The sequence below is a fragment of the Callorhinchus milii genome, unplaced genomic scaffold (genome assembly GCF_018977255.1).
Source record: "Callorhinchus milii isolate IMCB2004 unplaced genomic scaffold, IMCB_Cmil_1.0 Scaffold2, whole genome shotgun sequence".
NCBI lineage: Eukaryota > Metazoa > Chordata > Chondrichthyes > Chimaeriformes > Callorhinchidae > Callorhinchus > Callorhinchus milii.
Window position 1 is genome coordinate 8,325,647 of NW_024704743.1, and position 112,117 is coordinate 8,437,763.

At 40.0% G+C, this 112,117-nt stretch overlaps 2 protein-coding genes across 11 annotated transcripts in view; both read right to left on the reverse strand.

The window, feature by feature from the left end:
* Nucleotides 1-2,167, reverse strand: part of arhgap12b (Rho GTPase activating protein 12b) — a 92,809-nt gene extending 90,642 nt beyond the window's left edge. For 5 of the 9 annotated variants that reach the window (XM_042332608.1, XM_042332606.1, XM_042332603.1 and 2 more), the window contains exon 1: nucleotides 1,212-2,167. In XM_042332608.1, coding sequence (XP_042188542.1) covers nucleotides 1,212-1,910 — 699 coding nt within the window. In that variant the 5' untranslated portion in view covers nucleotides 1,911-2,167. The remainder of the gene's footprint in view (nucleotides 1-1,211) is intronic. The other 4 variants (XM_042332604.1, XM_042332607.1, XM_042332605.1 and 1 more) reach the window with 4 other exon arrangements.
* Nucleotides 2,168-24,352: 22,185 nt separating this feature from the next.
* On the reverse strand, nucleotides 24,353-86,343 carry LOC103188818 (kinesin-1 heavy chain). Of its 2 annotated transcripts, none has more exons than XM_007908937.2 (27): nucleotides 85,918-86,343; nucleotides 69,963-70,050; nucleotides 66,534-66,607; nucleotides 65,732-65,836; nucleotides 64,892-64,940; nucleotides 60,719-60,774; nucleotides 60,185-60,272; nucleotides 56,467-56,591; nucleotides 55,263-55,367; nucleotides 53,308-53,453; nucleotides 51,526-51,674; nucleotides 50,516-50,688; nucleotides 48,831-48,899; nucleotides 47,209-47,415; nucleotides 46,765-46,908; nucleotides 45,564-45,749; nucleotides 44,833-44,950; nucleotides 43,732-43,793; nucleotides 43,420-43,529; nucleotides 42,267-42,368; nucleotides 40,886-40,946; nucleotides 40,703-40,774; nucleotides 37,557-37,661; nucleotides 35,997-36,213; nucleotides 35,057-35,198; nucleotides 31,264-31,331; nucleotides 24,353-27,481 (listed from the first exon to the last, which is right to left on the reverse strand). In XM_007908937.2, exons 1-27 carry the CDS (start codon nucleotides 86,041-86,043, stop codon nucleotides 27,462-27,464), a joined length of 2,967 nt encoding a protein of 988 aa, XP_007907128.1. In that variant the 5' UTR covers nucleotides 86,044-86,343; the 3' UTR covers nucleotides 24,353-27,461. The 2 variants fall into 2 exon arrangements, with proteins under 2 accessions (XP_007907128.1, XP_007907127.1); XM_007908936.2 differs by having other exon boundaries at nucleotides 45,564-45,752.
* Between the last annotated feature and the right edge of the window lie 25,774 nt (nucleotides 86,344-112,117).

A 112,117-nucleotide genomic window follows, 5' to 3' on the forward strand; every position in this document is an offset into this window, starting at 1 on the left:
TCCTGATCCCAACCACCAGCTCTGGTCCAAAATCTCTGAATGCCCAGGACCTTAGAACATCCTTTCAATGTGAAAAGCACTATACAAAAGTAATTTGTTGTTGTCTTATCACATAGCTGAGACGACTCAAAGTGCTTCACAGGATATACTGTAAAGTAGATTGACTGTATTTTGTGGGCAAAATTGAGAACTATTGAAATCAATTCTGATGTTTTATTTACACAAAACTAAATATCTCAAGAACATAACAGAGTTATCAGCATGAAATGTTTCACAATGCCTCATAGATAATTACTGTCAACTGTGTTGTATGTTTTAGTAGGCAAACGCAACTGCCATTTGCACCATCAAGGTCCCACATACAATCACAAATGTTGACCAGAACACATCCTTCTCTTTTTGAATAATGTCATGTGATCTTCAACGCTCACTTAAGAACAGACGATGTGCTTAAGTCTCATGTGCTCAACATGGGGCTTGAACCCACAACAACAATGAAAATAGTGCCTTTCAGTTCAGGTGGACATCTCAAAGCGCTTCACGCAGCAAGCTGACTGGGACACATTCTTCTACCAGAGGCAAGAGTGCTACCAGCTGAGCCAAGCAGTCAAATCACTTTCAAGCCAAATTGCATTCCAATGCATTCTATAAAAGCTGAAACTGTACTGTACCAATGTTGTGCACCAATGTAAAGTAGCTACAGATACACCAGAGTTTCAGAAAACACTGACTGGTTCCCCTATCTGACCATTGACACATCTATTGTCACTTGCTAAATTTATCAGCTTCTCTCTACTATACCAAACCCTGTATCAAGCCCTACTAATCTTCCATGTATAAAAGTTATCAAAACAACTTCACTTCCTATTTTAGCATACAGACTTAACTCAAATTCAAGAAATCATTTGATACTACTCCAAGTTGTAGGGAGAAAGATGTACTATACCAGAGGTTATCATGGTTACAGAGACTTCAGAAGGCAGAATAATGTCATTTGACTGTTTACCCACATAAATCCAGTTACAGAAATACTTTAACGTTGTGTCAATGAAAGGGATAGGGAAGAGAATAGAGCTAAGCATTGTAGCACATACTTCAAGTATTACCTGAAATTGAATACAAATGTCCAATCCTCAATGGTCACATAATAATGCACTACACTAAAGAATGCAAAAATCACAACCATCTGAACAATGAGCACTCACTCGTACCTGCAACTGCTCAGTAGAACTGCTGCTAAATTCATCTCCAGATTCAGAGTCTTGATGTTGTCTTCCTGAACTCTCAGAAGTCCATTCGTATGAGGGATCATAAAGTGAGTTTTCACCATCCATGGAATCAGAGCTCTGCGAGCGGCCTGCTCCCAAGTTCCAAGTTTGGTTTGGAACTCTTGGATACTGGGATTCACTCTCTCCAGGTCCATAGCTCTGGGTACTAGTTTTGGCACTATCTTGGACTGCAGTCTGTAAATGGAGAAGCCCTTGGTCTCGGTGATGTATCTGACTTGTATCTAAGTCTGTGGGCTGGGACTGCAATGGCCCTGTAGATGATTTAAAAGAGTTGGAATAATCTAGTGGTTTGTACGGGCTCTCAGTGGAATCCTGCAGTGGCTTGGTATCTACATTTAAAGCAGCAGATTTCATACAACTAGGTCCATGTTTCACTGGTGGCATCAAAGCCTTCCGAGGTAGCTCTTTAACATACTGTGCTGGAAGATAAAAAAGTTTTGAGGTTTCTTCCTTTTTGACCTGCCACCAATCGTTGTTTGTCTTCTTTACCAAAATATATTTTTCGCCTTGCTTTATTGAAATCTTTCGATCCTTTGCTTCGTATTCATAATCGTACTCCACTTCAATCCACATCTGTCCCGGTATGATTGGTAGGTTTGGTTTGCCATCTTTCTCAGCCATGTTGAAAGCAACTCTTAACGTTCACTCTTTGAACGTCACAGTAATCCACATGATTCGTTTCCAAGGAACAGAATGACTGAAAATGAGGAAGAAAAGACATACTAGTAAATACTGCCTCCTTACCCTGAAACTAAATGAGATTTTTGATGCGGCATTTTCATATCTCTGCTGTAAACTGAATCAATACTAAAATATTATTTTGTTCAATATATTTCCAATTATTTAAAATCAATGAAAGTACAACAATAAAATACTAAGATTATTTTGCAATCTGAAAACTACCATCTAACTTTGGATCATTAAATCGGAGCTTGACTATAGAAGGATCTTTACAGAATTAAATCAATAAATGTTATAAAAGATGTCACCACAAGGAGCCAACTCATTGGTTGCTTTATACATCACACACAGCTCAACAACATTATTAAAATTACCAGAACAGACAGAACACACAGCAGGATTAGAACAATAAAGACAACTAATTGATCAAGACACCACGAGAGAAAGCCAGATAAGAATTAGTACTCATTACAAGTCAAATCCATGAGCTGTTAAAAAACATGATCTAATAAACAAAAAATAGCAGTGTGAAGACATGATAGAAACATGAAAAAAGTGCAATTCAACCGGGCTCCTCCCCCCCCGGGCTCCTCCCCCCCCCGGGCTCCTCCCCCCCCCCCCCCCCCCCGGGCTCCTCCCCCCCCCCCTCCCCCCCCCCGGGCTCCTCCCCCCCCGGGCTCCTCCCCCCCGGGCTCCTCCCCCCCCCGGGCTCCTCCCCCCCCCCCGGGCTCCTCCCCCCCCCGGCTCCTCCCCCCCCCGGGCTCCTCCCCCCCCCGGCTCCTCCCCCCCCGGCTCCTCCCCCCCCGGGCTCCTCCCCCCCCCCCGGGCTCCTCCCCCCCGCCACGGCTCCTCCCCCCCCCCCCCCCCGGCTCCTCCCCCCCCCCCCCCCCGGCTCCTCCCCCCCCCCCTGTCTGGGCTCCTCCCCCCCCCCACCTGGGCTGCAGCTAATCCCAATGTGTGCACTCACACCCCCGCCTGCTGCTGCCTCCTCCGCTCCCCTTCTCCCCCCCGTCCCTCACTCCTCCTCTCCCCTCTTCCCCACCTCTCTGACACTCTCTCTCCCGCTTCCTCCCAGTTTCCTCACTCCTCCCCTCTTCAACCACTTCTCCACCTCTTCTCCCTCTTCCCTCCCCTCTTTCCTCACTTTTTTCCTCCTCGCCCTCCCTCACCCCTCCCCTCTTTCCTCACTTTTTTCCTCCTCGCCCTCCCTCACCCCCTCTTCTCCTTCTGCCCTCACCCCTCCACCTTCTTCCCCCACTGTATAGCCGCACTTTAGTGACCCCTGGGCCACAAATTGGCCATGGCTGGTGCAGGCGGAGAGGTTTTGGGGGAGAAGAGCGTTGCTTTGTAAACATGAAACCCGTGTACAGGTGGACATTACACATCCTGTTCGAAAAGAGAAGGGAGTTTATCCTATATCCTTGTCAACACTCATCTAAATAAAATTGGCCATTTAATCTTCTGGCTGTGAATCCAGTAACCATTTGCTTCACAATGGGAATATCTACAAAATTGGTCAGAAAAATTGGTCATTCACTGCATGGCTGTTTGTAGGTTATTGCCACTGTACTCCTGCTCCTCTACTCCCCCACCCCCAACACCACCCCACTTTCACTCGGCTGCCACACGTCTGCTGCATGTCCTTCGTCCCCTCCACTCCACAAGTGGCAGCCGTGTTTTCAGCCGCTGTGCCCCAGATCTCTGAAACTCCTCCATCCTTCTGCCTTGTCTGCTCTCTGCCTATCTGCAAATCGCACCTCATTCAGGCTACGTAGCTGTTCAGTGCTCCGAGATGCTATACCCACGTGAAGGATGCTATGTAAATGCAAATTGTTGTATTGCTGTATGCAGATTGGTTACTTGTCCATCTTGAAATACACAGTCACTACACTTTACAGAAATCCTGTCAAGCGTTTTGAAATATTTTGACAATGTGATAAGGTGTTATGCAAGGATTATTGCTGTTACAAATTTTAGTTATTGGAGTGAGGTCAATGAAGAGACTAAGGTGCCAATATAAATCCTCTGAATGACCTTCCAGTAATTTATCAGCATCACCTCATGAAGCACACACTGTTCCTTACACATATATAGCTGCAATAAATGTGTACAATATTATCCCATTTTTGGTCATTTCTTTTTCTCAACAGAACAACAAGTTCTCAAGATCCACATCAGGTGTTCGTTATTTTTCTTCAATGTCACATGAGAAATACTTGAAAATTAAACAAATTGGATTCTGTACAATGCAGAGCTCTGATTTATCAGATTGTAGTCATGACCATGCAGAACCTGCAAGTATTCTCTCTGCAGAATAATTTTAACGTTTAGATTTACTTCAGTTATTATTCTTTGCTGATAATATGTCCCATTGAGGTTTCGAAACATAGACAACTATTGTGGAACAAAATGAATAGAATAATAATAATCCTTGCTTTTGATATAGCATCTTATCACATCTCCGAGATGTCTCAAAGCGCTTCACAGAATATACTACAAAGTGAATTGATTGTATATTTTGTGGGCGAAATGGGGCAGCCATTTGCACACAGCAGTGTCCCACAAACAGTCGTGGATTGAAGTGACCAATTTATTATTATTTTTAATAGAATAGAATGATGTACAACATAACATGGATGATGTGAAATTTGAGTTCGTTAAAATAAAAGCAGCATCAACAGTTTTATTTATTACATTCTAAAAAAAGATACCCCTGAAAGCATTATAATGCATTATGGCACCCTAACTAAATTTTTGCCTTCCAAACCTGCTTTAAAACTTATCTTTTCGACCATGCTTTCGGGCAGCTTTCCCCTCCCTCTTTTCAGTCAGCCATGCAAAGTGCTTTGAGATGTCTTCCTGATGTGAAAGGTACTACATAAATAGTATTGATGGTCCTAACAATGATAATCTTTGCAATTGATACAGTGCCTTATCACGCCATTGAGACATCTCAAAGTGCTTCACAGAATATACTGTAAAATGAATTGACTGTATATTTTGTGGGCAAAATGAGGCAGCCAATTGTACACAGCAGTATCCCACAAACGGTCATGGATTGAGCGACCAAATCATTATTTTATTTATTTATTGTTATTGTTATGCAGTGAAAATATTTTCATAAAAACATGATAATGTTTTATGAAAAAGATTCATGTAACGAAAAATGACATAATTTACAGAATCCAGGAGGGATAATATATTTGAAACATCATTACAACTTGCATTTGTATATCGTGGTTCACGCAGAGAGCCCAGCACAGTGGCAAAGAGCCCAACAATATGAGGAGGGAACTGAGTGAAAATTCTGTTAAGGAATTTGGTGAGAGTGGGAATTCGGTGCAGAGGGGGAAAGAGGTGCATAATTATAAAATATATGCTGGCTGGAGAATAATAATAATCCTTGCATTTGATATAGCGCTTTTCATGTCTTCTAGACGTCTCAAAGCGCTTCACAGAATATGCTGAAAAGTGGATTGACTGTATATTTGTGGGCGAAACGCGGCAGCCAATTGCGCACAGTAGTGTCCCACAAACAGTCATGGATTGAAAATGACAAATTTATCATTGTTTTGTTTTTTGGAGGGATTATTATTAGGCTCTGTGTGGAGTAAGGAAACTTGCCCAAGGTTTCGCCCTGCCGGGAATTGAACTTGTGTCTCTCGCTTGTAAGGCAAGTGCTCTTCCCACTGAGGAGAAATGATGCAGAAAGGAGAGCTTCAGTTTCCTGGATCATTGGGACCAGTTCTGGGGCAGGTGGAACCTGTACAAGGTGGATGGGTTACACCTGAATAGGGCTGGGACCAATGTCCTCACAGAGAGGTTAACTAGTGCTGTGGGGAAGGGTTTCAACTAATTTCAAGAGGGGAAAGGAATCAGGATGTAGCATCAGAGAGGAGAATCATGTTACATAGCAGGCTGGGAGAGATGAATGACAATGTAATAAGGAGTAGTCCATAAAAAGGAGCAATTAGACAGGGAAAAGATGCAGAGCAAACTCAGTCGGTCTTGGAGTGGTTGTGTGTAAATGCAAGAAGTGTGACAAATAAGATTGGTTATCTGCGGCTCAAATTGCCACATGGGGTTATGATGTAGTGGCAATAACGGAGACTTGGCTCAAACAAGGGCAGGAATGGGAGCTGAATATTCCTGGCTACAATGTATTCAGGAGGGATAGGGAAGGAAAAAAAGGAAGGGGGTGGCAATATTGATTAAAGACATGGTTATGGCACTGGAAAGGAACTATGTGCTAGAAGGTCCAAAAACAGAATCTATTTGGTGAGCTGCAGGCTCAAGCCACAAGTAGTGGCAATAACGGAGACCTGACTCAAACAAGAGAGAGTTAGGGAAGGAAGAAAAGGAGGTGTTTGGCAATAATAATAATAATATTGATTAAAGACACGGTTACTGGAAAGGGCCGATGTGCTAGAGGGTCCAAAAACAGAATCTGTTTGGTTAGAGTTAAGGAGCAGAAAAGAAGCTGTTACTCTGTTAGGTGTATACTATAGATCACCAAGTAGTGGGAAGGTGATAGACGAGCAATTCTGCAAGCAGATTTCAGAAAGAAGCAAAACCAATAGAGTAGAGATAATGGGAGACTTCAATTATCCTAACATAGACTGGCAAAATAACAGTGTAAAGAGGAAGGATTCCTGAAATGTGTGTAGGAAAATTTTCTGTATCAGTATGTTTCTAGCCCAATGAGGAAGGAAGCAGCGTTGGATCTAATAATTTCTACATTTTTAGTTCAATCATCACATATAAGGTATGATTTTATGTAAAATACAAGAGGTTACATAGACATCACATCACCGGCAAAACATCTTGGTCAGAATCTATGCCTCACGCTATCAGATTTACACACATTTACTGGATGCGATTACACATCTGTCTTCATGAGAAAGGGAAAGGTTCATCCACTAGAGCTGGTTGAAAAAAACAGACACCTTTCTGCAAGCTTTTTGAAACCTCCACATTCAGAAAATGCTGATCAGCTTACAGAAATGTTAGAGGAGATTATGTGTACTCTGTATGGCAAGCCAAAATTTAGGAAAGTTGAGTAAGTGCGTTATGCTATTTTCAGGGAAACATATGCTCCAACAAATTAGAATGCTCCAATCAATCTCTAGAGAAGATGAAAGGTGCTGACTAGCCTTCTGCCCCCAACACATTCTTGCAGGCGAGACCCCTGGGTTCAATTCCAGGTACGGCAAAACCGAGGGCAAGTTTCCTTACTCCACACGCCTAATAATAATCCCAACAAAAACAACAATAAATTGGTCATTTTCAATCCACGACTGTTTGTAGGCCACTGCTGTGTGCAAATGGCTGCCATGTTTCGCCCACAAGTATACAGTCAATTCACTTTACAGCATATTCTGTGAAGCGCTTTGAGACGTCTAGAAGACGTAAAAAGCGCTATATCAAATGCAAGGATTATTATTACTATTATTATATTCAGTTTGATTGAAAAAAAACAAATGGTTGCACTATGTTGCCTGTATGTGGAAAAAAACAGACTTACATTCACCTGTTCAGCTTGATCCACACGAATATGGATGGAAACTACTGGATGGCAAATGCATGATCAATTGGTTTGAGGATGTCTGTGCTGCAATTGTTGACAAATTATTTCCTGATGAAAGTGATTCTGGTGATGAAAATCACAGAGTTCCTTCTTCTGGTGAATTAAATTATGAAATGAATGAAGATCCATTACTTTTAGATTTAGTTGTTATATCTAACAAACAAGTGATATTATTTTTGGTGAACACAGTTGACTCTTTGTTATTGATTATGTTGATAAATTCATAATAAAAGTGCTATATGCTGAATTTTGATTCATTGGCGAGAGAGCCTTCAGCCATTCTGCCCCCAACGTCTGGAATTCCATCCCCCAATCACTCCGCCTCACCCCCTCCTTAGCCTCCTTCAAGTCCCGCCTCAAGACCCTCCTCTTTGACCATGCCATTGGCCACCGCTCTTCCCCTCCCCTCTCCCACCCCGACCCCAGCTCGGGTCTGAAATGCTGTACTCTGTCCAGTGCCTTGGGATGTCCTCCCGATGTGAAGGGCGCTGTACAAATGTAATCTTCTTGTTGTTGTTTTCTATGACCTTTGCCTTGTGATGATATCACCATCATATGATTTGTATATGAGTCACCATCATATGAGTTGCTTTATTATTAAAGAGCAGAGTATATCTGACCAAATCATAGTGGATTTATGAAGTTTGACCCCAAATTAACAAAGTTATTGATATTTCCTAACCCTACCCAAGGTTTGTTTTTCATCAAAAAACATAAGAACTGGCAAAATTCCATGTTTGAAATTGCAAAAGAGTACAGGTTGGTACAACTAAGACTGCCTAATTCATATTGCAAGGGCATAATCTTAAAATTAGATCTAGGCCATTTAGGAGTGAAATCAGGAGGCAGTTTTTTTACACAAAGGGTTGTGGATATCTGGAACACTTTTCAAGACTGAGGCAAGGAAAAAACTCGTAGGACTGGTTACACCCTACCCAGTTGAGTCACCTCAGTTGAGTTGCATCCAGCGAAGCCAACTTTGAGAAATGAGGAATGTTCAGTGTGGGTGCAGCAGTAACCTTAAATAAACACTGACATAATCTTGTGGAGTCTTGTAGCTCAGTGGCTAGAGCATTTGCCTCGCAAGCAAGAGGACCGGGTTCGATTCCCGGGCAGGGCAAAACAATAAGCAAGTTTTCTTACTCCACATACTTCTGTTTATCTAACAGTAAGTAGGAACCCAATTGTTAGTCGATTGGTAGATCGCTTTTCCAGGGGTAATAATCCCTTCAAAATAATATTTTACTTTGGTCACCTCAATCCATGACTGTCATCCACTGCTGTCGCAATTGGCTGTGGCGTTTCACTCAAGAGAAACAATCAATTCACTTTATTACAGTATATTCCGTGAAGTCCTTTGAGCCATCTCAAAGATGTGTTAAGGTACTACATCAAATGCAAGGATTATTATTATATAATGCAGAATATTTAAAATATTTCTTTCTTTATCATTGAGTTAAAGTGCATCAATGTATTACAGAACACTAGTACAATTATATTCTTCTAAAATAAATATTTTTGATTCATTTAAGTCAAGGTGCCATACCATACATTGAGGACTTTATAGAAGACTTACAATATAATTTCCATAGTATATTATGACAGGCAATGAGTCCCTTGTGGATGATGCTGGCATTTAGCACTTGTTAGTGTTTGGAAAACCCAGAAAGTTTTGCTACATGTTCCCAGTTACATTGATTTGGCCTTCATTTTATATCTCTGAAGGTTTCTTCTCTTGGGCAGTTTGCCATGTGGCCTAACAGCATAGTTTCCTCAGTTTTAACAATGAAAACTTGTGTCTGTCTCCACTATCATCAGAAACATTGCCCCAAATTCTCAAATTAAGTCTAAATTTGGAAGCCATTTCATAATAATAATATATAATAATCCTTTCATTTGACCTTATCATGTCTTTGAGACGTCTCAAAGACTTCTTTTTGAGATCTGCAGCAACCAGCTTCTAAATTATGGCTGAGTTAAAGAATTTTCTACAATTCTATCTTAAATGTTAACTTTTACAACAAACTGAATTGAATTCATAATAATAATTCTTGCATTTGATATCATGTTGCACAGAATATATTGTAAAGTGGATTGACTGTGTACTTTATGGGCAAAACATGGCAGCCAATTGTGCACAGCAGTGTCCCACAAACAATATACATACATTTTTTCAACAGAATCCTAGATGGTTAGGCCTCAGCTAAAGTACTGTGTTCAGTTCTGGGCCCCACACTTTAGGAAGGATGTCAAGGCATTGGAGAGGGTGCAAAGCAGATTTACCGGGATGGTACCAGGAATGAGGGACTTCAGTTATCAGGAGAGGCGAGAGAAGTGAGGATTATTCCCCTTGGAGCAGAGAAGGTTAAGAGGAGACTTAATAGAAGTTTTCAAAATTATGAGGGGATTTGATAGGGTTGAACAAGGACTATTTCTACTAGCGGGTGGGTCAGTAACCTGAGGACACCAATTTAAAATAGTTGTTAAAAGAAACAGAGAGGAAGTGAGGAGAATTTTTTCGCACAGGGGTTGTTTGTATCTAGAATGCATTGCCTGAATGGGTGGTGGAAGCCGATTCCTTGCGTGGAGGGCGCTATATAAGTGCAAGTTGTTGTTGTTGGTAGGTCTGGAAGAATTTGTTGCTTAGTCTCACAACAAAAGAATTGTACAAATTTCACTCACAAATATTCTGTGAAACACTTTGAGACATCTCAACAACGTGATAAGGCGCTATATCAAGTGCAAGGATTATTATTATTAAATTGGATTGTTAGAGTAGTCTATTAAAGAGGAATTGAGTTGTGCACCACATTCTTCTAAGTGATATAGTTCTTTGTATTGACATAGACTCAACAGTGGTGTTTTCCTGGATTGCATTCAAACTACTTAAAAATGGTACAAAGTAAGAGGAAGTATCACTAAAAAGCTTAGCTTTTAAGTTTCCATTTGATTAAACTCGGCTGTGCTGTCATTTAATTCCACAGCACAGAATCATCCCCAAAATAGCATTCCTTCCAAAATTAAAAACTTTCAAAATAAAGTAATTGCGAGTGACAAACTGATCACAAGACAAGACTGGATGACTGGACTCTTTGGTCCAATTTATTTGATTCTTCCAGAATACCTTCCTACCCTACCCTCCGCCTATTACAGTAACAAGCCATTTGTTAATGGCCTCCTGGTCTCAGTAAACTATTCTAGTTGTTAACCACTGTCAGGTTAAAGAAATAGTTCCTGTGTCTGTGCTGAAATTGCCTTTTATAACACCGAATCTCTGTCCTCCTGGTTTGCTGCATCGGCATCCATTATTATTCTGAGTTTACTTACATGATCCCATTTAAAATCTTAAAACACTCTATAAGGCCCCCTCTAAGACATCTCTTTCAATACTAGAAAAGCTCTAGGTTGTCTAATCATTACTCATCACTCATACCTCTGACACTGGGATCATCCTCATTGCTCTTCTCTGCACTGCCTTGAAGGCCTCAACTGCTCCCTTATGTCATGGTAATCAGGACTAGATATACTGCAACAGGTGCAGACAGACAAGAGCACAAGAGTAAGAGCTTGAGAAGTTTTTCTGTGGATCTCAACTCAATTAATTTAACAATATAGGCCAGCATTCTGTTTATTGCTGCCTCACACTTCTTTGGCATGGTGAGTGATGAGTTAACAAACATCCAAGTTGACAAGTTCTAACCCATCCACATAGGACAGGTATCAGCCTGGCTCAGTTGGTATCACTTGTTTCTGAGTTAGAATATTGTGGACTCACCAGCAGTGATTGACTCCCTCATAATGTCGGTCAGAGTTACACAAATCTCCTGCCTCGCCTCTCTACGTACTCCAGGGTACAATTCCTCCACTCCGGAGGACTTTGGACATAGAATCATAGATTAATACAACACAGAAGGAAGCCATTCAGCCCATCGTGCCTTTGCCAGCTCTTTGGAAGAGCTACCCAATCCATCCCATTCCTTCCCCCACTCTTTCCCCATATCCCTGCAATTTTTTCCTTTTCACGTACCTATCCAATTCCTTTTTGAAAGTTGTTATTGAATCTGTTTCCACCATCTTTTCAGACAATACATTCCAGACCATAAAGACTCTTTTTGTAAAAAATGGCTCTTCATCTCCCCTCTGGTTCTTTTGCCAATTATCTTGAATATATATCCCCTGGTTACCAACCTACCTGCCAGTGGAAACAAAGTCTCCCTATCTACTCTTTCAAAACTCCTAATAATTTTGAACCCCTCTATTAAACTTCCCCTTAATCTTCTCTGTTCTAAGGAGAACAGCTTCTCTAGTCTCTCCACATAACTAAAGTCCTTCATCCCTGGTACCATTCTATCTGGTAAATCTCCTCTGCACCCTTCCAAGTCTGCAGTCTGGGACCATTCTCCTCACTGTTTACCATGTTTCCAATTTTTTTGTCATCTGCAAACTTTAAAGTGTTGCTCTTTATACCCAAGTCCAAGTCATTCATAATAATAATAATAATCCTTGCATTTGATATAGCGCTTTTCACGTCGAGAGGATGTCCCAAAGTGCTTCACAGAACACACTGTACAGTGAATTGACTGTATATTTGTGGGCGAACGCGGCAGCCAATTGCGCACAGCAGTGTCCCACAAACAGTCGTAGATTGAAAATAACCAATTTTTATTATTGTTTTTGGAGGGATTATTATTAGGTGTGTGGAGTAAGGAAACATGCCCAAGGTTTCGCGCTGCCTGGAATTGAACTCAGGTCTCTCACTCGCAAAGCGAGTGCTCTAACCACTGAGCTACAGGACTCCACAGTATATATCAAAAAGAGCAGTGGACCTAATACCGACCACTGGAGGACACCACTGTATACTTCTCTCCAGTCTGATAAACAACCATTCACCACTACCCTCTGCTTCCTGTCTCCCAACCAATTTCATATCCATGCAGCAACTGTTCCTTTTACCCCATGAGCTCATCACAAACACCTTCTGACAGTTCATATACACGTCATCAACTGCACTACCTTCATCAACCCGCTCTGTTATTTCATCAAAGAACTCAATTAAGTTTGTCAGACAGGATTTGCCTTTAACAAATCCGTGTTGACTGTCATTAATTAGCTTATGTTTTTCTAAGTGAAAATTAATTTTGTCCTGGATTATGGTCTCTAGAAGTTTTCCCACCACCGACGTTAGTCTGACTGGCCTGTAGTTACCACGTTTATCCCTCTCGCCTTTCTTGAGTGGTGGTGTTGTCGAAGAGGAGGGTCTTGAGGCGGGACTTAAAGGAGGCTAAGGAGGGGATAAGGCCCAACCTTGTTTTGACAATCCTTTTACTCTTTATGTGCTTATAGAAGACTAGTGTTCCATTTTATGTTACCCGCTAATCTTTTCTCATACACTCTCTTTGCGCCTATCACTTACTTTTTCAGTTCACCTCTGCACTTGCTGGATTCTGCTTGATTTTCTAATGTATTTTGAACCTGACATTTATCGTAAGCTTCATTTTTCTGTTTCATTTTAATCCCAATTTCCTTAGTCACACAGGGAGCTTCCAGCTTTGGATGCCCTACTTTTCCCCATCATGGGAATGCGCTTGGTCTGTTCCCTAACTATCTCCTCCTGGAGGGCCTCCCATTGCTTGTTTGTTTTCAGCCACTTGAATCTATCTAGAACCTCAGTCTTATTTATGTGAAAGTCTTGGAGCTCAAGCAATGTTTGTTAGATTGTGGAAGTATGTATTTATTGTCTGTGTTGGTTTTAAAAAAAAACTCTGGAAAGTAGTTGTTTAATATGTTCACTACCTCCTTTTCATTCTCTTTCTCACATTGAATCCGTTATGAAACAGCAGAATTTCAGGGGTTAACTCCCTACCAACCCGCCCTCTCCCTCCGCTCAGCCAGCTCTGGCCTGCTCCATGTCCTCCGACCCACCCGCCCCACCATTGGCGGGATAAGCCTTCAGCCACTCTGCCCCCAACCTCTGGAATTCCATCCCCCAATCACTTCGCCTCGCCCCCTCCTTAGTCTCCTTCAAGTTCTCCTCAAAACCCTCTTCTTCGACCATGCCATCGGTCACCCCTCTTCCCTTCCCCTCCCTTCTCCCTCCCTGACCCCAGCTCGGGTCTGAAATGCTGTACACCGTCCAGCGCCTTGGGACGTCCTCCCGATGTGAAAGGCGCTATACAAATGTAATCTTGCTGTTGTTCTTGTTAACAAGATCTGAGTGGAAAGAGTCCCTGCCCCCAGTGACTGGTCTGCCCATCATGTCCTTCTGATGATCCAGCCTGGCTGTGCTATCATCAGCAGTGCCCTAGAATACTGCAGATCTGCCTGGCTCAGGAATTGGACAACCAAAATTGGCACGATTCTGATATTCCGTTGCCAAATACGTCATCCTAGAGCCAGTTCAGTTCCATGGAGACCCTGCTTAAAGCATAACCAGTTTTGAAAACTTGCCATATAGGGAATCACACAGAAAAAAACATCTTCTATGATCTATATCCTGGCACCACTGAATTGGGTCACTGGCTTTGTCTCAAATATTTCCCACCCCCCCACCACCCCCCAAGCCTTTTAGACTTCGTTGATCAATACAAATATTACTGTACACTGACAATGTGCCTATAGATTGGGCAATAGACTATATACATAAGACAACTAGTACCAAAATATGACACATCAAAATATCACAACATACTTGTAAATACATTACAGTGCTGTAACCTCTGAATACAGGCTCTAGTTTCATGGCATGAAATGAAAATAAAATCCAGCAAGCTGCCTCATGCAGATAAAGTCATAGAGGAAGGGGAGATCCCAACAGAGGATTACACAAACAATTAAAATAATCCTCACATAAAATTAAAAGTATTGGAGAGATCAAATATTTTGAGATAATTTGAATAAAGAGGTGACTGTCAGGCTAAAGGAACGGAAGAAAGTTCAAGTGATTCTGATTCATCCCACAATGATACTTAATGTGACCGTTGAACTGGTGTTCAGAAATTTTGACACTTGAGCTGAGAAGGTTAAAAGGGTAACTTTATAGAGTCAAGATTATGATGGGTGACGCTAGAGAAATAGTAATAAATTTCCATTGGTTGGTGAGGTGCCAGCCTGCATATTAAATCATCTGCATGCTCAGTGGGACATTTAAGATCCCACAGCAATGTTCAAGAAAAAAGCACTTTTCTCTCCCAATTTTGGCTAAAATTCGGACATATTAATTGTCATTCATCTCTTGGGTGTTAGTGGGATTTTTCCATACATAAAATGTTACACGTACAGTCACATGACAATTACTTGAAGCTCTTTGAGATATTTTGACCTTACAGATGTTATAAGTACTCCAGTTTCTTTGCTCTTTCCTCAATGAGAAGGCATAATTTAGGAATTACTAAGAGAGTTAAAGGAGGTTACAAAAAATTCTTTACACAGAGGTCAGATGAAGAAAACCCTTCAGCACAATTTGATGTCATCCTTCCAGAGAACCCACCCTACCAATCTAAGAAAATTTGGAACTTTCTGCTGCAAATTGAGGGAAGTTAATAATAATATTTTTTTGTGTGGGTGAAATAATAATAATTAATATTAATAATAATAATCCTTGTATTTGATATAGCACCTTATCACATCTTCGAGATGTCTCAAAGCACTTCACAGAACATATTGTAAAGTGAATTGACTATATTCTTTCTGGGCAAAACGCGGCAGCCAATTGCACACAGCAGTATCCCACAACCAGATTTTTTATTTACTGAAGGGATTATATGTCTTTTTGGAAGAGTCCAAAATTCTTTTACTGGGGGATTAGATAAATGCTTAAGAGAGAGCAATACAAAAGAACAGAGAGTGTGTGCCAGAGAATGAGATTAGATTTAGATGTGTATGTCCCCCGCCCCCACCACATCACACGTTAGCCAATTTAGGGCCAAAAGATAAAGGGTCTGTGAACCTGAAAACTGTTTTTTATTGTTATTACAAAGCAGGAAATAATGAAGCAATTAGAGAAATATGGGATTCTAAGAGGGACTCAGCAAAACGTTATGGTATGATAATGACATATCTACTGCAGGTTTCTTTAAAGACAATTTTTTCACGTCTTGGAGGTGGTAACAAATTATATTTGTATAAGGCCTTTCATGTTAGGAGGACATCCCAAGGCGCTGGACAATCAAGCTTTGCACTTGAGTTGGGGGTTGGAATCAAGAGGGGTGGAGGGCAGGAGGATGACCAATGACAACCCCAGGAATGAGAGAGAATGGTGTGGGATTACTCATATTAATGACTGTTTCTGGGACATTGATACGAGTAAATTAGCTGCCACATTCGCCTACAATACACAGTAACTACATGTCACCATATATCCTGTGAAGTACTTTGAGAAATCCTCCCGACATGAAAATGTAGCACAGACACAATGTGCTGAATGGCTTTCTTCTGTACCATAAATTTCTATGGTTTTAGGGAAAGACACTATATCAAATTCATTATTATATTTATTTTTCTTTAATTTTGGGACAAACCAGTTCATCCACATTTTTTTCTAATTTTGTACATAGGCACCAACAACCTTTCAGTACATCTTCCCTCTCAAGCTCTAGGATTTGGAAGCTAACTACAATTGTCCTATTGTCACCACCCGGCTACACCTTCCATCATATCCCATGACCTAACCGCTGCACTTCACCTTCTCCTGCTCTATCTTCACTGACTTTTCCACCTTCCTCTCCTCCCACAATCTCTCCCTCCACATCCATTCCTCCACGCCCCTCAACCTGGTAATCACCCGGGGCCTCACTGTCTCAGACCTCACCATCATCGACAAAGCCATTTCGGATCATGACTTCATCTCCCTTAACTCCTCCAACTCCCCACCGCCCCCTCCCAACCCACATCTATCTGCTTTGGAAAAAAATCTCCCCCCACTTCATCTTCGCTCTCCTGCCCTTCTGGTCCTCTTCTTATAATGACCTACCCTCCTCGCTCCCTCTTCTCCATAACTCCCCTCCTCCATTCTTGACTCCCTTGCCCCACTCACATCCCAAACTGCCTCCTACTCCCGTAAATGCCCCTGGTACACCAGCCACCTTTGATTCCTCAAGGTACAAGTGCATGCCGCCAATGCACCTGGATCAAATCAAACCTAACAGTCCATCGGCTAGACCAAGGCCTACCTCTCTGCCTTCGCCTCCGTCAAATCATTGTTCTACTCCAAGATAATCTTGGAGGCCAAGAACAACCGCAGGCTCCTCTTCTCCATCACTAACTGCCTCCTCCGTCCACCTTTCCATGCCTCACTCATCCTCTCCTCCAATTGTAACTGCGAGGAGATGTTGGACTTCCTTGAGTCCAAAATTTGTTCGGTTACCTCTCCTCCATTTATAGCTACACCCTCCCCACCTCACGGCCTGGCCCATACACACCCCTGTCTTCCCTCTTCCCTCACTGCCATCATCTCAAAAATGAATCCCACCACCTGCTCCCTCAACCCCATAACCACCCCTCTCCTTAATCTCCCACATCCTGGCCCCTCTTTTAATCAACATCATCAACCTCTCCTTATCTACTGGCACTCTTTTCACCCCTCTCAAAACAGCTGTCATCACTCCCCATCCTCAAAAAACCTTCCCTGGACCCATCTCTGCACTCCAGCTATCACCCCATCTCCAATCTCCCTTTCCACTCCAAATCCCTAGAATGAGTCATTGCATCCAGGCTTTGCTCTTTCCTCTCCCGCCATTCCCTCTATGAACCCTTCCGATGGGTTGTTTCCACGCCCACAGCATGTAGTCTGTTACTAACGACATTCTGTCCATCTGCGATCAGGCTTCTCTCTGCCTCCTTGTCCTCCTTGATCTCTCAGCTGCCTTTGATACTCTTGATCATTGTATCCTCCTCCAATGCCTCTCCTCTCAGCTCAACCTTCATGCACCTGCCCTTGCCTGGTTCAAATCCTACCTCTCCCACCATCTCCACTAGTGGCTTCTCCTCCAGCCCCCGCACCCTCAGGGCTCTGTACTTGGTCCCTTACTTTTCAACATTTACAGGCTCCCTCTTAGCAAATCATCCGTAGACATGGAGTCAGCTTCCACGTGTATGCAGATGATGCCCAACTCTACCTCTCCGCCTCCACCCTCGATTCCAGGACCACTGCTGTCCTCACAGACTGCTTGTCAGACATCAAGTCCTGGATGAGAGCAAACTTCTTCCAGTTGAATGTCAACAAGATCAAGGCCCTTCTGCTTGACTCCCATCAGCGCCTCTATACCTCGGATGCTGACAGCATCAGCCTTCATGGATGCACTCTACACCTCATGGAGCCAATAGAAAACCTCTGCATCCTGTTTGACCCTCAAATGTCCTTCATTCCCCACAACTATGCCATGACACATTATGCCTTTCCCGACTTCAGCAACATTGCCCGGCTCCACCACTGTCTCGCACCATAGGCCTCCAAGACCCTCAACCACACATTGATCACATCTAGGTTCGACTACGCAAACACCCAGCTTGTCGGCCTCTCCAACTCCTCTCTCCACAAGCTTCATTCAGAACTCTGCAGCCCGTGTCCTCTCCTGCCCAGGCTCCGCGATTCTATATCACCCCATCCTCAGCCGGCTCCACATCACTCAGAGGATACAGTTCAAGATCTTGGTTCTCACCTTCAAAGCCCTCCACTGTCTTGCTCCTCTGTGACCTCCTAACCCTCTATGAACTTGCCTGTTCCCTCTGCCTGCTTCACGTCTCCTGCCCTGATTATGCATTGGTGGGCAGGTCTTCAGTCTCTCTGCCCCCACCCTCTGGAACTCCATCCCACAGTCCATCCGCTTCACCCCCTATCTTGTCTTTTTCAAGACCCATCTCAAGACCCTTCTCTTGACCGGGTCTTCAGTCACCCGGCTACCCTTACCCTCCCTACCCTCAATCCCTCCCAATCCCAACCACCAGTTTGAGTGTGATCCCTGACTGTCCAACACCTTGGGACGTCCTCCTGACAAATGTAATTTGTTGTTGTTTATCCAACTGAGATTACGTAACTCAGCAAAGCAATTAAGGGATCTACTAGGTTAGTGTCTTACTGAGGCATTAACCTTTCAAGTCAGATAGCATTAGATTATTAAAAAAAGAGGTATTGAGCTTTATATCCAGAGGGACAGAATATAAAAGTGAAGAGATGATGTTGAATTTATACATATCCTTGGTTAGACCGCATTTGCAGTACTGTGTCCAATTCTGGTCTCCACACTATAGGAAGAATACAGCAGTAATGGAAAGAGTACAGCGTGGATTTATGAAGATTATATCAGGACTCACAGGCAACTGCTATCCGGATAGACTGGTTTGGTTGGACCTTTTTTTTAAAAAAGAGGAGACTTTAGTGGGACCCAATAGAAGTGTTTAAAATTATATGTGTTCGATAAAGTTAACATAAATAGGCTGTTTCCACTGGTTGGGGAGCCTGTAACCAGGGAATAAATATAAGGTAGCATCTAGGGAGAATCAAAAAGAGAATTTAGGAGGAACTATTTCACTCAAATGCTGGTGAGAATATGAAACTCGCTGTCTGAAGTGGTGGTTGAATCAGATACATTCAAGAGGAAGCAAGACCCGAGGGAGAGGGGAATAGAAGGATATGGGAGGGAGTAAAGGAATGGGTGGAGACTTGTGTGGAGTATGAACAGTGCCATGGACTGATTGGGCTGAGTGGCCTGTATACCACTCAGTGCATAGAACATTTTATTGACCCGCTAACTCTCAGATGAAGGGAAAATATGTAAATACAGATACAAGATTCTGCCCGCAAACTTTTGAAAATGTTTTGCTGACACATGCTGGAAGTCTTAGGCTCTTTCCAGTTCTTCAGAATTTGTTAGGCCTGTGTTGAACCCAGATTTGTACTGAACCACTCATGAACAACAGTGTGAGTCTTTTTTAGCAAAGACCATACAAAGAATACCACATTTAGACAGCAACAAAACTCAAACAACAGCAAATATTAGCAGTATAAAGGCAAAACACATCAGTGTGAGATTTGAGTTTTTCCTCAATCAATTCCTGAAACTTTGGTGAAAACGATTGTGAAACTGCCCAGTGCAGTTACGAAGGGTAGAAACATCAGAAGGTGCAAGTTGTATTAATTTAAACATATGGAAAACTGTTGTGGGAATTGTGCTTAATATACAAATCTACGTCATTATATTGTCGCTCAAAAAATCCTATCAATCGAGGATACTTGTTCTGTCCGGTAATGCAGGCAAGTATTATTTTGGATGACTATTTCAACTGAGTATTCAAAAAGCTTGACAAGAGAATTGTTTACCTTATACATATAACACGTTTAGCCATGCACACGACCCTGCAAGCTAATTGTCAGCAAGAATTATCCGAGACACGTGCTTTCTGCTGAACCTAGGTTGGCTATTGATCCTTCTCGAGTCACTGTGGTTTGAAAAATGCTGTGTTAGGCTGCCATCTGGTGCCCTGCCTATTAGACCACAGATTGTCTGTATAAAAGGTATCACTGCAGATTCAGCATTCATAGGTTGAGTCACCCACCCGTTCACAACAACAACAACAACAACATCATCAACAAATTACACTTGTTTAGTGGCCTACACATCAGAAAGATGTCCCAGGGCGCTGGGGAAAAAACAAACTGGGGAGGTTTTAACTAAAGAAGGCATCACATTTGCAGATAAATGGAAAATGCTAGAATTAGAACTTGCTCCAATTATTGAATTATTTCCAGATGGGGCAAAATCTTAGGCAAGTTTCCTTACTCCACACACCTGTTTACCTAGCAGGAAGTAGGAACCAAATTGTTAGTCGATTGGCGGATCACTTTTCCGGGGTAATTTAGTCACTCAATCCACAACTGTTTGCGGGACACTGCTGTGCTCTAATCCCTCTTCCCTCTAACGTTCCTTATCTGTTTATCCAATTGCTTACTTGAAAAGAAGAGAAATTTCACCCAGTATCCTGGAAGATTATAGTAATTGCACATTCACCTTCTGGGTGTTTGTGGAAACGTTATTGTGCATTTGCCTACAAAACAGATACTATAATGTGAAGTGTTTTGAGATGTTTTAATGTGATATGATGCTTTAAAAGGTAATTAGTTCTTCCTTTTAAATTCTATGGTCCAGCCTCAATTGTCCTTTCCATATCCGAATAACCCTCTGTGTGAAACACTTTTTGACTGAGGTCTTGCTGAACTTATTTAAGAAACAGTTTAATGGGAGAACAGTACAGACTGGTATTCTGGAAGAATGAGATCAAATGGGCCAAAACAAATTCTTAATCCAAACCAATCTTGTGAATTGATACCCGAAATAAAAAATGCCAGTTGAAATTGTGATTAAACAATACACAGCTAGAAAAACAACCATTAGCAAACAGAATTAAAAAGACTTTGAAAGTATTGACTGAGCATATGCTCCCTTATTACCAAATTAGCAACCAAGCTCCTTAAGGACTTTACCGACTGACAGACATGCATTTATAAGTGATGGAAAGCATAATTTTGTAAACTCCGTGTTTTGTGTGTGTTTTTCAAAAAAAGTGAATAATTACTTTTTTTTCTTAGTGGAAACTCTGCTTAACCAGAGACTGAAAACTGTATCTCCAGCAGAGCAACAGAACAGCCAATTGAAATTTTCTCTTCAAAATTTTGTAATTGACAGATTGTACTGGAATCACACGATTGATCATCTGCTGTCAGCAAGTTAGAAAGAACGTGATTTACTCCAAGTTGGGACACTTTCCTCAAGGACTGATATAAATTACACAGAATTCATTTCAGATGTTAGTCACTGTGAATTCACCATTTTCAAACACAAATAACAGGTGCAATTTCATACCACTTTATTTTACATACAATGTATTGTTCAACTTGAACAGCTGTCCTGGCTGTTACAGTGCCAGTAATCAGTGGACAATGCTGAAACAGAAGTTTGTATTAGTTGGTATTTGAAACTGCTTGTAGTTGACGCATTGGAAGTGTCAACGACATTAACTCACCTGGTTTTAATGTTACAATATTACACCATACAACAACGAATTGCACTATATAAATGTATCATGGGAGCAGACCCACAGGCCCAAAAGTCAAGGGTTTGCACCTGAGCTAGCGGTTGGATTCTAGAGAAGTGGCGCGGGGGTAGGTAGAGATAATAATAATCCTTGCATTTGATATAGCGCCTTATCAAATCTTCAAGACGTCTCAAAGCGGTTCACAGAATATACTAGAAAGTGAATTGACTGTATATTTTGTGGGCGAAATGCGGCAGCCAATTGCGCACAGCAGTGTCCCACAAACAGTCGTGGATTGAGTGACCACATTATTATTATTTTTTAAGGGATTATTATCCCCGGAAAAGTGATCTGCTAATCAACTAAACAGCAGTAAAGGTAAACAGAAGCGTGTGTGTCGAGTAAGGAAACTTGTCTAACGTTTCACCCTGCCCAGAATTCGAACCCAGGTCCTCTTGCTTAGTACAGATGAAAGGAAATGACTTACATGTTTTTATAAGGCCCTTTTCACATTGAAACATCTCAAAGATGACTGAAGTCATGGTCAAAAAGGAAGGTCTTGACACAGATCTTGAAAGAAGTGAGAAAAAGGGCGAGGTGAAGGGACTCCAGGATGGAATTTCAGAGATTGGGGGCAGAAAGGTTGAAAGCTCGACTGCCGATGGTGGAGCTGGCAGGGCAATCGGTTGAAGCAGACCAGTGCCTGTCAAGCGGAGAGAATGGGCGGATTGGTAGGGTTTAAGAAGGTCGCAGAGGTAGGATGAGGACAGAGTGTGGAGGGATTTAAAAGTGAGGATAAAGATCTTGAACTCAATCCTCGGGGGGAACGGGGAGCCAGTGGAGCGAGCGAGGATAGGGCTATGGCGGAAGCGTAGGAAAGCTTATCGGGCCAGAGCACGGATGTGGGGTTTAAAGGATAGTTGAGAGTTGAATAAAACACAAAAGTTTCCACACTGGCTGTGAGGTGGAGTGCACATGTAGATTGAGGCTGTCGGCGCCTGAAGTGAGAAGATGCTGATGGGAACCAAACAAGTCAACATTTAACTGGCGAGGGTACCTCTCGTCCAGGACTTAATGTCCAACAGACAATTGGTCAGAACAGCAGTGGAGGCAGAGAGATAGAGTTGAGTGTCATCTGCATACATGTGGAAGTTAGCCCTATGCCTGTGGATGACATTGCTGAGTGGGAGTATGTAGATATAAGACAGAGTATGGAGCTGAGGAACATTGCATGCGATGGAGTGGCAGTGAAAGGAGAAGTTGTTGGCAGATACTAACCTTCATAGGATGGGAAAGAAAAATTAAAGGGCCACCTTATAGCTCTTTATTAGGGGTTCCTTTACACAGAAAAAAATGGATAAACATGAGACATTTCCTTTCCGAACAACTCTCACTGATAGTTGTGCTAACGGTCAACTCTTGAGTCTGTGGTGTCCAAAACTATTGATCGGATGAGTATCATGACTGACATTACATTAAACATTCTCTTTCTGTTGGAATTTGATTTTCTGAATACTCACCCCTTGTTTTATTGGTACTCAAACAAAAATCGACACCTTCTCTCAAAACATTAGAAATGGGTCTCATTTTGTCAATCCCAGCTATGGTTTCCAATGGACTGCTCAATGCCTGATGAATTATGTTCGTTGTAGCCAGTAATTTCCACCTACGTCTTCCTCAGCAACATGTGTTCATTAAACTCAGATGATTACCCTGTAGATATATGAGCCAACACCTGGTCACACTGATATTCTGGAGGTCCAAATCCAATGTCATGTACCAGGTTTATTTGTCACTATCTGCTCATTCCAGATCCTCACAGAAGGGCTCTTGGCAGTGATCTGTCTGCCCACTATAAAGTTGACTGTCTCTGCGTGCTCAGTTACATGTCAATGTAGGCTGCAGCCTTACCCTTTTTATCACAAATTCAACTGACAACTTGGTCCTGGACTGCACAAATGGGCTGAAGAAAACTCCTCCATTGCACATGCAGGAGCTCCAAACCAAGGACAAGTCGTAAATCCACAATTCTTAACGTGCATTGGGATTTTAGATTTCGTTTCAGGCAAGTAGGCTAAACTTTGGCTAGAATTCTGATTTGACCGTTAAATGTTTTCCAAGTACTAAAGCTGATTTACAGTTTCAACTTGCTTCCTTGACTCTGTTAAACTTTACATTTTGTTGAACAGTAAAGTCAAATAGAAAAAACAGCAATTTGTGTATAGCAACTTTCAATTCTGGGAAAATATAATACAATTGATAATTTCTTCACCAGAACACAAAGTTATTTATGTACATTATAATAATCCTTGCATTTGATAAAGCACTTTTCACGTCTTCTGGAAGTCTCAAAGCACTTCACAGAATATGCTGTAAAGTGAATTGATTCTATATTTGTGAGGGAAACGGGACAGCCAATTGCGCACAGCAGTGTCTCACAAACTGCCGTGGATTGAGTGACCAAATTATTCCTATTTTTTTTGAGGGATTATTATCCCCGGAAAAGTGATCCGCCAATCGACTAACAACCGGGTTCCTACTTATTGCTAGGTAAACAGAGGCGTGTGGAGTAAGGAAATTTTTCCCAACATTTCGCTCTGCCAGGAATTGAACCCAGGTCTCTCGCTTGCGAGGCGAGTGCTCTAAACACTGAGCTACAGGACTTCATAATGGAGGGAGGGAACATTGTTAGACCAGTTAAGGTTGCTGGGGCTTGACAAAGTGCTGTATTCCTTCATTTTGTTTCAAGAGTTTTCAAAAGTTCACTGAATTCCCAGACAAAAGTCATGTTTATTTAAACACAAATACATTTACAGCATGCAGTCAGTTAAAACTAAATTGCTTAACCAAACAGAATTTAATGTGCCTTTCTCTGTACGACTTATTCTGCACCATATTCCACAGGCGGGAAAACCTTAGTGTCATCTCATGTCAAATTTAGAACAATTCAGTAATTGCCATAGATAGCATTGTTCATATTATGCAAATAATTTAGTTGATCACCATGAATAAATACGAGGTTTATTCAATTGAGTTTATGCCTTAAAAACCACTCATTTTGACAATAAGTTCTGAGGAACAAACTTACAATAAGCACTTGAAGAATACACTGTAATGCAATCAGGACAGCAAGGCATTTAACTATTGAACAATTGAGAATTCATTTGCATTTAACACCCAGTGTATTGTCCTGTCCAGATATCTGCCATGGCAACTTTGATGCAGAAGATTTCATATTTGAAATTCCACAAAAAAAATCATACAAAGATCATGAAACAGGTACTTGAAACAGCAATGTTAAAGTGTTTTACCATATAAAAATACATAATGTTCAGTAGAATTGAACTGCATCGCTTTTATAATGTACTGATGCTTCATTGCTGGTATTTGTAAAACTTCAGGAGTTGTAGGCACATGCAATACCTCTAGTTTATTCAGAGAGATTAGAGCAAGAGACAAATCAACCTTTCTACTAAATACTCAGTAACCATTCTCTCTGAACACAAAATCTGACAAGTGAAAATGTAAAATTCAGTTAATTATATATTATTTTTAAGACAGTGTAGACATCTTGCAAATTAAAAAAAATTGTTTCACCTCAGGAAATGAACTAGCCATTTACAGTCAAAAACATTGGCTGACTTTTTTATGAAAAAAAAGTGCATTTTGAGCTGGCAGATTAGAAACCAAAGATCAAATTAATGCTGTTGATAGTGCATCTATGTTGCCTTTCATCAGGTGTCTTGATAAACTGACTGGTTGATCAGTAGCAAGAACATTAAATCCAAGTGGATCGATCATCCCTGACTGAAAAGGCTCCAGATACAACTGTTCCACAGTAATGTTGGGAGGACTTAGCCATTATACTTTAAGTCACAGTTGCTTTATTGGCTGATTTGTCAGTCAGCCTCCAGCATCTGAGAGAAGTGAAGATGGGACCCAGTAACCACACTGGGGACGTTACACTACATCAAATTATCTGCCTTTTTCATTGCCAAAATTTCACAAAATAAACAATTACCTATTTTTGTTTAAAGTATTCAGCACATATTGCTCATTTATCCTGTCTACACAAAAAACACCTGAACTCCCTACAGTTTGGCTTCGCTTGTAAATAACTAATTTACTTTCATACATAAATTAACTCACTTATTCACACAAAAACATCCTATGTCAGCCATGTACACTATCAGAAGGATTTACGCACTAAATGTAGAAAAACTAATTGGTGGAGTCTTCTGCAAACAGAATTACATGAATGACAGGGAGATAATCCCAATTGAATTCACAATGGGATCTGGCTTTATAAAAACGATGTATCATTTTAAATTTCAGGCTGTACAACTTCCTGTAAATCTCAGCAAAATTTTGTTCAATTTTAGAGATTGAGATTTTTGCTTTCGTCCATGGGGATGCTTCTTTACCGGGGAGCATCCTATTGAATTTATTGCTTTCTCATTTCATCCACAAATCATCTAATCCCATAACCTACTCTAGTCGAGAAACCAATTATTCCACCAGTTAGCATGCTTTAGTCTTTTCTGCCTACATTAAGCTAATAACCTCTTATTCTACACCCATCTTGGTCTCTAGGCAAACACTAGGGTTAAACCTGAATTCTCTTATGGATAAAATGTTTTTAAAGACACGGGAAGGTCTCGTCAACTCCTGTATTTTCTGGTACTAGACATCTAGACTAATACTGAGTTTTTCCAAACTTATAAATGATCCAATAACAAACTGCATTCCGCAATCTTGCAACTATGTCGCATTTGTAGCAAAGAACAGTGCATTTCGTCAACCACGCTGCATTGCACTGGCTATCAGCGAATGCGGTGAGCACTAGCATGCACCAAGCATTAGCCTCATGCTAGATGAGGAGTAACATGCATCTCTCAATCATTTACTTTGTGTCAGAAGCAGTCTACTATATTGTGAAAGGTTTCGCCTACAGTGCAAACAATTAACCTATTAAAATTGCAGCCAGTGCATTGCTTGAACTCAAAATATTTTAAGGATGTCTACTTGTTGCAAGGGATCCCAGCATAATGCAGCACGGTTTGTGGTATACAACCGAAAGTCATGGTAAGAATCTGGACAGGACAAACCAAGTAGTATTCTAGATTAGGCCAAATGCCTTCATCTCCTCTCCCCAAAATGTTATGGTCAACCAATGTGTTTTAGCATTGTTTTATTTGGAGAATTAAAAAAATATTCCATAACCAAAGTCAGGCAATGCAACATTCATATCAATTGGCCTCATCAAAATGCTGTATTTCATTCAACTTTAGCAGCTTTTTTTGTGCAACCCACCCTCACCAGCTCCGAAGCTCTAACCACCTACTGTCATGAATGCACTCAGTATTCAAGCTATATTGACTAATCCTCTTCATCTCTCCAAAAAACAAAAATGTAGGAAAACAAGTTCAAGTACTATCTTAATTTACACAAGGGTGATAGTTGTGTTCCTCCAAATCATTTTCATTGTGAAACAAGCTTATCAAATCTACTTGGCGACATTGTTTCACAAATCCTAGAACAATGAAATGTACACAAATTAGGCTTCAATGCTTTTGCTAAGTTTTTTTTCCCTGCAACATACATTCAACTTGGCACAGTGCAGACTAAATTTAAGACATGAATGACAATTTACTGTGCAATGGAGCTACACATTAAATCACATGTAGTTGTTTGCAAGCCTACATTGCAATCCTTTTTTTTTGCAGGGTGGGGGGATCAAGGAGGAGAATCTGCCAAGGGTAGAGTTGTACAGTTTTTTTTATTTTCAAAAAATAATCCTGTGAAAAATCTCAGTGGACGAGTTCACACTGCCTTGGAATGAAGGGTTGATTTGGATGCTGTCTGCTTCTCCTCTTTGATTATGTTGTTGCTTTAGCAGCTGCAAAGGGAGGAAAAACAATCAGTACATAGAGAATTCAAAAGGCATCACAGATCCAGTGTTGAGCTGTATGAACATGTACATCATCAAAATTCAAATACAGTATTTTCATTTATATAATCCTATTTACAACAGTTAAAAACTCAGAAAGCCATTTAAAATCTTACATTTGTTAATTAATAGACTAAGATGATGAAAGGTAAAGGATTATTTTAGTAAGTTACTCACATACAGTGAACATAAATCCACACCCCCCCATTATTAAGAAAAAGAACGTGAGACACAGAAGGCTATTATTGGGGCTGCTTTATTGATTTTAAACAGAATGACGATTATTTAAAAATAGCCATATTGTCTGAAATCCCGCTAAAGTTAAAATACATCTGGTATAATCTGTCCTGCCTCCCCACATTTGGTCCCTAACCAAGACCTCCTTCCTCCACCTCCGTCACATTACCCGCCTCCGGCCACCCCAATGCAGCCAAAACCCTTGTCCACACCTTAGTCACGTTAACTATTCCAATGCCCTCCTCGCTGATCTCCACAGCTCCACTATCCACAAACTACAACTGATTCAGATCTCTGCCGCCCGTATACTTGCCCACACTAAACTCCTTTCCCCTATCACACCAGCTACTCTGGCTTCATAGCACAGAACAAATCTATTTCAAGATGCCCTCACTCATCTTCAAATCCCTAAATTAAATATTACCACAAAATGGGTAATAAAAATTATAGTAAAATGACCAAAGGCCAAAGCTGAAGTTTGGACGTAGGAGAAAGTGGCAAATATTTTCAATTGATAATCCCTGAATAATTTCAGCAAAAAGATGTACAATTTTCTGTTTAACAATGTTATAATGAATATCTAAACAGATTTGTTAATTTAGAATCTTTCTTATTATGTCATAGGTCAAGGTTTTATAATCAAAAGGCTTGTATGTTTTCCAGAAACATGTAAAAGGGTAGAAACCTACAAAAGTCAACTATTTAAATCCTTAATTGCAGGTTAGTAAAACAGCAACTTGCATTTGTATAGAGCCTTCACGCAGGATAGCAACTCATAGAGCTGAAATTACAGTGGTAATTATTTTCTTTAATGCATAAAAAAATTACAAATATGCAAATGGTTCAAAGTGATATGTTATGGAAAGATTTGGAATGTTTAGTACAAATGTTTGTTAAGTGAGCACAAATATGACCTAAATAAGCAGCCTCAAATTAGTTGCTGTTTGATGTGTTCTTCAACAGAAAGTAAATGTTCGGTGAAAGAGACAAACAGTACATGAGAATAAACATTGTTTTTAATAGGAGCATTAAATAAGTTAAAACAAAACTAATGTAAGACCATTATACAGTATCTTGGAATTCAAATTTGCGATTCAAATTCAAATTCAAATGTACCTAGGATGAGAGGAAAAAAAGTGTGGAGACCTGCATGGACAAATTCAATAAAGGATTACTGTGCTTTTGGTAAGAACAAAGGGTTAGCGTACAGCCACAGGATTACAAAATTAATTGATTGGCACTAAATTGAATGGTAATTATTTTGCTTTATGCATCAAATTATTGCAAATCTGGAAAATGGGTCAAAAGGAAATGTTATGAGGAAAGATTAGGGGAAGATTAGCTACCACTATTAGAGGGAGAATAGCGGAGAATATAGTATTCACCTATTGTCATTTACATCTCTCACGTCACCTGAAGGTCCATGAATATTTAGAAAAGAAAGTGAAATATTATCATTAATGCAGAATAAGTTTTGTGAAGTATTTTCAGTGAAAAAAAAGAGTCTAAAGATAGCCTTTTCCCAAAAGAAGATGTTTTATAGTTAAGTAGAAGTCAACAGTCCTCAATTTTAATGAAATAGTCCCACTAGTTTCACACAATATGTGAGTTCAAACAGATTTGCATTTAAAATACAGATAACCAAGTTATACCACAATTATGCTGAAGGTATTGGTGGAATGTATCCACCAGACTGGTACTGTACAAGATAACATTACAGTTGGGAGTAATGCAGAACACATTAGTGAAGCAAAGGTCTAAACGCATAGAAAATAGAGCTCCATTAACTGACAAGATGGCCTGTTCTTCAGCACTGAAATGCAACAAGAGTCCAGTTGACTGCCTCTAAACATTTTTAAAAGTTCAAATTACTTCAGCTCTTAGACATAAACCAAAAACAGTTACTCCTGCAGAACATTATCTGGAATACATTTATAATTTAGCCAGGTTTCATGAAATTATAGAAAGTCAGCACATCTATATATACAAAAAACTCTTGTAAAAACCTGCCATTTTTTGAAAAATAATGTATAATGGCGTATCAGTCTAAAATCAGAACTAAATAAACTGACTTAATACTATGAATCTAAAAGGTTATCTACAATGTTAATCTTGTTGCAGGATTCAGCGGGTAGCTTGTTATAGGATTCCCCATGAGCAACAGGGAATGTTGCCAGTAACCAGCGGTACATCATGGCTGGTTTGAAGGAACTCTACCTCCGACACTTCCAAGTGAATGATCTGCAGTGACGTTCTGCCGATTACAAGCAGAATTCCCAGAGACTGACTCTGAGTTCCTATTACTTAATTCAGTTCTGAATCACTGCTTTTTACATAGAAAATTACAACATGGAAACAGGCCATTTCATCATTAGTCTGTGGCGTGTTTAGCTCCACGTAAGCCTCCACTCCTCTTAATCTCCTGTCCCTCACGTTTAACTGCTTGTTCTTGAGGTGGAGATCCATAGCATTGTGTTGAAGAGAAGCAGGGAATTCTAACCAATATTCATCTCACCCAAAGTCTCCAAAAAGTTATTTTTAATCAATCAAATTAAGTGTGGGATGCTGCTGCATTTCTCCACTTAATACTCCTAACTTGTAGATTTATATGAAGCAAATTGCTGTTTTGTTGCAATAGGCACCAAATAAGAAAATCAGCAGAGCCTCATTACAACACAGTGGTTGGATCCTTAAAATCCTACAAGGTTGCAGTAGCTGGTTTCAACATGCGCACACAGCCAGCAAACCCTGCGTGGTGTGCTTTTATTAAATGTAGGTGGAGGAAAAAAAACAGGCACGATAAAGAAACCAGAGAAAATTACAGGAGCTATAGGATTTTGTGTACATCAATAACACAAATAGAGACAACGTGTAATTCAGGAATTAAATGAAACATTTGATTCATCATTCTGTACAACTACCATGCTACTGAACAAAACTTAACTTCTAAATTATGTACTGAAACCATACATCAGTAGAATGCCAATTATCCACAAGTCTAACTGCATCCGGCTCCAGTGCAGAAGTGGATGCAGGGTTGCAAGTCACTGGCTAAAAAAAAATCCAGTTACTTGCATGTATGAAGTTGTATGAATGTGTGCAAGATTATTAAGGACACTATTCAGCCATGTATCACAAATAACTTGAAGGTATCTTAATCAAGCACTCAACTTCATACATGCTAGTAACAAAAAATTTTTTGGGATGCCAGTAACACAAAACGTCACTTATATTTTTGTCTTAAGTTTTAAGTCAGAGAAAAAATAGAGACTGAGACAGAAAGGGAGAGAAAGAAAAAGTTAAGAGTCAGAGAGGTTGACAGAGTGTGGTACTATGACACCTGATAGAAAAAAAGTTAGTATTTTAGCCAATTAATATTTAGTGAAATGATCAGTTATCCATAATGGTCCCTTATCCACAATGAGGCCAGTCCCAATTAGTGCTGATAATTGTCTCTCTACCAAAGTCACTACTATATCTGGACAATAACCTACCTTTAACAGATGAAGGCATGAAGCCAATGTCTCCAATTTCAGCATTATTAGTCATCCCTCCACTGACACTATAAAAAATTCAAGTTCCTTTTAGTACAATTGTAGATTTCTAAACAATATTAAGATGGAAATTATGAAATTTATTGGATTGTGAAAGTCCTAAATCTACATGCCTATAACAGGCTTCGACCTAACTGGTTTGTAAACTCGGCCTGTACAGAAAGTGCACATTGTCTGGGAAGAAAACAAAACCAGCACTAGGTTTCCAATGAGAAGAATATTATAATTGAAACACGACGATAGTATATTGAATGTTGAAGCATTCCCTCATAACCCAGACCTAGCTTGCACTACCTGAGAAAGATGACCATTTTCTTTCAGGTGACCAGTGATGCATTTTCTGAGGTTATCTTTTGTGTTTAAAAAAAACTGCAAATATTTCAGAAATGTTACTATTGTAATTTTGTCTAAATTCGACACCAATGATATTCAGAACCAGAATTCTTAACATTCTTCTTTTGTATCATATACTGTAATATACATCAGAAAACAAGATTGCACTTTCAAACTTGTGGTTAGCATTGGATTAGCACACAGAATCTTATTCTTGTTAGTTCACAAAATGACATTGAAGAACATTTCCAGGAAATAATTTAGCTGCAATAGGCAGCTGTTGGCCAGTTTTCTTGTAGATTGTTCACTTCAGCAGATGTCTGAATCTGAATCTCAATTTTATTGACTGACACTCGCGCAGTGTTTATCGAGCTTTCAATAGTTCTCAGCAAAACCACTAGATGGAGGTTTTTACTGTAGAGAAGGCTGAAAAAACTTTTTTTTGACAACCAAGAGCATCAATGGCAATAGATTATTGGGTTGTTCAGTGACTGGGAAACTGTGATAATGGCTTAATAAGTTAGTCTCAGATGAAAGTTGGACTTGTCAGAAACAATGTCATGTACAAAACATTAATGTTCATTCAAATATTCATTGTAAAGCACTACAGTGCATCTTAAAATGGGTGCAATTTGTAATCTTGACCAAAACTAACAAAATATGGCACCTAAATTCGTGCAAATTTTCAATGACCTCTGAATCCTGTAATATTTGGGATTAATCCTGCAATAATACAGGAAGGGCCTTGGGACATCTTCCTGATGTGAAAGGCGCTATACAAATGTAATTTATTGTTGCCATTTACAATGGTTGACCTACATTTCAGCTTGGTAATCCAGGTGTCTGAGACACCAAAACTCATCACCATGCTTAAGAATACCCAAACCAGAGTTTCATATAACTATGCCACTTACACGTGAAAAATTCCATGCATCTGGAATGGAACCCACACTTTCTCTGCTTAGCTAGAGAGTATATTCTAGAGAGTATTAGGTGCAGGTTGTCAACTGCCAAAACTTGGGGTACCCAAGAGTGTGCGTAGGGTTCTGCTGGAGTTTAACCAGCTAAACCACACAGCTTGCCATCAGGAGCAATGTATAGCAAGCTTCCCACTATCTGTTGGGTAGGACTACCCTATCCATAAAGGCATTGACTGGCAGGGTTAAGGGAGCTGAATGGGAAGAATCACTACCCCCAGTCTCACTGAACTTCACTCAAGGAGCAAGGCTGGCTGGGCTGTCATCAACAGTGCTGTGGAGTATTGCCCAATCTGGCTCTAGAACAGAACTACCAGACGACCACAGAAGGTTGACTTAATTCTGACATCGCGTGTTACCTTGGAGCCAGCTCAGCTTCAAGCGGGCCCCCCAAGGTGGATAACCTACATATTGGTTTATATTTCTGGCCATAACTTCAAAGTAGAACAAACACGTAAAGGAAAACATCTTCTGCATAGAACTATTCAGGCCATCGTGGAATTGCAGGAGATTTCCCCATCCCTCAAGTTTAATAAAAGGTCAAACACGTACAGCAAAATAGTATTAGAATAGGGACTAAGGAGTTTCAAAAATGGAACTAGATAAATTCCTGGAAATTAAGAGGATTTGATGAGAATTAGGTGATGAGTTTTTTTAAAGATGTTTTTGTTGGGAAATTAACTGGGCTGACTAGATGGAAAATAGTCTGTACTCCCATGAAACCATCACCTGTATTATATTACTTTCCCCCCAACAAGTAATTTTGAAGCAAAGATCAATTGAATAGGATTGTTTATTTGAGTTCAATACAATACAATATTAATTTTAGTTCTTTTAAGACAGATACAAAAGCACACATCGATTGTATACACTTTTCATCTGAAAAAAAATTGCAGCCATTTAAAGTGATGTAGCTTCATTGCTCCATCAAGGTCTTGCTTATAGTGCTAAATGGAAACTAAATTTCTCACATAGTTCAATTTTGTAAATGTGTTATCCTCATCAACACAGATGTAAAATGTTCTGAATTAAGATAGGAAAACAGACCATTCAGCTCAGAGCTTGTTTTATGGTTCATTAGATCTTGTCAGATCTTTTAATCCCAATCCCCTGCCCCTTGCCATAACCTTTAATATGTCAACTACCCAAAAGATTATCTCATTGTAGCTTTTCTATGCTTATTTCGAGCAAGCAGAAAAATAGGCAGATTAATTCCTGCTGAAATCTACAGATGACTGTGAAAAGATGGTTAGGATGCATGTAGAGCAGGAACATTGATGTTTATCTCCTTAAGAGCAAAACATTTTAGTTCCTGGATATGAAAATACATTACTGTAATAAATAAGGCTTTGCAACCCGATCAAGCTCACTGACACTTATTTTAGCAGTGAGTGGAAATACTCTACAAAGCATGACCAGAGCAGAACATTTTATGTCAGTATTTTCTTCCAGTGACAGAAAAAATGCATCCGGACTGAGACATCATTTTGGCACATACTTTCATCATGAGAACAGGTTGATAAAGCATGCAACCAAATCAATAAATACAATTCTTCTCATTCTCAAATAATGCTAGTTTATACTCTACTTTGCACACCAATTCAGTGCAAAACAGTATAACATCACATTTGTAGAATGGTGATAAGTAATGGAACCTTGGGTTTATCTATAGTAGGCATTTTCACTGAGACATCCAATTAAAATCACTGCAACAGAAATGCAGGCAGTCCAAAATGATCAGATGTCCCCTCAAAACTTTACAAGCTTTGAAGGAACTAATTTTTAAATGAGCCAGTGGCATAATCAGCTCTTTAAAAAGTTAAGAAAGTAAATAGTATTTGGCAGAGCCACCTTCATTTGGTTCACCTGGTAGCACTCTAACATCTGAGTCAGAGGATTGCGAAACACCTGAATGAAGATGCTGTAACCTTTCTTTGCAAGAACAATTGGAAGTGGAAAGAAATTCTCGCTTCTAGCAGAATAATAGGTACCAAGACAAATCCACTCCATTTATTTGACAATCAAATTTGATGGGTTTACAAAAATGTACATTTTAGCAATGGTTCTCATCTGAGTCAGTCACTCAGTCCAGAAACTACATCTCAGTATAATTCATCTATTATTGGTGACCAGTATTGAATTGCATATGTAAAACTGTCTTAAGATTTTCTCCAATGAAGACAGGATTAGCAAAATTTAGAAAGGGTGAGAATTAACATTTTGTAGATATTTGGAAAACTTGATGCAACAAATCCATGAAAGTAATAAAAGCAACATATACAGGTTCTTTGCTTGCAATGAGGCTCGCTCCATGAAAACAGAAAAAACAGATGAGGTGATTTTCAAACCTTAAATACACACAACATATCTTGATTTCGGCTGTTTTAGAAACACGTTTCTTTGAACTGTCCCATCATACTTACAACTTATCCGATTTGGTGTTGCCACCACCACCTCCACGTACTGCAACAGCCTGGCTGTTCTGGAAAAATCCACCTCCCCCACGAATTGCACTTGGGTGAGTTGGGGAAGCCATCGGAGGCTGGCCAGGACGTACAGGCTTAGCTAGAAGAGGGAAAAAAAATCCACTTGTGATAAATATCAAAGCAAGATTTAAACAAAGCTACTTAATAGTTTGTGGCCAATATTTTGCTTACTTGTTGTAGTTCAGTTATGTTTGTTGTTGTTTTCTATACGTTAAAATGATAAAATTACAAAAAAATGCCATGGATGGCAGAGTAAATCATCATCTTTGAGAACTACTTTAATCCCTACATTCTACAGATACTAAAACCAACTAGAATTTATACTGTTAACCAATAATCCCAACGTAATTTCATTTTTGAACTACCAGAGTTTCGTAACTGAACATTTCTAGATGCTGATGGTCTACAACTATGAGATTTAAATTTAGATGTTAATTTTATTTAAATTGCACTTTTAAAGATGACCATTATTTCATTTTTCCACAACTGTACAAAGATTGGACTTGTTGCCCAAAACAGTTTTTAAAACTGGTTACTAATCCAATGAACAAAAAGGTCCCTTTTGACTGCTCCTCATAGATTACTAAATCTACACAAATTACTTTAAACTGCATGTTAGTATATACCATGATATATTGCATCTGAAACAAAACCATTCATTGTAAAATATAGTTGCTCCTCACAAGCCGAATTGTACTACAGCAGAGCAGCACAGCATGTTTGATTATAATATTCAGTAATTAATTTATGAAATTAAAAATTAACCGTGAATTAAGTACAGGACAGAATTTCTAATGCTGATAAAATGATTATTTCACAACTATTACCTGCTGAAGTAGAGAATAAACATTTTACTGCTATTTTGTGAAAAACTTACCAATCTGTGCAGAATGCCCTCTCCTTGCCATGTTCTTTGCTCGGACAGCTTCCTTGATGCGATCTACTTCCTGCTGGTAACGCTTGCGATCGCGGGACGCATTCTCTTTGGCTTCTTTTAATGCAGATTCCAAAGCCTTAACCCTCTCAGCTGTAGCCCTAAGTCGTTTCTCCAATTTTGGAAGCTCACAACGAAGATCTGCATTATCACGTACCAGCTGTAGGCAAGAACAGAGGCACAAGACTGTATTAGTGTAATACTGAATCACAAAACAAGAGGATGAAATTGTGGTCTAAATGCAATTAATGAAGTATAAAGATTAGTCGCAAAGCTTGTCAAATTTATAATAATAATCCTTGCATTTGATATAGCACCTTAGCACATCTTTGAGATGTCTGAAAGCGCTTCACAGAATATACTGTAAAGTGAATTGACTGCACATTTTGTGGGTGAAACGCGACAGCTGTGTCCCACAAACAGTCATGGTTTGAGTAACCACATTGCTTTATTTGAGGCAATGATGGAAGAAAAATGGTTTGTTTAATGCATTTGTTCATGAAGATGTTGCCCACAAAACAAAGTCACTATACTTTACAGCAAATTCTGTCAAGTGCTTTGGGATGTCCTTCTGACATCAAAGGCGCTACACTAAATGTAAGGATTATTATCATCATAAGAAACAGAACCTGCACATATCAATTTTATCAACACATCAAGTATATTAGTTATAAATCAGTTCATAATTGGAAAACAGCATTTCCAAATGGGCACTAACACTGAAGTAAAGTGGGCTGCAATGTTGGGATTTTAAAAAATCGTTGCATGTGCCTAAGGTTCTTTTGTAGTTCTAGAAGCCAAATTAAGGAGTTTTTGTGGTCCATGTGAAATTTTATTGTTGGGTCAAATGAATAAATAAACACAATCCAGACACTAGGATGCCTGGTGAATCCTTTGTGAGGTGCCAATTACATCAATGGAAGATAGTTCTATTCTATATTCTAACTTTCCTAACTTTTGAATGGCATCGCCCATTAGAATAAGTGAATTATTTTCAAACTACTGAAACGAGTATTTATGTACAATTTGAGTTACTAATATTGAAAACATAAAAGTATTACAATATCAATTTGATTACATTTACATGAATCTTACATTTCTGCAAGATTCACATAATTGCTGATCTGAAACATTTGGTACAGCAAACAGTCTGTTACAATTGTGGGTCCAGACTGGATAATGTGTTCAACTGTACCATATAGATTTGTAAAATCCAAACAAATCTGTTTGGATTTGAATAATTGTCACAGCATTAAGAGTTAATTGGAACAAAAATAATCCTCACATTTGATCCTCACATCCTTTATGTTGGGAGGACGTCTCAAAGTGCATTGCAGGACTTACTACAAGTGTAGTAAGCGAATGCCCATTTTATAGAAATTCACTACTTTTCAACAAATCCTACAAGATCTTCAACACCCAACTGAACAGGAAAAACATTAAATGCATCCCACAAAAAAGCTAGTGTTACTAATAAGATCAGGAAATTACATGTGGCCTTACCTGTTTATGAACCTTTGTGAGCTGCTCAAGGTTGTTCTCAAGAAAGGATATCTTCTGCTTCTGTGCCGCACTACCACCAGTGTCATCGGAGTCCATTTCCGCACTCTAATTTAGGAGGGAGAGGGAAAAGAAAGAAGAAAACGATTCACATCCACTAAGTGTTTCAGCAATAAATTTCTGAGCAAAAGAGTCAAGAGAATGCCCCCCACCACCTGGAATCAGCGGTTTTGCTATTCACCCAAAGGTAGTTGAAGCAACGCTGTTCAATGAGACATCTGAAAGTAGTTCTTCAGGTTCCAACAGAAGAAAACTTTCTTGCTTAGCCCTTTAATAGAAGCCTAGTACTGCAGAACCACTGCTGTATTGCAAGCTTAGTAACTGAAGCTGCAAGGCAGATTGGGTTGAATTACATTTACACAATGAATATGAAGTAATTTTCATAATTTAACCATCACCAACAAGAGAATCATGAGAATAGCCGCCAGTGATTATGTGCTGATCAAGTGTGAAAAATGTGCAGATTATGTCTATCAAATAAAAACTTTAATTTTTTAAGGTTATTACGATACAGATATTAGAATTTGGGACAATAAAACATTTAGTAACTTTTAATAACTGTCATTTATCTAGCGCTCCTCATGCAGGGTAGCGTCCCAGAGCGCTTGATAGTGTCAGAGTACGATGCCGAGCCGGGGGAGCGGAAGGTGACACTAGGGACAGTCGAATAGGAAGGTCTTCAGGCTCGACCTTAAGATGGGGAAGGAAGGGCCAAAGCAGAGGGATAGAGGAAGAACATTCCAGAGTTTCGGGCCCTAATGGCTGAAACCGCCACCACCAAGGGTGGAACGGAGGACACAAGGGACATGAGAAGGCCGGAGCTAGTCGAGCGGAGGCAGCAGGTTGTGGGATGAGCAGGCAGGAGAGGTAGGGAGATGCCAGGGGGTGAAGGGATTTGAAAATGAGTGTGAGGATCTTGAAATCGATCCGTTCGGCGATATGGAGCCGGTGGAGCCTGACTAGAACTGGTGTGATGGGGGGACGGAGTTTAGTACGGGTGAGTACACGGGCGACAGAGTTTTTGATCAGCTGGATCCTACGCATGATGGAGCTGGGGAGACCGGCAAAGAGGGCGTTTGAGGGGATTCAAGAAATTTAACATTATAAAAATACAAAATATGTGAAAGATAAATGCCAGTGAGTGCAAACACAGAACATTTGCATACACAAGAGTTCATGCATCCAAACAGGCAAATTCTAACAGCAATGGCAAGATTGGGAAGTTAAGAACAACAGAAATTAGCTGTTCTGCCAACCCACTCCACCACAAACTCTGCCTTCACTGAAATATTTTCTCAAACATTACCAGACAAGATAAATACTGAAAAAACCTCCTTATATGAAAGAGGTTGAAGTTGATTAGACCCATGATCTGGAATCTGCATTATGCAGATGGAGACCAGTAAGGATTATTTTGTAAAATAGTGGATTTGTGTAACTCACAAATAGTAGTGTTTGTCTTAATTATGCTGCAAGGAACAATCACAACTGGACTGTCATAATTGCTTTCCAGTGACCCAGTTAGCACAGCTCAGAGAGAATCCATAGTGGCATACAGCAGCAAGTGTACAAATAAATAAGGAACTTGGCAGTTTTCTGATTCTTTGCTTTGAGCAAGGTAGCAAAAGTAATAATACTTACATTTGATATCACGTCTTCTAGACGTCTCAAAGCGCTTCAGAATAAACTGTTTTGTGGGTGAAATGCAGCAGCCAATTGCTCACAGCAGTGTCCCACAAACAGTCGTGGATTAAGTGATCAATTTTTTTTAAAAAGGGATTATTACCCTGGGAAAAGTGCCAATCGACTAACAACCGAGTTCCTAGTTACTGCTGGGTAAACAGATGTGTGTGAAGGAAACATTCCTAAATTTTGCACTGCCAGGAATCAAACCCAGGTCTTCTTGCTTGCAAGGCAAGTGCTGTAACCACTAAACTACAGGTCTCCAAGATAACATTAGTTACTACCATAATACTCAGTTTAGTAATTCCTAAACAGACAATTAAAAAGTCCCAAAACACTGTTTTAGCCACACAGGACTTCAACTTTAGACTGCGTGCTTCCTTGAAACTGAACAAAGATTTGGGAAATGCTTTAAATCTAGTTACAATAAATGAGCTGGAATAATGGTACTAGACATAATCTAACCATGGAGAAATGAAATCCCAGTCATTAAGGACTTTTAAAGCGTTAGACACTTCGGTTGGTGCAGTTGCCGTCAACTTATCCAGCATTGTGCCAAACACACAAAATGCATTATAAATGCAACTGACTGCATAATGTAGTCTGATCTCATCCTTCCAGAATACCCAACTACACCCCTAACAGCATAATGCTGCTTTTTAAATAAGAGTCCAGTGCTTTGGCCTGCACCATCCCTAGCACAACATAATGCAATCAGTTTGTTTTCATGGAGTTTAAAGTACTCTTTAGTGCTCAAAATGTGTTTCAGGATGCACAAGCATTAGTTCAGACTTCACATTCATAACAGATTACATAAACCACAGATGCTTGAATTTTGTACATGTAATGAACTAGAAGCTAGTTGCAGTAAGCATGTGTCAGTAGGTTTTTACTGGTTGAAACCAAACATTCTCGTCAGTGGTTCTAAGTAAATTTACTGATCTTAGTCGAGCAGACAAATGCCAGTTTAAAACAATCCCACCCTTACTTCTTCTCCTCCAATTTTTTGCTCTCTCTCCAAAGGGAGTTTTGATTTTTTTTTCTTTTCATGGGGAAAAGACACGATACAAATGTAAATTATATAATATTGTATAGGTTTCCACAAGCAACATTTGCCCTCAGATACCTTGTTTCAGTGGCGATTATTCATGTGTGCACCTTTTCTAAGTTTTCACAACTAATTCCAATCCTGCATCGTATAACATCCACAAATTTGGTTGGTCGACCAAAAAGACTGACAACCACTGAACCAGATCATTGAAGGGGTCCATCCATATTTTTAAGGTTGTCTTAGTTTATTAAAAGTGTTATGAATCAATGTGCTTCATCATGTTTATGGATAATACCAGCACATGTAATATGATCATCCTGAAAAAGACATGGTCACTGTTCAATTTCTTGCTTACCTTTTTAACTCTGGTTGCTAGGTCTTGAACAAAAAGTTTCCGCAGGTTATGTAATGTCTGCAGTTCTTTTGCCTAAAAGTGTGAAAACAAGCGAGAACACATCAATAAATCATTGCAGAAATGTATAGATCTCACGTGGCAATTTTAAAGTAGAATCAATTCAACTTCAAAACTGCAACGTACCACAGTTTCTTCCAGTCCTTTGAGATCCTGCCGAGCTTGTTCTCGCCTATCCTGCATAATCCTAAATAAATAAAAAAGTTTATTTAGAATACATTTATACAAGCAATGTACCATTGGTAATGCCACTGGAATGGAACACATTTAACTGTTTCAATTTAACATCCTTTTTAAAAAAAATCAAATCTGCTGAGCTTGATGTACAGGGAGAATAATCAATGCAACCCAGGCACTATTATTAGATAGAATTTAGTGGTATTTCAATTGAAAGGAAAACTTTTCAAGGTGGCCTGCACATCACAAGCTATCCTATTAAGATCCTCCCAACACTCTGAAGGCAGATGCCTATCGGATAGTTGTCAAGAACTTGACAGCTGCTGGAAAGTGTTACCTGGAGTATGAGTATGTGTACGCATGTTCGTATACACAATGCCTGGAATCCTCCTTGATAAGTCTTCAGAGGTAAGCAGCTGCTGCTCCAGCTCCACCCGGTGGAACCATCGCTCAATGGGAAGGAATTGTGTGTCCGAGCTACAGACAGGAACATGGTGACAATGCTCTCATGCATTTTATACTGAGCTGTGATGCCCACCTGGGAGCTCGTATGGAGTTCCTGGTATCTGCCTGCCACCTACTGAGGGCTCAAACGCACACTTGATAGATGTTAAATGATCAACTGGTAACTCTCCTGGGGGCAGGGATGGGGGGGATGAGTAGGGTCTCCTACGAGCTGAACTAGTTCCAAGGTTACACATTTGGCAAAAGAATGTCAGAATTGAGCCAGCCCTCTGTGCCAGTCTTGATGGTCCAAGTCCTGAACCAGGCAGGTCCACAGTACTCTAGGGCACGACTGATGACAGCCATTGGCAAACTTGGAAGGGCAGACCAGTCACTGGGATTTTTCTCACTTGGTCCTATTATCCCTGAAAGCCAAAGTCCTAACAGGTAGGGTGTTCCTAGCTGAACAAGCAGCAGAAAAGCTTGCCAGACAGTGATAACAATAGCAAGCTATGTAGTTTTAGCTGGTTAGACTCCAGCAGTACCACAATGTATACTTTAGGTCCCTAAACCTTTGCTCTGAACCAACCTGTGCCTAATGCACTTCGGGATTAGGTAAGCAGGATGTATCCCTCCAGGGAGAGAGGGCACAATCCATTCCAATAAATATCTCAGGTAATTCCATGCATAGGTAGGATGCATGGAACTCAGGTTTGGTTTGAACTCGCTTTACTCTTAAACATGGTGATGGGTTTCCACATACATCAAACACTTAGTTGACCCTAGAAAAAGGTAAGCTTTTTTCCAATGTGTTAAATCTTGAATGCAGTACCAATTGTTTAGCTGTAATAGAAATCAAATGGCCCCAGCGTTGCCTTTTACTTACGTAAGCTCATGTAATTTGCGGCTTTTCTCCTGGTCCACAGACTTGAGTTTTTCATGCTCTAAATGGAGACGTTCCTGCTCCAACATCATCTTTTGATTTTGGCTGTTACAAGACATGAAAATAAAGTGATCAATAGGGTACCAATTATTAGAAGCCATAACCAGCATATTTTGGCCATAGCAAAGTAGTAACCGCTACATTGGGGGAATTAATCCAGAGCAGCTTTGTTATAATGCAGTGTTTAGAATCCATGCAATCCTAACCTATGTTACACTCAGGTGGGCTGATGAGCTTCAGTGTCTACATGCAAGGAGTTAGCTGGCTAGTTACCATTTTGAAAGAAATGGGAACTGGCCAACGTATGGGTCACCTCAACCTCACTTCCAGTTTTGTGCACATGAGCAAAGCTGGAGGTGATGTCGCTGGTGACCGAGTGACCTGGAAGTTATGTCGAAGATGCCGTCCTTTGGGTGAGACATTAAACCGAGGTCCCTTCTGCCTGTTCAGGTGGACGTTAAAGATCCCATGACACTATTTGAAAAGAGAAGGGAGTTTCTCTCGGTGTCCTGGCTAACAATCCCCCAAATAAAAGTGGTCACTCATACCAAGACTGTATGTTTCGCTCACAAAATACAGTCAATCCACTTTACAGTATATGCTGTGAAGCGTTTTGAGAAGTCTTGACTACGTGAAAAGGGCAATATCAAATGCAAGGATGTTTTAAAAACAAATACAGGAAGCTAAAGTGGCTAACCTCTGGTCATTAGGTTACCAGCATATTCTGCTCTGTACATGTGCAACACAATGGAAAGTGAGTTTGACCTAATGAACTGGAAGTTGATTATTTTAGTGCAAAAAGCCAACAGCAAAGAAGTAGGCTGGCTGCACACACGTGCACTGGGGTCTTCAGTCCAACTGTGTTTTAAACAAATTTGTGCTTTTGTTATAATGGATTTGTTATAATGGAGCTTCAAAATATCCATCAAACTTAGGTATGTGGGACACTGCTGTGCGGAATTGTTTCGCCCACAAAATTCAGTTAATTCACTTTACGGTATATTCTGTGAAGCACTTTGAAATGTCAACGACATAAGGCGCTACGTCAAATGCAAGGATTATTAATACTGATCTTAAAAATCACTACAACACATACTCTTGGAGATCTGTAATGACTTTTTCTTTCTTCTCAATTTCATCTCTCAGGTTGCTGATCTGTTTCTGGTGGGCTTCACGGTGACTCTGCATTTGCTGCTCCACAGCTTGCTGCAGGTAGCAATGAACAGCATAAAATACTTTCATGCAGTAAATTTACACACCAACTTGGTTAAAATGTCTTGAATAATCTCGCCAGAAAAGTACTGCATCATAATCAGATGTGTAGCAAATGACATTTTTCGAAATCAGAATAAGATTTCACAAGAAGAATTTGGTGAGCTAGAAATTTCCAGCAGTAAAAATGACATACCTTCACTTCGTTTGCATTTTCTACTTTGTTCAAGTGCTCCTTCTCCATTTCATGTACTTTCTCTGCAAATCCGTAAGAAATTTGTTATCTATTTATACAAAACAGATTTACATCTATATCGTGCATTTCATATGGAAGGATATCCCAAAATGCTCAATAATAAATCATAGAATTATACAGAACAGAAGGAGGCCATTCGGCCCATCATGTCTGTGCCAACTCTTTGAAAAGAGCTATCCAATTCAATCCCACTCCCCCGCTCTCTCCCCAAAGCCCTGCAAACTTGTCCTCCCCAAATAATTATCTACTTCTCTCTTAAAAGTTGTTATCGAATCAGTTTCCACCACCCTTTCAGGCAATGCATTCCAGTTCCGAACAACTCACTGTGTGAAAAAAATTCTCTCTCCTCTATTTCTTTTAACAACTATTTTAAGTCGGTGTCCTCGGGTTACCGACCCATTCCCAGTGGAAATGACTTAGCACTCAAGGAGTTGAGGGGGTGGGCAGGGGGAAAGATGACTGAAAATGGTCAATTAGGTCTCGAGACAGACCTTGAACAAGGTTAGGGAGTGAGCGAGTTGGAGGAACTCGGCATTGGAGTTTCTGAGAGTGTGGACAGATGGTGAGGCATGGGACATGAAGTGCTCTGAGACGCTGCCCTGTATGAAGGGCGCTATGCAAGCGCAAGTTTTATTTAAGCATGCTGGTGTGCCCTGACCGAAGGGATGCAGCTAGGTGGGTAGGGTTTAAGGAGGTTGTAGAGGTAATGTGAGGCAAGACTATGGAGGGATTTAAAGATGAGATAAACATTTCATATACATTCATATGGAAATCAACAGATTTGCACATTTAACTTAATATCTTCATTTTGGGTACCAGATTCTGATTACGTTGACAAGAATGATCAGGGAATTCTTAACATGTGGTATTATACCTAATAAAGTTGGGAAGCAAAATTATGCAGAAAAATAATTTGTGCTTTGATTGACAATCCGAAAATTATCTTGCAGGATTTTGTTTTCATGAGAAAATACAGGAGGAATTCAGCATCCTGCACATATTACACATTGCTTTACTAACAGAAGGCAAATCACACAATACCTTGTGCCTGAAGTTTTACTAACTCTTCATTGAGTGAATCGACATTCTCCTCCAGATGTCTCTTTTTCTGCTCCACATTCTGCAGATATTCTGTGAGAGACTTGATCTTTGCCTCATGCTAGGATCATTAATAAAAGAAAAATAAGTAACGCAAAGCACACATTCCCAGACACGTGAATTTCTGTGTGGAAATGGCACCATAGAAAAAGTACCAGAAAAGGTCCACCGTATCTACGCTGGCTCTTTTAACAGCAAATCCACTTGGTCCCATTTACCTGCCCCTTTCCCGCATCCCTGTAGTTGGGATATCTATATCTTAAATTGATGCCCTCTAGTCATTTAATCTATGAGGTGGGGAAGGCGTCACCAAGGTGAGGCAGGTTTTCTGTGAGAGCTAGGATTCCAATGTTGTAGTCCAGAGTGAGGTCACAGACGGTGTGGGTTTTGTTGGCGAGAGAGTGTTTTGGAGGCGATGACTGAAGGGTAGAGGCAGCAGTGGAGTCTGAAGAACAAGGGGAGGATTGGCAGGAAGGCTGGGGATGTGTAGGAGTGAAAAGAGAGTCACTTGAAAAGTTAATTTCTAAGCCCTATTGTAATCCAATGCAAAGGTCTTTTATTCTAATTATTGCTCTAGTTGGATAAGCATTGCAGGAGTGAGGCTCAGCGACAACGAATGCTTTTCCTCGACATCCCTTTCAGTATACGATATCTTTAAATATTTCATCAATTACCTGGGAGATACGGAGTTGACAAGCTGCCAGTTCCTTTTCATTCTCTTCCATTTTCTTATTGCTATCACCCTGTGTGGTCTCTAACTGTTTGCAGCGTTTCACCATTGTCTTCACTTCAGATTTCATCTTGCTGATATACAGTCTAGCTACTGTAAATTCCTCATCTATGAGACCACTTCCTTCAGGCTGCTGAGAAAGAAATTTAGATTAAATAACTGGTTAAAATGCCAGCACAAAATTCTCTCACTACACCAAGCCACTTCATGAATATTACTGATCTACTTCCCAAGGTGTTTTCATAGGAATAGGAGTAGAACGTACAGTCCCATGAGCTTGTTCAGTGAGTTCATTAGATTGCAAATCTTTCAATTATATTTCCTCACCTTTTCTCCATACTCCTTAATACCATTACCTCTAGAGTATTTATCCATACCCTTTTTATTATTATTAATAATATATTTTAAACATCTTAATTGAAGTGGAGTGACTATATTTGTACACAATAGTGAGTACAGAGCAAATATTTAGGGTGAAAACAGAATTATTGTGATGGCAGTCAATGTAGAGTTTGAACAAGCTTAACATTCTTCAGTGGAAGCTTAAGCTACAACAGGTATAACTCAACAAAGTAGTTGATTCTGGGTCCAAAATATCAACCACCCGCGACAAAGCTGGAGTTTCACAATCTGTACAAGACATAACAAATTGGTTTTGCAGGTTTGGTTGTTAAAAATTGTAATAATCCTTTCATGGGATATAATGGCTTTCACAGTGGTAGGATGTCTCAAAGTACTTCACAGGATATCCTGTAAATTTGTAGGTGAATACTAAATTTGTAGTATTTTGTAGGCGAGGCCGGCAGCCAGTTTGCATACAGCTATGCATCACAAACAGCCATGGAGTGAATGACCAATTTTATTTGGGAGATTGTTGGCCAAGACACCTCTGTTCTTTGAGTAGTGCCATGGGATCTTTAACGTCCATCTGAACAGGCAGATGGACCTTGGTTTAATGGCTCATCCGAAGAACAGCACCTCCCAACAATGCAGCACATCCAACACTGCAATGGAGTACCAGCTTAGACTTGGGAGTTCAAAGTTCTGACGTTGAGCTTGAACCCACAAGCTTTTGACTCAAGGTACAGTAGTATTATGAGGAGCTAGTTATATTTGAAGGAAAAATAGTTAAAACATGTCCTCACCTTGACATCATTGTTTCCAACTGCAATTCCAATCTCTGCAAGGTCCTTTAACAATGACGTCATCATCTCAGTCACTCGTTTCTTTTGATGATTGGTCATTTCCTTAAGTTTTTGTAGTTCTGCATCAATGGAACTCAATGTAGCCTGGGAGAACATAAATTCATTGATGGAGTAAAATTGGACCACAACCGAGTAAACTGGTACCTTAAGCAGCAAATTATTCAGAAGTCAGAGATCAAACTGCTAAAAATAAAAGTAGGATACTGGCCCAGAGGGAAAAAAAATCAATTTGTTTGACTGAAGAATTCTTGATTATTTAGTCTTCAAGTTTGTTCTTATTAGAATAATTGAGCACCTTTATAAAATGTACACTTTTTAAAAAAAATTACTAGAGACAATTGTTGACAGGGAACACAATTTGAATAGCAGTGCAATTCATCTTACCGACTTCTGACTCAGCTCATCACTAAGTAATTCAAATTCCCTCGTCTTGTCCTCCACCTCTTGTGATTTCTGGTCATAGTTGACTGCAAGTTCCTCCAAGGCCTGCAGTACTTCTTTCACTTCCTCTTTGGAAGCGTCATTTTCAGCCTGCAGGCGGTTCAGTTCGGATTGCGTGTTGTCTTGGTCTCGCCTGGTGGATGCCAGAAGCTGTACAAAGAATGCTACTATTATTATTTTTATTATTACTATTACTACGAGGGCACGAGAACCATTGGTGGATACCTTGTGCAGACAATGGGAAAGCTCAGACTGAAACCAGGTAACAACAAAACCATGAAGATGGAGAGGAGAAGTGATGGGGAATAGAATGGTCGACAGTATCTAAGGCAGAGAAACTGAGAAGGACAAGACAGACAGAGCCTTGGTCACCTGTAACTTTGACCAGAGCTGACTCTGTGTTGTGGGCAGCATCGAAGCCAGATTGGAAGGGGTTTATAGAGGGAGTGCCAGGAGAGGAAAGCAATGATTTACTAAGCGCCTTGGGATGTCCTTCTGACATGAAGGACACTACATAAGTGTAAATTTGTGTTGTATTTTGTTCATTTAGATCAATTTCTATTAAATCAAGCTAAGAAACACCAAGAGTATTTTTTATCATAAGCAAAATATGAAAAATGAATAAATTGCAACCAAGCCCACTTCAGTCATTTTATTCTCTTCAGAAATAATAAAAAGATGGTGGTCTTTATTCTATTTCTCAGGAAAGCAATCTAGCACAGCAAGCAAACACATTGGTACGCTCCTTGGTAAAGACCAGTATGGAGTCATTGAGACGAGGAAGTGTCCAGGTTCAACCCCTGGTCTACGGTAAATTCTGAGTTTTCAGATTTCAATAATAATAATAATAATCCTTGCATTTGATATAGCGCTTTTCACGTCGGGAGGACGTCCCAAAGCGCTTCACAGAACACACTGTAAAGTGAATTGACTGTATATTTGTGGGCGAACGCGGCAGCCAATTGCGCACAGCAATGTCCCACAAACAGTCGTGGATTGAAAATGACCAATTTATTATTGTTTTTGGTTTTGGAGGGATTATTATTAGGCTCTGTGTGGAGTAAGGAAACTTGCCCAAGGTTTCGCCCCCTGCCTGGAATTGAACTCAGGTCTCTCGCTTGCAAAGCGAGTGCTCAACCACTGAGCTACAGGACTCCAATATTTCAAGAATAGCAATAATACATAATCCTTGCATATGGTAGAGTACCTTTCACGTTGGAAAGACGTCTCAAAGCACTTCTCAGGATTTTACTGTAGTGACTATTGTGTAAGCGAAAATGAAGAGAAGGAATGGGAAAAAATCAGCCAAATCGGCAAGTCACTTAGCAGTGGCCCCTCCTGGAGTGCATGTTTGTGGGCTTTGGGTAGGGCAGAACTGGCTTTATCTGTGATGCTATCCAAGGACAAAGTCTGTTGGCTGACAGACAGCCCAGACTTTGAAGAACAGTCACTTGGAAGAATGGTTGCCAGTACTTGTGGAACCTCATCTCAGAGCCAAGCAGCTCGAGGAATGAAAATAAAATTCTGCATGGAACCAGACAAACAAAACATATGGACAGACTCACTTCTTCCTGATCCAACATCTGCTGTTTTAGCTTTTCCACCAGCTGGCTCTGCTGATTGATCTCCTCATCCTGAAATCATAATTAGAACAAACATTCCTCAGCTACCAACTCAGATATTAAAATTGTACAATGACAGAACAAACTTTTAAGCAAGGCTATACAGGCTCACTCTAAACTTATGAGCATTAGATTACCATTCTGGCAGCAAAAATATTCATGTGCTTAGATCATTTATATCTTTGGAATGGAAAATGGACCCTAAATTAAGATTCAGGGAAAATATGAAAGCTCCAAACAGTCAACAGTTATTCAGTGGATCAAATCCAATTTTTTAAGTTAACAGTGCAATTTATAATGCTGTAGACTTTCCCAATTTAATATTCTGAGGAAATAATCACAGCTGACATTTTCCAAGAGAAATGTGGTATTTCTTCCCAGCCACAATAGCAACTTTAAAAAAATTGCCAATAAATATTGGTCTACCAGTTTTTGCAGGACACAGACAATAATCCTATGAATAGAATTGGAGCCACAGAGATTTAATCTGTATCTATTCTTATATATTTTGTAAACTCATTTGTTCAATACTTTTTTCACATGAAATATGTAGCAAACAAACCAGCAATGATGTGAGTTGATCCCACACCTAATTTGTGAGGATGCTTCTCCTCCAATCTTGATGGAAACTAGTTTATTTGAATTTATATTCAGTATTATGATCAACTTAAGTAAAGCAGCTTGCATTCAATGTATCAGTGCCTTTCAAACTTTTAATTGTGACAATTATTTTCAAAAGCGTAATCTGCATACTCTGAAAACAAAAATATCACAGACCAGATGCAATTCAACATTATTAATGTTTGCGTTAATCTTAATTAAATTATAAATAGAGATCATTTTCAACTGCAATCAGTCAAAAGAGGGATGGAAAAAAGCAAAAGAAAAAAAAGGTAAGGTTTAGGTAAAGAAATTGGAGTCAAAACTAATTAGTACTTTTCAAAGTGATTACTATTCAAGCATATTTGTGACTTTTATGTAGCAATACTGTGATCAAAAATTCTCCGATTCAGCAAATAAGCAGATGTAAGCAGATGTAATTTGGTAAAAGTACTATGTTAAAAGTAGCACAAGACTATAGAAGCCTGCTAAAGCCATATAGTTCCAGCCAGCCTTATGGGGCTGGTCAGCTCTTCCACACGTCAACTAGTGATGTCAGCATAAGTGCACAGAAAACTTGTCAGCTGCAATCAACATGGAAAATACTAAATTACAAAATATACAATATAGATCAAATTTCTGGGGTTTCAGTTCTATTCATAGGATTATCATCTATGCAATGCAACAACCCTTCAAATAGTATACGTTTCAAACTGCCATCACGTCTCTTGTGATGGCAAGCTTCAAAATAGGTCATTGTACACTGACACTGCAATTTGAAGCGTGGCATGCACCAATGGAGCCCAATCATGCAACAAACAAACCTAAGTTATAATTAAGTATGTTTATAATAGAATTCAACTGATTATTAAGACACTGAAACACCAAAAAACATTGTATTAGAACATCTAAACGTGGAACACTAATTGCTATATTTAAAATATATCAAGGTCCATTTTATAGTAAACCCAAACATAATTGGGGGAGGGGAGAAAGGAGTGAAAAGAAAAAGATACCACACTTCCTACCTTGTCATCGAGCTGTTTATATAGTTTGGAGATCTCTCCATCCAGTTTTAGTTTCTCAGCATCAGTGAGCTTGACGGCTGGCGTTTGTTCCACTTTGTCATTGGCGAGAACAATTTCCAATGCTTCCTTGTTTTTCTCTTTGTCGTACTGTTCATCTACAGGTACCGACTCACCTTGAAGAAATAATTCATTTATTTATGGTAGAAAGCAAATAACCCTTTCAGAATGTCACATCTAAAAAAATATTTAAAAAAGTCCTTTGCTGTTATAAATTACATGAAGTTTTCAAATTTTCTTTTCATTTATTCAAAATTTCTACCAATTTAAAATCATCCCAAAACAAATATACAAATGTAAACAACTTGAAATGTTTTCTAACCAATATAACTTAACTCATAACAAGACTCAAAAGAACCCAGTGTAACATACAGAAGCTACATCTCCATTGCATAAATTAACCCTTGGATCTATGGATAATCCAGGACTTGCTTTTCCTCTCCGCCCCACTTCCTTGGAGTTACTGATACCAATAATAGTACTAATTACCACAACAAAGATCAGCCAATTCAGCAATGAGCATTTTATCCATCTGTATGGTTCAATAATATAATGGGATATGACCAACGTGAAGCCATCAGGCAGCGTACAAAAGATATTTCTAACAACTTGCATTTATATAGCGTTCTTCAAAGGATAATATTTCTGAACGCTATATAATAGCAGGGTTGGATGCTGAGCAAGGAAGAAGAGGGAGGAGGAGGTGACCACAGGCTGGGTCGAAGAGGCAGATTTTCAAATGGATTTAAAGATAGAGCAGACATGGCCACTGATTGTGGGACAGGGGATTTGGGATGCACAGCAGGCCTGTGTTAGCAGTTATAGGATTAGCCACAAACAAAAGTTTCAGATGGAAATCCTTTACACGGATGCTGTACATAGGTTAAAATAATTTTGTAAAATGTAAAATGTGGAATTTTAAAGTTTGTGGAAAGTTTTGAAACAAATGATACCTTTGCGCCATCTATTAAGTTCATTTTCAAGCCACTGAATCGTATTCCGTAAGGTCTTGTTCTTGTCCTTTTCTCGTTCATATTTTTTCTTCCATTGTTCTGCTGTTAACTCAACATTAACCGTTACTGTGTTCTTAATTGTCTTGGCTCTGTTCATAGAAAAAAACAAACGCAAATTAAGACTACGAAAATCACATATTCGTGTCACACTTTACAGACTCGTCAACCTAATGCCTGTCAGGCTCAATGACTCCACACCCAGAAGATAATTCCCGTTCTAATCTTCAAAAACCTCCATGCCTTTTCCCTGCCCATCTCTGATCTTATAAGGTTCTTCTCCTCCATCTGCAACAGAAGTCTGCTTCATATCCCCAACTCCCTCAACGGAGGTTGAGCTTTCAGCCATTTTGCCCTTACTCTCCAGAATATTCTCCCTAAATTTCTCCATCTCTTATCCTTTCTTCGCTTTCAAAATCCATCCAAAATACCCTCTTTGCCCGACTTCAACCACATCCCTACTGCTAACCACCCGCACCACTGTATTCCGTCTCCTTGAAAAGCTTTGACACTTTTTCCTGTGTGAAAGGCATACGTATGTATACATTGTATTTTTTAAATAAAATTAAATCACAGCATTAATAGTCACCAATTTTAAAACATTTTGAACTCCATGAATACTCATACAGTAAAACTCACGGAAGTCTTATTTTTATTAATTGCATAATTGCCTAAGTCGCACACGCACCAAAGTCCCATTCAAATTCCTATCAAAACCATTTAGATCTTTGCACTGGTAGTGTTTTATTAGCAAATCATCTCTTAACTCGTAACGCAGGTCCACTTTCCTCCATTACTCCCGCACTTACCGGCTGCACTGAATTGTGGAAAATGACGTCCTGACCCATCGACGTATGCGCACTTACCGGGCAAGCTGCATTGCAATGTGGGGCCATCGTCTTGATCTGTCAGCCCATGCACTGAAGAATTTAATTTCCCGCGAGTCAATGCGATTCTAATGTTTGCCAATAAGTGCGCATGTGGCAAGGGTCAAGATGCACTGAATCACGGGAAACGTAGACTTGACCCGTTATTGCATGCACACTTAACAGCTGTCACTGTTTACAACGCTACAATATGTGCAGCTAATATTCTAAGTGGACTCTGAACTCATACGGAACACTGAATCACAACTTCAAACATTTGTGTTCTTCACAAATAGCAATCTGGCTCAAGCGTTAGCAACGTTTGCATCATTTCTTATGATGTCTGACAGTCCAACTGTGTTTCTGATGTGGAGAGGAGCTGACTCTGACACAAAATATGCATCACTTTAGATTTTATCTAGGCCAAGATCAGGAGAGATTTCTCGCATTCATTCACTAGGTAGCCAAGTAGGGTCAAGTTTCTTTGAAGATCCAAACTCCCAGTGTTGTATCTGAGTTAAGCAGCTAATTAGTTTGTAATGCTCCTGTCTCCCAGACAGTTAATCTATCCCATCAGGTACAAAGTACTGTATCCAACACTACAAATAGCACTTGACCAGACTCCACATTTTCTTAGTATATGCAACAAACCAAAGAATATCTTAAAATATTGCCTACAAAGGTACTCTATATGTTGGGATAATTTCATGGTTTGTTGGGATAATTTCATGGTTTGCAGAAGAATAAAATATTTTTTCAATGTTTCACACGTCTCAGGTGTGTACGCATGTGTAACAACCTCTCCTGGCAAAGTTTCCACATCCACACACCAAAGTAAACATTTTACAATACTGCTTACCTCTGACCAAACATCAATGTACTTTTAGACTCTGACTCATTGTAGGATGAAGGAGAGCAGCAGATAACTATGGTAGTTCGACAGTTACCACCCAGAGAATCCTGTAGAATTCGTGTCATTTTACTGTCACGGTATGGTACGTAGTTCTGAAAGGAACACCATTTTTTTTTTAAAAAAAATGACACTATAAATCAGTTTGTCTGCTTTATATCAACCCCATGGCCATGAAATATAATGGTCATGCAGGTTTCAGCACTCAGATGAAGAGCATCCCATCAGTTTAGGGATTAGGACCAGTTACAGGAATCATGAAGGGAGGAACTGCAGGATGGAGTTCCAGAGGTTGGGGGCAGAGTGGCAGAAGGCTCGCACATCAATTGATGGGGCGAGCGAGGCGGGAGACGTGAAGCAGGCCGGAGCCCACTGAGCAGAAGGAGCGGGCAGGATGGTGGTGGGTTAAGAGGTCGCTGAGGTAGAGTGAGCAAGGTGAAGCTTGGTGAGGCTTTGAAGGTGAGGACCAGGATCTTGAACTGTATCCTCTTTGTGTTGGGAAGCCAGTGGAGTTGGGCGAGGATGGGGATGATAGGGTTGCGGAACCTGATGCAGGAGAGGACATGGGCTGCAGAGTTCTGGATGATCTGCAGCTTATGGAGGGAGAAGTTGGGGAGGCCGACAAGCAGGGAGTTTGCGTAGTCGAGCCTGGATGTTATGAACGCATGTATGAGGGTCTCGGCGATTTGAGACAGTGGCGAAGCCGGGTAATATTGTGGAGGTAGCGGAAGGCAGAGCGGGACATGGCACGGATGTGGCATGGATAGTTGAGGGTCAAAAAGATGCCAAGGTGGCAGAAAAACCTCCCGCCAATGGTGGAGTGGGTGAGGCAGGAGACGTAAAGCAGGCCGAGCCTGCTGAGCGGAGTGAGTAGGCAGGTTGGTAGGGGGTTAGAAGGTCTCGGAGGTAGGGGGGGAAGGCGTGGAGGTATTTGAAGGTGAGGACCAGGATCATGACACACAGCATATCTGGAACTTAAAGAAGTTTCCTTCAATACCACAGCAAATGTAGTTTAGGTCAGCTGAAAAGCAGCATTAAGACCTAGTCAAAACTATTTTTGTTAGAAGGTTATGCTTGAAGCCTTAGTTGAGGAAGCGCAGGAGGAGGCTCATGTGGAGCATAAACACCGGTATAGACCAGTTGGGCCAAATGGCCTGTTTCTGTGCTGTATATTCTAATGTATTCTAATGCAAAACTCAAAGACGATGAAAAATTGGAGTGAAAAAAAACAATATTGTATTACTGAGTTAATAATAATCCTTGGATTGGATATGGCACCTAATCACATTGTCAATATGTCTCAAAGCACTTCACAGGATATACTGTGAAGTAGATTTGAATATTTTGTGGGTGAACGCAGCAACCAGTTTGCACACAACAAAATCCCACAAACAGTCATGGAGTGAGTCACTAATATATTTGGAGGGGGGTTTGTTGCCCACGACACTGGGAGAAACTTCTGACTCAGAGATGAACCACTGAGCCAGGCTGACACATTGAAGATCAAGGGTTTCTTAAATCACAGTGGGATTATTTCTGACATTTTTGCTGAAGTAACATTTTAGATAATTTACTAAAAAAAATAACTTACCAAAAGACTTCAAAGTAACCTCATTAGATAATTTGCATATTTAATTTGCTCTTTGGACTTTTGCCCTTTGCTACAGTGTTCCATAAATTTGTAACTATGGTGAAAAGCTGTATGCACAGCACATGAATTTGATTGTGTTAATTATGCACAAAAATAGTTAAACTTTACAACAATTTTTAAAAATAAATATTCAAGACAACTCGATCTTAACTGCAGTTCCATTAAGGTTGGAAGCAACGCTCAAACTTTGATCAGTGAACTCTTGATAAGTATTTAACAGACTATCAAGAAATGAACAAGTTCCAATACTCACACTCGATTCTGCTAGTGAAGAAATAACATTTCCCAGTGCTGACAACGACTTGTTGATATTCTTTGCTTCATCTAGCACAGACCCTTCTGCTCCAGTTTTACTGACCTAAATTCGAAAATAAAACACATTATGATAAAACTTCCAGTCAAAAAAGCATTACCACCAAGAAAGTCAAGGTCACAAACTGACAATCAATGTGGTGATAAGCAGACAAACAATGCTATTGAAGTAAACTAGACAAAAGACCGTTCATAACCCTCTCCCCTCCAACAAATGAGTTGATATGAAAAGCAGCCCTGCACTTAAATGCTGGTACAGCTGGAGCCATTTTAATTAAACTTTCAGCAAGTCGATCAAGCCATTTGCAACTGAATTGATGTATGTTCTCGGCACACTTAGACAAAAACCCTAATAAACTCTTATAATAGTATGGTAACAGAGTATAGGAACATGGTAACAGTTTCAGGAAAAAGTACACCAGAAGTAACCTCTTCCTACCATCTCTGCTTTTAAATCCCACTACCTCTGACTGTACTTTTGGCCCTGCCACTTCTCTCCCAACACTCCCCACCACACAACCATCCTATTCACCCTTCACCATCCAAGCTCCCCCCCAGTTGGGGCTCCAGCTCAGCCTTTGGGAGAATGTCCCACTGCATTTTATGAAAGGTGAAAATGTACACAATATAAGTTAAAATTGTTGATCCACACTTCTTTACATCCACTCCTATGTCCACGAATGGTATATTAGGTAACCTGCTGCAGTATCCCACTGTATCTGCATTCCTTCAAAATTTAGGCCCCTTAAAATGGAAACTTGGCCAATAATGCAATCATAGTTTTAAGATGAAGTGTATAGTCCTCATCACATTATTACTTTCTTCAGAGCAACATGCCACATTCCACATATGGTTTGGCACCAAATATGCTCCTAAAATATGAACCCTAAGTACTCAAAATGAAGGCTGAAAAACTCAATTCTGTATGCAGAAAAAGTTAAAAACTTTGCCCAATGCTGTTGTGAATTACAAAACATTTGAATGGCCATTGTATTCTCGACTATTCATTTCGCCTTGGAGATATTAACCAATGAAAAGATGAGCTTGTAATTTTGTATGTGTAATGTATTGAAATTAAATCGGTTCTCCACATAAAATGACCTACATGTCAAGTAAAGCACAGTGAAAAACATTCTGAACAATACCTTCTCACTCCCTGCCAAGTCAACCAGATAAAGCTTGCCACTTAGTTTCTGTTCAGTTGCAGTGTTTTCTTGTTTGACATTAATAAGAAAGATACTGTGGCTACGTGAGCTGTGTTCGTTCATATCTAGAAAGAAGAGGTTACTGGTCAGTGAATTCTTGGTAGATTTAGTAGACAAGTGGACACAGTCAAATTCAGAAGAGGGAAGGCAAACAAAATAAATTTAATTATTTTACAAAATGAATGGCAAATTGTGGAATAGATTATCCAGAATAGCAATGGAGGCAGATTGAATCAACAAATAGGGAACAAAGAAGTTAAGAGTACTCATTGGTAGTACATTTGTCTGAGGCAGCAGGTTGTAGGAACTTCATAGTCTAGGCAGGAGCGGCGGTTGGGAGGACACGGTAGGTTGGGAAACCCGCATGCCTTCCAGTTCGGGAGGGGTTTTCTGACAGAATGCAGCAACAGCCGGCTTTAATTCCACTTCCCGCCCTGCGTCCTCTCAACCGCTGGCTCCTGCTGCTGCGACAAGAGGATTGTTCGCTGGGGAGGGAGGGAGCAGGTACCCAAAGTTGGAGATGGCCTTGAGCCAGATGAAAAGGATACGGCCTGCCAATTGGACCAGACAATTCACACAAGATTTATCATTCACTTCATGACCATTTGTAGGACACTGTTGTAGACAATTTGGCTGCCACTTTCATCTACAAATAGTCATCACACTTCAGACGATTTCTGTGAATCACTTTGAAATGTTTTGATGTTACAATCATTCTATCAAATGCAAGAATTATTAAGACAGGTATTCGGTGACAAATTCAATTGTTGGTTTTAAGAGATAGAGTAGTTTAGATGAACCACAACTGCCTTTTCTGTCATCAGGATAACAGCAGAGAAAATTAGTGGGAGAAAAATTTAGAATAATAAGGCAAAAATTCTCACTTTCCCATCACTGAAATGGGAAGAATTTCAATGGAATTTAAGCAAAGGTCTAAAAATGACATTACATAGAGAATCTCTAAACATTCAAAATTAATGTGAATTAAACAAAGTAGTTTAGTCAACCATAGAACTGGTGTATAGGTCACATCTGTGTTAAGAGCACACCTGTATTAAGTGCCTCAGATCAAGCAGCACACGACCGCTCACATGGGTACACAAAGTACACCACATGATTACGGATCATAAAAATCTGTGTGAAAGTGCAACTACAAAATGATTTCCACAGCAATCAATCTTGCTCCCTCCCTGTGAAGTATTCAGAATATCTGTTGTACTTATTTGAACTGAAAACAGCAAATGACCTTTACTGGATATACAACAACAACAAGATTTCATTTATAGAGCGCCTTTCACGTCGGGAGGACGTCCCAAGGTGCTGGACAGTTGGATCAGGACCCGAGCCGGGGTCAGGGTGAGGGGAGGGAAGGGAGGGAGCGAGGAGGGGGTAGAGTGTCGAGAAGGGAGCTGAAGGCACGGTCAAAGAGAAAGGTCTTGAGACCGGGTTTGAAGGAGGAAAGGGAGGAAGCGGCGAAGGCACTGGGGGATAGAGTTCCAGAGCCTAGGGGCTGAAGGCCCGGCCACCAATGGTAGGGCAGTTGGGGCGGGGGATGTGGAGCAGACCGGAGCCAGAGGAACAGAGGGTACGGGCAGGTAAGTAGGGGGATAGTAGGTCGGAGAGGTAGGAGGGAGCAAGGCCGTGAATGGCCTTGTAGGTGAGGATGAGGATCTTGACTTCAATCTTCTGGGGGATGGGAAGCCAGTGGAAGCGAGCGAGGGTGGGAGTGATGTGGTCGCGAAGCTTGGTGTGGGACAGTACATGAGCTGCAGAGTTCTGAATGACCTATACGTTGGATAATAAAGCGGCAATAAAAGAGCTATTAAGCTTAAGAAGGCAGCCCTATTGCATTTTGCACATCTGGCAATGCTGTTTCAATCTGGAAATAATATTATTAAGTTTCGCCCAGTGTCTAGCCCAAAAAATTGACCATTCATCTAATTGCTATCTATGGAACTTGGTACAAAATGGCTGCTACATATGCCTATAAAAGACAGTCACTACACAATTATTATGAAGTCTTTGAAGCATTGCAATGTTAGATGCTATACAAATCCAAGTTATTTCTTTCAAGACACAAATTTCAATTTGGTTCTTTCTGAAACATCATGGGTTTGTTCAGTTCACACATATGTCCACATAGTGACTACTAACACTGATTTGACCTTCAGAACAAAGTCCCAAACCAATTCTTCATTGAGCAATTAGATAACAGGATTGGTTGGCAGATGTCCTTTCTGCCATTTTGATTAGGAGAAAAATGCCATTCAAAAGACAAAATAAAGACAGAGACACTTTAGGTATAGAGAAAATGCAAGACTTGCAATTCTTGCATTTCGTCCAAAAAATACAGTCAATTCACTTTACAGTATATTCTGTGAAACGCTTTGAGATGTCTCAAAGACGTAATAAGGCGCTATATCAAATGCAAGGATTATTATTATTATTTTATGACAGGCTATTATACAAAGACGATTAAAACAGATGCACTTAACGGTGCTCAGAAAGCTGAATTTAGCTTTTTGTCAGAATAAATGTCTGTCATCATCACCCACAAGAAGTCAGAACTGAAGTCTTATTCTGAATGCTGAAAGTCACAAATGCAAAATCTTTTCATAATAGCTTACTGGTTAATTACTGGTCCACATCGTCATTCTTCTGCCTTTTAACCAGTCTGTCTTGCTATCACACTACCCCTTAAAATTACTAAAATTCTGAAAGGCAATGGTAACATTACGTGTGATAGAAGTCTTCAAGATGTTTTTCCGCTCAAGATTTCATACTGATCTGCCAGCTTTTCTTATTATAAATCTCCACCATATATTAGTTGGACTTCTATGAAATGGAGCAAACTGATACTGCAACAGCTATATTACTGTAGTATAATCTAACATGAAAATTAATAAATGGAAACAAACTAACTCCATTGATATTATTCACTAGATCTGAATATATCACAATATCCTAACGCATTATTGTCTAAGCTTTATGCTATTTTGTCATAATTGTAGAACCCTGATATCAGAATGTAATTAGGGTCTAATATTTCAGTCTATCTTATAACAGGCCATGACCGCCAGTCACCGCTTCTACATCTTGATGTCACTGATCATAAGATGGATTATGTAACTGCACATCCCTGTAGATAAACAGCCAGCTCCATCGGTGTACATTTTATTTCAAAACAAGTCATCATACAACAACTCATTCTGAACCATAACAATATGATTTGACCCAGCTTTTTGTACCCTTTGCTTTTTTGTTAAGCAAATACCAGGGTCTATATCTTAATCATGCAGCATTATAACAGGTTCTAGTGCACTCATTTCATTTCATTCTCTTTCCATCCATTGATGTTATTTTGCTCACTAGATCTTGGCCTTGCACTTGGGCTTCTCAGAAGTCTCACGCAGAGTTATAGGGATTCGGAATGACTTGCCAGGAGCAGCGGTTGCGGAAGAATTCAAAAGGCAACTAGACAGATATATAATAAAGAGGTGTAAACTACAGGGGTACGGGGAAAAGGCAGGTAAATGGAACTGGAAGGACTGCTCTTTTACAGACGGCACACACATTAAGTTTCATGGCCTTCTATGCTGTGAATTTCTGTGGTTTTATAATACATTAAACACTTTTTTTTAAAAAAGACACAGCTTACTTGTAACAGCAACATGTCTGTTGGATTTTCCTTCATCAATTGTATCCATAACCTCATCGGGACTGCAAACAAAACGTTCAGTACATCCCTGCAGAAGAAAAAGTGGAGTTAGTTCTGCATCCAAAATGCTAATTATACTAGAAAGTTCAGCCTTACTAGAACCGCCTTCACTTTCTGAATTAAAGGTGCATTGCGGATCCTGTTTTTTTTTAAGGTTTCGCGTTAAACAGAAGTCCAGCTTCCGGGTCATTAGGTCACCACCGACATTACTTTGTATATTCTATGCACGCGCAGAAAATAGGAAGCAATATTGCAATCACATAATAAACTTGAAGTCAGCCATATTTTTTCTTTTAGCACGGGATCCAACCACTGCACTCCTTACTCATTGGCCAGTTGCGCACATGCACAGTCAATTCTGCTATAAACTCCTTCCTCCCTGTAAACCCAAGTTGGTATTTTATCGATCCCAAACAGGGCTTTTCAACATTGCTGCACTCTAGTACCATACCAAAGGCTACACTCTTCACTCACCTTCACATAAGGAACTCTGTTTTTATCTTCATGGACAGAGAGGTTGGTCTTCGATACTGAAAATAAGTGAACATATTTTAACTTAATCAAACAGCATATTTTTCAGGTTTGCAGTCTGTAAATGAATACCATATTCATACCATGTCGTACTGCAGCTGGACACTGAATTTTGAATACTGGTTTACTATCCTTAACATTATAATACCCTGATTTTTGGTCAAAGATTGGGGAGGGGGACATTATTCAGGGTTTTAAAATGCTGAGAAACAAATCTTGTTGCTGCAAGCACATACTTCCACCTCAAATATCAGTGCAGAATTACAAATAAGTATAGAATGGTTAGTATTATTAGTGTTACATATTGCACATGTATGAGGATGACACCAAACTCTATATCTGCTTCCATCCTCAAATCCAGGACTGTTGTTATCCGACCGATCACCTGCTAAGATATCAAATCCTGCTGATTTCTAGTTTCCTTCAATTAAATGTCAACAAAAAGCAGCTGTGTTTATATAGTGCCCTTCACGTGGGGTAGCATCTCGGAGCGCTTCAAGGAGACGAGACCGAGGATCTTCTACTCGGCTCAAGTCAGCACCTTCTTACTTCAATCGCTGACAGCATCAAACTGCATGGATGCTCACTCCACCTCATGAAGCTGGTGCAGAATTTTTTGACTCCAACTATCGTTCAAGTTCTACATCCATGTTTTCGCTATCTATGCTTTCCCTCACCTGAGCAACATCATCTGCATCCACCACTACTATCGCCAACAAAATATAGTCACTGCACTTTACAGTATATCCTGTGAAGCGCTTTGAGATGTCTGGAAGACACGATGAAGCACTATATCAAACGCAAGGATTATTAGTATTGTATTATTATTGCTTCTTCCCCATAGGCAGGTGCCTCCATCAGGCCCAGGATTGATTATTTCAATGCTCAGCTCTCTGGACTCCAGATATTTCCCTAGTCCAGAGAGTATCTAGACCAACTTGAGATTACCTAGAACTCTGCAGCTCATGTGACCGCCTGCAACCCTACTGCGCCAGCTGCTCCCTTCACTCAGAACACTTGTGGAGTTCTGTAGCTCAGTGGTTAGAGCACTCGCCTCACAAGCGAGAGACCTGGGTTCGATTTCCGGGAGGGCGAAATGTAAGTTTCCTTTCTTCACACGCCTGTTTACCAGCAGTAAGTAGGAACCTGGTTGTTAGTCAATTGGCAGTTAGTCAATTGGCGGATCACTTTTCCAAGAGTAATAAATCCTTCGAAAAAAATAATCATAATAAATTGGTCATTTCAATCAACTGTTTGTGGGACACTGCTGTGTGCAATTGACTGCTGCGTTTCGCCCACAAAATATAGTCAATTTGCTTTACAGTATATTCTATGAAGCTCTTTGAGACTTCTTAAAGACATGATAAGGAGCTATATCAAATGCAAGGATTATTTTATTATTAAAACACCAGACTACTTTATGTCCCCGCCCCCATCATCAGTGGGTGAGTTCAGCCATTCTGCTCCTGCTCTCTGGCACTAACCTGGAGTCCCTCCACCTTATCCCTCCTCCCACCGGTCATCCTAAGACCCATCTTTTAAATTATATTTTTGATCCATCTTCTTTCCTCTCTCCCCCCAACCCCCAAGCTCAGACTAAACTGTGAAGCACTTTATATATATATATATATATACACACACACATATGCAAATTGTTGTTGTTGAATAGAATGTCCAGTGCCTTGGAACATCCTCCTGACGTGAAAGACACTATATAAAGATCATTTTGTTGTTGTTGAAGCCAATATCTGTTCTAGTACACAGAACACCACTGGTGTCATCGAGTCTTTATCCCATTCCTATTTTAAAATGACCAAACGGATGCAAAACTTAATTACAACGAATTCTCTGTGGACATTCAGAATCGTCTACTATAATATAGTTCATGATATTGGCTTTTCAATGTTAACTTTTGACAATCTGTATTGAAGAAAGTTATTCTTTGAAAAACATTTCCAATATGATGGCAATATTTTCGTTACAGGATTAAGATTTCGAGTCTGTCATTGTGTTTGAAACATCCACATAATTGACTTTGTAGCCTGACAGGGCTATTTATTACCATAGCAACAACCCAGTTTACCATAAACATGAATGAGATCAGAGTTTTCTGTTATGTGAACAGTAATTCAAAAGCACATCTATGGCTATTTGATCATTGTGCACAATTCAGATATTAACAAGCAATGAAAGATATTAAAACCCTTTACTCTGGCAATAATATCAAATTATTATTATTAATATCAAATGTTCCTAATATTTCAACAACATTTCAACTTGTGTTTAAGTTCAAATTGCTTTGCAGATAGGACATTGGTGTAATGTCTCATTCAATGACACTAGTTCAAACAAAGCTTCATTCCCCCAGTGTCAGCCTTCACTGAAGTCTTATCACAAGGCTTGCAACCACAATCTTCGGATGCAAAGGCAAGTGACAAGTCTACCTGTCTGAATCAGGCAGGCTAGTCATTCAATCAATCATTTCTGGGAGCACAGACAGTTACATCATGGCTGAAACCACAAGAGCAAAGGTGAAGTGGCACAAATCTGAAGATTCCGTGTGAAATACACCCAGCTAATTATTTAGTACTTTCAAATGTTACTAAATGTTAAACTTAAGAAACTCTGTACAATATAAAAAGATATTCATATAGATTTCACGCTTCTATATCATCATTGCAGGCTCACATTTATTAATTTTCATTGGATTTGAGAAACAATTGATAATTAAGTCACAGAAATACAAATTTAACCATTATTCTAGACATTTTTAAATGTTCATTGTACAAAGACTATTACATAAAAGACTGTAGATGAGTCTTATGATTTCTTAAATACAGATATATTGTGAGAATGTCATAGACCTCACATTGTAGGTCTATTCAGAATGATGCAAAATATTGTAACAGCAAATATCAAAATATGACACCACAATAACAGTAAACTGGTTAAAGTTTCAATGTCCCACTTCAATTTTTCTAGTATATATTATCTTAAATCTTAAATGTCCTAGTTATCCTAAGCTGTTTTTGATTCTTGTAGATAAAGAAATCTTCATTTTAAAAATTAAACTTAATTTTTATAGTATTATATCCTTCAAGGCACGTCTCAAGACCCTCCTCTTCGATAATGCCTTCGGCTACCTTCCTGCCCTCCCTGATTCCGACCTCCAGCTCGGGTCCAAATTCCAGACTGTCCAGTGCCTTGGGACGTTCTCCCGAATGTGAAAGTCACTATACAAATGTAATTTTTGTTTTTCATATAATGACATCCATGTGGATTTCTGCTATTTTAATATATAGTTCTATAAGAGGTTCTTGTTCAGACTATAAGATATCTGGCCCAAGATTCTGGCTCTGGATTACACTGCCAATTAACTCACACACACAGAAAAAAAATTCTGCTAAGGTTTATTATAAAATGAAGGTTTCTTTATCTACAAGGATCAAAAACGGTTTAGGGTAATTCTAGGACACTGAAGATTTAAAATAATTGTAGATCGCCTGTGGACAGGCAGGGTTATCTAAAGAAGCAGCTGATCATTCTGACATAGAATCATGGCCTTTGATAACAAAAAAATGACTTTCATGGCAAACAGTTCATAATCTCAATGTAAAGTCACCTGACAGTTTCAATTTCTTGAAAAATGTAATACGAAACACCCACTTTGGTTTAACCACTGCCATACAAGGATATGGCAAAATAAATACTGTAGCACAATTGTTTGAAATCTACAGGTGTGTTATTTCTTATTATAATCTTAATATTGTAAGGGGTTTGCTTTAAATAATCACTACATTTTAGAGAAGCCTTGTTGTTCTGAGCTTTTGGATATTCAATATTATAGGCACACGTAGAATGCAAGGATATTATACTTGATAAGATTATTGTGCAAGAAGGTTAAGCATCAATTGCTGACATTGAAATTGTAATAATTGTCTTAGAACCAGAACTACAACAGAATGGAGGAAATGGCTTAACATAATACTAATGGAAATATTTGAAATGGAAAATATATAATTAAAGTTATTAAATAACCAGGCATAATCCTACTTTTTTTCCTTTCTAAAAATGAATGTCAAATCTATTTATATTTGAGAAAATGAAAAGCCTTACCATCCAAAAGATCCCTAATCTTGTCCAAATAAATTTCAAAATACGAAACCTGAAAGAGATCATGGCACAAGTTTATCTCAAAACAAATTGCAAATGCATATTAAAATCAAAAATACGTTGGACTGAATCCAATTTAGTTCAAACACAAAATATATTTCTTTGTGGCATATTGTGCTAAACTTCTTAAATAAAACCGTAAATGGTAAATTTTACTTCCTGATTTGGCTTGCTGACCAAATGATTCAATTAAGCCCAACCAACCTAACCCCTGGATAACTTAATTCTGGATATATCCCACACCAGGGTTATCTATATTTTTTTCTATTTCTCACTTTAAATCCCCCACTGGCCCTCCATGGGCAAACCCACAAACTACGGAAACCCTTGGACACGATGGAAAATTGGGGGAAAAAATAGGGATGCAGAGATCCCCCCCACACCCACCAGCCCTCCCCGCACCCACCCGCCCACCATTCCCATCCACGCCCCCCCTAACACACGCCATCCACCCCCCCACCCCCCACACACACCAGCCCCCCCAACATTAGTGGTGTTTCCTGTGCAGACTCACACTGCACAGAAAGTGATATCAGCAAAGACCCAACCACCTGGAAGTCATCTTTTTTTTCCCCATGGGAAGCCAGCTAACCAGTGCCAGAAGCCAGGTGTATTGCATTTCTGGTTAGCAAGGATCCACCGTAGGCTCAGTAAAGCAGTGCTATATTGAAGGGCACTATACTGGGGTTCCCCTGTATCCATTTACAAATTGTTCAAAAACGTTTGATAAAGTTACTATAAAAAAGCTGCTTGGGGGAAAAAATTTGAATTCAGTCCACATACCTTAATGTGAAATTCGAGATTTTCATCCATGGAGTAAATGTAGTTAAATATATCCTGTGCTATTCTTGGAATAATTCCCATACCATCAGGATCGTGAAGTATTCCCTATAATTAGAATTAACAGATGTGCATAATATATTTATGATAATGGAACAAAGTCTCAGCAGTAGCAAACAATGGTTTTCTTTCATCCAAAATATCCCATTTATATTTCGAAACAAAACATATAGCTCAGTCTGCACCGACAGATAAATGTGATTTTGTACTACTTTCTTAGAAATCATACGGATTCCATTTATCCTAGAACTATTTTTCAACAACACGTCCAAAAACTGGTGCCAATCCATGGTAATCTCCCAGCTGGTCTCTACCAGAAATGGATTCAGACTGAGTAATTTAACAGGCGCATTTACTAGTAATCCACCATATTTTCAGAAGAAAATATCAAATAAATTGAGAAACAACAACAAATTACATTTGTATAGCGCCTTTTCATGCCGGGAGGACATCCCAACGCACTGGACAGTCAGGGATTTGGACCCGAGCTGGGGGATGGGATTAGGATGGGTGGAGGACAGGGGTATAAAGATGACCAAAACACTGGTTGAGAAGTCATGTAATATCACGCAGAGAACGAGCGATTTTTCAGACTAAATTGGATCCTTTTCAAACATCTCCACTGTTTTTGGGGGTGGAAGAGGGCGGGTGGTGCACAATGGTGATAAAGTAGGGCAATGAAGTATTAAACGCTAGGAATCTCATTAGTTAACAGATAGGTGAATAGGAAAAAATAAAAGCTTACTTCCATTGTGTGAGTTTTACCAGAGGACGTCTGACCATATGCAAATATTGTGCCATTGTACCCATCAAGCACATCTGCAGAAAAAAAATCAATACAAAATGATCACAAATAACCACAATAAATCTTGGAAGTTAATTTTAACTAGTTTCAAAATATCACATCAAAGAAAGTTGCTGTTTCACAATTAAGATAACGACTGTTATATAGTATTCATCAAATATTTCTATATAGCTCACAAGTTGTATATAAGTTAGTTACTAAGAATTCAATCTAAAATGTGCAGAACCTGCTGTGCCAGAAGGCAATATTTCAGGCAATCGCAGAAACAAAAACAGATTTAAGCGCATTTAAGTAGAAAAATTGTCACTTAAGTTACCCATCAATTCAACCAGAATTTTGGTTGTATACTGACTGAAGTGTGTCCCCATCAAAATTTGTTTACCAATTACCACTTAAAATCTGTCCCCACTAAGTGAAAACCATTGCAACATTAATAAGAGATCTTCTGATGAGTCTGGTAATGGAGACTTATATCCTGCCTGATCCTGAAGAGATTCCAATCATTGTGCAAAACATATAAGGTCAGTATGGTGGGCATGTTGTTCTCTAGATTAAGGGTAATAATAATAATTTTTGTTCTCTATTATTAGATGGAAGCATGTCTGTAGACATGAAAATCCTGAGGAAATGCCAGTTACTTACATATTCAATTAATGGTTTAGTAAAGAGGTGCATAGTATTGTAGACCTCACTTTCCCAGTTCCACTCTTACACATGCCAACTTCCAACATTTTCCTCATCTGTATGTTCATTGGCATAATTTGTAGGAATTGGGTCCACTTTCATGATTAACACCCAATTCTACCTCTGCCTCCAACCTCAACTCCAGTGGCCCTGCTGTCTGAGCAGACTGACCATCAACTGAATGTTTACAAAACTGAAGCCACCAATTCCTCCTCGCCTCTGGTTCTGATTCCATTTCATTTCCCAGGTTGTTCAATCTAGCTCAGGGAGCCAGTGAGAATATCATAGCATTTTATTTGACCCCCATCTCTCCGTTATGCCTTTCATCCAGTCCCTAACCAAGCCTGCTTTCCTCCACAATTGCATCATTGCTTGCCTCTGTCTTTACCTTACTCTTTTGCAGCAGAAACCTCATCCATTGCCTTTGTCACTTCCAGAATTTCTCAATTGTTCTCTTCACTGTCATAAGTGAAACATAAATCTACAAGCGCACAAGACCATTTGGCCCATCATGCTTGCGCTAGCTCACAGTACAATCCCACAGCCTCGCTTTATCACCATTTATCGCCCTTCAAGCCGCTCTCTTTCAAATGCCTGTCCATCTCCCTCTTGAAAGCTACAAAGAAATCTGCCTCCACCATCCTAATTGGTCAGGAATCCTTCCCACAAAAACCATTACTTCAATCCTTGATAGGCGCCACTGGCTTCATATTCCCCAGTAACCACAACTTGTATTTATATAGCACCCCTCACGCAGGGTAGCATTCAACTTCAAGATCCTTATTCCTCGCCAACTCTCCAGCCTACTAAGATATTCTCTTACACAAGTGCCAGTTGTTGAACATTACCAAACATGATTATATTCTTTTGGGGAAAGGAGGGAGGGGAATAAGAAAAGAAGATTTGGTTTTCAAACTATTCTGTTCCCAGAAACTCTCGAGATATGCTTGGATGGATTATCCATTTTTTTTAAAAAAATCATTCATGACAACATTTAATGCCTGTGCTTCTCTGCAGAGCCACTCCAATTGGCCTGCAGCTATAGGCGAGGCATTTTGGATCAGACTGCAGATCTTTGGCTCTGTAAATCAATGAGTAGTAATTTTCTCAAGGACCAAAGCTTTGATCATTTTCCCACCCAGGAGAGTCCTTAATGACACTTATAAAATGATAGAACTATTCCCTGTAAACCTACACCAAGAAAGTGACTACAAGGAAAAAGAGGCCTCTAGAGTACAAAAATCAAGGCAAGAAGGTAATTTATTTTAAGCTTTTGAGAAAAAGGTATTTGAATAACAAATGTTGCTTCCTTGACTCTACTTTCCCCTTTAAGACATTGCACCATAGCATGAAGCACAAGAAAAACAGGTTAACTTACAATAGGCAGCAAATTTAGGGGGAAAAAATGAGTGTTTTGAAATTAGCAAGCTTTTATTTAGAAACTGGATTTACCCAATCATTATCAAAGTTGAAAGGTACAATGCAAACTTACACAAATTACATTAATAAGAAATATCTTTCAAGAGGGAGATGGACAAGTGTATTTCAATGCAATGCAAATTTACACAAATCACATTAATAAGAAATATCAGAAGTAGCAGTATTACAGCATAAGGAAATCAGGGCACAGGATCAGAAGTATCTGTTATCCCTTTCATCAGGTCTTCTAATTACTCTTCAGATTTTAAAAAAAGCACAATTCTTTATTTTAAAGTTGCTCTTCCCCGGTGTCCAATGCCTACTGCAAAAATTGGCAGCAGCTAGTGATTGTAGCACATTGCTTAGAGATGCTGACACTAACATACCAGAACACTGAAGCAATGAAACTATTACCACAAGATTACAGCATGTTAAAATATGATGTAGAAAAGTTGCCTAAAATAGGATATACGTTTAACAAATAGTTGAAAGAGTACACTATTTCAGATAATCCTGAATCTCAAGCAATTCAAACTTCAATTGAGCTCTTCAGTTAAATAACACTCTTGTATTCAATCCATTTTACACCATTTATAATGCACTAATGGTCTTCATTTGGGTCACCATGTATTGTCTAAATCTGAAAATATTTCATATCAATAGGCTGACAACATCTCTACATGTTGCTATCCCAAGGTTTGTTATTATATAACTCATAAGCCGGGCCAATAGAAAAGTGCGGAAATATTTTCCAAATATTGTGGGGGACTGTTCTTGGGCTTTGCAGAAAATTGTGGGTTCTATCCTCTACAATTGAAGTCTCGTGATGCCTATAATGTCATTGCTGTTGCCTCTGAGCATAAGCCGCAATGAGAAAATAAATTTGACAGTCAAAAAAGATTCTGTCAGACGACTCAGGGTAATTTACTAATTTTTAAATTGTCTGCCCTTGACAGCAGGAGATGTGTTGTTGACCAACCCGCAGTGTAAATGTGGCATAAATCCTTCCAGTAGCTTTCCAAACATGGGTCTTCCAGTTCATTGTTTGATATGTAAAATGTTTGATATGTAAAATGTATATTTCCACATGCAAAATATCAGTCCTATGAATAGTGAAATCAATATCTCCATTGTTTATTCCTTGGTATATTTTTGCCAAGCACCTTGCACTACCTAGATGCAATAATATATTGTGCAACTCAAAATTCAGCCAATTCCAAAAAGGGAAATTTATCATAAAAGAAATTTTTCATTAATTTGACCCACCTTTGACAATATTTTTTGCACAGGCATTGTACACTTGTTCTTGTGATGAATTTGGTTGGAAAACATGGTCAAACACATAAGACTTGCCCTGAAAAAGAACATTTTGAATTAGTTCAGAAGATTGATTTGAACAACAACAAAATTTTAAATACAAAAACCACAAGTGACCACTTGAACTAGTCTAGTGCCAGATTCATTTCCCAATAAATCTGGAACAGTGGAAAATGCAATTATAGTAGGTCAAAAACAAAGGAACAAATATGGAATTAGCAAAATAAACTGTAAAAACAAAGAACTATTATGGCATGCTATAAGGTAACCTTCCCAAGTTCAATCAATTAATTTACTGACTATATTGAAAAATATGATCAGCAAACATTATCTGATCAACCATCCAAAATCACAAGAAGCCAGATAATACAATAATCAGCTGTTATGAGAATAAGGAAAAACAGATCACCAATATAACTCCTATGGCAATATTCCAACAGTGCAGTTCTGAAAAGATACACAATTTCACTGCATAATTCATCTGGGTTGTCAATGTGGTTCTGCCCAAGTCCTAGTCAAAGTGTCTTTAAAAATTCTACATTACATGATGAGCAAGAAAGGCCTTCAGATCTTATCAATGTCAGAAATGCAGAATTGTTATCCAATTACATCACTTTTAGCAAGTTGCATCCTCTTGGCTCATTATGTGGAACATCAAAGGCACATTGTTTAAAGCTCAAGGTGGTTTATGCAACGCACGCACACACATACTTTTATCAGAGATTTTACCAATTTAGAATTCAGTTTACTCTGGTTAATAATGCTAAATGATATTCTCGCCATGATAACAGCATACCAACTAACTGGCAGTTAAATGAGCACAATTTTGTGATATTCTTAAAAAAAACATTTCCCATTTTCCCTAAAGTTCATCACAGAAAAAATACAGTTCTAGTTGTAACCCAAAGGTTTACTGAATTTCAGTTTCTCTTCAGTCAAAATGCTCCTGGTATAACCTCCCTTCAAGAACAGATTGCATTAAATATGCATTGAACTTGCATCAACCCAACACGTATTTGCTCTGTCCAGATGTTAATAGAAGTCAATTATGAGAATAGAGAAGAGACAATGGCTCAAGCCCTTAAACTATCATGGAAACCAAGGACCTGTACTAATAATGTTAGCTTCCAGTGTGTCAAGATGAGGCAAGAAAGCTAAATATCCCATTTAATATCCATTTCACAACATCTGTATAACTCAAGTGACAAACATTGGAATTTATAATGTATGCATTTGGAAATATACTGCATCCATTGTGAAAAATGTTGAAGCGTTTCAGGGAAAGATAGCTGGATAATGTCATCTTTGATTGCTATCACTAGTTGGGGATTCAGGATATAAGAGGTCAGACTGCAAAGAGCTGCAACTTAATGTCAATGTCACAATGTAACAAACATCCTCTGTACTTCACAGGAACAAGCACAGGCAAAGCACAATCTACAGTTATCTGTATAATTTACTCATTTTAGATAAGCAGATGTAACAAAGGCACTGATAAATGGGTTCCTACAGAACATATTCTGGACAGGAGCGTTTTCAGCACTTCGGACACAATTGTGAGTAGCTATTTTAATTATTGTTGAGCTGCAATGCTATTAACAATGAAGAATGCCACTCCCAATTAGCATGCAAAAACATGTCTGCTGATGGGACGTACTCCATAGTACAGCACATCCATACTACACCTTCACCTAAAATGAAGCCTTTGAATGGGAAGAGGGCGTGGAAAAGAAGAGAGGAAACAGAAGGTAAAGAGAAACAAGTCATTTAAAAATAGGTGCCACTCAAAATTACTAGTCTGGAACAAAACCAGTATTCCTCTAAATGCTGGATTATTTGCAGTTTAAACTCCCTCATTTCTGTAAAATGTTCGGAGGAAACTTAATGGGATTCAGGTAGCTGTACAGCTTAGAATTTATAAAGATATTTAGAAAGTGAGTTTTACTGTACTTTGAAAGTACTGTATATGAATTGGCCTTCACAAAACATGTGCGAGTTATTTTGTCAACTTCATGATGTTACGATTATGGGATTTTCCTAATGTGCATCTGAGCCCAAGACTTAGCTACGTAATTAGGCTACGTAACTACGTAAAAAGGACTCAGCTTGTTTGATTTAGCCATGTGACAATTTCTGTATGTCATTATATATTGCTCAGTGAACAAAGAAACATACCTCTGTGCAAAGGTTGATATGGATTAAATCAGTAACAAAAACATTTTGTCAAGATATTTTGATAAAGGGCAATCGGTATCCTTTTTCGGTCAATCAGGTGAACTGACACATGTAGAATGCACTGCCATGCTTGAAAATTCCAAACCAGATATGCATTTCACCAACATATGACTTTCCCTGCATCAGAAATGAAGTGAATGCTCTGCTTACTTATTCCAGAAAGTATTAATAATAATCCTTACATTTGATATAGGCTCTATCATATCATTGAGGCATCTCAAAGTACATGTTAATAAAAGCAAAGGCTTGAGGACCCCAGATGCAGTGGGGAACTGTTGAAGTTTAACCAGCTAAAACTACATAGCTTGCCATTGTGAATACTGTCTGCCAAGTGCCCAATACTTGTCCAGCTCAGACCATCCCACCCATCAGGAATTTGGATTTGCAGAATCACTGCCCCCAGTAATGCCCCTCCAAGTCCTGGCTGACTGGTCTGTCATCAAACGTTCCTTGGTATACTGCGACTCTCACAAGGAGTAGTAAATTTATTTTTATGTGCTCTTTAAATTTAATGCAAAAAAACCTTTAATAGCGCAAACACAAAACCATGCTCCAATTAGAGCCATTATACAGTAATTATTTAGAAATGTTAAAAAAAAGTCTAGTTATCCACTCAACAATATCAGATAGTTATCTCACACTTCCATGTACAATTAGGTTTCTAGACTTCCAATGACTATGTGGATAAATGTTCTGCTAAGAGCAGCAGCACAGAGTGGAAGAGTTACTGTTTCAAATCATCTGTGCCAAGTTAACTGATCTTAGACAGCTAAGTCAACCAGGGTGCCACAATTAATTTCAGATGCCCATGAAGTTAGAGAGGCGGGGGGGTGGAGGGGTAAAGGAGAAAACAGGCAATCCTTCAGTTCCTGATCACTATCCAGTAACCTGTGCTACAAAGTGTACATTTAGACATTGAAAGAAGACACCCAAGGAAAATACTGTGTCAATACTGGAAGACAAACTGCCAAAACCAATTGACCAATTACCAATTTGTAATTGTAATAATGTCTGTAAGGAAGAACTATTGCAATTCTTCATCCCTCTGTATGTAACAGCTGTACAGTCTCATCTACACTACAGTATATAATTAGATTAAGTGTCAGATAAACCAAGTCATGGATCTAAATGATAATTCCATCATCTGACATAGTGCCCATCTATCCTTAGACCACTTGGAACTTCCAACAGCCGGGAATCTGACACAATCGGATCCCATCACCATTCTTAAGAGTATCCAAACCAAACTGAGAATTTCATGCATCCCACCTACACATGGAAATTCTAGAAATAAGATAGTTGGAATGAATGTACACCAGCAGTAAAACTGTATAGCTTGCCATGAGAGCACTGCCTGTCAAACTTTTCTGCTGCTTGTCCAACTAGGACCTCCCTTCCCATTTGGGATTTAGCTTGTAGGGTTAACGGAAGCTACGTTCTAAGAATCCCTGCCCCCCCAATGATTGGTCTGCCCTTCCAAGTTCTGCCGATAAGCTCACCTGCCTGTGCTGTCATCAACAAAAACTTGGAGCTAGTTCAGCTCCAAGGAGACTCCGCTTACCATCAAAAAGGGTCATTAATATTGGTTTGTACATCATGGTAATTACTTAAAATAGTGCAGAAACATGGCTTTATAGGTTATTAAAAATATATACAGTATAGAGGCTCGTGTTATCAAAACAGTCTTCCGATAGAAAAAAAGTTGATACGGTTTCAAAATTGCTATTATTTGACACGCTAAATATTTTTTATGACATGTTAGGCTGGAAAAGTATACTCGAACAAATCTTAATTCTCACTGGTGCTGCAGGTTCAAAGACATCTGTAAACAAGCCATTTCATCTGACTCATAAATATTCATTTCAATCTACAGTAAGCATAATCCTGACAACGCTAATTGGCCTAATTCTGAAAAGAATGATGTTCTTCAAACTCTATTATAAGCTATGACAAATGCCCTTGGCCTTTCATTTTGACGTTCCTGACATCAGTGTAGAGTGACAATGCCTTTTTTGGTTCAGAATATTGCAGCAAAGATTTTTTTTAAAACACATTTTTTAAAATCAACATTGAAGTTGTTTAAACAAAATGTGCAAAAAAAAATTCATATTCAAAAGTGGTATATCAATAACTTCAATCAGAAACTTTCTTTAGGATACCATCATCAGGAGTAATGCAAACCTAACCATTTTAAAATAAGGCAATTCATATAAATTTTAATTTTCACTCATACTGAGGTAGATGGTTATCCCCGACTCTAGCATGTATAAAAGCCCTTCCTCAATCAGGTTATAAAAATAATTCACAATAGATATGACTAGAATCAGCCAATTCACTATCCGATTATAAATACTTGGTGTAACAATTCAAATTGACTGTGTTTGAATGATCAAGACATTAAGCCTATTTACAAACATGTACAGAAGCAACTCATTTAGTGATTCAGTTTTATACAAGTACCTAAATATAGTTTTTCTATTATTAGTTTACATTTATTAGTTGGCAACTGCATTACTGGGCAAAGTATTTATATTAGGGAAAGGGAAAAGGTAAAAGGCAATACAAACTAATGTTTGTCGATTCCATCTATCTACACTTAAGCCAATTAATACAGTATCAGGAAACTAGCCAATGTTGAATCAAGAACATTTGAATAAACCAATCTATGGAAATATGAACAAACATCACAAGATCGGTCTGGTTGAAGAAGGCCCTATGGCTCATCCAATCTCATCTATCCAGAACGCGTACCCCGCCATCCCCTCATCACTGCATCAAGATGCTTTTTAAAAGAGTCTAGTGCCCTGGCCTCTACCTTATTTCCTGGCATCCTGTTCCAGTTACTGATTACCTTCTGTGTAAGGAAAAACATCCTAGTATCAGTTCTGAAATTGCCCTTTACAGCTCTAAACCCATGTCCTCATGATACACCCTATTGATCTGGGTTTAACATTTACAATTTTGCCCACAAAATACATATTTTGAAACATCTTAGCGATGAGATATATACCAAATGCAAGGATTATTATTATTAAACCCTATTCAAAATTTTAATCACTTCTATGAGGTCCCCTCTGATTAGTCCTCAAGACTAACTTGCCTAATTGTTGCTTGTAGTTCATTCCTCCAACACTGGGGATCACCCTCGTAGCTCTCTTTTGCACTATCTCTGGGGGCTGGCTAGCCACTTTATGTCATAGTGACTGGATGGGGTATTCAAGGTACAATCTGATCAGAGCCTGAGTATGACGTCTGAGAATCCAAACTCAATTGATTTAGCAACACAACCCAACACCTCTTTGCCTTCTTTATTGATGCCTCACACATTTTAACACAGTGAGCGACAGATCAACTAACACCCCTAGATCTCTTGCAGCATCCTCCTTGGCAAATTCAATCCCATCCATGGAGTGCTCATGTTTCCTATTCTTGGATCCTACTTTGCATTTATCAGTATTAAACTTAATTTGCCAGTTATCTGCCTAAGATAGCCTATCAAGCTCTCTTTGCAAGATCTTTGCTGGATCCTCCGATTCCACAGATCTCCCCCCAACTTGGTGGCAGCTACAGATTTACTACCCTGCATTGGTCTGCAATCCATATTTACACAACAGAAAACACTGGTATCACAGATGATAAATGCAGTATGTAGATATTACTAAAGCAATACAATCAGGACAGTCAGTCTCAGGTTATCTCTGAGCCATGGGTAAGAATAAAATTAAGGTTAGCTGTGTTGTTGCTCAGAAACAGCTAGACTGTAATCCTTGCACAAATAATCCTTGCAGAAATGATATGGGTAAATTAATAAATGAGGACCAATCAAAATATAAACTGAACATCAGTACTTTGTACCAGCAGTTTACATCCTCCGTACTGAACTCATTTCGTTTTGATGAGAATATTTCTCCACCATGTGAAATGTATGTATGCTTAAAACCTACAGTTATCAACCAATTCTCAGAATAACTAACTTCAAAGTCTGTGTTAATGTCATGAGATCTTTCAGTCCAACACAATACCTTATAGACAAAGCAACAGGCATCTTACCTGCAGCTTCCAAGGCTCTGGCATAGGAAAGAAGCATTTTACTTCTAAAGGCAATGCAAATCTTTGCCTTTTTATGGAAAATAATTCTTCCACACACTGCTTAGTTTAATCCATATGCAAAATATCTTGTCTTTAATAAATTATTCTACTTTTATATGGGAAACATCCAGTATGACAACCAAAAATAAAAACAGAAGTCATTCATCAGAAATTCTGATGAAAGATCATTGACCTGAAACGTTAATGCAGTTTCCTCTCTCCATACTCTGACCTGCAGAGTGTTCCCAGCAACTTCTGTTTTTATTTCAGATTTCCAGCATCTGCAGTATTTTGCCTTCAGTTTAACAACTATATGAGCAATGCCTATAGCCTCACAGGAGTTAATCATTCAAAAAATAGCTGAACTTTGCAAACCAGGCTGAGTCATACAATCCACAAAAGGTTCAAGATTTTATCGATTACCTTTGCTTAATCTCACTCTCAAACTAAAAATGCCAATATAAAAATCTCTCTTCAACTCAAGGCACCAACACATCCTGCAGTGCAGTTCTATACAATATAAGTTTACATTTATATAGTGCTTTTCACATCAACAGTTCTAAAGTGTCCAATGTTCGTATACATGCTGGAGAAAGGAGGGAAAAAGATTGACTTGGAGAATCTTACAGAGGCTGATTTTAAACACCTCCTATAAACCACAAAATATAAGACCAAGTCCCACCACTCACTCCCTTAACTATCTGTGCATTATCCAGCAAGATTAGCAGGATCTTATGTCTAAAACAGCACCTCTTGAGGGAATGTGAATTTAGGTAATTGGCTGTGAGGAATTTCAAATTTTTAAGGTTTAAAAACAGAAAGAGTTGAAAGTAAATTTGTCAGAATGTATTTAATTCCCTTCTCTAATTTGAAGGAAAAAAAGCTTGAAAAAAGAATTTAAGCAAAGTAATGGACTCTGAATGTCAGCAATCCATACTGCTATCATGGAATGAGATTTTTGTACATTATTTTGCACCTCAAATGCAATTTGGAATCACCACAAAAACCAATTAGGCATTTATGCAATTTACATTGAGAACGCTATCAGGGCATTTGTTTTATACCAATTTCCACAAACTTTTTTTCTTTGCAATCAGTTTCCTTTCTTATAACTATTCTGTCCATTATGTTTGAAGTATAGAATTAATATTGTCCTGTCAAATGAAAGAACTTTATCACCTGAGTTAATATTTACTTTTATTAAGTTTAGACATGCACCCCAATTCAATTTAGTTTGTGTTTATTTTCTGTTCCATCAGTTTTCTTCCCAAACCATAAATAAATCTTTAGGGACAAGAAGAGAAATAACCATTTCCCCTTGCCAAGGGGGGGGGGCAAGCATTTTCTCCACATTTTCTAAACCGAAGTATCCTTTTTAACATGTACAGGAAGTCACTTCCTTTCTTACATAAATATTTACACGCAGTAAAAACCATTTGAACTAGGCCAGAAAATTTAGGAAACTGATCACTGGAGAGTTCCAATAGGCTGATTGCAAGTTCAGTTTTGCCCCATCACTGAGGAGCTTGAAATCTCAGCAGTGTGCACCAGTACTGCTGCTTTGAAATTAGTAACCACTGCACTCCATGTAGAAGCATATCCCAACACTAATCTAGGAGGGAGAAGCATTTTTCTTCTCCTCCCTATCCATTATTATTAGCTCAGCTCAGATTTCAGCATAAGAAGAATTAAAAACAAGAATAACAAGCTTGTTTCCTAGATACCATTGGCTTGGAAAAGATGAACATAACTCAAACCACGTCAACGTTTCATTTTGAAACAATGCTGCAAAGACAGACGTGCTGTGCTGTCCATGGCGATCCTACAATATCAGTGATTCAATAACTCAGCACAAACTCAGTATTAAACCCCAAAACTTTCTGGTATACAAGTTTCAGCTGCACAATTTATTAACTGTTCACTGTTACACATTGGATATAGAAAGCTATTTATGATGAGGTGCCATATATACAAAGTTACTGTTGTGGGGAATTGATATTGTGATTAACATCTAGTTATTCCTGGTTTGGAATGTTTACTTTGTTTCTACGTTTCGAGGCAGGAAGTAAAGTTCTAGTTTTAAAAGAGTTTTGCCTCTATACAAATGCAATTGTTTGGAGGCTGGTGGTTTTCCTAAATCCGGAAAAGGCTCATCTAGCTTCTCTCTGGAAAGGAGTTAGTCTGTCTGTCCAACTCGACTGCACCTCTGTTTATACTACTGTTTATACTATACATGAACCTGCACTTCTCGTAATCCCCTCTCCTTCATATCTTAAATACTTTTTTCACCATTGCAATCTTTTTGATTTAATTTATTGACACTATAATCAGTATTGCTCTAATCTTTCTGATAGTCATACATGTTTTTCTTCCTCTGAATTTAAGACTTATTGGCAGATGAATTTCAATGTGGAGAAATGCGAGGTAATGCATTTTGGTAGAAAGAATGAGGGGAGGCAATATAGGCTGGTAATACAATCTTAAGGGGGGTGCAAGAATAGAGAGACCTGGGGGTTCAGGTAAATGAATCCTTGAAGGTGGCAGGACAGGTAGATAAAGCTGTAAAAAGGGCATGTGGGGCACTAGGCTTTATAAATAGGGGCACAGAGTACAAGAGTCATGAGGTTATGATTAACCTATAAAAAACACTGGTTAGGCCTCAGTTAGAATACTGCGCCCAGTTCTGGGCACCACACTATAGGAAGGATGTTAAGGCATTGGAAAGGGTGCAGAGGAGATTTACAAGGAGGGAACCAGGAATGAGGGACCCTGATTATGAGGAAAGGCACGAGAGGTGAGGATTATTCTCATTGGAGCAGAAAAGATTATGAGGAGACCTAATATAGGTCTTCAAAATCATGAGGGGATTTGATAGGTTAGAAAAGGAAAAACTGTTTCCACTGGTGGGTGTGTCGGTGACTCGAGGTCACAGATTCAAAATAATATCTAAAAGAAGCCGAGGGGAGGTGAGAAGAATTTTTTTCACGCAGGGAGTTGTTCGAATCTGGAACGCATTGCCTGAAAGGGTGGTCGAGGCCAATTCGATAACTACTTTTAAAAACGCAGTGGATGGGTATTTGAGGAGGACGGGTTTGCAGGTTTATGGGGAAAGGGCTGGGGAGTGGGGTTGACATTACATTGCTCTTTTCAAAGAGCCAGCACAGACTTGATGGGCCGAATGGCCTCTTTTTGTGCCGTACGATTCTATGATCCTATGATTATTGCGCTGCTAGGAATTATCAGCCCTATAACTTTCACCAAATAAGTCTCCATCCAAAAATAGCATCTAAAAATTTTTTTTTTTTTTAAAAAGCCGCAAAATATGAGTCAACTAGCATTTCAACATGATAGATGAAAATATACCAGAGTGCAAGGTGCATTTGCTTTTTTAGAAAAATCACTATTGGATAAATAGATCAAATTAACCCCACTTAATTTCAAAGTAATTTAATAAACAACCAATCCCCCCAAACCTGTAATAGGCCTTGGTACCATGAATTCACATTCATTAAACAAAGGGAATGACAAATTTAAATTTTAAAAGTTATAATTAGATCAATTTTTTTTAACCACACTGGGGAAAAGGGATACTTATTGGTGAGAATTGGTTCAGAAAAATACGTTAATGGTCCTTTATCCATATAAAGCAGTGACGCTTTGTAAAATAGTCAATAATCTACTGCCTAATCCAATTTGATCAAACTTTTCACCCCACCTCAAATTACGTTTACCTTCAACCTTCAACTAAATCCTATACTTGAAAAGTTTAAAGTTAGTATATTATAACTTGTAATTTTAAAAACAAATTGTTCTATTAAAATGTAAAACTTCATCACATTTTTTCAATGCCTACTTGCTAAAAATGTTTTTCATTCAAGTGAATTTATTTAAACTATATTTAACATATGGGTAACTGAAAAAAATGGTTCCCATCAGAATTACTTTTGGAATGTTTACAGAAAAGAAAGGAACAGTAAAACCACATAAATATTCAAAAGTTCACTTCAGATTGTTTTTGTACACATGAACCCACTTAAAAAATGTTAAATCAATAATTTCATATCATGTAGTATTTACATTTTGGTTATTCTACAACACATTAGATTAAAATTCAAGATTTTTAATGCAACTTCTGATTTGATTAATAATAATACTTGCATTTGATATAGTGCCTTATCTTGCCTTACAAGCGAAATACTTGGGTTTGATTCCCAGCAGGGTGAAACCTTGGGCAAGTTTCCTTACTCCACACACCTGATAATAATCCCTCAAGAAAAAAAAGCAATAATAAATTGGTCACTTCAATCCACGACTGTCTGTGGGACACTGCTGTGCGCAATTGGCTGCCGAGTTTCGCCCACAAAGATACAGTCACGTCTAGAAGACGTGAAAAGTGCTATATCAAATGCAAGGATTATTATTATATTATAAGATGTCTCAAAGTGCTCCACAGAATAAACTGTAAAGTGAATTAACTGTATATTTTGTGGGCGAAATGCGGCAGCCAATTGCATACAGCAGTGTCATACAAACAATCGTGGATTGAAGTGACCAATTTATTATTTTTTTAAAAAAAGGAATTATTACCACCGAAAAAGCAATCCGCCAATCGACTAACTACCAGGTTCTTACTTACCGTTAGGAGTCTGGAGTAAGGAAACTTGCTCAACATTTCTCGCTGCCGGGAATCGAACATAGGCCTTTCGCTTGCAAGGCGAGTGCTCTAACCACTGAGCTAAAGGACTCCACATATACAATCAACAGCAGAATTTTTCCCTTTGAGGATAGACCTTTCCAACTACAAACTAAGACAAGGTTCTACACCCCACAGATGTGAATACATGTTTTCAGTGTTCTAGCCAAAAAGAGTTTCTTATCATTTACCACTGCTAAAAGATTAAATTGATGATTGCTCAAACTGGAGAAAGTATTACACTGGCTTTAGAACATTTAAATCAGACCCTAACCGTGTCTACATGCTGTTGCATATACTTTTGAAAATAAATCTTCTAGCTATTGATCTAATAGATCAATTTATTAACGTTTAATTATCTTCAAAAATTAACTCAGTGTCAAAACTGAGATAAAGCATCTTTTCTTTACATACAAGCTGTTTCTATCAAATTTTTAAAAAATGTCTTTCCAAGTTGTGCATAATTTCCTCGTTGAAAGGTAAGACAGGCAATCTGCCAAAATCACACCATAAATGGTCACTAGGAAGTGTTCATCCATCAATTATCTACGCCCGTGTGAGGAAATGTCTAAAATTCAGCTTGCATGCCTAAAATTAGGAACTTATAGTGTAATATGTTGCCTTTTTCTTACAAATGAACAGATCATTTTGGATCAAATGTAATTTAAATGTGGATAAATGCAAACTGCATTGTAGAGCCAGGGGCAAGAAAGGTCAAATTTGAGTCCAAGGTATCTATTCGATTGGAAGATCTTTGGCAGGGTAACTGTGGGGTATTACAATGAGGCTTCGTCCTTTATACATCCTGCTGATTCTGTCCATCTAGACTCATATATGAAAAACGACTTTGTGAGATACCAGTCTATACCACCGGCTCACAAACAACAATGACATTTATATAGCACCTTTCATATCAGGTGGACAATAGATCTTAAGATAAGTTTTGAAGATGTGAAGGGAAGGGGTGAAGGTCTCCAAAATGTAATTCCATAGAGCAGGGGCAAAATGGCAGAAAGCTCGCACAGCAATGGGTGGGTGGATTAATTGGGCAGAGGACATGAAACAGGCCAGTACTTGCTGAATGGAGGGAATACCAAGTTTTGCAAGACGTCACACGTGTAGGGTGGAGGCTAGTGGAAGAGTTTGAAGAAGCCTTAGGATTTTGAATTCAATCCACTGATTGGGAATCAGTGAAGCCATAAGATGGGGGTGGTCTGTAGCTTATGTAGGGAGGAACTGGGGAGTCTGGTTTACAGGACTGTGGAATAGATGTGCGTAGAGGTGATGAAGGTCTCTGCAGCCACCGGGAGAGTTTATGAAAGAAGTGGTGCAGAAATGAGGGAAAGCTGAGCAAGTGATAGTCCACAAGTTAGAACTCATCGCGAACTTGATACCTAACAAGCAAGAGTAGGATGGAGGGTGTAGCCTGAGCAATGCCACACGTGATTATGCAGGGGTAAGACAGACAAAGTGAAGTCGTTGGGATAAGTAAGGGTGAAATCTCAGGAAGGACAAAGCTATGGAGGTGGAGCAAGGAGGAAAGATAGTGGAGAAAGATGGAGTGGTTAGCTGGAAATGGAATTGGAGGGGCTCAAAGAGGGAGTGGTGGGAGAGGAAGGGCAAGTTGAAGATGTTTTGGTATCTGGAGTGCTTGGAAGGTCAAGAATTGCTGTGCGCAATTGGCTGCCGCATTTCGCCCACAAAATATACTGTCAATTCACTTTACAGCATATTCTGTGAAGCTCTTTGAGACGTTGAGAAGACATGAAAGGCGCTATATTCAAATGCAAGGTTTATTACTATCATAAGTGAGAGTTTAAGGAGGATGCTGACTGTGGTTTTGAAAGAGGGTAGGTACTGCACCAAAGAGGAGAGAGAGAGAGAGGCTAATAAAGCAACACAAATCATCCTCAGCAGAAACAGAGTGAAAGAAAAAATGGAGGGGAGGACTCACCAGACGAATAAAATATATGAAGTTACATGAAACCCAACACAGGACTTGAAATGGCAACTAACTAGAAAATACAAAGGTTTATTCCCCCCGCCCATAAAAATCAAATAAATATTCAACCCACCCAGTAAACATTCATAATCCAGCAGACTGAAGCAGGAAATTAGGCATTTTGCAGGAAACATCCAATTTCATGTTTCCAAGCAACTTGTTCATAGAATACAAATTACATCATGTGTCAATTAAGTCTTCATCATACACTTCAAGACCTGCGTTTAACAATCACAGCAATTTTCTTTCATTGATGGGCGGATAAGAATGAGTATAAGACACAATTGCGTAATATACAGAGAAAAGCGATTGATGAACTGTGGGCTTGATTTTGTTTGAGTTAAGTTTGATTTAAATTTTACCACTAAAACAAAACAGTATGGTACTATGTTAAATTAAATTTAAGCCACCATTAAAAATGTAGCTCATGCTGATATTTACAGATTGCCATTTCCTACATAGGTTTTCTAGTGTCAGCAGTTTTTAATGACCATAAGTGGTTTGTTTTGTGCAAATTTGCCCACAAAAAATACAGTCACTTCACTTTATCACAAAGCATTTTGACACGCCTCAATGACATGATAAAATGCTTATATCATATGCAAAGATTTTATTACTACAATATTACAATTTTATTACTACAATAATGACTTGCAGATACCAAATAGCCCACTTACAGGTTAAAAAGATGAGGCGCAGAATAAATTGCCTACTGAATAAATTGTCCAGCGTGAACCCTGAAGAAACAATCACCTTCAGGGCCAATTTTGTTGTTTCTAATGTGAAGGAACCATGTCTGGCAAATGTCAGCACAGTAGGAGAAGGTCTGGAACATACATTTTTAGATGGTATGTTGATACTCTTAGCAAAAGAGTTAAGTAATATGTTAGTGACACAGAAGATCATACAATTCATATTTTAGTTCCAACCACTGATTACATCTGAAGCCTGGCCAACACATTCTTTCTGTATTTAGTTAGAAGTACACTTGCCTGAAGCAATTTTTAAACAGTGGGATTTCTTTCACTTGTGGGACTCGAGGTTTAAATCCAGTCCAGAATGATGGGAAAAAATTCTCTGTTGACTACAAGGGGAAAGAAGACTCATCATTCTAAGATAGATCTAAACATAAAATTCAGAGGTGAAAGCATTGTAGAAATTGAAGTCACTACACCACCAAGTTTTTCCTCTGTGAAAAGATTCTTTTAACATACCATAATCACTAAAACCTTGAGACTGTTGCAACACATGTGCTCCCAAACTACTTTTCAAAGCACACCCTGACCCTCATTATACAGGAATAGTTAAGAAGCTACTTGTCAGGGCTACTTAATGCAGGGTTTACCACACTATGCCATTCTGAACTACATCATTTTCAATTACATCATAGACCAATTAGAGTTAATAAGAGCACTGTACTGCAGCTATTGACATAATCCATGACATTTTCATTTTGTTTAGGGCAGAGACGGACAAACTATTTTCAGCTTTTCCTACTTCCAACAACAACAACCATATGTAGATATGTTCCAATGTACATTTTATGAAACATGCCGACTTATTTTGAAGGTTCTAAATGGATTAAGATCATATTTAAGTACTTTTTGAAAGGATCATCTTGGAGCTAGAGCCCTCATTTTCCTACACTACCTATTTCTCTAAAAGTTTTCAGAAAACACAAGTGCAAGAAAATTCACTACTTAGTGTTGAATTTTAGCCATAACAAAATAAAACTATTGGTGGTAAATTATCCATTGAAAAAATGATGGTCCCAAAAACACAGCTGTCCAAATCTATTTTCCCTACCTGTTGCTACGAATTTTTGTAAATGGGAAGTGTCAAAGTTTGGTTACTTAATTTTTTATATACAGTACTTAATATAACAGGATGCAGCCAGAATAAATATATTGAAGACAGATGACCTCGGTGTTTTGAGAGATGTGGGAGTAATTGTACTAGGATGCTAATATTCCTAAGGTTGTATAATGTGTGCTCATAGCTCAGGAAAGTATTAACGTTCTACGTTTGAACTCAACTAACCAGTTTCCAAGATGCTCTATCTATACAATGAACAAAAACGAAACCAGATAACATTTGACTTATTAAACCTAACATTCAAACAGTTCTCCAGTAAATAAAGGTCAAAAGATGTTTTTAAAAAAAGTCTCCCTAAAATAGAGAATAGATGCCAGTGACTCCCAAACAAACAGGGTGGGGAAACAATCTGAGAGCCAAACTTGAATCATACCTGAACTAGTCGTAGCATGCAACTTCGATATTAAACTCAACTTGGGCAATTTAAAACTACAAACATCGGAAGAATTCCTGACACTTGCAAATTAACGCTTCTTTCGGGTGAGGGGAATAAAGAATTAAACAAAAAAAAATTGTCAAATGTATTAATAGCCCACCCCGCCTCCCAGCCCTAAATAATTACTCACAAGAGAAAATGCACATTACATTCACGAAACATCCCCACCCAAACTTGGTTCCATCAGCGGACTAAGGAAAACGCTAGAGCTTTTACGCGAAACGTGGCAATTTCCTAACAACCTGGAAGCTTGAAATAAAATCTGTGTAACCACCGAAAAATCAAACGTAAAGCGGACGGAGGAAGCAGACTTAGAGAAGTTTTAAAGCGGACCGTACAGCGGGGTGACGCCTTGACAGATGAACGCACTGGATTTTTACTCCCAACAGCTCCCTTCAACCAAACCCCCCACATCTCCCACTGCACCACATCCCCGCATTACAGCTCGAGCTGTGAGTGCAAATGGGGGACTGTCTGTGCTGATAAAGCTTAAAGACACTGTATATAAAATTAACCCCGAGAGAGTCAAACCAGTGACAGCTCAAGCACTGAACACAAAAAAAAGGCCACTCACCCCGACCAACACCGTGTCCTCCCCCTGAAATTTGGAGGAATTTTTATCTCCTCGACAGACCTCCGAGTTATTGAGCGGCCTGAAGCGGCACATCACTTTTATACTGCACTCCGCCGGGTCCGCCATTGTCCCTTTTTTTAAAAAAAAACTGTCGTTATTTCCTTTTCACCCGCATCAGCAGCAAAACAATAAATAAGATATCTGAGACGGTTCCACGTTAGTGTTTGTCTTGTCTCGCGCTTCCCCCGCCCCCTCCGGCGTTTCGATAAAAAGCTTCCTCCGCCGGCTGCAGAGGGAATTGAAGGGGTGAAGGAAGGTGGTGGAGGAGGTGGTCCTGCTCCTGACGGCCACTTTTTTTTCCCCCCCTCTGTCCTCTTCGCCTTCACTTCCGATCCAACATGGCCACCATTAAAGACCGGCGAGCGCCCGGGCCACGGCCTCGCTCTGGCTCCGCGGGAGGAGGGGAATGGGCACCAGCGCGCAGGCGCGACCCCCTCGTGACGTCACCACTGCGGAGGACGTGCGCGCGCCGCTGCCCCGGTAACCGCAAGTCAAACGTCTCTTTCCAATATCTCGCGTGTAAGAGTCACACCCGGAAGCCACGTGAACAAAATCACTTCTTGTTGTGGTGTGTGTGTGAGAGAGAAAGAGAGAGAACGAGCGCGGGAGGAGGAATGGAAGGGACTTGGTGCTTGCATTCGCCAGGAGGGGAGAGAATAAAGTAATAAAGGAGGCGGCGTGAAACCACGACACAGGAGGAGGAGGAGCCGCCGCGACCTCGCTCCTCGAGTGAGACGCTGCCCGGAAGGATTGTGGGTGATATGGCAATCACGTGGCGCTCACTGGCAGCGGATGCGCTGAACGGATGACATCATCATGCGCGGCGGCTCAAACGTCGCGAGATTTCGGCCTCGCCGGCGGGGCTGGCGCGGCGTTCGGTCCGATGGAGGAGGGGACCGCCCCCCCACCGCCGCCTTGTCACGTGACCCAAAGCAGGCACGTGCCTGGCTTGGCTGCTGAGCTCACTGTGGGGGGAGGAGGGGATTCCTTTGGCTGAGATGAGTTGCATTGGCCCAACGGGAGACGTCGAGGCAGTTCCGTTGCGACTCTGCCGTCGCTTTGCCGGCGCAGCCTCAGCAATGCCGTTGGGTCGGGCGCGATACTCGACTGCGAATCGACGGCCTCAAAGGCCCGGACGTTTGCCCACGTTCACGTTCCTGGAAATGATCCCTGCCTTGTGGGAGAATAATAATAATAATACTGGAGTCCTGTAGCTCAGTGGTTAGAGCACTCGCTTTGCAAGTGAGAGACCTGAGTTCAATTCCCGGCAGAGGGCGAAACCTCGGGCAAGTTTCCTCAGTATCTCTGCTAATCGTGTTAAAATCTATTTTATCCCATTGTGCCTGTGCTGGCTCTAAAAAACGCTATCTGTTTATTCCCATTCTCATACCCTTTTATATTTCTCCTTTTCAAATATTTGTCCAATTTCCTCTTAAAAGGTAACACTGTAACTCCCCTCAAACTGTACGAACACAGCTGCTTCCTTCGCCCTACCTGCCCCACCATCAGATGTTGAGCTTTCAGCCTATCTATGGAGTGCTGTCATGAAGTGTTTAGCCGCTCGCCTCGCAAGTGAGAGGACTCGGGCAGGGCAAAACTTGGGCAAGTTTCCTTACTTCACACTTGCCAATCAATCTGCCAATCGACTACTTGTTAGTCGATTGGCAGATTGTTTTTCCAGGGATAATAATCCCTGCAAAAAAATAATAATAATGAGGTCACTCAATCCACAACTGTTTGTGGGACACTGCTCGACATCACGGATCAACATCAAGATTCTCTTGTTTGTTTTCAAATCACTTGATTCCCTTGCACTTCCCTACCTATGCGACCCCCACCTCCCATTCCACCAACCGCTGCCTCCACTCAGCTGGCTCTGGCCCCCTATTAGCCCCTTGCGTGCTCAGTTCCACTATCGGTGGCTATGCCTTCAGCCACTACAACAACAACAACAACAAGATTCCATTTATAAAGCGCCTTTCACGTCAGGAGGACGTCCCAAGGCGCTGCACAGTTGGGTCATGACCCGAGCCGAGGGGAAATGGTGAGGGGAGGGAAGGGAGGGAGCGAGGAGGGGGAAGAGAGTCGAGAGGGGAGCTGAAGGCTCGGTCAAAGAGAAAACTACACCCCGAAACGCTGGAATTCTCTCCCTCAGTCCCTCCGCCTAGCCCCCTCCCTCCCCACCTTTGAGTCCTTTGATCACTTCCTTTTTGATTGTGCTTATGGTTACTTCCCCCCTCCCTCCCCCCGACTCTTTGTCAGACTCTGCCACTGTGAAGCGTGGCAGGATGCTGCCCTGAGTGAAAACGCTACATAAAATGCAAGTTGTTGAAGTTAGGTGACTATTAGAATGTGCTGCAGCAGTTTGTTCAATTAATTTTTAAATTTTCCTTCAGGAGTCATTTTATAATTTCATTTTCATAGCTAATCAAATAATAATAATACTTGCATTTGACGTCTTCTCGACATCTCAAAGCGCTTCACAAAATAGACTGTAAATTGAATTGACTGTATATTTGTGGGCGAAACACGGCAGCCAGTTGCGCACAGCAGTGTCCCACAAAGAGTCGTGGATTGAAAATGACCAATTTATTATTGCTTTGTTTTGGAGGGATTATTATCAGGCGTATGGAGTAAGGAAACTTGCCCAAGGTTTCGCCCTGCCGGGAATTGAACCCAGGTGTCTCGCTTGCAAGGCAAGTGCTCTAACCACTGAGCTACAGGACTCCTAATCAAAACCCTGTTTTGAGTTGGTTTTATTAAATAGATTGTTTTATTGATCTATTATTATATAATTTAAAATGAAAAATTGTTGCTCTAACTCCTGTCACTCAAAAATATCATGCGATATTCTCTTGTTCAATCCCACTCTTTACCCCAGTCCTACAGACAGCCATCGCACATTTCCACAGTGACTATTAATATAAATCTGAAAGTCAGAGAGAGAAAGATCCACTCACACAAAGTGAAGACTTATACAATGTCCAGGTCCCAGCTTTTAAACAACAAAATTACATTTGTATAGAGCCTTTCAAGTTGGGAGGACATCCCAAGGCGCTGGACAGTCAGTTTCCAACCCAAGCTGGGGGTCGGGATTGGGGCAGGGGGGGAAGGAGGGTGATTAAAAGCACAGTCAAAGAGGAGGGTCTTGAGATGGGTCTTGAAGGAGGTAAGGGAGGGAGCAAGGCGGGGGAACTGTGGGATGGAGTTCCAGAGGGTGAGGGCAGAAGGCCTGCCCATCAATGGTGGGGCGGGCGAGGTGGGGGATGTGAACCAGCCTGAAGCCTGCTGAGCAGAGGGAGCGGGCAAGTTGGTAGGGAAATTAGGAGGGCGCAGAGGTAGGGGCGAGCAAGGCCATGGAGGGCTTTGAAAGTGAAGACCATTCTAATCCTTAAAGATATTCAATAATATTTACAGCCAAAAACAATTCTGTTATTTTTAAAAATCTATTAAGTTTCGTCTGCCTTTTTAGGGTGGTTATTAACATTCCACTTCAAAAACAGAAGGGAGTTTTGCTGGTGTCCTGCCCAATACTCCGCCAGATAAAATTGTTCATTCATATTCACGCGTGGCTGTTTATGGGATATTGCTGTGCACAAATTGGCTGCCGTATTACAGTCATCATACTTTACAGTAAATCCTGTGAAGTGTTTTGAGATGTTTCAATGACGTGATAAGGTGATGTATCAAATGCAAGGATTATGATTGATTATTGTTAGAGTAAGTAGCACTATCTTTAGCACCAAGCGGCCTTCTCTTCTGCTGTAATTTTTATGATTTCCATGTTCTGTTTACAGATCAATCTTGGACTTTTTCCCACATCTTTGCTGAATGTGTTTGTTTTACTGGATGCCAGAAGCTAACAACGAGACAATACTGAAGAAGTCACAAGTGCATCATTGTTACAACCATCAGTTTCCAGTTTAACTGCACAGTTACTTATAAAATTGATCAACAGTACAATTTTAACAAGCTGTTATTGTCTGTAACGTTGCTTGATTTCCCCTAGGCTCGGTTCCTTGAGTCTGTCTTGTTCCATTGTGCTGAGAGAATTTTTGCTCATTGTTACAGAATGACAAGCAGCAGCCTTGATGTGTCAGCAGCAGTCAATAGTCAATTGTGCCCACAAAATATACAGTCAATTCACTTTACACTTTACGCTTCTGTGAAGCGCTTTGACATATCTCGAAGATGTGATAAGTCGCTATTTCAAATTCAAGGATTATTTTTATTAATACATTTGGAAACTGTGCTGGCAGTGTATAGCTTCTTATTCGTTGGTAAAAAAAAACAAAGAATCGCCAAGCAAGGAGGTAAAGGGCTGGTCATAGGCATACATTTTTAAGAGGTCTTTGAAGGTAGGAAGAGAAGGCACAAGTAAATTAATTTTAGTAGAGAGTTCCTGAGAGCAGGGCCATCGTATCTGAAGACTTGATCTCTGTAGAGTGAAGTAAGAACAAGCAGTACACTAGAGATGGAAGAGTGAGTGGGCAGGAAAATAAATTGCTAAGGGAGGGAGGAGTAAGATCATGAAGAGATTTGAAGGTCAAGATGACAATCCTGAAGTTACTCTTCAACAATAACTTGTATTTATATAGCACTCTTCCTGCAAGGTAGCATCTCAGAGCCCTTTTGTGGTAGGGAGAACCAATGCAAAGCTCGGGGTAATGGATGTGCAGAGCCTGATGCAGGAGAGTACAAGGCTGCAGAGTTTATAGAGTGGAACTGAGAGATCTGCCAAGAGAAACTTCAAGATATCTCTTCTCTGTACTCTTTTACAATGTATCACAGGAAGTTCTTTAAAAGAACCAGCTTCGAAATTAAGTCAAATTTTTAAAATTCGATGTGACCTTGAATTCAAGCCAATAAAGATCTTTTAAGCTAAGGTTTGGTGGAATTTGAGTCTCAAAGTGATGAAAGTATGGATAGGAATTTGGCAATGTTAGGATAAGATAAGGATGTTCTTCAAACAGGCGAACTGAAAAAAAGGCGATTTTAGTCAAGGACCGGATGAAAGGTTTGCAGCAGAGCAGAGGATCAAACAAAATGTCATGGCTACACACTAGCCCTAATAACCAGAGCGAAGAGCCAGGGAGCTTGGCAGAGTTGGAGACAGAGACAAGAAGTCATTAATGCAAGCCAAGCAGAACAGCTTCAGTTTTGTTGACATTCAACTGAAGGAAGTTAAGGCTCATCCAGGACCTGGTGTCTGGCAATCAGTCAGACAGCAATGATTCTGGAATTGAATAGAAGAGCACATATATAGGTATAGCTGGGTGTCATTGGTACATATATATATATATATATATATATACAAACACTTGTGTGTCAGCCTGGCTAACTTGTTAGAGCTATCGCCTCTGCGTCATAAGGTTATGGGTTCAAGTTGAGACTTTGACTCGCTGACTCTCGAGTACAACAACAAATTACATGTGTATAGTGCCCTTCACATCAGAAAGACGTCCCAGGGCGCTGGACAATCAGGGGTTTTGGACCTGAGCTGGGAGTTGTGGTCAGAAGGGGAGGAAGGCAGGGGGGTGGGAATGGGAGGAACTGAGTTTTATTAAGAACTGTAAGATCAGTTCAATGTTTTGCCCAAGAACCTTTAAACTTTGTTAGTTTTGCATTTGAACATTTCTTTTGTATTTTCTGCATTCAGACCAGAGTTTGGCTATAGCTGTCCACATCAATTCCAATTTGAAAATCTCCTGTTGGAGTTGTCATGGACCGCACTCCAAATCAAATCACTGTTTGTTCATCTGTCTCCAATCAAAGTAACACTGCACAGAAACTATATCAAATCAACACAAATTGTATTGTTTAACTGAAGGATTCATTACAAATCAGTAGTACTTCTTGTAAACTAATGGGGTTGTATAAGATTCTAAACTGATCAATACTTTTATATCTTAGAAGTACTATCTTCCTAGGAGGTGGGGGGGAGGTAAGCTGAACTGATGACATTCCAAGTGACATGTTTGGTAATGGAATATCAGAATTGAGCCGTCTGCGGTGGTCTCAACAGTCCAGTTCTTGAGCCAGTGGGATCTGCAATATTCCAACTCACTGCTGATGAAAACACAGCCAGCCGCGCTCACAGGCAAACCAGTCACTGTGAGGCATAGACTCTTCTCACTCAGCTCTTCTTATTCCTGCAAGCCAAAGCCCTAAGAGGTAGAGTGGTCCTAGCTGGATAAGCAGCAGGAAAGCTTGCCAGATGTTGCTTTAATGCCAAACATAGGTTTTAACTGGTTAGACTCCAGCAGTTACCCCAATACACACTCTGGGGTCCTCAGCCTTGGCTCTTACCAACTTCCGCCTGATAGTTCCAGAATGAAACAAGCAGGATGCATCCCTCCAGCGAGAGAGTGTGCATTCCATTCTAATAAACATCTCTGAAATGTAGGCAAGATCCACAAACTCTCAGTTTGGTTTGGATACTCTTAAGCATGATGGTGGGTTTCTGCATGTTTCAGATACCCGGCTCACCAAGAAAAGAAACTTTTATAATCGCAGTATGTGAAATGTGTTATATCCCTAATAAAAGCAAAATGAACGCATCTTTAACTATCAGTATTGCCTGTTTTTTCTGGTGGTGTCTTGAAACTGACTGCTTGTTCAACACATGTGAAACTGGTCTGTAAACATCACATGCTGCTCATGTGGCACACCTCCTCTGCTCCCCAGGGCATACAGTCAATCTAATCTACAAAAATCTACTGGAAATATATTGGGCTGTTTCATGTCAAGTTACCAATAATTTAAGAACCAGAATTTTGCAAAAAGGAAAGATTTATTGTGAAGTGATAATCTGTTGATTTGTGACTGTATACCCCACCTCCTTAGATTAGAATATACAATTTGAAGAGTGATAATAAAAAAATTCTTACATTCGATATAGCTCCTTTCATGTCAGGAGGACGTATCAAAGCACTTCACAGCATTTCTTATTGTAAAATAGTGTACATTTATAGGCAAACACGGCAGCCAATTTACACACAGCAATGTCCCAAATAGAGCCATGAAATAAATGACATTGGCCACTGGGAGAAACACCCTTCACTTTTCAAGTAGGGCCACAGGATCTTTAATGTCCACCAAAATAGGCAGTTTAACATCTTTTTAAGGAAAGTACCTCCAGCAACGCATTGGAGTGTCAACCTAGACTATGTGAGTTGAAAGTCCCAACATGCAGCTTGAGCCTACAACCTTATACTCAGAGGCAAGAGTGCTACTAACTGAGCCAGGCTGACATTACTCAAGAAACACAAAAGAGAAGGTTAATACATAGTATTAATTTGGGACGTCCTCCCGACGTGAAAAGCGCTATATCAAATGCAAGGATTATTATTATTATTATTATTATCTCTACATCTACCAGCTGCTAAAAGGTAAAAACCACATTGAAAGACATGCCTGTGTTTTGTATTTTAAGTTCACAAAGCGTACGGGGATAATTGAAGCCATGAGACTGTCCACTGTAGCCTGAGGGTTTGAAACTGATGTGCAAGAACATGAGAGCTCTGGACATCCAGTTTAACTTTCCTCCCACTTCAGCACTAACTGGATAATGTGACAATCTCTTTTTACTTTGTTTCTAAACTTCTGTAATGATGAAAGTTTTACTTTGGTTTTTACCTAACTTTGTGGCAAAATAGGCCATGGTTACAATAGTTGACAGATAGATTGGTCGCATACGGTACAATTCAAAATTACATTTGTATTGTGCCTTTCACATCGGGAGGACATCCCAAGGCGCTGACGTCCCAAGGTGTTGGCTTACAATATGTAATAAGACAGAACTTTAAAAATTTGATGCAAATATTTAATTTTAAGGTAGCTTGGGTTTTTATTTTACACTTAAAAACACCCACTCCCTAAACCACACACCCACCCTGCTACCCACATGGCCAATTATTCAACACTATAGAATTTTAGAATTATACTGCACAGAAGGAGCCCATTCGGCCCATTGTAACCGAATTATCCAAATCAATCCCACTCCCCCGCTCTCTTCCCATAGCCTTGCAAATTTGTCTTCCCCAAATATCTATTTACTTCTCTTTTGAAAGTTGTCGGCTTCCACCACCTTTTCAGGCAATGCATTCCAGATCCAAACAACTCGCTGCGTGAAAAATGTTTCTCCTCATCTCCCCTCTGGTTTAGTAGTAGTGGTCTTATCAACAAATGGGGAACATTGATACTAGTTTATAAAGCTCATTAGTTTACAACTTTATAATCTTTGCAGTAATGTGTTCAGGTCCTAAATTGAAGTCCTGTAGCTCAATGGTTAGAGCACTCGCTTTGCAAGCAAGAGACCTGGGTTCAATTCCCGGAAGGGTGAAACCTTGGGCAAGTATCCTTACTCCACACACCTGATAATAATCCCTCAAAACAAAATTGGTCATTTCAATCAGTGACTGTTTGCGGGAAGCTGCTGTGCGCAATTGGCTGCCGCACTTCGCCCACAAATATACAGTCAATTCACTTTACAGTCTATTCTATGCGTTTTGAGACATTTAGAAGACGTGAAAAGCGCTATATCAAATGCAAGGATTATTATTATTTTAAATTATTTATTGTTGGTTAATTTCTCATTTTTATCCATAGTTCCCCCTGAAAATTAGCACGAAATTCAGAAGTAAAACAAATGCTGCTGCAAAGAATACTTTAGAGAATTTTCACTTTGGGATCTAATTTATGGTATTTTTTAACAAGATTCCTTAATGAGAAACATTGTTATATTTTTGGGGGAACTCTTCTTCAGACGTAAACTCCATTTGTGTGCAGTTCCCATTGGTCAGGGTGACGTATTTCTGAACACCAAATCAATTGACTTTGATTACCTATTAAGGAATCCTATGAAGAAATATTGCAAAATAGACCCCTTATTAAAATTAGGAAAACACGTAAACATACTGTCCAAATGAAACTGAAGTATTATATTCATCTCTGATGTTGAATACACTCCGCACAGTCCTGATGTAAAACATCAAATGCAAGAATTATTGTATACCCCATTGCAAAAATACATACAGTACTTTAAGTCACTTTTCTCAATTGTCCAGCAGAGGGCAGCTTTAGTAAGCTTTGTACATGAGTCACAAAACAGCAATTGATTGTGGATGATAATATTAATACTAATACTTGGATTTCCTGAGAGCAGCTTATCACATCATTGAAATTCAAAGCACTTCACAGGATTTACTGTAAAGTGTAGTGAATGTGTATTTTGTAGGCGAACTCAGTAGCCAATTTACACACTGCAAATGTCCCACAAACAGCCATGAAGCGAATGACCAATTTTATCCTTGGGACTGTTGGCCAGGACATTGGAAGAAATCTCTTCTCTTTTTTAGTAGCGCCATAGGATCTTTAACATCCACCTGGATAGACAGGATCTCATTTAAGCATCCCATCTAAAGGACAGATTCTCTTCAGTAAATATAAAAACTGTTGATTCCATTAAATGGTACATTTTTGTGCAATTTTGTATATGAAAAATATCCTACAAATAACAGCAAATAAGTTTATTTTCTTTGAACTCCTCTATTGATATTTCTGTGTTGTATCATTTTGGAGGGTATTTAGCCTTTTTCCCCCCAATAATAACACCTGCATTTAATTATAGCACCTTCCATGTCAGGAGGCCACATGAAAGCACTTCACAGAATTTAACGTAAAACGTAGTGACTGTGTATTTTGTTTGCGAAAATACATCTACTCTGGCCTCCTCACACTACTTTCACTGACTCTTGGGGATATAACTTTCTCCTAGACATAAAATGTTGGGAAAAAAAAACAAAAGCCGCTGGGAACACACAGTGGGCAAGGCAGCATCTATGGAAAGAGAAAAATTAGTTAATGTTTCAGGTCTAATGACCTATTCGTCAGCATCAACATATAAAATGTTAATGCTGCTCTGAGCCCATCATTATACAACATCATAAGATTGGTTCGAAAAAGGCTTTTCTGCCCATCCAATCTCATCTCTCGAGAACAACCACTCTACCATCCTTCCATCACTGCATCACTTTTCCTGGCAAATTGATCTTCGATTACACTCTGAGTAAAGAGAAACTTCCTTCTATCTGTTCTGAAATTGCGCTTTACAACTCTTAAACCATTGTCTTCTTGTTCTACTGTCTTGTTACATCCTAAAGTATTGATCTGGGTTTACTTTTTCAATCTCAATCCCTGTGTCTTTTTGCTCTGTTGAGTTTGGCATTTCTGAAAGTATTATTTTGGGCTTACTTTCTCTATCCCACTTGGTATCTTTTGTTCCTCTGTAAGGTCAACCTTGATTTCCAATATGGATAACCTTGAGCATGGAGATGTGTTTCCACAGGTGTCACACGCCAGGCTGACCAAACAAAATCCTCCTGAGACATCCATTTTCTGTCAAATGAATGAACTGGTGGAACAGGCTCCATGGACTAATGCCCGTTCCCGTTCTGCTATGATCCACACACTGCTCTATGTAGGCTTCTAAGATTCTGAGAAAGCTTCTAGAAGGGACCGTACAGAAGCACATAAACTCCAAAATTCAACACTAAACAACAGCAAATTGCATTTATATAGGATCTTCATGTCTGGAGGATGCCCCAAGATGCTGAACAATGATGGGTTTGCGGGTTGGTATCAGATAGAGGTGGAGGGCAAGGGGAATGGAGGAGGGAAGATAACCAAAAGCACGGTCAAAAAGGAAAGTCTTGAGATGGGGAAGACCATCTAAAGAAAAACGGTGCTATAGAGATACATCTACTGCCTCCAGCTTGCCTGACAGGAGATCCTTGAATTGAGAACCATGACTAATCCTCATTGAATGCTCATTTCAATTGAACCTGTTATTAAACACGTCAATTCAACTTGCTGTTGGCCAAGCAGGAAACCCCTCAATCTCCCTCGGCAGTTGTGGGACATCCCATCACTCCTCCCCTTCCCCAAATGAGAGTGCTCAGTTCTTCATTAGTTTCAATTATTCCAGTTGTTATTATTCCATCAAATTACAATGTTTGATGTTGTCATCAACAGCCCTCAAGAGAAGTCTCCATCTCTATTTTTTAATAGAAGTATAAAATGAACATTTTCACAGGACCCAGTACAGTTAAGCCTTATTTATAATATTGGTTCTGAGACTGTCACTCAGCCAATCCCAATTTTTTAATTTCATATCCAAAGCAATGCCAGTTTTTCCCAGGAGCTGTCTCTCTCTCGCTCTGTCATTGCTCAAATGCCGCAGAATACCTTTCCAAGGGCATATTCACATTGAGCAAATATATTTTCCACAAAATAAACATTCTTTTCATTGTTAAAAAAAATCATCTGTCCATTAAAAATAAATTAAAATCAGCCACAGAGAGCGAGAGAGAGCTTGTACTTTTACCAGCTGATTGGAAAAGTCATTCTTAATCTGTAATTGAATCTGATTTCCTATAAATTTTAAATAGCGAACTACAAAGGGGATGTGTTAGGGCTGCAAATGAGATGAGGTCGGGTGGGATGGAGTGTGACATTTCTCAGTGCAGTTTGCTTACTCCCTGTGCAGAGCTTTAGCTATCACTCATGCTTGAGTTACAAGTCAAACCGTGTGGACTTTAAGAGGCATTGGAGGGTGACGCAGTGCAAGGGAGCAATGCTGTTGACAAGCTGTGCTGTGGCAGATTATCTTTGTTGAGACACCCTCGCCTCCGGGGCAGAAGATAAATGGTTCAAGCTCCACATTGGGAATTGAGCTTATACTCTAGGCCACGATGGCCTAACTGTCAGCCCAGGTCCAGCCTGAGGAATGGTTTCACCCAGGACACGAACACAATCACACTGTGTGTTCAGAGCCAGCAGGAAAAACAGCGGGCGTGCCACATTCCTTACTTCTACTGATCAAAAACCTCAACTCATTCCAACCTCTCCTGGAAAGACGCTATATAAATGTAATTTGTTGTTGTTGTTGTCCTCACCTTTGCTTCAGGCCTCATCACTAGCTCACTGTGGACTGATTTCTAGGTCCTCACCCTCCCCTGCAAATCCACCCATTCCCTGGCACCTCCTTATTTCTCTGTATAAATGCACGGTGTTGATGTTGTGTTAAAATGGCTGCAATGTCTCACTGCAAAAATATTCAGTCACTACACTCGAGAGTAATTAGTGTAAAGCGCTTCAAGACGTTTCAAAAAAAAGTTATTTCTTGTAAGTAAAACATACGTTGTCTCTAACTGGCAGATAGAGGGCTGAGGTTCACTGTTAAAATGTAAAGCGCTTTGAGATGATTCAACATGATAAGGCACTATATAATTGCAAATTATTTTACATATATATAATTAATATACATCAGATTATTCATCATAAAACGGCCCTGCATTAATCAGCTCTTAATTGGTTAGCAATTAGGATCTACATAAGCAGGGGTTAGTTAATCAACTCATATTTCTGCTTGTCCCAGACCTGACCATTTGTCAGCAGAATTGTGAGGACTGACTTGGCTGGACAGCCTGGCAGGTGTGTTGCAGTGAAGCCCCTTCATTACTGAGAAAACATTTGACCGCAGTTGCTTTAATGAAAGAACCATAGTTGCTTGGTTCAACAGTTGCCTTCTCAAGCTGAATTTGAATGAGGTGCAGGGTACAGTGTGTGTGATGTCCTCTTCCTGACTGATTTCCTTTTAGAAGACCTCAGAGGGAACGTTTGCTGCAAATTGAGATCATTTTGAGATGCCGAATAAGGGCTCCTTTTGTACACCATTCGCTCAGTAACTGTTTTCTTCGGCTGCGAGCTGTGTAATCTAATTGTATGTAGTGGGTTTGTACGGGAACAAAGAGAACAAATTGTACTAATAACCCACAGTGTAACAATGTGGACTTTGCCTGAAGGTATATGTGTTCATCGATGTGTGACTGACTGGTAGGTTGCGTGCAAATTAATTATAATAATAAAAAAAAATTGCATTTGATACACTGTCTTATTATTGTCAAAATTTGTCAGATAATAGGATTCCTTCTATTTGAGAATGTGCCTCATCACATTGTCGCAACATCGAAAAGCTCTTCACAGAGTATATAGTAAAGCGGTGTGACTGTATTTTGGGGATGAACATGGCAGCAAAATTGTGTACAGCAATGTCATATAAACAGCTATGGAGTGAGTGACCAATTTTATTTGAGGATTTACTTGTAAGATACCAGGAGAAACTCTCTTCTCTTTTTGAATTATGCAATGATATCTTTAATGTCCACCTGAATAGGCAGATGGGATAATGTTTCATCCGGAGGATGGCACCTCTGGTACTGCATTGGAGTGTCAACATGGACTATATGGGCTCCATATATGATGACAGACCAGCGAGCTTGCCTCATTGACAGGAATTGGAGGGGCAGACAGGAAGCAGTATTCTCCACACTGAGCTCCTGTTAACCCTGCAAGCTAAAGTCCTAACAGGCAAGACGATCCTAACTGGATAAGCAACAGGAAGCTTGCCAGACAGTGCTCAAAATGGTAAGACATGAAGTTTTAGCTGATTGAAGTCCAGCAGTACCCCAATGTAAGCGGGTGCATGTATTCTCACCCACACTAAATTTCATACCCCCCATCACACCAGTCCTCACCAGACTCCACTAGCTCCTTATCACAGAACGGATCCTTCAAGATCTTTTCAACCTGCCTACAAATCCTTTTACGCTCTGGCACCTCCCCACCTTTCTGACCTGCTTTCTCCCCACTCCACTACCCGCTGTCTCCTCTCAGCTGGCTCTGACCTTCTGTTTGTCCCTCGTGCTGTCTGCTCCACCATCGGCAGCCAACACTTTCATCCACTACGCCCCGAAGCTTTGGAACTCTCTTCTTCAATCTCTCCACTTTATAATAATAATAATCCTTGCATTTGATATAGCGCTTTTCACGTCTTCTAGACATCTCAAATCACTTCACAGAATAGACTGTAAAGTGAATTGACTGTATATTTGTGGGTGAAATGCAGCAGCCAATTGCGCACAGCAGTGTCCCACAAACAGTCGTGGATTGAAATGACCAATTTATTATTGTTTTTTTTGAGGAATTATTATCAGGCGTGTGGAGTAAGGAAACTTTCCCAAGGTTTCACCCTGTTGGGAATCAAACCCAGGTCTCTCGCTTGCAAAGCGATGCTCTAACCACTGAGTTAGAGGACTCCTGGGCAATGGGAGTGCTTAGACGATTTTTCTTTCCCCCACAGAGTTGTTGGGACGTGAAAACCCTGCCAACGAAGGTGGTAGAATCAGAGTCCATTGTGGGTTTCAAGGGGGAAGTAGACAGGTACATGAAGAATAGAGGCTTGAAGGAGTGTGGAGATAGGGTATTGCCACTCTTTTAGATCACAGCTGAAGATCTTCCTCTTCGATCGTGCTTACAGTCACCTCCTCCTGTGCTCCGGCTCAACATCAGGCTCCACCAATGTTAAGCACTCCGAGACCCTGCCCCGCGTGAAGGGCGCTACATAAATGCAAGTTGTTGTTGTATTCCATTCCAGACGCAGAGATATGGAGGGATTCTGAGTCTGGTTTGGATACTCTTAAGCATGTTGTTGTGTTTCTGCATGTGTCTGACCAAAAAAGAAAGCTATAGTGACTACAACAACAACAACGACACACATTTATGTAGCACCCTTCACACTGGGTAGCATGCCAGAGCATTTATTGTTATATGGACCAATACAACATCTAATCTGCATTAGCAGCAGCCTAAAATTGGTTGCTGGGTTTCACCCACAAATATACAGTCAATTCACTTTACAGTATATTCTGTGAAACGCTTTGAGGTGCCTAGAAGACTTGAAAAGCGCTATATCAAATGCAAGGATTATTATTATGTTACAAACAGCAATGTGAACTTATTTAATTATTGTCTTATTTTGTTCTTATTGCAACTAAACACTTTCCCAACATTAAAAAACGTATTCTTCACAAAAACACATATAATCTGGATTTTACTATAAAAGTTATTCTGTCTTGAAAGTTGAGTGCCCATTTTACAATACAGGATCACAAGGTTTATGGATGAAACAGACTCCTCGGTCCATTTGATCTCACCCTTCCAGAACATCTACCCAACCTTCTTCCCATTATAGCATAAAATCATAGACATTTACAACAACAAAATTACATTTGTATAGCGCCTTTCACATTGGGAGGACATCCCAAGGCACTGGACAGTGTACAGCATTTCAGACCTGAGCTGGGGTCAGGGGGGAGAAGGGAGGGGAAGGGGGATGGCCGATGGCATGGTCGAAGAGGAGGGTCTTGAAGTGGGACTTGAAGGAGGCTAAAGAGGGGGCGAGCTGGATTGATTGAGGGATGGAGTTCCAGAGGTTGGGGGCAGAGTGGCTGAAGGCTCTCCCGCCAATGGTGGGGCGGGTGGGTCGGGGGACGTGGAGCAGGCTGAAGCCGGCTGAGTGGAGGGAGCGGGCGGGTTGGTAGGGGGTTAAGAGGTCACAGAGATAGGGTGGGGTGAGACCATAGGGCTTTGTAGGTGAGGACCAGGATCTTGAACTGGATCCTCTGAAGGATAGGGAGCCAATGGAGTCGGGCGAGAATGGGGGAGATGGGGTCACGGAGTTTGGTGCGGGAGAGGATTATCTGCAACCTGTGGAGGGAGGAGTTGGGAAGGCCGACAAGCAGGGTGTTTGCATAGTCGAGCCTGGAGGTGATGAAGGCATGAACAAGAGTTTCCGCGGCCTGAGGGGTGAGGTAGTAGTGGAGTCAGGCGATGTTACGGAGGTGAGGGAAGGCAGAGGGTCATGGCTTGGATGTGGGGAAGAAAAGACAGTTGAGGGTCGAACAAGACACCTAGGTTCATGACTGGCTGGCGAGTTGATGTTGCCAGAGGCTGAGGTGCAGAGGCGCTGGCGCGAGCCAATCAGGAGGGCCTCAGTCTTGTTCACATTCAACTGCAGGAAGTTTGCCCTCATCCAGGACTTGATGTCCGACAGGACAGCAGTGGTCCTGGAGTTGAGGGTGGAGGCAAAAAGATAGAGTTGGGTGTCATCCACATACATATGGAAGTTGACCCCATGTCTGCGGGTGATGTCACCAATGGGGAGCATGTAGATATTAAAGAGGAGAGGGCCAAGGACAGAGCCCTGGGGGTCACCAGAAATGACAGTGCAGGGGCTAGACAGCACAGAAGGAGGCCATTTAGCCCATCAAGTCATTTAGTTCTAAAAGCTAGGTGTTCATTTCAATCTCTTTAATCTGGAAACCCAATCCAGTGGCTTCTACCAAACTTCCTGGTAACAAGAGATCGAAATGAAGGTTGAGTGCAGCAAGTTTTCAAATCATCTTCCACTCAGTTTTATCATATACTATACATGTTGAATTTGTTACTATAACAACCAACCGCTTTATCTGTTCCGAAGAATAAAACATTAAAAAGAACTAACCCATTCACTTGGACAGCAAAGTCCTCTGAACAATTCATTTTAAGAGAAAACTGCAAACATGAGGGGAGGGAATAGACCAATATGTCCGCTCTGCAGGCACTGACTGCTCCACGTCCCCCACTCTGTCTGCTCCACTATCAGCAATCAGGTCTTCAGCCTTTCTACCACCACCCTCTGGAATTCCATCCCAGAGCCCCTCTGCCTCATCCCCTTCCTTGCCACCTTCAGGGCCCATTTCAAGACCTTCCTTTTCAACCATGTCTTTAGTTATCTTCCCCTCCTCCAACCTCTTGCCCTGCACCCCTCTCTGATCCCAACCCGCATCTTGGGTACATTGTCCAGCACCTGGGATGTCCTCCCTATGTGACAGGTTCTACATATATATATATATATGCAATTTGTTCCTGTTGTAAAGGGGTGCAGGAGAGGGCAAAATGAGGGTTGGGGCCTCATCTGGAGTCTAAACATTAGCAGAAACTAGTTGGGCCAAATGACCCTTTTCCATAACGTATAACTCATATGTAACTCAACGTAACTTCATCATTTGTGTATCATAGAATCATACAGCACAGAAGGAGGCCATTCAGCCCTTCGTGTCTGTGCTGGATCTTTGAAAAGAGCTATCCAATTCAATCCCACTCCCCCACTTTCTCCCTGTAGCCCTGCAAACTTGTCCAGATAAATAATTATCTATTTGACTATAATAGACTATATTCAGCCACTCTCTCCTGTTTTCTAAAGCATTGAAACTTATTTTAAACTGATGTTTTCTAGAAAACAAGCGGTTCTTTTGTTCAGACTGGCACGTGGTGGAATTTTTAATGGTTGAACAAGAAAAGATGTAAAGACAATCTTAAAAACTGTTTATAAATCCTACTACAGCTCGCCCTTTGTTCAAAGCTATTAGCTCAATGCTGTCTACAAATTAGCTGCTATCTTTGCCTGTAAATATAATCACTACACTGTAAACAAACACTGTGAAGCACTTTGCGACATTTTCAAAGTGGTATATCAAATGCAAGGATTATTATTATTTGATTAAGGTGAGATCCTTGTTGAGCGTTATCTATTTCTGGTACAAACAATAGTACAATAACACAATGTAGCAGTTTCCATAATCTCCATCTATTGGAATAGTTTATTACTGTAGTATTATTACTACTGCTCTAAATGAACTGCAACACAATGTTGGCAAACTGAGGAAAGTCCACATGTTGTCTGGGTTGCTGCAATTCCCGTGGCATCCACCAGATGGCAGAACAATTTCATTTACAAGATTGACTCATTAATACTGTGAACACATTTCTCAGTCTGCATTTCAGCCACACTTTAATGAGGTCCTGCGACATTATTTAGGACTCCTTACATTTGCTTTTTATTTAACTGTATTCAGAGTGTATCATAGTAAAATAATAATAATCCTTGCATTTGATATGGCGCCTTATCACGTCATTGAGACTTCTCAAAGCACTTCACAGAATATACTGTAAAGTGATTGACTGTATATTTTGTGGGCAAAAGGCAGCAGCCAATTGCATACAGCAGTGCACCACCAACAGTCGTGAAATGAGTGACCACATTTTTTTTCAAATGAGAGCATCTTACAATAACCGTAGGTACATCGCACCGACCCAGGATAACTCTGCTTTGAACAATGAATTTCCAGAGCATTGTTCCCATGGGCCATTGAGCTATGAGGAGTTGGGTTATGTGGCAGATTAACCGGGGGTGCAGCTGATTCATTAACAAATACTATTAAGAAATACTGCAAATGAGACCAAATGAACAGCAGGATTCTAAGTAGCTATTATAGTTCATATCAAAGTTTCTCTTATATAAATGTGTTTATTTAATTACTGTATGTTTAAGAAAGTTTTTGACTGCAACAAGACGCTTTACTATTACTTTTCCTCAAGTCATTTCATCCTGCCAGTCATAATATAACACATTTGGCAGATGTTATTACTTGTACAGTAGTTGCACACCATGGGACTCACTTCTGCATTAGGCTCTGTCACTGAAGTGTCTTTACATGGTAGAGTTGACATTTTCTTCATATTGAGCTGCAGCACAGAGATCAGCTACACTGCTCCAAGGGTTGTGAATACCAACCAGAGTATTCATCCAGTGATGAAGCTTGCTTTTATACTTTAGTTGTGCAGAAAACTACAATATCATTGCATTAATCTCAACGTTAATGAGTCCTTTCTGCAAGTTTTCTGCACTATTTTCCGCTCCCCCTCCTTTATGTGAGCACAGGTCATCTACCTCACTCAAGTGGTCATTTTTCATGCGTGAGCTTTGAAAGTCAGTTCCCACGCTCTCTGGAACTCCATCCCAGAGTTCATGGTGTCTCTCAAGACCTACCTCTTTCTTTTAAGTCATCTTTCTCCTCCCAACCTCAGGGCTTGGGAGGTGGTATCAATGCCAAGCCCAACTCTGCTCGCACACAACAGCTACACGTGTAAACCTCTCATCAGGAATGTTGGATAGTGATCACAAGATCACAAGTTTGGTTTGGCCCATCTGATCTCATCCTTCCTGAATACCCATCAAGCTGTTCTATAAGTGAGTCCAGCATCCTGGGCTGAACCACAATTCCTAGTAACTAGTAAGAATCTGAAAGTATTCTTCTGGGTTTACTTTTTCAATCTCATTTAAACATTTACACAACTCTATAGATAAACTTTGATAAAGTCTCCTTTCAAGACTGAAGAGCCCTAGCACTTCTAATTGTTGTTCGTTGCTCATTCCTCAACACAAGAGCTGGACCTCTTCCGCTTCTTAACCCAGGACCCTGAAGTTAATTGTAATAATAATAATTCTTGCATTTGATATGGCACCTTATCACGTCTTTGAGACGTTTCAAAGCGCTTCACAGAATATAAAACTTGGATTGGAAGAAATGTTTTTGCAGACGGTTGTTGGTGTGTGGAATGTCTGGCCAAGAGCGAGTGTTGAAGTTGAATTTGTAATAGCATCAGAAAGGCAATTTGATACATACTTGAGGAAAAACTATTAAAAGATTACAAGGAATGAGCAATGGAATTGGTTTAGATAGCTCTAGCATAAGCACGATGGGCCAAATACCTTCCTTCCGTGCTGAAAACTTCCCATGATTTTTCATGTTTATTGAGTATACCACCGGCTGGAGATCAAACCCTGCTCTATCAATGTGGTTCAATATACATTGGGTAAAGCATTGGAGTCCTTTTTTATTAAGTCTTTATGCCAATAATAACAGCTATGACACAGAGAAATTACTGATCGCAATAGATAGGCTGATGAATATTACAGATTTAAATTGTATTGAATGTGTAAGTTAAATGTACCTTAAAGAGATTAGAGTCAAATTTATGTTTAGCACCGTAAGTATTACTTTTTGTTACTTGTGAGTCAAATGATCCCAATTCTTCAGGGCAAGTAATATAACCATTGAGAACATAAAACTCATGTGTTGAATGTTGATTCTGTTTCAGTTGGTAGTACACTAACCTCGTGGTTATAGGTTCAAACCCTGTAGAAAGAGGTGAACTCATACTGTAGGCCAGTGTGGTTTAGCCTTCAGGGTTTCGAGGACTGGATGCCATATTTGAGAAACGTCCGTGGACAGAATAAGCATTATTTTTGTTTTTCCTTCCAGAAACATAAAAGAATTATCCAGAAATCCTATGTTTTAAATTGTGTAATTGTATTATTAAATATTTAATATTTAATAATACACATATATTTCCATTTGAACTGATCATTATTTAATAATGATCAGTTCAAATGGAAATATATGCCTCAATTTTTTTAATGTATTAAAGTCAAAAGACAACATATCAATTCAGCACGTGGAGGCCCCTACAGAGAATGCTCAACACAAACAAAAACAGATTAATCCACAATTGCAAAACTAATTCTGAACTCCTTCAACACAGATGTGACTTGCAAGCAAACAACGCATGAGGTCGAGCGCTTTGGGATGTCCTCCTGTCATGAAAGGTGCTATACAAATGTAATTTGTTGTTGTGTTCCAGTACTTTCAATAAGCAAGTAATCCACTTCCCACTTACACTGAAATCCTCTGTGAATTTAAGATTACATGGCGCATATTTGAAAGACCAAAGAGTTCTCCCAGTGACAATGACCGATAGACCAACACTCAGGAAAAAATAATTATGATGCAGAATAATTGTTCATTTGTTGCGCTTTATGAGACTTTGATAGTCCAGGCCAGCTGTTATGTTTGTCTGTATCACAAGTTACGATATTACTAAAGTTACATGTGTACATCATGTGATATTTTTGCGGTCTGATAAGGCAATGTAACAAATGATTTTTTTAAAATTTAAAAACATAAAGCATGGAATGAGAGATACCTCTGTCCCATCCACAGAACATGAAAATCAATGCATTCTATTCTATTGAATATCTCCTACCCACCCATTCCCTCTCTTGTGGAAAGCCTTCATCACAAAGACAATAGAGCAAAAGACTCGTCCTTCAGATGTTAAACCAAGGTCCTGTCTGCCTGTACAAATGGCCATTAAAGATCCCATAGCACTATTCGAAAAGAGTAGGGAATTTCTCTCGGTTTTCCTTGCCAACAATCCCTGAAAATAAAATCGGTTATTCACTTCATGGCTGTTCGTGGGACATTGCTGCATTTATAGGCGAACACAGCATATTGGCTGCTGTGTTTGCCTATAAAATACACAGCCACTGCACTTAATAGTAAATACTGTGAAGCAACCTCTTGATGTGAAAGGCGCTATATCAAATGGAAGAATTCTTATTGATTTATGATTCTAATATTTACCACATCTCCACGATTCACCGCCCCCCTTCTTCCCTCTGCAGACAAATTACTTCCATGCTCAGTCTCAGCAAAACAGAAATCATTCTGTCCTGTGAACTATTTGTTTGTCTCAACTACATCCTCCAATATCTATCCTCCTTTTGGGGGGGGTGGGGGGGGGGGTAAGGGGGCTATCCTTGAAGCTGAACTGGCTCAAAGGTGACATGCCTGGCAATGGAATGTCGGGATTGAGCCATCCCACTGTGGTGGTCTCGGTCGTCCAATTCCTGAGCCTGCAACAGCCAGCCTGGTTCATTGGCAGGCTTGGATGGGCAGACCAGTTACCCGGGACAGGGAATCATCCCACTCAGCTCCTCTTAATCCTGCAAGCCAAAGCGCTGACGGCTAGGGTGGTCCTGGTTGGACAAGCAGCGGGAAACCTTGCTGTACAGTAATATCAATGGCAAGCTATACAGCCTTAGCTGGTCAGACTCCAGCAGTTACCCCAATACACACACTGGGCTCCCCAAGCCTTGGCTCTTGCCAACCTGCTCCTAATATTTTCCCAAATTAGATAAGCAGAATCATTCCCTCCAGGGAGAGAGAGCACATTCCATTCCAACAATCTATCTCTGGGATTTCCATGTGTAGGTGGGACGCATGCAATTCTCAGCTTGGTTTGGCTACTCTTATGCGTGGTGATGGGTTTCCGCATGTGTCAGACACCTGACTAACACCCCACACCCACCCCCCGACCAAAATAAAATCCTCTAATATTGTTCTGAGACAGATAATTAATTAACTGGTTTGTTTTTTGAAGAAGTTAATTAGCGCAGTATGAACTGCTCTTGTTGGAATTTTTATCACAGATCCACCACACTGCAGGGAGCAGATTTCTAGTTCTGCCTGAGACTTGTTAATTTTAAACCTCGATGAGTGTGAGGCAGAGGCCAGGGAAGTTGAGGAGTGCAGATCCACAGGAGTGAAGACGTTGACGGGAGCCAAAGAGTATGGCTTCTGCCTTGTCCACATTCAGCTGCAGGAAGTTTGCACTCATTCAGGTCCTGATGTCTGCCAGACAAGCTGATAGAATATCGGGGGACCTGGAGTTGGTACTGGAGGAGGCAAAGCAGATTAGTGTGTCATCCACATACATGTGGAAGTTTACCCGGTGTCTGCAGATCACATCGCCCAGAGGGAGCATATAGATAAGAAAAAGGAGCAGGGTAAGGATGGAGACCTGGGGTACCCCACAGGTGAGCACCTGACCAGGACAAATATTGGCAAGGAGCTGGAAAATGGGATTATAATAATAATCCTTGCATTTGATATAGCACCTTATCATATTGTTGAGACGTTTCAAAACGCTTCACAGAATATACTGTAAAGTGAACTGACGATATTTTGTGGGCAAAACACGGCAACCAATTGTGCACAGCAGTGTCCCACAAACAGTCGTGGATTGAGTGACCAATTTTTTACCCCCGGAAAGCAATTCGGTTAATAACTGGGTGCCTACTTACTGCTAAGGTAAGTGTAGACTAAGGAAACTTGCCTAATGTTTCGCGCTGCCTGGGAATGGAACTCAGGTTCTCTTGCTTGTGAAGCGAGCGCACTAACCACTATATTACAGGACTCAACAAGATTAACAATGAAGGGTGATAATAAAAGTAGCAGTGATACAGACTCGATGGGCTGAACAGCCCACTCCTCCTGAAAATTTCTACATTTATGGTTGCCTACACCTCTCATACTTTTAAAGACTTGGATCAGGTGCTCCCTTAATCTTCTTTTTTCCCAAGAAAACACGTTCAGCTCTGAGAGGCTCCTGCTGTTTTTTATTGCTTGTCGTTTTTGGACAGCTTCTGCAGTCAGTAAGTGAGGTTTATTCCTCAGGGGAATTGTTAAACATTTATTGGTAACAATGCTTTTAGAATTTATTTAAAGCCCTTGGCTTAACTAAGTTATGTTGTGCTATACATGGCTGGCTTTTTCCATGATCCTTCTGACTAGATTAGTTGCAGCATGTGACTTGTCTGTTGCTATTTGCTCTGTGTTTCTCAGATTCTTCATGTGTGATAGTTACCGAGTCTCAAAGGGCTCTTTGACTCAGAGTTTCTATGTAGAAAGAGGAAACGAGAGCATTCAGCGTTTTGTTTGCAGGAGCCAAGGAAAAAGAAATCAATTGTGTCATCATTTTAGTGACAGATTATATAGTGCTTTTGCAGGATGACAGCAAATTCACATTGATTCTTGTAAGTTTTTGCAGGGTTTTGACAAAATATACTCAAAATATAATATTCACAGTATGCTCTGTGAAGCGCTTTGAGACGTTTTGAAGACGTGATAAGACACTATACCAAATGCAAGGATTTTTATTATTATTATTGTCAGTGAAGCACTTTCTCTTTTACCAAACACAATAGCAACATTTTAGACACAACAACAACAAGATTCCATTTATAGAGCGCCTTTCACGTCGGGAGGACGTCCCAAGGCGCCGCACAGTTGGGTCAGGACCCGAGCAAAGGGGAAATGGTCAGGGTGAGGGGAGGGAAGGGAGGGAGCGAGGAGGGGGTAGAGAGTCGAGAGGGCAGCTGAAGGCACGGTCAAAGAGAAAGGTCTTGAGACCGCCCTTGAAGGAGGAAAGGGAGGAAACAAGGTGAAGGCACTGGGGGATGGAGTTCCAGAGCCTCGGGGCTGAAGGCCCGGCCACCGATGGTAGGGCGATTGGGGCAGGGTATGTGGAGCAGACCGGAGCCAGAGGAACGGAGGGTACGGGCAGGTAGATAGGGGGATAGTAGGTCAGAGAGGTAGGAGGGAGCAAGGTCAGAATTGCTCCATATTCTTTGGTAATACAGGAGGGGCCCACAAATAGGTATGTTTAATGAAACATAATGTTCAGGGCACCAAATCCAACTTATCTGAGCATGAAACAGAAAGGTAATGGTAGGTACATTACATCCTATCTGCGAAGTTAATAATGCAAAATGTGCCTCCATCACCATTTCACCTTTCCTCTGGGATTAGCCCCGAAACTCTGGGACACTCTCCCTCAATCCCTTTACTTTGCTCCCACTTTCCCCCTTTTCAAGTCCCACCTGAAGATCTTCCACTTCGATCGGGCTTACAGCCACCTCCCCCCGGCGCCTCCACTGTTAAGCGCTTTGAGAGGGCGCTATATAACTGCAAGTTGTTGTTGTGAGACTGGCATTCACTAGCAGGTTCCTCGTCCACCTTCCTGGTTCAGAAAGTTAAATAGGAACTTCAATCGGTTCAAACGATTTAGGCAGGAACTCACATAGACTCAGTAGAGTTTAGTATATTATGCTCATTACATGGTACTCTGAAATATTCCACCATTTACACCCTGGACTAAATTCAATGAATAGCTTTTCACAGCACAATTCTTTGCTGATTCACATGAACAAAATGGAGGCTGTAACAGAAGAGAGTCACAGTCAGATCCCTGGTGACTGTTGTCCCTACGGCTGCTTTCAAACCCACGGAAAAGAGAACAACACTAGAGAACAAATCCCTTCCTCAACGGATGTAAAGCTAAAGAACAGATTGTTCCAGCAGTTTCTTCAGGAAAAATGAAGCATTGTTATTCTCACCGTCTCAGAAATAGGTTTGTACTTGTACATGATTTCAATGCACTTTGCATTTATCCCTTTGACATGTTCTATGGTTCCCAAGAACTACTGACCATTTTCCAGCGTTTTGAGACATCCTCCAGGCGTGAAAGGCTTTACATAAATGTAAACCAAATTATTTTATTATGTTACGTATACTTCAGCATGGTGATGGGTTTCCACATGTATCAGACACCTGGCTGACACCCCCACAAAAAATAATACATTATATTATATATATTGATATATTGTACTTGTATATATATTTTACAGCATATAACATGAGGATATTAACTGTTATTAACAATTCCTACAGGGCAAATGGGAAAAGCCATAACCAAGACTGCCCAAGAGCTCACAATAACATTGGCCATTCATCTGGTAATCTGATTTTTACTAGATTATGTTTCCAAGACTTTGATTTAACAAGATCCAAGGATCAGACAACGATATCTTCAAAATCATCCAAATCATCATCAAAATGGAGTATTCTTCTTCCTCACCCACTTTGTACATTACAGAACTAATGGTTTGTTCTGCAGTTTCCAGTGTTGCAGTACTGTTTTACTGGCCAGTAGCAAGAATAAAACATCTGTTGACCACAAATGGGACATAAAGTACAAATTTATGGCTCCCCAGATGGTTGGTAAAGAGTCTGTTTAGTGTGAAAGTGAGTCATACAGACATGAAAAATTCCAGGTGGCGTGTGCTGAATTCGCTGATCACACCTAATGCATCAGTGAGGAATACAGTTGACCTCAGGACTCACTGGACTGAGTTGTGGGGGAGGACTGAGAGTGCGAGAGAAGAAAACAATCAAGGTTTCTGCTCCTGATCAATATTCAGTGAGCGTTCCTGAAAAGTGCGTATGTGTGGAATTGGGAAGAGATGGGATTGGGCTCAACTGTGATCCTGTTTACAACTGGCACAGTTGACAACTTAGGTATCGGCCCGACTCAGTTTGTAGCATTATCACCTCTGAACCAGGTTCATGTTTTGTGCTGATGCACCAGTGAGGCAATACACTTGACCTCAGCACTCACTGGAATGAGTCGGGGGACTTTGAGCTCACAGTCTAGGCTAGCACTCCCAGTGCAGTGCTGGGGGTGTGCTACACTGTAAGAGGAGCTGTCCTTTGGATGAGACATTAAACTGAGGTCCCATCTGCCTATTCAAGTGGATGTTAAAGATCCTGTGGCACTATTCGAAAAGACGAGGGAGATTCTCCTTGTGTGCCACTGCGTTTACCTGCCCACACTCTGGGCTATGTTATGTTGATCATTAAAATTAGCAGTTTTTCGTAGTAGCTTAATAAAT

Bases quoted from the DNA above. Each gene is read 5' to 3' on its own strand.
- LOC103188818 (XM_007908936.2), bottom strand. From the start codon at position 86,043: ATGGCGGACCCGGCGGAGTGCAGTATAAAAGTGATGTGCCGCTTCAGG. The intron at 60,273-60,718 runs GTGAGTGAAGAG...TTTCTTCTGCAG, and splicing joins ACAGAGTTCCTTATGTGAAG to GGATGTACTGAACGTTTTGT. The intron at 36,214-37,556 runs GTAAGGCCACAT...TCTTGCCTACAG, and splicing joins TCACAAAGGTTCATAAACAG to CTGGTACGTGATAATGCAGA.